At 48.4% G+C, this 120,726-nt stretch overlaps 4 protein-coding genes and 1 pseudogene across 8 annotated transcripts; 3 read left to right on the top strand and 2 right to left on the bottom strand.

Annotated features, from left to right (window-relative positions):
• Positions 1-243: 243 nt before the first annotated feature.
• LOC117977511 (iron-sulfur cluster assembly 2 homolog, mitochondrial-like) lies at positions 244-1,623 on the top strand. The gene has a single exon (XM_034949275.3). It carries the CDS (start codon positions 360-362, stop codon positions 810-812), a length of 453 nt encoding a protein of 150 aa, XP_034805166.1. The 5' UTR covers positions 244-359; the 3' UTR covers positions 813-1,623.
• A 9,603-nt stretch (positions 1,624-11,226) lies between these two features.
• CRYBA4 (crystallin beta A4) lies at positions 11,227-23,785 on the bottom strand. The gene is made up of 6 exons (XM_003820180.6): positions 23,708-23,785; positions 23,076-23,126; positions 22,358-22,476; positions 20,154-20,295; positions 17,462-17,604; positions 11,227-15,549 (listed from the first exon to the last, which is right to left on the bottom strand). Exons 1-6 carry the CDS (start codon positions 23,726-23,728, stop codon positions 15,402-15,404), a joined length of 624 nt encoding a protein of 207 aa, XP_003820228.3. The 5' UTR covers positions 23,729-23,785; the 3' UTR covers positions 11,227-15,401.
• Positions 23,786-27,494: 3,709 nt separating this feature from the next.
• On the top strand, positions 27,495-46,067 carry CRYBB1 (crystallin beta B1). Of its 2 annotated transcripts, XM_003820181.5 has the most exons (6): positions 27,495-27,714; positions 29,357-29,555; positions 33,491-33,609; positions 37,319-37,451; positions 43,318-43,460; positions 45,672-46,067. In XM_003820181.5, exons 2-6 carry the CDS (start codon positions 29,376-29,378, stop codon positions 45,853-45,855), a joined length of 759 nt encoding a protein of 252 aa, XP_003820229.1. In that variant the 5' UTR covers positions 27,495-27,714; positions 29,357-29,375; the 3' UTR covers positions 45,856-46,067. The 2 variants fall into 2 exon arrangements, with proteins under 2 accessions (XP_003820229.1, XP_008971828.1); XM_008973580.4 differs by lacking the exon at positions 27,495-27,714 and having other exon boundaries at positions 29,138-29,555; positions 45,672-46,050.
• Positions 46,068-55,495: 9,428 nt separating this feature from the next.
• TPST2 (tyrosylprotein sulfotransferase 2) lies at positions 55,496-119,695 on the top strand. 4 transcript variants are annotated; one of them, XR_010111743.1, is made up of 8 exons: positions 55,496-55,618; positions 100,797-100,868; positions 103,755-104,684; positions 108,985-109,183; positions 112,728-112,778; positions 117,208-117,256; positions 117,783-117,864; positions 119,201-119,695. XR_010111743.1 is itself a non-coding variant. In XM_034949272.3 (7 exons), exons 3-6 carry the CDS (start codon positions 103,843-103,845, stop codon positions 117,247-117,249), a joined length of 1,134 nt encoding a protein of 377 aa, XP_034805163.1. In that variant the 5' UTR covers positions 55,496-55,618; positions 100,797-100,868; positions 103,755-103,842; the 3' UTR covers positions 117,250-117,256; positions 119,201-119,695. The 4 variants fall into 4 exon arrangements, 3 of the variants coding, with proteins under 3 accessions (XP_034805163.1, XP_034805165.1, XP_034805164.1); XM_034949272.3 differs by lacking the exon at positions 117,783-117,864; XM_034949274.3 differs by lacking the exons at positions 55,496-55,618; positions 117,783-117,864 and adding an exon at positions 70,055-70,254.
• LOC129395045 (high mobility group protein B1-like) lies at positions 80,440-84,983 on the bottom strand (annotated as a pseudogene).
• Positions 119,696-120,726: the final 1,031 nt, after the last annotated feature.

The raw sequence follows: 120,726 nt of genomic DNA, 5'->3' as shown, positions 1-120,726 counted from the left end.
AGAAACTAGAGGCACAGTGACAGAGCTATGGCTGGTACTGAAAACAGAGAAGGAGGTGTAGCCCCACTCCAATCTCAATCCCAGATACCTACACTTCTGGGAACTAGCTCTTGGTTCCCTTTCCACCATCCCTCTACCCCACCACCGGGGAGAGGGCTGGGTGGGGGCGGAGCAGGCGCGCAATCTGATCCCACCGTGGAGGGTGTGTTTTTATATCTTACCACCAGGTGGCAGTGCGGGGCAGGTCTCAGTAGGAGGTTTCCTAGGACAGACTGAGGTTTCTTAGGAACCTCAGTGAGTGAGTGCTACAGCCTTAGGTGGAACCTCGACAAAGAAATTGATCTCCTGGGTGGAGGAAGATGGTTGCCGCCCAGGGGTTGTCCTTAAGGGCCGCGACGCAGACAGCGGTCACTCCCTGGCCGAGGGGCAGGCTCCTCGCGGCCTCCCTGGGACTCCGGGGCGTGTCCTCCAGCCCCGAGGCCGGCGACGGGCAGATCCGCCTCACGGACAGCTGCGTCCAGAGGCTTCTGGAAATCACCAAAGGATCAGAATTCCTCAGGCTGCAGGTGGAGGGAGGTAGATGCTCCGGATTCCAGTACAGGTGTTCACTGGATACAGTTATCAACCCCGACCACAGGGTATTTGAACAGGGTGGGGCAAGAGTGGTGGTTGACTCTGATAGCTTAGCCGTCGCCAAAGGGGCCCAGGTGGACTTCAGCCAAGAACTGATCCGAAGCTCATTTCAAGTGTCAAACAATCCTCAAGCACAGCAAGGCTGCTCCTGTGGGTCATCCTTCTCTGTCAAACTTTGATGCGATGACAGGTGACTCTGAGATTGTCACCAGTTGTACCAATTTGAGGAACGTGGAATTAATAGAATTCTAGAAGTTTCCTTCTAATCATGTCCCTCTCCATTTTATTTCCCACAGTCCAGGAGTATTGTGTTATGCCACTATTATTTTCAGAACGGGAAGATTTTACTCTTGGCTTAATTTTTCCCTCCAACTCCCCTCAGTGCTAAGGCTGCGCCTCCGGATGCTGTTACCTCAGATTTAATCACTAGCTGAAACTCCATATAATCTGTAGAGCCTCCACAGCTCTAAAATTTGGAATTAACTTCTCTGGCCTTAAGAGCTGCTTGTACATATGTGGATTGCTATGTATAAAAGCTTCATTTAAAAAAAAAAGAAAGAAAAGAAATTGATCTCCTGCTCTGCCAGAATGAAGAGCCCTGGACAGAGAATCAGGAGCCCAGAATTCAAATCCCAGCTCTGCTTCCAGGGCTCTGTGCAAACCGGAGCACATCAACTTGCCTTTTCAGTGTTGGTCTTTTCATCTGAGAAAGGGGGAGATTTATGGAGGGAGGAGGAGACTGAGACCCAGCAATGGAGGACGATCATGGCCAATGAAGCCTGGGACAGGCAGAAGTGGAGAGAAAGAATTTCCAAACTAGAGGAGAAAAAAAAAAAAAGAGGGAGTAAAGGGCCCATTTCCAGGAAGGTGAGCTCTGCTTTGTGTCTTCTGGTTGGTTCGGGGGAGTAAACTAGTCAGGACTTTTTCAAATGGAAATGACAGAAACTCATCTTAAAATGTCTTAGTAGGACCAAAAAAAAAAAAAAACACACACACAAAAAAAAACACAAACCAGGGAGAGAGTGTTCTTTGGCTCCTGTGATAAAAAGCGAATGGGAGTGGGGCATGGTGGCTCACGCCTATAATCCCAACACTTTGGGAGGCTGAGGCGGGCAGATCACCTGAGGTCACGAGTTTGAGACCAGCCTGGGCAACACAGTGAAACCCCATTGCTACTAAAAGTACAAAAATTAGCCAGATGTGATGGTGCACGCTTGTAATCCTGGCTACTCGGGAGGCTGAGGCAGGAGAATCACTTGAACCCAGCAGGCAGACGTTGCAGTGAGCCGAGATCACACCATTGCACTCCAGTCTGGGTGATAGAGTGAGACTCTGTCAAAAAAAAAAAAAAAAAAAGCAAATGGGGTGTCTGCAATAACAAGATGCTTGAGCTCATTCTCACCATCTCCAGCCTCGGCTTTCTCCTGCACCAGTTTTGTTTGCAGGGTGACTTTGATGGCAAGGTCCAAAATTACATCCTATGAGCTTCTTAAGCTCTGCTCAAAGAGAGCTGTTCTTTCTGAATTGATCCAACCAGAGTTTTAGAGCCGATTCTCACTGGCTCAAATTGGATCACGTGCTCGTCCATCCTGAACCCAATCACGATGACTATTATTGGCCAAACCTGGGTTATGTCCTCCCTTTTGGAATCAAGATGGGTCAACCCCATTCAGTGACTAGAGTCAGAGAAGAGGAAGGGTGATTGTTTAATCTAAAACTGAGGGTCCACCCAGAAGCTGCTAAAGGTCCGGGGAGGATAAAATAGCAGAAGGCCACCTCCCTCCAGTGGGGAGGAACCTGTCATGACCCACAGGCCTGCCTCCCTGATGTTTTGTGTCAAGAGAAGATTCCAGGAACTCACAGCAGAAAAAGGAAGGGCCTCTCCACCCCCTCCCCTATTTCCCCTCTATTAATCTTCTAATTACAGTAACTGGTAAACAGAGGCCCCAGGAAGTAGGAGCGGTGGGTGGGGATTCACCACCCGCAGGCCGGGTGGGGGCCTCACTTGCTCAGTTTCCTCCCGGCTGAGGTGAGGGGCCAGCCCCCTGGTGGCTGCTGACTCAGAGATTGTGGATGTGTGAGGGCCTCACCAGGTGCCCAGCACAGAGCAGAGCGCTCAGTAGATGCTGTCTCTCCTTTCCACAGATGGCTGTGGTGAGGGTGGTTGTTACTGGAATCATCACTGCTTTTGTCCTTGTTAATAATGAATAGGCATTCCATACAGGCCTCTCTCAGGGGAGCACAAACAAAAGCTTGCCAGTGCTCCTTTTCTCTCTCTCCCTCTCTCTCTTTCCCCTTGGTCTCTCCACTCTCCTCTCTCTCTTTCTCCTGTTTCTCTTCCCTCTCTCCCCACCTCCTCTCCTTCTTTCTCTGTCCCTCTGTCTCTCCCCTCTCTCCCCTCTGTCTCCCTCTCTCTCTTTGTGTCTCTCCCCATCTTTCTCTCCCCTCTCTCCCCATCTTTCTCTCCCCTCTCTCCCCTCTGTCTCCCTCTCTCTCTTTGTGTCTCTCCCCATCTTTCTCTCCCCTCTCTCCCCTGACCCCTACTCTCTCCTCTCTCTCCCTCTCTCTCTTTCCTCTCTCCTCTGTCTCTCCCTTCTCTCTCCCTCCATTTTTCTCTTCTCTCTCTTCTCAGTCTGTCCCCCCACCTCCTCTTTCTCCCTCTTTCTCTCGTTCTCTGGCCTCTCTCTCTCCCCTCTGACTCCCTTCCTCTTGTTCTCTCCCCTCTCTCCCTCTCTGCCTCCCTCCCTTCCTCTCATAAACACACCCTAGATGTGTAGGATCTTCAGCTTCTCACCCCCTTTCATGCTAGGTGGTTGCGTTCCTTTTTCTCTGATGACTCCCACTGAAGTCTTTGTCACAGCTTTGCTCTTGGGGATCTTAGTGGAGCAGTAGTGAGAGCGCAGGTGGAGGGGCAGGAGGAGGAACCAGGTCCTTATGTCACTTAGCATAATAGCATAATGTCCTGCAGGTTCATCCATGTTGTCACCAATGGCAGGATTAACCTTCTTTTTTTTTTTTTTTTTTTCAGACATTATCTCTGTAGCCCAGGCTGGAGTGCAGTGGCATGATCTCGGCTTACTGCAAACTCCTCCTTCACTGGGGTAGAGGGGGCAGGAGAGGGAGCAAGGGAAGAATAAGAAAGACGTGTGTGTGTGTGTGTGTGTGTGTGTGTGTGTGTGTGTGTGTCTTATCTGATTGATCTGGCTAGAACTTCGAGCGCAATGTTGACTAGAGGTGGTGAGAGTGGCCTTCCTGATCTTAAAGGAAAAGCTTTCAGCTTTGCACCATTGAGTATGATGTTAGCTATGGGCTTGTCATATATGGCCTTTATTGTGTTGTGGTACTTTCCTTCTGTGCCTAATTTGTTGAGAGTTTTTATCAGGAAAATAATGTTGAATTTTATCAAGTGCTTTTTCTCTATCTATTGAGGTGATCTTATGGTTTTTGTCCTTAATTCATTAATGTAGTGATCACATCTTTGTTTTGTTTTGGTTTGGTTTTTGATTTTGGTTTTTTTTTGAGACAGAGTCTCACTCTGTCGCCTGGGCTGGAGTGCAGTGGTACAATCTTGGCTCACTGCAGCCTCCGCCTCTGGGGTTCAAGCGATTCTCCCACCTCAGCCTCCTGAGTAGCTGCAACTACAGGCATGTGCCACCATGCCCGATTAAGTTTTGTATTTTTAGTAGAAACATTTTCTCCATGTTGGCCAGGCTGACCTCAAATAATGGCACCTGATCTCAGGTGATCTGCCCGCTTCAGCCTCCCAAAGTGCTAGGATTACAGGCATGAGCCACCGCACCCAGCTCACATTTATTGATTTGTCTATGTTGACCCACCCTCGCGTCCCAGGGATAAATCCCACTTGATCATGATGAATGATCCTTTTAATGTGCTGTTGAATTTGGTTTGCTAGTATTTGGTACCTATTCTCATCAGAGATATTGGCCTGTAATTATCTTTCCTTGTGTCCTGGTCTGGCTTTGCATTCAGGATAATGCTGTAAAATATGCTTGGAAGTATTCCTTCTTCTTTATTTTGGAAGAGTTTGGGAAGGATAAGTATTGGTTTTTCTTTAAATGTTTGATGGAATTTCACCGTGAAGCCATGTGGTCCTGGTCTTTTCTTTAGTGGGAGATTTTTTGTTTTTTTCGGGCAAAGGACTTAAATAGACACTTCTCAAAAGAAGCCATACAAATGGTCAACATATATATGAAAACATGCTCAGCATTATGAATCATCAGGAAAATGCAAACTAAAGCCACCATGGGATATCTCCTCCCACCTGTTAGAATGGCCAGTATCAAAAAGACAAAAGAGAAGTGAGGGCCAGGATGTAGGAAAACGGAACCCTTATGTGCTGTTGGTGGGAATGTAAATTAGTGCAGCCGTTATGGAGAACAGGATGGAGGTTCCTCAGAAAACTAAAAATAGAATTGCCATATGATCCAGCAATCCCACTGCTGGATATCTATCCAAAGGAATTGAAGTCAGTATGCTGACGAGATGCCTGCACCCCCATGTTCATTGCAGCACTATTCACAATAGCCAAGACATGGAATCAATCTACAGTCCATTCATCTGTCTATCAACAGATGAATGGATTTTTTAAATGTGGTGTATATATGCACAATGGCTAAAAAAAGGAGGTTATTGGGAAGCCAAGGTGGGCAGGTCACCTGAGGTCAGGAGTTCAAGACCAGCCTGCCCAATGTAACAAAGCCCTGTCTCTACTAAAAATACAAAAATTAGCCAGGCGTGGTGGGAAGTGTCTGTAATCCCAGCTGCACGGGAGGCTGAGGCAGAAGAATCGCTTGAACCCAGGTGGTGGTGGTTGCAGTGAGCCGGGATCAAGCCACTGCACTCCAGCCTGGGCAACAGAGAGAGAGTCCATCTCAAAAAAAAAAAAAAGGAAGAAAGAAAAAGGAGGTTAATCCTGCCATTGGTGACAGCATGGATAAACCTGGAGGACATTACGCTAAGTGAAATAAGGCAGGCACAGAAGACAAATACCGCATGATCTCACTCATATGTGGAATCTAAAGAAGTTGAACTCATCAAAGTAGAGAGTAGAACGGTGGTTACCAGAAGCTGGAGGAGGGGGTGGAAGGGGAAAGGGGAGAAAGAGGAGATGTTGATCAAAGGGTGCAAAGTTTTGGTTAAACAGGAGAAATAAACTCTAGTGATCTGTTGCACAGCATGGTGACTATAATAAATACTAGTGCATTGTATATTTCAAAATTGCTAAGAGTAGATTTTGTGTTTTCGTCACAAAAAAATAAGTATGTGAGGTGATGAATTTGTTAATTAGCCCAGTTTAATCATTCCACATTGTAAACACATATCAAAACATCACATTGTACCCTATATATGTATATAATTATTATATGTCAATTAAAAATACAATTTTTGGCCAGGTGCAGTGGCTCACACCTGTAATCCCAACACTTCGCAGGGGCCGAGGCGGGCGGATCACCTGAGATCTGAAGTTCAAGACCAGCCTGACCAACATGGTGAAATCTCATCTCTACTAAAAATACAAAATTAGTTGGGTGTGGTGGCACATGTCTGTAATGGTAGCTACTTGGGAGGCTGAGGCAGGAGAATCGTTTGAACCCAGGAGGCAGAGGTTGCAGTGACTTGTGATTGATCACGCCATTGCACTCCAGCCCGGGCAACAAGAGCAAAACTAAGTTTCAAAACAAAAAATACAATTTTTAAAAATAAATCTTTTTTTTTTTTTAAGAAAGAAAGAGAGGCGGGCACGGTGGCTCAAGCCTGTAATCCCAGCACTTTTGGAAGCCAAAATGGGCAGATCACTTGAGCCCGAGAGTTTGAGACCAGCCTGGGAAATATAGTGAGACCTATCTCTACAAAAAGAATTTAAAAATTACCCAGGCATGGCCCAGCTACTCAGGGGGCTGAGGTGGGAGGATCACTTGAGCCCAGGAGGTAGAGGCTGCAGTGAGCTGTGATTGCTCCTGCACTCCAGTCTTTGTGACAGAGCAAGACCCAGTCTCAAAAAAGAAAAAAAGAGAAGGCTCACATTGTGGATTATTTTCAAAGCATTTTTTCAGGTATCAACTCCTCGAACCCTCATAACAGCCTTCCTCTTTAAGAGGCGAGGAAACTGAGGCTCAGTGGGGCAAAGCAGCTCACTGAAGATCACCTTACCTGGTAAACACAGGATCCAGGATTCACACCCACGTGTGTGCAACACCCAGTGTCTTTTCTTCTGTGCTGTATCACCTACTCACAGGTGTGAGCACCTAGGGAACAGGCTGCAAGGAGCAACATGGATAGTGCCTACTGTGTGGTCTTGGACAAGTCTCCTTCCCTCTCTGGGCAAAGAGGTTGCTGGTTTGGGATCCACAGCCCTGGACCCTGTGTTCAGTCCTGTCGGCTGTGTGCATTGTTCCAGGTGATGGGTGTTCCATGCCTACCACTCACTTCTGACCAAATAGCATCAATAATTTAAACTCTCTTTCTTTCATAACCTAAGAAAATTGGTCCCCTGGCAAGACATGAAAAATAATTTCATGCTCTGTTATCTCCCCTCTCAAGATCGCCCCTGACAAATTGTCTCTTTATTGTCTGTTGCTCTAGCATCAGCTCACATTTGGGCTCTCATTTTTTATGGTTGCCAGCCTTACTCCTGGCTCTAACTGGGGTGGCTCCTAAAATGATCACCACCATCAATTTCCTTCCTTCCTTCCTTCCTTCCTTCTTTCCCTCCTTCCTCCCTCTCTCCCTCCCTTCCTTTCCTCCCTCATTCCTTCCTCCCTCTCTCCCTCCCTTCCTTTCCTCCCTCCTTCTTTCCTTCCTTTTTTCCTCCCTCCTTCCTCTACTCCTTCCTTCCTTCCTTTCTTCCTTCCTCCAGCAAGTATGGCCCGCTTTGCCCAAGGACCTGAGGCTTTCCTATAAGAAACTCTATAGTTGTTAATACTAAAGTGTGAAGGGCTTTTTTTTTTTTTTTCTCCTGAGATGGAGCCTTGCTCTGTCACCCAGGCTGGAGTGTAGTGGCACCATCTCGGCTCACTGTAACCTCTGCCTCCCAGGTTCAAGCGATTCTCCTGCCTTAGCCTCCCGAGGAGCTGGGATTACAGGTACACACCACCATGCCTGGCTAATTTTCGTATTTTTAGTAGAGTCGGAGTTTCACCATGTTGACCAGGCTGATCTCAAACTCCTGACCTTGTGTTCCGCCTGCCTCGGCCTCCCAAAGTGCTGGGATTACAGGCACGAGCCACCGCACCCGGCCCCTTATTTAACTCTTTAAAGGGAGGACATGAACCCAGCAACTTATTGTTTATACATTTTATTTGTGCCCATTATCTCTTTCATCCACCCCCCAAAACCTTGCACAACCTACGGTGGGCTCAAAGGTCCTGCAGGCTGGGTGGTCTCAGGCAAGTTGCTTGAACTCTCAGAGCCTCTGAGCCTCACGTCTCTGCTTTAAATAGACAATAATTGCATCAAGAAGTTACTGTGAGGTTTTTTTGTTTTTTGGTTTTTTGGTTTTTTTTGAGATGGAGTCTCGCTCTGTCCCCCAGGCTGGAGTGCAGTGGTGCGATCTCGGCTCATTGCAAGCTCCACCTCCAGGCTTCATGCCATTCTCCTGCCTCAGCCTCCCGAGTAGCTGGGACTACAGGTGCCCGCCACCACACCCGGCTAATTTTTTTGTATTTTTAGTAGAGACGGGGTTTCACCGTGTTAGCCAGGATGGTCTCGATCTCCTGACCTCGTGATCCACCCGCCTCGGCCTCCCAAAGTGCTGGGATTACAGGCATGAGCCACCGGGCCCGGCCCTGTGAGGTTTAAATTATATCACATGTGAAAGGGATAAACACAATATGTATCATCGATATTATTATCATCATTATTCTGAGAAAGGTATGCTCGGGTAAAGGGTTTTGGGTGGAGATGAGGGAGGAGGTCAAAGCAAAGGGACCGAGAAATGTATAATAATTCTAATAACAATATTAAGAATGATACTAACAATTTCCATCAACCTTTACTGAGAGCTTACCAAGTTCTTTGTGTGTACCCTGGGCACAGGCATATATATAATATATCATTTAACTTTTTGCAAGCAAAGAGATGAGAATTTCTCCATTAAAAGATGAGGAAACTGAGGTTACATGCTGGTAAACCCAGGATGCAAACCCAAACCCATGATGGCCTCTTCTGGAGGCTGGTGCCAACTCAGCCTTCCTGTCAAAGTCAAACAGTGGCCTCTCTGTGGTAGGTGCAGCAGAGCCCTCTACATCCAATGCCTTCTAGGGCCTCAGGGGCTCTGAGTGAGGAAACTTCTAGCTGGAAGATGGTAGCCAGGCCCAGCCCTCATTCTGGGCCTCAGAGTCCACAGAGACTGACTTCATGGGCCTCTCTAAATTGTCCTCAACCCTATGTCTTCCTAATCCCATTTCCCTAGGACTGACCATGGAACCCCTTCCTGGACAGTACCCCTGTCCCTACAGCAACACTTACAACTTCCAAAGTCCATTTCATAAAGCTCGTTTGGAAACTAACTCATACTAGGCTGTGAGTGGCTATCCCCAGCTAACTCTAGCATTTCCTACCTTGTGTTCCACAGGCCACTCATAATGCAAGGTGCTCCACAGAAGGGAAAGAACGAGTTCGTAATTGTTCTGTGGTCAAATAAATTTGGAAAACTCTGAATATTCTATTCTCCCTTCCAGAGATTCACAATACATGTTAAACTATTGTAGGCACTGAGAAGTCCTGCAGTGTGGACACCAACAATACCCAAAACTAAAGCACAGGATTTTTTTTTTTTTTCGAAGAACAATGTTACAACATCTGTGTAACAGTCTGAAAAATCCTGACTGAGCAGCCATGGAGGTATAGGGGAAATATCTGTACCTCCGGACAATTATATAAATTCCCCAAGGCAAGGGATTTTATCTTTGTTCCCTGTTAGATCCTGGAACCTGTAACAGTGTTTGGTACACAGCAGACATTTGATACATGTTTAATGAATGAATGAACGAATGAATGAACAAGTCTGTGTGTGAATCCTGGCTTTGCCTTTAACTTGCTGTATGGCCTTGATCAAGTCCCCACACTTCCCTGGGTTTCCATTTCCCTACATGTTAAAAAGGGATGAAGGCCAGGTGTGGTGGCTCACGCCTGGAATCCTAACAATTTGGGAGGGTGAAGCAGGTGGATGACTTGAGCCAAGGTGTGCGAGACCAGCCTGGGCAACATGGCAAAACCCAGTCTCTGCAAAAAACAAAACACCCGGGCGTGGTGTCATGGGCCTATGGTTTAGTCCCAGCTGCTTGGGAGGCTGAGGTGGGAGGACTGCTGGAGCCCGGGAGGCAGAGGTTGCAGTGAGCCAAGATTGGGCCACTGCACTCCAGCCTGGGTGACAGAGTGAGACGCTGTCTCACACACACACACACACACACACACACACACACACGATGAGATAAAATTATGCATTCTCAATATTGTTAAGAATGTTGTTGAAGCCCCAACCCCCAGTACTTCAGTAGGACCCCCAAGAGGTGAAAATTGATCTTGGGAAGCAAAAAAACCATCTTACTCTTTATGTATAAAACACAGATATATATACAGAGTTTGTACAGACATATATTACATACTTTATATTTGTGATATTAAAACTTCATTGGGTGGGGTCAGGTGTGGTGGCTCACACCTGTAATCCCAGCACTTTGGGAAGCCAGGGTGGGAAGATCACTTGAGCCCAGGAGTTCAAGACCAGCCTGGGCAAAATGATGAGACCCCATCTCTAAAAACAAAACTTCATGGGGGGAGGTGTAGGAAAATAACATCTAAAAAGACTCTCTAGGGGGATGACAAGGAAAGACAAAATGTTGGGAAATGCTAGACTTGATGATCTAGAAACGTCCTTGTTCTAGATCCAGATCTAGAAGGTCTGACAGTCTATGAATCTGGCTCTACGGGAGAGTGTTGATGGGAAATAGCAGAGGGAAGAGTGTTCTAGGAACAGGGAACAGCACGAGCTGAAAACCTCAGATGGGAATGAGCCTGGGTTATGGGCTTGACTGTATGCCCTTCTAGCAGCTGAAATAGCTCAGATGGGAGAGTGTTTGACCGAACTATGTGCCCCTAAAATTCATATGTTGAAGTCCCAAACCCCCAGTACCTCGGAATGTGACTGTATTTGAAGGTAAGGTGTTGAAAGAGGTGATGAAGTTTAAATGAGACCATTAGGGTGGGGCCCTAATCCAACAGGACTGGTGTCCTGTTGGAGGAAGAGGCAGCTGGGATGCATGTGCATAGCGACAAGACCATGTGAAGATTCAGGAAGAGGCTGGGCAAGGTGGTTCACAACTGTAATCCCAGCACTTTGGGAGGCGAAGGCAGGCAGATCACCTGAAGTCAGGAGTTCAAGATCAGCCTGGCCAACATGGCAAAACCCTGTCTCTACTAAAAACACAAAAATTAGCCAGGCATGGTGGCACACGCTTGTAATTCTAGCTACTCGAGAGGCTGAAGCAGGAGAAACTCTTGAACCTGGGAGGCGGAGACTGCAGCGAGCCAAGATCTCACCACCGCACTCCAGCCTGGGCAACAGAGTGAGACTCTGTCTTAATAATAATAATAATAATAATAGTAATAACAATAATAATTAATAATAAAAGAAGATGCAGGGAGAAAGGGGCCATCTACTAGCCAAGGAGAGAGGCCTCAGGAGAAACCAGCCTTGCCGACACCTCTATCTTGGGATCCAGTCTCAAGAACTATGAGAAACATTTCTGTGGTTTAAGTTACCCAGGCTGTGGTATTGTGTTATAGCAACTGGAGCAGACTCATACACTTGCCCTCTTCTTCTTCTTCTTTGTTTTTTTAAATACAGAGACAGGGTCTTGCTATGTTGCCCAGGCTGGTCTCAAACTCCTGGGCTCAAGTGATTCTCCCACCTCAGCCTCCCAAAGTGCTGGGATTACAAGCATGAGCCACAGCACCTGGCTTTTTGTTGTTGTTGTTCTTTCGGGGTGCTTTTTTTTTTTTTTTTTTTTTTTGATACAGTGTCTCTCATTGCCCAGGCTGGAATGCAGTGGCACGATCATGGCTCACTTCAGCCTCAACCTCCCAGGCTTAAGTGATCCTCCCACCTCAGCCTCCCAAGTAGCTAGGGCCACAGGTGCACGCCACCAGAACTGGCTAACTTTTTAAAATTTTCTATGTAGAGATGGGATCTCAGTATGTTGCCCAGGCTGGTGTTGAACTCCTGGGCTCAAAGGATCCTACCACCTTGGCCTCCCAAAATGTTGGGATTACAGATGTTAGCCATCTGGCATCTTTAAAGAACAACCAATACAGGGACATGAGATCAAAATAGGTTGTGGGGAGTGTGGGGAGAGTGGGGAGATGCAGATGATGATAAGCTTCACAGGACTGGGAATAATACTGGGTTTTTTTATTGTTGTTTTCTTGGCATGGTGGGGAGCATGGGAGGATTTTAAGCAGGAGTGTGACAAGATCTGCCTTACGTTTCTAGCAGGACCACTCTGAATGCTGGGCAGAGAGCAGATCACTCATGGGCAAAGACAAAAGCAGAGGGACTATGAGAAGGAGAGAGAAGAGGGTGGCTGGGACCAGAATGGCAGCAGTGGGCATGATGAGTGGGTTGGATTCTAATACATATTAAGAGTAGAGCTAGTGGTTGGGTGCCGTGGCTCACGCCTATAATCCCAGCACTTTGGGAGGCCGAGGCAGGCAAATCACTTGAGGTCAGGAGTTTGAGACCAGCCTGGTCAACATGGTGAAACCCTGTCTCTACAAAAAACACAAAAATTAGCTGGGTGTGATGCACATGCCTGTAATCCTAGCTACTTGGGAGGCTGAGGCAGGAGAATCACTTGAACCTGGGAGGCAGAGGTTGCAGTGAGCTGAGATCGTGCCACTGCACTCCAGCCTGGGGACAAAGCAAGATGCCATCTAAAAAAAAAAAAAAAAAAGAGTAGAGCTAGTAGGAATTGCCAATGGATTAGAATGTGAGGTGTGAGAGAAAGAGAAGGGTTATGGATCATTCCAGACATTTAGCCTGAACAACTTGAAAAGTGTAGCTTCAGTTATGTTTGGTCCGGTTTTGTTTGGGATGTGTATTAGACAGACGTTCACATCGAGGTGTCAAGCAAGTGGTCAGATGTTCTGGGACGGTCTGAGTAGAGATAGGCACAAGAAGGGTCCGCCCCCCAACCCCATGCTTCCCGCCCCCACAGCCCCTATCATAGGATATTTGCAAACAGCTCTGTACTTTTCTGCATTCATTCCCCATTAAACTGAGTGAGAGAAAAAACTTTAGGTGTCATGTTTAACATTGTATGTCCCAGGCAAATGATCTGTTGAATAAATGGTACGATACAATGAGGAGTTAAAATTTAGTGAGGCGCAAATGTTCCTAAACATTCCCCTCCCCTTCCTGAGCCAGATAATGTTATCTTTTCCAGCAGCATGTTCTGGTCCCCACCCCTTCCTGTCCCTATCAGACTGATCAGGGACATTTGTGGGCAGAGGAAGATGGGCCAAGAGAGCCTGAAACAAGAGCTAGAGGGCTCATGAGAGAGGTTTAGACAACCTATAAAATGCAGAGCCAGGAGAAAGAAAGGAGGGGAGGAGAAAAAGACAGATAGAGAGAAGAGACCAATCCTGCCACTTAGTCTTCAAGTGAAACAGGGGTTTCTTTGTTTTATAGGCTTTCTTTGGAGCATGGAGGGTGTTAAATGAGAAACTCCAGGGTAGTGTGTGTGAGAGAGAGAATTGGGAAGAGAGAAAAAAGGTATGAGAAGTGTCAGGCCTCTGAGCCCAAGCCAGGCCATCGCATCCCCTGTGACTTGCACGTATACATCCAGATGGCCTGAAGTAACTGAAGATCCACAAAAGAAGTAAAAACAGCCTTAACTGATGACATTCCACCATTGTGATTTGTTCCTGCCCCACCCTAACTGATCAATGTACTTTGTAATCTCCCCCACCCTTAAGAAGGTACTTTGTAGTCTCCCCCACCCTTAAGAAGGTTCTTTGTAATTCTCCCCACCCTTGAGAAAGTACTTTGTGAGATCCACCCCTGCCCACCAGAGAACAACCCCCTTTGACTGTAATTTTCCATTACCTTCTCAAATCCTATAAAATGGCCCCACCCCTATCTCCCTTCGCTGACTCTCTTTTTGGACTCAGCCCGCCTGCACCCAGGTGAAATAAACAGCCATATTGCTCACACAAAGCCTGTTTGGTGGTCTCTTCACACGGACGCGCGTGAAAAGAAGTTTTGCTAGGGGAGAGAACTGACTCTCTCCATGCGTGGCTTTGAAAACCACAAGCTAGGAACAATTTATCAAGAAGACATAGCAATCATAAATATATGTACACCTAACAACAGAGCATCACAATTCCTGAAGGAAAAAAAAAATCAGGAAGCAAAAATAGACAAAACTAAGGGAAGAAACAGATAAATCCAAATAATCAATGATTCTTTCTATGTAAGTCACTAAAATTGATTTTTTAAAAATCAGCTGTGGTGAACTGTGATTGTGCCATTATACTCCTGCCTGGGTGACAGAATGAGATCCTGTCTCCAAAAAAAAAAAAAAAAAAATCAGCAAGGGTATAGAAAAATCGCATCAACACTGTTAACAAATTTGATCTGACATTTACAGAACACTGTACCCAACAACCGCAGAATATAAATAGTTTTCAAGTGTACTACCAAGCCTTTCAAAGATAGACCATGGGGCCAGGAGCAGTGGCTCAGGCCTGTAATCCTGGCACTTTGGTAGGCTGAGGCAGGCAGATGTCCTGAGCTCAGGAGTTCAAGACAAGCTTGGGCAATATGGCGAACCCTGTCTCTACCAAATACAAAAATTACCGGGTGTGGTGGCACACACCTGTAATCTCAGCTGCTTGTGGGGCTAAGGCAGGAGAATTGGTTGAACCTGGGAGGTCGAGGCTGCAGTGAGACGAGATTGCACCACTGCACTCCAGCCTGGGTGACAGAGTGAAACCTTGACTCATTAAAAACAAAACAAACAAACAAACAAAAAATAAAATTAAAATAAAAAAACCATGTGCTGGGCCATAAAATAAGTCTTAATTCATTGCAGAAGACTTAAATCTTAAGGAATATGTTCTCCGACCACATTGGTCTTTAAAAACACACCAATAACAATAAACACCTAGAAAATCCTAAAGTATTTGGAATTTAAATAACATCCCTTTAAATAGCCCATAGGTCAAAATAAAAAAAAAAACCACAAGTGAAACTAGAAAATATCAAACTGAATGATAATGAAAACACATCAAATTAATATTTGTGGGAAGCAGCTAAAGCCATACTTGGAGGGAAATTTATAGCTAAATGACCGTACTGGGTGGGGGAAAGAGAGGCCTAAAATTAATGACCCAAAAGTCTGCCTTAAAAAAAAGCTAGAAAAACTAAGAACAAAGTAGGCCTGAAGTAAATAGAAGAAAGGAAATACTGAAGTTAAGAGTAAAAATCAGTGGAATAATGATAGAGAAAACAAGGCTAAAAACCGGTTCTTTGAAAAGATTAATAAAATTGAAAAGCACAACTAATACCGGACTTTCTCTTTTTTATTCGTTTGAGTTTTTTGTGCTGACTGTGCACGGACCAGTTCACATGGGTGCTGGGTTCACACAGGTTACAGGGGGAGGCAGAAGGAGAGAACACGCCACACCCTCCAGAGCGCCTCCATTGCAGATAAGCACGCATGCGCTCCTCCGTGCCGCACCCCTGTTCACTGCTGGATCCTGCGGATGCTCTGCACCTGGAAGGTCGGGGCATGAGAGCCCCACTCCCGGAAATGCTTGTAGTCACCGGAATGGTGATCGCATTCCAGCACATACTGAAATCCTCGGTAGCCCGGAAACTGGGAGCAAACCCAACTGGAAAAGAGAAAAGGCAGACAGTTACTCTACAGAGACACCAGCATGGTGATCAACACAGGGGCAAAGGGATCTATGCACACGCACACATTTCCAGCCATCCTGGCCTTTCTTCAGTGCTGACAATGTGCCATGCTCTCTCCCCTACCACAGGGCCTTTGATCATGCCATTCCCTTTGCCAGAAGCACCATCCCAGCCTTTCTTTTCCTAGACAAGTTGTATTTGTCCTTCATGGCTCATCTTAATTATGAGGGCAATCTGACTCGTTCCCCAAATCAGGCCACAGTCCCTTATTATACCTTTGTAGCACTCATGTAATTCGATAGTTTTCAAATTATTTGTAAAATATCAGCCTCTCCTGCCAGCAGGCAAGCTCCTGAGTGTAGGAACGTGTATGTTTTGTTCATCGTTATCACCACCTGCATAAATATATAAAAGTCTAGCAAGGAAGAAGGGGTTCCTAAATATTTGCTGAATAAGTGAACAAGTGAAGGAATGGGAAGTCTTGTTCTTTCCCCTTTCTCCCTCCTTCCTTATCCAGAGGCACTTCCAAGAAAAAAAGCTATCATTTCAATTCATTGATTTCTTTTTTTTTTTTTTTTTTTTGAGACAGAGTCTCGCTCTGTTGCCCAGACTGGAGTGCAGTGGCATGACCTCGGCTCACTGCAACCTCTGCCTCCTGGGTTCAAGTAATTCTGCCTCATCTGAGTGGCTGGGACTAGAGGCATAGCCACGACACCCAGCTAATTTTTGTATTTTTAGTAGAGACGGGCTTTCACCATGTTGGCCAGGCTGGTCTCGAACTCCTGACCTCAGGTGATCCGCCCACCTCAGCCTCCCAAAGGGCTGGGATTACAGGCGTGAGCCACCGTGTCTGGCCCAACTCATTGATTTCTACTCTGTTCAGGACAAGGATTGGTGTCTGGTTTTCCAAGCCTCCATTTCCCTTTCTGTAAAAGAGGAAGTGAACTCAAGAATCACAAGGGGTCCCTCTTACTCTAAAACAACATGATTCTTTGGTGGTTCCTGAGAAAACTAAAGCCAAAAAAAGAAAGAAAAAAAAAAAGATGAAAAACCCTAACTCCCATCTTTGCCCCCTGCCTACCAGGAGCCAAGGGGCACCTCAGAAAGTGGTTCTGATGTCCTCCCTAAATAAGAATCTCACACCTTAGCCTTCACCTGCCACCTCCTGGGTGGAAAGGAAAGGGCCAGTCAGTGCTGAGTTTGAAGCTGGATTGTTACCTACCTGCTGATGGACTTTGAGCAGGTTGCTGGAGCCACACCTGTGTTTTATGGCTAGGGGCATTCATTCTCACCTCTTCTAGCCAAAGAGCCTGTTGCCTCTCACTCTCAGCCAAGGTGATAAAATGAGGCTGAATCTAGCAATGACCACATGACCAAACCTAGCCAATCAGAACACCCCATTCCTGTGGGCATGGTGATTGGTTCAGAGTTGAGCACAGGACCCAGCTGGACCAATAAGCACCTTTCTTGGAACCTTTAATAGAATCACTGAGCCTGGACACTGTCTTTCCCTAGGGCTGGATGTAAAGATGAAGCCGCCACCTTTGCCTTCACACAGGAAGAGCTTGTCTAAGAATACAGTCACACAGAGGCAGGCAGGGCAACAGGTTGGGGGTTGTGGGGGGAGAGAGATACCTGCTGTAGTACCTAGATCCAGCTGTGCTTGAAGCTAATTACAGGGGCTGATAAATATCTTCTGGGCTCAAACCAGTTTGATCTGGGTTTCAGTCCCTCAAATTCTGCCCGATACCTCCCTGTGCCTCAGTGTTCTCCTCTGGAATGTGGGCATCAGAGCACAAAAGTCCCCAGCACACAGTTTTCACAGGAGGTACACCTACCCCTCCCAGTAGCCCCTCCCCTGCCAGGTAGAGCCTTGAATACACTTACGCCCCAGAGTGGACGTGGAAGGACCCTACTTCATTGCCTTCCCATCCCATGGCCTGGAGGGAAGGATAGTCATCGCTCAGCTCTCCTTTCTTGCCCAGGAAGTTCTCTTGCTCGAAGATTGTCAGCCTCGAGTCACGGTGGTTCTACAGCAACAGGGAACACAGTCAGACCACCAGGCTCCCAGTTGGAAACCCAGGAGCCTCTCCTGGCCTCCACACTCCCTGCCCTTGTCTCCCAAATCAGCCTTCCTTGCAAACCTTTTGGAAGGGCAATAAGGCAACAAGTACCAGAAACCTTGCCATTTGCCCTTCCAGAAATTTCCACAAAGAAAATAATCATGGAATAAATAGGCTGCAAGAATGTTCATCGTAACAGTTTTTTCAAAAACAAACAAACAAACAAAAAAAGGAGTTAACCTTTATGTCCAAAATTGGGGATCCAGTGGTAAGCTGAGGCATTACACTGTGGTTAAGAAAAAGGGTGTAGAGGCCCGGCGCGGTGGCTCACGCCTATAATCCCAGCATTTTGGGAGGCCAAGGAGGGTGGATCACCTGAGGTCAGGAGTTCAACACCAGCCCGACGAACATGGTGAAACCCTGTCTCTACTAAATACAAAAAATTAGCCAAGCGTGGTGGCACATGCCTGTAATCTCAGCTACTTGGGAGACTGAGGCAGGAGAATCGCTTGAACCTGGGAGGCAGAGGTTGCAGTGAGCCGAGATTGTGGCATTGCACTCCAGCCTGGACAACAAAAGCAAAAACTCCATCAAAAGAAAGAAAGAAAGAGAGAGAGAGAGAGAGAAGGAAGGAAGGAGAGAGAGAAAGAGAAAGAAAGAGAAAAAAGAAAGAAAAAGAAAGAAAGAAAGAAAGAAAGAAAGAAAGAAAGAAAGAAAGAAAGAAAGAAAGAAAGAAAGAAAAAGAGAGCAAGCAAGCAGGGAGGGAGGGAGGGAGGGGAAAGGAAAAGAAAAGAAAAAAGAAGGAAAGAAAGAGAGCAAGCAAGCAGGGAGGGAGGGAGGGGAAAGGAAAAGAAAAGAAAAAAGAAGGAAAGAAAGGGGGTGTAGAGATATCATCTCAAATCCTTCCTACTAGGAGGCAGCTGCCACTTACCAACTGACTGAGGTTAGACAGGATTTCTGAGCCTCTGTTCCTGTATCTATAAAATGAAACTAACCCTACCCATTTTTCAGGGTTCTTTTGAGGACTAAATGAAATCAGGAGTTGCAAACTGCTGGGAATGAGGGATTGTTTCTGTTGCAGCCCACCACGGGTCCCTATATTAGCACAATATCTAGACTGTTTGCAGAATAAATGAACAAATGGACTTATTCACAAAACAGAATACTAGGGAGCTATGAAAAACGATGGAAGTGAGATTTAATCACCTGGACTGATGATTGTGACACATTTGCTCAGTGAGAAAAGCTAGTTTCCAAGCCTTAGATTCATTATGATTCCAATTTTATGACAAAATTATGTGTGCAATATAGATAAGATATATAGATTATACAGATATAGATGTAGATGTTGATTTGGATGTGTATATACATAGAGACAAAAATGTATAGGTTGAACATCCCTAACCTAAAAATCCGAAATCCAAAATGCTCCAAAATCTAAAACGTTTTGAGTGATGACATGACACTCAAAGAATGCTCCCTGGAGTATTTCAGATTTTGGATTTTTGGATTCAGGCTGCTCAACTGTAAGTATTACAAATAATGCAAAATCTGGGGAAAATATTCAAAATCCAAAACACTTCTGGTCCCAAGCATTTCAGATAAGAGATACTCAACCCTAACCATAGCAGGATTTTCCTTCAGAATTTTGGATGGTAAATATGGTGACTTATGTCATTTTAAATCAATAAGAGTTGAAAAATAAAACACACTTTTTTTTTTTTTTTTTTTTTTTTTGAGACAGAGTCTTGCTTTGGCGCCCAGGCTGGAATGCAGTGGTGCGATCTTGGCTCACTGCAACCTCTGTCTCCCAGGTTCAAGTGATTCTCCTGCCTCAGCCTCCTGAGTAGCTGGGACTACAGGCATGTGCCACCACACTCAACTAATTTTTTTGTATTTTCAGTAGAGACGGGGTTTCACCATGTTGGCCAAGCTGATATTGAACTCCTGGCCTCAAGTGATCCACCCGCCTTGGCCTCCCAAAGTGCTGGGATTACAGGTGTGAGACACCATGCCCAGCCTAAAATACACCTTTCTGAGCCTCAATTTTTTGATTGGTGAGATGGGAATAATAATGCCCACCTCCACCCACACTCCAAAAACAGCAGTAAAATGTAAGATCAGGAGCACTGATACTGAATTAGGAGCAAGAAATGAAACCTTTCCTCCCCACTTGGCCCTACCATCCCTGGTACCCAGATTCTCTCAGGGTCCCTGAATCACAAAAAAAAGGGCACAAAACTGGCAGGGGCTCCTATCACAACTGGGGTTGCTGTGAGCAGAGAGTTTAAGGCAGGATCTGGTCAGATGTTATACGTTCTTCTTCCCAAGAACATTGGTACTATTGCCCCATTTCAAGATGAAGAAATTCAGGCTTAGAGAGGAAAGAGACTGAACAGCCCTTGTCACACAGCTTGAAGTGGCGACATGAGAATTTCAACTCTGGGACCTTTGATTCTGAAGTGCCCACGTGTGGGGCGTGGGCCTCCCCAGGACGCAGCAGTGGTAGAACTCACAGCACAGGCCACAGGCCGGAAGGAGGTGAGCCTCTCGGCGGGGTAGGCCGTGTTGCCGCCCCAGGCATCCCAGCTTGGATATTCGCCCCGTTCCAGAATGTACTGCTGCCCTTGGAAGCCAGCATGCTCGAAGCCCACCCACCTGCAGACAGAGGGTAGAGCGTGCAGGAGATAAGCGTCCCCCTCACCCTGCATTCTAGACCAGCAATTGAGTCTAGAACGGTCACAATCACAACCATTCAGGGGTGACTGTGCCCCCAGGAAACACTTGACGATGGCTGGAGACATTTTTGGTTGTCACGACTAGGGGAGGGACTGCGAAGGCCATCTATCGGGTAGAGGCCACGGATGCTGCTAAACATCCCATAATGCACAGGCCAGCCTTCCCTGCAAAGGATGATCCAGCCTGAAACATCAGTAGCGCCAGAGTTGAGGAACCCAGCTCTAGACCTGACTTGCTGTGTGTCCCATAGGTAGGGAAACTGCTTCACACAGGTGCCCTGACAACCTTGCTCCTCTGTCCGTGTCCACAGAGGCCAAGGAGGCAAAGCTGATCACAGACTGACCTCACCTCGGTGGAATTCCCTGTGATCCTGCCAGGGTGTGGGAGACGGGCAGTCTTGCGAGGAGCGACCACATGGCCGTCTCTCATTTTCCTCCCTCTCTTGTGGGAGGCAGCCACGAGGCAGCCCCTCATCTGCCTCTCTGGCCACTCTGAGATGTGGGGCTTTCCACCTCGCCTCCCCACAGGCGACAGCAGCAAGCTATCGTTGAAGCATGGAAGCAGCTCTTCAGCCACGGGGTTCCTACCATTCCTACTTCCTGTCATTCAGCCCCCTTTGTTTTGGTGTCATCCAGTAGGACAAGGGACACAGGAGGCTGCACCTTGCCTTTACTGTCTGTATAAGTAATAAACTGTCTGAATCTATCCAAGCTCATTGTCTGCTTACTGGCTGAGTCTGTCAGCCTGCTGGACATACCCCTAGAAAGCCTCTGTTCCCATCTGACCCCCATTCCCCATCTGCACAAATCAGAAGCTAAAAGAGTATTTACTAAAGCATGAGATGTGCAAAAATCACCCAAGATGACCTCAGGTGGCACTCACAGGCGTAGCATTAAGTGACTCCAAATCTCCTATCTGCTTTCCAAACTTCTACAACCTTCTATCCAATATGATAGCTACTGGCCACATCTCCTGTCTATCTACTTTCCAACTTTCTAGAACCTTCTATCCAACATGGAAGCTACTGGCCACATCTCCTTTCGATCTACTTTCCAAACTTCTAGAACTTTTATCCAGTATGGTAGCTACTGGCCACACCTCCTTTCTATTTACTTTCCTGCCTTCTAGAACCTTCTATCCAATATGGTAGCTACTGGCCACATCTTTCTAACTACTTTCCAACCTTCTAGAGCCTTCTATCCAATATGGTAGCTACTGGCCACATCTCCTTTCTACCTGCTTTCCAACCTTCTAGAACCTTCTATCTAATATGGTAGCCACTGGCCACATGCAGCTAATTAAATTTAAAGTTAAATAAATTAAGATTAAACAAGATTCAGTTCTCTACTCATGCTGGCTACCTTTCAAATCCTCAATGGTCACATCTGGCCAGTGGCTCTGAAATGGATGGTGCAGATGTAGAACATCTCCATCATTGCAGACAGGTCCACTGAATGGCACTGGTCTAGAAAGTCTTGGTGTGTTATTAGTGTGTCCTTAACACCTCTCTGTGTCTCACTAATCTCTCTCTCTCACTCTCTTTTTTGTTTTTTAATTTTTTTTTTTTTACAAAAAATGATCAGGCCACATGCTTAGCAGCAAGACTATCTAGCTAAAAATTAATAGCATTAAAACATTATGTTTATTTTTACAGTTACCTTCTACTTTAGGCGAGTGATGTTGGCTTTCAATTTACGGCTAGGAGGGACATTTTTAGATCCAACACTGGATTCTAAGGATCTCCTGCAGAACTGCCTCATCCAGTGGGCAGGGTCTGTGTAAATGGCACCCTCCTACTGTTGGGCAGTGCGCAACCTGCATAATCTTACATGGCAGTCCTGCACGCTCCTCAGCACTTCAGGAGGGCACAACAGTAAGAGCCTAGGGAGAGAGGACCTAGAATATCTAAAAGTCCTAGCACCCGTCTCTAGGTCCCTTCCTGTCCACCCTCTACCCCAACTCAGTGTCCCCCTAGACTCACGCTCCACTCAGCACTTTCAAAGATCGCACAGTCTCGAAGCCAAGCTCCAGCACGCTGGGGCACTCGGCCGTGAACTCGTGCCGCCGGCCCTGGAAGCCGTCCTCATCCCATACCACCATCTGTGCCAGGAAAAAAAAAAAAGGTGGAGATCCGCATCAGAGTCCCGTGGAGGGTGAGAGGTTGGGGGCTCGCCCCAGGATCTGGCAGGTAAAGCAGGGATTGCAAACTCAGATTCCTCCAGGAGCCAGGAAGGCAAGAGCAGTGATAACTGTGAGACACTAGACAGCACAGGTGCCAGGTAAATGGGTGGCCTCTTCCCAGTGCCACCAATGGTTGCCAAGTGGGAATGCAGGCCAGACCTTCCAATTTCTCAAGACAATCACTAGATCTGGACTTTTATGTGGTTCTTCCAGGCTTTTAAAGGCTGATGATAAATCCAAAAGCTTTATAAAACAAACAAACACACACAGAGATGGTCAAAGAAATCATGCCCAAAGACTGCAACCTCTGCCAAAGAGTGTAACGGTCAACTTTGGGAACCAGAAGACCCAAGTTCACATTCGACCTCCCTGTATGTGACATACAAGTCCCTTCTCAACTCTGAGCCTTGATTGCACCTCTGTGAAATAGGCATTTATAATGCCCCCCTCCTAGGATTCATGGGGACCTGAACCCTCCCCATACCCCCTGAACACCCCCTCCCCATGCCTCTTCCTACCTTCCAGGGTCCCGCTGACTTTGTGCATTGCAGGGTCATTGTGGCCCCTTCCTACAGAAGAGAAGAACATTATAATCTTCCACCCTGACCCTCTGCTCTCCTCTTTATGCAGATGGCTGGCTTGGACCTGGTCAGGATCCACATAGGGAGTCCAGGAGTGACTGGGCTAGGGGCAACGCATGGCTTTGGCCTGTCCCTCTCCTGTCCTTTCCATCTGTCACCAATGCCATCTTCCATCCTATCCCCATCTCAAAACTCACCCTTGCTGGGTCTCATTGACTCTGAGCCCCACTCTGTATTCTCTTATCTGCTTGTTATGGGAAAATTTTTGTGGCTGCTGGTGGGTGGGTGCTGAAACGCTCAGCATAAGAGAGCCCCTCCAAAGACAGCACCTAGCTCAAAGAGGTAGCTCTGATGGTGGAAATTTAGGCAATAGGGCTACAGGAATAATTTGTTTTTAAATGAGGGAAGCAGGTGCTGGTCTTGATGGTTGGGGCTCATCCTTGGTTAGGATGAGGATGGCATTCAGGATGACACAGTGACATCCCTAGGACTGGGGACCTGGGTTCCTCGCCTCCCAGGATGCTCACTCAGAACTCTGATCCCACCCTTCCTCCAAACCTGGGACTTACCGAGATAGGCCCAGGGAACATGTCAGATCTGAGAGCAGCCGAGGTCGGGCTCTTATAGGCAGGGAGGGAAGAGGGGCCCCTGGGAGACAAAGCCCCGACTCAGCAACTGGGCCACAGAAACAAAAGCCAGCCCTGGCTGAAGAGCCAATGGCAAGCCGTCAGCAGCTCTGGCTTTAGCAGGGAGGGAATGGACCAGATCACCACCCCCAGGGATCAGCCACGAAGAAGGAGAGAGGTGGAATATTGGCCCTCATCAGCCCCACAAGGTTCCTGACTAGAGCAGGAGAATGAGCACTAGATGAGGAGTCCAGAAGCATCCTTCCTAGCTATGTGAGCTCCAGCGAGTCATTTCCCCTCAATTTCTGCCTATAAAATGGGGCAGAAACAAACCATATCACAGAGTTGTTGTGAGGTTACATAACATGCCTGGTACAGAGTAAACATTCAGGAAATGCCTATTCCTTTCCTCCTCTCTTTCCCCTTTCTCTTCCAGTTGAAGCAATCCAGATAGGCTTCCTGTTGGAGGAGGCATTTGAAATAGACTCTGAAGGATGAGGAAGATATGTACAGAGTGAGATGGAAGGAGAGGCATTCTAAGAAAAAGTTCAGAGGTGGGAACTTGGGGCACATGTACAAGAAAGAGCTGGTAGCCCAATTGGCCTGGAGCTCAGGGGACCTGAAGGGAAGTGAGGCAGGAGAAGAGGGCTAGGCCAGGGCCTGCTGGGTCCACAAAGCCTGAAGATGAATCCGGATGGCACTGTGGGCAGCATAGAGGAGCTGTTAGTTGCAAACATGCTTTGCAAACTGTAGCACACTTGCCAGATATCCAGGACTTGTACAATTTGCTGTGTGCCTCTTGTCCCGAAACCCTGCCCTCTGAATTGGCGTATGAGGGACCTAAGAGCTCCCTCATACATACATACTTGTGTGTAAAATGGGTGTAACAAGCATAGGAAAACAGCATGACTGGAAACCAGATCATCTGAGATGAAATCCAGCCCTGCTTCTTACTTACCATCTGTGTGACCTGGAGGACACCTCAGTCCTGCTCATGACCTGTAAAATGGCCACACCAGTTTCCTTTTAAGAGGGTGAAATGCAGCTCTATCAAACGCATGACTTTAGGCTGGGCGCAAGGGCTCACGCCTGTAATCTCAGCACTTTGGGAGGCCGAGGTGGGTGGATCACCTGAGGTCAGGAGTTCAAGACCAGGCTGGCCAACATGGTGAAACTCCGTCTCTACTAAAAACACAAAAATTAGCCGGGAGTAGTGGCGGGCGCCTGTAATCCCAGCTACTAGGGAGGCTGAGGCAGGAGAATTGCTTGAACCTGGAGGCAGGGGTTTCAGTGAGCCAAGATCACGCCATTTCTCTCGAGCCTGGGTGACAGAGCAAGACCCTGTCTCAAAAAAAAAAAAAAAAAAAAAAAAAAGGAATGCGTGACTTTGATGAAGGGTTGGCATGAAAATTAAAGGTTAACAATGCACCCTCTACAGCCAGACTGCCTGGGTTTTCATCCCACTCTTGCTGGCTGGGTAACTTTTAAGCATGTTACTTACGCACTCTGAGCCTCAGTTTACTTGTGTGTAAAATGGGTGTAACGAGGTAAGTTGGGATTAGTCTAAGAAACAGGGGTATTGTGAGCATAAATGTGAATAGCACATGAACAGCAGCTGGAATTGCTCCTGCAACATAAAAAAATTATGGTATTTCCATCATCTTCATCATCATCATTGCTAATTAGAAAGATATTATTAATTGTTGATCAAAAAGCAGGGGTGCATAGTTTTTAAGAGCCTGTGTTCATGAGTAAAGAAGATGTGAGTTCCAATTTTATTTTACATTTCCATTTTTATGAGAAAGTGGCTGAGAGAGAGGAAGGAAAGGGAGTTGCTTCAGTTTCCTTATCTGTAATTTGGGTTAATCCCAGAAAGTTCATACTTATACTGAGGAGTACAGGAAAATGCAAAAAAAAAAAGAAAAGAAAAGAAAAAAAAGAAAAGAAAAGAAATTGGCTCCATAAGACAGGGCAAAAAAGAAAAAGATATAATGAAGGATACAATAATAATAATAAATGCTCAGAGTGGAGCCACCAGCATGGTGGGCCATCCCCCTTCTCTGCCCCCACCCTCTGGCAGACAGCCCATTCCTGGGGCTTTAGGGGGGGCACGGAACTGCCCCAGATGACCTGGCTTTGAAGCCTAGACTGGTGGGTGGGCCCTCACCACAGGCATCTTGGCCTCAGTTCCAGTGGCTACCCCATCTTGCAGTTCCTGCCCACACCCCACCCACCAAGTCTTGGCCCAGGATAAAAGGCCAAGGAGAGGCTAGGAAGCAAGGGGGTGCTGGGTGGGTGGAGGGACAGAGGCAAAGCTGGCTCCAGGCCAGGGAGAGCTCAAGACAGAGCTGGGCTCCACGGGGAGCCTAGAACCCCGAAAAAGAAGAGACAGGAGCCTATCCAGATGCCCCCCCAATACACCCTGCCTGGGACTGGGGAGCCGACTGCTGGTGACCTAGCTGAGCAGCTCCCTAGGCTCCTTCTGACCCCAGCTCTACTGTGAGTTCCCACCGTGTGACTGTGTTGAAGTCATTTGTTCCACCTGGGCCTCGGTTTCTCCATTTGTGAAATGAGAGGATTGGGCCCTGTGATTTCTGGCGTGTGTTCCTCCATCCTGAGGCTTGATCGCCCCACCTTGACCTCTGTCTCTCCGTCTCTCGCTCCTTCACTGTCCTTGTCCCCTGTGCCTCTCTGTGTCTCTGTCTCCACCTCTCTGTCTGTTACTTCTATCTGCCTCCTTACTTCTCTCTCCTTGCCTTGGTTTCCCTATCTCCTCCGTACTCTACCTTCTGTTCCGATCCATTGGAACCACCATTGAGTCACCAGTTATTGACTGAGAACCCACGATGTGCCAAGCTCTACCTAGCCAGGCCCAGCTAGGTGCTGGGGCCAGTGGTGAACAAGATGTGGTGGGCATCTGGGGCTTGCCAGGGTAGGAGGCTCTGAGACAGGCAGTCATATTTCTGGCCACCAGCACTGTCCTCCAGGTCAGATAACGTGGCCTGGGTAGAGGTGGGGAACTGGGGTGGCGAGAGGGATCACTGTCGATAGGTCAGGAAAGGATGGGGCCCAATGTGGGTAAAAGAAAAAGACCCAGGTCTCCGATATCCAACCCAGCTGAGCACAGTGCGACTCTCCCATTCCCACCCCAACCTACAAAGAGGAAGTCAGGCCAGGGGGCCTCAGGCCAAGGTCAAGGCTGGACAGCAGGAGGAGAAAGCACAAAGGCCCAGAGCTGGCTGGCCTGGGCTGGCTCTGACCTCTCTGTGCCTTCACTTTCCTCTTCTGTGAAATGGGCATAATGAAAGTACCAAATAAGGCAGATTGTCCCGGGGACTGACCGAGATAACACGGGTTCGGCACACAGTAAGCACTCCGTAAAAAAGGCTGTCCGTATCAAACCCACATCTGCCTTTACAAAACGCTTCTGTGCTCATTGTCACCTTCTTTTCTGTGCGGCATCCAATAGGGACACGTGCCCACCTTATAATTGCAGACACAGAGGCCCCCCTAGGGGTAGAGACCTACCAAAAGCCACACAGCGCGCAGTGGCTGAGTCAGGATTCAAACTCTGGTCTCCTGCCTCCCAGTGTCTCCCCTTTTCCCTGCCCCATGTTGGCAGCCAGCAGGGACCCTTTTGGGGGCCCATCCCTGGCTGGGGTTGTTGAGAAAGGAGTCGGGGTAGGGTTGGAAGGTGAAGCTGCTGTGGCCAGGGTTTCTGCTGTGTGTGCTCGTCTCACAAAGGAAAGTGCTGCTGTCTGCAGTGATCCAGGCGAGGTCAGGGCCCCAGTCCCCCACTCCCTGCCCAGGCCTGCTGAGCCAGCTTCCCCTTTGTGCCACAGACTATAGGGCCTGAAGTCTGCCAGACTATAAAATGGGGGGTCGGACTCTAGTCACCCATAGCACCTGCCCGCCTGCCTGTCCTCCAGCAGGAAGTAGCAAGTCCCCAGGTAAGAGGGAACCCACAGCCCAGCTGAGAGCTGAAGGGGAGGGGAAGAGAAAAGGGAGACAGAGAGAGGGAGGCAGAGATAGCAGTGCCATGAGAGTCAGAGAGCAGGGCCACGGAGATAAAGACGGAAGTGGAGAGAGGAAGAAAGGGAGGGAGAAGGAGAGGGGAGAGAGTGAGAAAAGACAGAAATACACAGAGAGCGAAGTAAAGATAATTAAAAAGAACAGATAGAGAGATAAGCAAAGATACAATGAGGGCGAGATAGTGGGGGAGAGAGGAACAGAGAGGGAGAGAAACAGACAGGCAGATAGGCAGAAAGAGGGAGAGAAGTAAGAAACAGATAGAGAGTCAAAGACAGGGAGGAGAGGAGGAACAGAGGGAGAGGGTGAAGCAGGGAGAGAGAGAGAATGAGAATATCTCCAGGAAGGCATGAGTCCAGCTGCCAGCCCTGGGGGAGTGTTTAAAGCCACAGATGTGGCCCAGATGTCTGGCCTCACCCCTGGTGAACAGGGGGCACCCCAGAATATGCACAGCCTTCCTGGAGGAAGCTGGGGGAGGGATGTGCTTATCCCAACTAGCTCCGCCTTACACAATGTGTTCGGGAATCAGCTTGACCAGAGGGTCTTAATCTGTGCTAGCAGGGGGTCCTCAAATCCCTTAACATTGTCACCAAAGTTAAAGGGAGCGTTATTTTTGTCCGGGGACAAAGTTGAGGTATTCATCAAACATTCAAAGGAGTCCATGACCCCAAAGCAACAAGGAACCACTGGAATTGACCAAAGCCCTCTCCACCCAAAGCCTACCCAGCCCCAGTCCTCATTTTCAGAACCCTCCACATGCAGTAAATACATCCTCTTGGGTCCTCCCGTATGCCCCAGTCCCCGGCCTGTATTTGCACCCATACACCAACCCCTCCGAGGAAGCGGACGGGGAAAGGAGCTGGGAGCATGCATTCATTCATTCTCTGAACAAATGTTAATTGGGCATCTCCTATGTGCCAGGTGCAGAGCAAGTGTTAGGGATGGACGGTGAATAAATCAGATTAAGCAAACGGCAGAATACTTTAAAAGCCCACTTGCTGGCTCCATTTCCTTGAGTTGAAATCAGAGCCCTACCACTTAGTAGCTGTTTGGGCCTGAGCTGGGCCCCTTCCTTCTCCAGCCCCCTGCTGCTCAGAGGGGATCACGATAGCAGCTACTCCATCGGGTTAGGGTCATGGTCAGATGGGTTAATTAATGTATGTCACAGTGCCTGGCACACCTTAAGTACTCCCAAATGGGACTTCTTGTTATTAGTCTAGGGAGGCAAATTGGAGTTGCACAAGCAAATCAGCGTGATAAGCAGTGTGGAAAATTGCGGGGGGCTAAGGAAGGACCTAGCGGGGTAATGGAGGGTGGAACAGCTGGTGGAGGGAACCACATGGTCAAAAGCCTGGAGGAAGGATATATGTGGGATGAGCGGCCCCCAGACGGGAAGGTCTTGGCTGGGGAGTAGGGATGAAAGAAAAACTTCCAGGCTTAACCGTTTCAGAAGGAGATAGAGAGGAAACGAGCTCCAAGGAGGCTGAAAGCACAGGACGTGGGGCTATGAGGGCAGGAGGCAGTTTGGGGGTGTCATCCCTGAAGGCCAGGGTTTCTTTACAGACTTTTGCAGGCGGGAACCATGTCTCAGGCTGCAAAGGCCTCGGCCTCGGCCACAGTGGCGGTGAACCCAGGGCCTGACACCAAGGGGAAGGGGGCCCCACCTGCAGGAACATCCCCTAGTCCCGGCACTACCCTGGCCCCAACAACCGTGCCTATTACCACCGCCAAGGTGGGGGAACTGCCTCCTGGGAACTACAGGGTAAGGACCTGGGGGTGCAGTGGCGGGGTGCCATGCCTTCCCTCCTCCTCCTTCTCCTCCTCCTCTTCCTCTTTCACCTCTTACTCCTCCGCACCTCTTTCTCCTCCTTGTTCTTGGCTTATTTTCTCTCCTTTCTATTTACTCTCCCTTTTCTTCTTCTCCACCTCCCCAGACTCTTATCCTCTGTCCCTATTCTCTTTTTCCCTCACCTTGGCCTCCTCCTCCCTCCTCCTTCTGGGACACAAGTGTGGCCCAGCCAATCTGGGAGCCCATAAAATAGCCAGGGGTTCTCACACACTTGGAGAAAGTGGGGCTGGGCGCAGTGGCTCATGCCTGTAATCCCAGCACTTTGGGAGGCCGAGGCAGGTGGATCACCTGAGGTCAGGAGTTCGAGACCAGCCTGGCCAACATGGTGAAACCCTGTCTCTACTAAAAATACAAAAATTAGCCAGGCGTAGTGGTGGGCGCCTGTAATCCCAGCTACTTGGGAGGCTGAGGCAGGAGAATCACTTGAACCCAGGAGGCGGAGGTTGCAGTGAGCTGAGATCATGCCACTGCACTCCAGCCTGGGCAACAGAGTGAGACTCCATCAAAAAAAAAAAAAAGAAAAGAAAGAAAAAGGGGACCTATAGTTGAGTTGTGCAATAACAACAACCAAACCATACCACTTCACAGCTGAAGGGACACCTGGCAATCAGGCTACACCTGCACACGCACATGCTTAGAGTTTATCGAAAGCAAAAAAAAAAAAGAAGAAAAGGAAGTGGGCTGGCTTAGCAGCAGGGAACCAGCTGTCCTTGGAGGCTCACTGGGGCAGCAGGATGGCCTCAGACCCTCAAAACTGCTCGAGGTGGTCTGGGCTGAAAGGCATCCTGTGGAGCAAGGTGTCCAGTCCCCTGGGATTTGGTTTGGTGTGGTTTCAACCTCAGGTCACAGAAGTAGGCCGTTTTGCAACCCCTAGTTCATGACACGCTCTCATGTGGTCAGTGCGTGGCAGGCTTTTATTTATGTTCCTATTTAATCATTAGTTTTATTTAATTTCTAATAATGCAATATGCGCCTACAAACCCACCACCCATATAAAAGCCAGGACTTGGTTAAAAACTTTCTACCTAACTCTAAGGTGTCTCCCTTGAGTCCATCATTTTCCTCCCCAACTCCAGGAAATACTGTCCTATCCTCAACCTGTGTCTGTAATCTGCTTGCTTGCTTTTGTATACAATTTTATGCATTATTCCTTTAAAAATGTATACACACATACACATGTATATTTATTTACTTGTTTTATTTATTCATTTATTTTGAGACCAAATTATGAGACAGGGTTTTGCCATATTATCCAGGCTGGTCTCGAACTCCTAGCCTCCGCCTCCCCAAGTGCTGGAATTATAGGTGTGAGCCACCGCAACTGGCCGATTTACTTGTTTTTAACTTATTGAAATATGCAATGTGATTATTCTGGGCTTTTCTTTGTACTTTTCACTTACTATGAGATCCCTAATATCCATCCATATTGTTGCGCATGACTGCCGGCCATTCATTCTGGCTGCTGCCTGATATTTCAGAGCATGACCATCTCTTTCCTGCTAAGCACGATTTCAGTGGTTGCTAGCTTTGCTCTCGTGAACAGCATGGCTTGGACGTTCTTATCCCTGTCTCCTGGTATTGGGGAACCTGCCCCGATATTCACATAGATTCTTTTCTATTTTTCCTAAGCATCGGCCAGCTTGAGAAATAAAGGGACAGAGTACAAAAGAGTAAAATTGTAAAGCTGGGCGTCCGGGGGAGACATCACATGTCGGTAGGTTCCGTGATGCCCCACAAGCTGCAAAAACCAGCAAGTTTTTATTAGGGAGTTTCAAAAGGGGAGGGAGTGTGAGAATAGGTGTGGGTCACAGACATCAAGTACTTTACAAGGTAATAGAATATCACAGGGCAAGTGGAGGCAGGGAGAGATCACAGGATCACAGGACCGGGGCAAAATTAAAATTGCTAATGAAGTTTTGGGCACCATTGTCATTGATAACATCTTATCAGGAGACAGGGTTTTGAGATCAACCGGTCTGACCAAAATTTATTAGGCGGGAATTTCCTCTTCCTAATAAGCCTGGGAGAGCTATGGGAGACTGGAGTCTATCTCACCTCTGCAGTCTCGACCATAAGAGACGACCACGCCCAGGGGGGCCAGTTTAGAGACCTACCCCCAGGTGCGCATTCTCTTTCTCAGGGATGTTCCATGCTGAGAAAAAGAATTCAGCGATATTTCTCCCATTTGCTTTTGAAAGAAGAGAAATATGGCTCTGTTCTGCCTGGCTCGCCGGCGGTCAGAGTTTAAGGTTATCTCTCTTATTCCCTGAACAATTGCTGTTATCCTGTTCTTTTTTAAGGTGCCCACATTTCATATTGCTCAAACACACATCCTGTACAATTTGTGCAGTTAATGCAATTATCACACGGTCCTGAGGCGACATACATCCTCCTCAGCTGACAGGATTAAGAGATTAAAGTAAAGACAGGCATAGGAAAGCACAAGGGTATTGATTGGGGAAGTGATAAGTGTCCATGAAATCTTTACAATTTATGTTTACAGATTGCAGTAAAGACAGGCATAAGAAATTACAAAAGTATTAATTTGGGGAACTAATAAATGTCCATGAAATCTTCACAATCCACGTTCTTCTGCCATGGCTTCAGCCAGTCCCTCCGTTTGGGGTCCCTGACTTCCCGCAACATCCCGGGGCACACATACAGGAGTTTCTCTTGGGCAACCAAGGGTAGAAGTGGAAGTGCTGGGTCATGGTTATATGAACCTCCTCCTCTTACAGCTGGGGAAACTGAGGCTCAAAGAAGGCAGAAAATTGTGCCTTGGTCCATGTGAATGGCAACATTGTCCCAACTTGGAAAAGCAAGTGGACAAGGAACCAAACATGAGGCTTAGTGAGGAGAGAAGATTAGCTCAAGTTTTCCCCTATGTTATGGAGGGTTGGATTTGCAAGTGTCTCCTGAGCATCAGCTCTGTGGCAGGTACTGGGGCTGGGGCTGGAGATACGGAAATTGATCAACCTCAGGCCCTGCCCTGGAGGAGTCCTTGGTCTTTGGAGGGGCTGGGTAATGGGAGAGAGGGAGTGCAGAGAGAGAGGGAGACCCCAAAGCAAAACAGCAGTGACTGTGTGGTGGGTTAGTTGTGCTGCTAATGGGGAGAGGACAGTGGGGGATGCTCAACCAAGGCCGATGGAGGAAGGGGCAATCAGAGAAGGCTTCCTGGAGAAGGTGGCACCTGAGCCTAAAACAGAATAACGAGCTGGAGTACGTATTAGGGAACTTCAGTTAGGCAGTGGGAGCTCCAAGCTGGATATGTGTGGTGGAGAAGGCATTCCAGGCAGGAGGAATAGCACAAAGAAAGGCCTGAAAGGGAGGTTCATAAGTTCCTAATGATGGCGCAGATCTTAGCTTCAGAATTAGGGCATGAGGCCAGGTGCAATGGCTCATGCCTGTAATCCCAACACTTTGGGAAGCCAAGGCAGGCCAATCACTTGAGCTCAGGAATTCGAGACCAGCCTGAGCAACGTGGCAAAATCCTGTCTCTACAAAAAATAGCCAGGCATGGTGGTGGGTGCCTGTAATCTCAACTACTCGGAGGCTGAGGTGGGAGGATCGCTTGAGCCTGGGAGGCGGAGGTTGCAGTGAGCCATGATGGCGCCACTGAACTTCAGCTGGGGCGACAGAGTGAGACTCAGAAAAACAAACAAACAAACAAACAAAAAACAAAAATCAGTAAAGAATTGGGGGATGGGAGGACGGGATCATTTCACAAACTGTGGCTCATCACACTTTTATGTGACTCCTGCACTGCTGGCTTTTATTTACGTAGATACTTAATGAATTTTTGACTCCCCCCTCACTCTGCCCTCGGCATGGGGGCTTCTCTCCTGCAGCTGGTGGTCTTCGAACTGGAAAACTTCCAGGGCCGTCGAGCAGAATTCTCGGGGGAGTGCTCGAACCTGGCAGACCGTGGCTTCGACCGTGTGCGCAGCATCATTGTCTCCGCGGGACCGTGAGTACTGGGCGGAGGAGGGGCACACTCTCTGCCACAGTAAAATGACCAGACAACAGTAGCTGCCATTTCTCCAGCATCTGCTCTGTGCCTGCGGCCGTTCGTACTCCTGGCACATACATTATTTCCAATCCTCATTATCAAACTGAAGAGGGAGGAATTGTTCTCAATCTCATTTTACAGATGAGGAAACTGAGGCTCGGAGAGGTGATCCAATTAGCATAAGATCACATTGGCAGTAAGCCATGGTTCTGGGCTCTGGAGAAATGCTGCTTCTACTATAGCAAAAACTCTAGCCCATTACCGAGGGCTGAGAGAGGTCAAAGAGTGAAGTGTCCACTCGCTGTCCCCTCTCCTGGGCGTCCAGCTGCCTGGGAGTAATGATAAGCATCTGTGGCACACCCACCAGGTGCCAGGCACTGACTCGGGACCACACCTAGATGATTCACAGTGCTGTAGGAGGCAGAGGCTATTCTTATGCCCACTTGACAGATGGAAAGACTGAGGCTCAGAGGGGGTGAGTCTCTTACCCAAGGTCACCTATTGGTAAGTGGCACAGCCAGGATTCAACTCAGGTTGAGTTCATTCCTAAAGCTCTTAATCACCATGCTTCACTGCCTGTTCCTGTCTCTGTGGGTGTCTCTGGGCCTTAGTGACTCCCATATAAAACAGGGATAGTCATCCTTGGGCAGAGTGGTTGCCCTATGTCCAGCCTGTGTGTGCTGAGGTCAGGGTGGAGGGGCAGCCCCAGGACAAGATCCACGCAGCTCGTTTGCTCTTGTCTCCCCTACTTTGAAAGCCTGCAAGGGTTCCAGTCATCCTGCATTCTGAGCCCATTCCGAGATGAGCTTTGAGGTCAGACAAGCCTGGGTTTGAGTCCTGACTTCCCCTGTTTGCCTTGTTCAGTGTGCAAGCCTCAGTTTCCCCATCTTTGAAATGGGGAGAAGGATGGCCCTCACCACTCCTCACAGGATTATGCTGAGGTCTGAGGGAGATCATACAGCATGGGCCTGTTACCTTGTGGGCACCCAAACATGGCAAGTGACTCTGATGGTCACGTACCCACCTCCCTGCCCGGTGAATTTAGCCAACTTATCCTGGAGGCTACCCGGGACCATTTCTACCTCCTGCACCCTCAGTGTGGTCAACGCAGCCTCAGCTCCACCCTCAGCCCCAAAACCCAGCTGGAAGCAGAAGCTACCGGATGTGGCCAGCATGGGTTTTCAGGCTTTTTTTGGTACCAGTGACTCAAACCCAGAGTATTTCTCCTCAAACAAAGATGCAGCTGGTGTCTGACGTGTGCCTTGGAGCCGTGCCTGATGGGCATGGAAACGGGCCTGTGGTCCGGGGGCCTGGGTCTGTGTGGGCGCTGGCAGGGCCATGGGAAAAAAAGAATGAAGAGGGTGAGGTAGGCATGGGGAATGTGAGGAGGCCTGCCTGCCTGAAACCCAGGAGACTGCAGCCCAACACCCAACACCATCATGTGACCTTAGGCTGGGGACTTAACCCCTCTTAGCCTCAGTTTCCATATCTTATAAATTAAAATTCCTGCCCTACCCTCTCTCCCTGCTTGTGGGTTGAAATGAGCCATGGGAGATAAGAAAAGGCATAGATATAAACATTTAAAATTTAGATCCTCACTGGTCCTGCTGAAGAAGATAGGGGAGATTTTAGGGGGACCTTGGGCATGGTGGCAAGACCACATCAGTGTCTGTTTTTCCAGAAGCCTAGACCTCCAGTTTCCTTCTCCCTTTAATCAGGAACAGTATTAATTTGGAGGCTTACTCTGTGCTGTATGTGTTCCATGCATTCCCTCTTTTAGGCCCTCATAATCTCCCAACGAGGTAGATGCAACAAAGTAGATGTATCATTTCTTCTCTGTTACCAAAGCTTAGCAGGTGTAAGTGCTGCCCAAATGCATGCAGCAAATGGCAAAGCTTGGATTAGAATTCAGGTCTGTCTGTTTCCAGGGTCTGTCCTCTTAACTCCTACATGAAACCACCTTCCAAGGCTCCCTTCTTATTCACCCATGCGTCTATCCACCCATTTATTCATCATCCATCTACTTACCCATGCATCTACCCATTCGTCTATTGATCTATCCGTACATACATCCATTCTCCATTTATACACACGTACCCACCATGTGTTCTCCATCACCCACCCATCCATCTACCCATCTAGCTATCCATCAATTCAACCATCCCTTCATCCATCCCTTTATCCATGCATCCATTCATCTGTCCATCTACCCATCCACCTATCCATCTATTCAACCATCCTTTCATCCACCCATCCATCCACCCATTCATCTGTCCATCCATCCACCCATTCATCTGTCCATCCATCCATCTATTCTCCCATTTATTTCTCTTCTACTCCAGACCAGACAGAGCTGAGGCAAATGCAACTCTATTCTGGGAAGACAAACATATCTTTAATTTACTCCAATGTGGTTAACTCATCTCTCAGACAAAGACCTGAGGCTCCTGTGATGCACTCTGTTTCAGCCCATGGTGATAGCCCATCATCCTTATCTCCTTCTGGGGAGAGCAGGGTCCCAGCAGCCCCCTGGGAGAAGATGCTAGTGTCAGTGTCCCCTCATCTGTCTCTTTTTTCCTAAGAACTCTTGAACACACGGGGAGCAAAGGTCAAGGAGTTTCTTAGTCTCAGCTTTCTCATCTATGGAATGGGGATTGTCTTATCTACCCCACCTGCACTGCCACAATCCCTGGTCCCTGTAACACAAGCTCACTTCTTATCCTTAATCAATCTTCACTGGGAAAGCCAGGAAAATCTTCCATCTAATTTCAAACTTCTAATTAGTCCATGTAAGGAACCTAGCATCTTCATAAGCGCTATCACATTATATTACCATAGGTATCTGGGAGTAGATATTACCATCATTCCCTTCCCATTGCCTCATACTAGTTACTGAGTATCTCCCGAATACCAGGCCAGTATTTACCCAGCAAGGATGCAAACATCTGTATCAATTTTTCCCTTACCCCTGTACCTCCGAGACTGTCGTTCATTTAATATATTTCATTTAAAATGATCCTGCTAACCACAAATAAACACATTTTAAAAGAACCCTCACACCACTTTTTACAAATGGAAGGCTAGTATTATTTCCTATAAGTAAAAGGTATCCATACAAAATTAACAATAAACACAAAAGTGGTATTATTATGTTGCTATTACACCATTGTCTGCTGGAGGTTCTGGGCTAGTGGTCTTTTCTCTCTTTGTTACAAAAGAGAAAAAGGAGAGATTAGTAAGTGTTAAAGGCACATTAACATCAAACAGAGCCTTTCTCCTAGCTGGCGTCAAGTTTCAAATGTCTATGTGTTCCTTGGCTCCAAGTCCTGATAGTACTTGAAGCATGTATGAACCCTACATCTAGAGAAACAGTGTGCTCAGATAATCACACACATTTATCTCACTTAATCCTTCACCAACTCCAAGGAAACAGGCATATGAGTGTAGATGAGAAACAAAGGCTCAGAGAGGTAAAGTCACTTGCCCATAGTCACACAGCCTGTAAGTGTCAGAGCCTAAAATCAAACCCAGACATGTTCAGCCCCCTTTGGACTTTCCTACTGGCCTCAGGGCTGCCTTGCCAGGGGAGAGAGAAAGGCAAGTAGGGAGTGGGGGCTTCTACTAACCATATGTCTCCTGTCTGCCTCATGGTCCTTCTTGTATCCAGCTGGGTCGCCTTTGAGCAGTCCAACTTCCGCGGGGAGATGTTCATCCTGGAGAAGGGCGAGTACCCTCGCTGGAACACATGGTCGAGCAGCTACCGCAGTGATCGGCTCATGTCCTTCCGGCCCATCAAAATGGTGAGTGGCTCTCCGGCTGGGGCTGGAGAATCAGCCAGGCGGGGCAGGGCAGGTGTAAGTCTGAGATCTGACAAGGGCAAGAAGGAGATGATGGTGGGTAGGGAGGCGTGGCAGCCTCCGAGTTGTCAAAGGACCGTGGATTCTTGAGCTCATCAATTCATCAGTGTCCTTAACACACTCACTACATACCCAGCTAGGAACCCTGGGCAAATGATAAGCACAAAAGCTTCCAAGTTAGAGCTAAAAACTTCAGCATCTTCCTTGATTCTCTTGATATCCCTGGCTGCACATTTAGACCTTACTGGGAGCTTTTTTTTTTTTTTTTTTTCCAAAGATGGGGTTTTGCTGTGTCCCCCAGGCTGGAGTACAGTAGTGTGATCATAGCTCACTGCAGCCTTGAACTCCTGGCCTCAAGTGATCCTCCCACCTGGGCCTCCTAAAGTGCTAGGATTACAGCCGTGAGCCACCATGCCAGGCCTAGGAAAGCTTTTCAAATTTCAGTGCCCATTCGAAACACCAAACATGCTGGTTGCAGATCATGCAATGGCTAAGAAGAGGGATGTTGTAGCCGGGCATGGTGGCCCACGCCTGTAATCCCAGCACTTTGGGAGGCCGAGGTGGGTGGTTACCCAAGGTCAGGAGTTCAAGACCAGCCTGATCAACATGACGAAACACTGTCTTTACTAAAAATACAAAAATTAGCCAGGCGTGGTGGCACATGCCTGTAATCCCAGCTACTAGCAAGGCTGAGGCAGGAGAATTACTTGAACCCCGGAGCCAGAGGTTGCAGTGAGCCGAGATCACGCCATTGCACTCCAGCCGGGGTGACAGTGCCAGACTCCATCTCAAAAAAAAAAAAAAAAAAAGGAGAGGGATACTGTAGAAATGCAGCTTGAACCTCTTAATAATAAGACAATATACTGAATTAGTTTCTTATAATATTTAACTAAGTCAACTTCCAGAAGATTCAAGGTCAAAATGGTGGTGATATCTCCAAGTGATTCACAGTTTTTTCCAGAATTAAGTTGATGATGAGTCATGAACCAGCTACATCTTACTCACCAATGTTAGTTGCTGATGGTAACCGACTTTTGTCTTCCATGATGGGAACATTTATAAGAATTTTCATGAATGTGCATTTGAGGCTATCAAGTGGCAACCACCAGCTGTTTTGACATCACCAAATTTATCTTAATGGATTATTCAAACAGATCATTCCCAACGCTTTTCGCAGAATGTAAGACTGAATTATTTGCCTTCATGATGCACTCTCTGTAAGAATTCACAGATGTCTCTCTCAGTCATTGAATGGTTCTTATATGCCAACCTATGTTAAGGGGTTTGTTTGGAAGAGTGATCAACCAGGGCATTTCCAGTAGCTTCTAGAAGCTTGCTATTCAACATAATAGGCACTAGCCATATGTGGCCATCGGACACTTGAATTTTGGCTAAATGGAGATGTGTCATAAGTGTAAAATACATATTAGGTTTTGAATACATAGTAAAAAAAATTTTAAAGAATGTCAACAATGCATTGATATCATTATATTGGTTACATATTGAAATTATAATATTTTAGGTATATTTGTTTAAATAAAATATGTTATTAGAAATGTTTAGAAATCTCAAAGCCTAGACCCCACCCCAGACCAATTAATTCTGAATCTCTAGGGCTGGAACTCCGGCACTGCTATCTTTTCTATGCCCTCTAAGTAGTCCGTCTGTGCAGCCAGGGCTGAGATCCAACCGTCTAATTCAGGGGTGCCCAATATTTTGGCTTCCCTGGCCCACACTGGAAGAATTGTCTTGGGCTACACATAAAATACACTATCACTAACGATAGCGGATGAGCTTTAAAACAATTGCAAAAAAAATCTCATAATGTTTTAAGAAAGTTCACAAATTTGTGTTGGGCCACATTCAAAGCCATCCTGAGCCACATGTGGCCTGCAGGCCGCAGGTTAAATAAGCTTGGTCTAACCCTTCCTCTCTCTGCCCTGCCACAGTCTTGGTCCAGGCCACCATCATCTCTGACCTGGTCAGCTTCAGCTCTCTCCCTGCTGGGTTCTCTGACTCCTTTCCAGCCCCCTGTCATGGGAAGTTAGAGGGATCTTTTCAAAATAAAAAAAAAAATAAACCTGACCATCTTCTACTTGAACCCAGGCATTTTGGTTGGCCTGTTTCTATTTTCCTTTTTTTTTTTTTTTTTTTTTTTTTTTTTTTTTTTTGAGACACATCTAACTCTGTTGCCCAGGCTGGAGTGTAGTGGCACGTTCTGGCTCACTGCAACCTTCACCTCCCTGGGGCAAGCAATTCTCCTGCCTCAGCCTCCCAAGTAGCTGGGATTATAGGTGTGCACCACCACGCCCAGATAATTTTTGTATTTTTTGTAGAGACGGGGTTTCATCACGTTGGCCAGGACGGTCTCAAACTCCTGATCTCAAGTGATCTACCCGCCTGGGCCTCCCAAAGTGCTGGGATTACAGGCATGAGCCAGTGCGCCCAACCAGTTGGCCTGTTTCTGCCAGGCTCTGGTTCTAGGCTCTGAGTGCAAAACTGTGCATCAAACAGACTAGGTCCCTGTCTTCATGGGACTTAAGCTACCCAGGGAGGCAGCTATCAAAAAGCTAATCATAAAAATCCATCTACAATTGCAAACTGTGGTAGGTGTTACACAAAGGCCATGCAATCTAACTAGGAAAGCAGAAGCAGGAACGGGGGGCTCAGATATTGTTAGAGGTGGGAGTGGTCAGGGGGTCATCAGGGAAGCCAGCTCCCAGAGTTTGGAAACCAACTCAGCCATGTGAAGAGCAGATGGTAAAGCCTTCCAGGGAACAGTGTGTGCAAAACTCCTAGAGCAACGATGGACTGGTGGGACCAAGAAAATTAAAGGTGGCCAACAAAGCTGCAGCAGAGGGAGTGGAGGAAAGAGGGAGGCAAGATGGGAGGGGAGGTGGTGGTGGAGGCCAGTGTCTTGTAGGGTCTCATAGGTGGTGGCAAGTTCAGTCTTGACCCCTCTAGCAGTGGGGAGCCATTGACTAACAACCTTCCCAAGGCCCTCAAGACCGTAACAGTAATAAGTAATCATTGTTGTACTTTTACCACTGGCTGGTAATTGCACTAAGGGCATTTGTCTTGCCATGCTCCAAAGGGTCCCCTGTGCTTACATCCCTGCCTGGCACCTTGCACTTGCCTTCCTGCACCCTGGCCACACAGATATTGTCTTGCACATTCCCACCTCCCAGCTTTTGCCTATGCCTTCTCTGCCTCAGTGCCTTCCCTCAACCCTCCTTCCCTTCTCAGCTTTGTGCACTCCTCCTTAACCTCCAAGGTCCCTCTCTAGTGTCACTTCTTCCATGAAGCCTTCCCTGATCTGCTCTGCTTTTCTCTGGAAGAATTAACCAGTTCTTTCTTCATCTATAATCTTCTACTGGAGTCTTTCACAGAAGGATGCACTTACGTTCTGGGCTCCTCTTCCTCCTAGTGGTGGTGAATAACAGTAGATAATAACAGTAGATAATCACAGCATCCATTTTTAAGCACCAACTACGTACTGGGTATATTACCTGCCTTTTACATAATCCCTACAACTGTCCTATGCGACAGGCTATGATAACATGCATTTTAAAAGCAAGGAAACTGAGACTCAGAAGTAGAAAATGACTGGCCTAAGGCCACACAGCTGGGAGTTGCTGGGGCTGGGATTTGAACCAAGGTCTGTGGGTTTGAACCTAGACACTGAGGTTGGCATCACTCTGCTATTTCCTGTTCATCTCTTTGGCTCTTCAAACCCTTGGGCCTAAAACAGTGCATGATGACTTTTGAAAAGATGGATGATCCATGCCCTCAGAAATAACAGACGAACTTTAAAAACAAGATACAGGGTCATGAAAGCATTAAAAATAAGTGCAAGCCAGAACTGAATCATGTGCCCACATTCAAGGGTGGGCCTGGTTGTTTGTTTGTTTTTTGAGACAGAGTCTTGCTCTGTCACCCAGGCTGGAGTGCAGTGACACAATCTTGGCTCACTGCAACCTCTGCCTCCCAGGTTCAAGCAATTCTCCTGCCTCAGCCTCCCGAGTAGCTGGGACTACAGGTGCGTGCCACCACGCCCAGCTAATTATTATTATTATTATTATTTTGTATTTTTAGTAGAGATGGGGTTTCTCAATGTTAGTCAGGCTGGTCTCGAACTCTTGACCTTGTGATCCCACCCATCTCGGCCTCCTAAAGTGCTGGGATTACAGGCGTGAGCCACCGCGCCCGGCCAGGCCTGTTTTATAGTTGGACTCAACCGTGAGTTGAGTAGCCATGACAATCCCACGAAGCAATAGTAACCCCATTCTTTTTTGTTGTTGTTGTTTGAGACAGTCTTGCTCTGTCGCCCAGGCTGGAGTGCAGTGGTGTGATCTCGTCTCACTGCAACCTCCACCTCCCAGGTTCAAGTGACTCTCCTGCCTCAGCCTCCCGAGTGGCTGGGATTACAGGCACATGTGACTGCACCTGGCTAATTTTTGCATTTTTAGTAGAGATGGGGTTTCACCATGTTGGCCAGGCTGGTCTTGGACCCCTGACCTCAGGTGATCTACCTGTCTCGGCCTCCCAAAGTGCTGGGATTATAGATATGAGCCACCATGCCTGGCAATAACCCCATTCTACAGATGAACAAACTGAGGCTCTGAAGGAGGCAGAGTAAAATGTCCAAGATCACCAGTGCATAAATGTCAGAGGCAGGATTTGTTTTTTGTTGTTTGTTTTTTGAGACGGAGTCTCGCTCTGTTGCCCAGGTTGGTGTGCAGTGGCACGATCTCAGCTCACTGCAAGCTCTGCCTCCTGGGTTCACGCCATTCTCCTGCCTCAGCCTCCCAAGTAGCTGGGACTACAGGCGCCCACCACCACGCCCGGCTAATTTTTTTCATATTTTTAGTAGAGACGGGGTTTCATCGTGTTAGCCAGGATGGTCTTGATCTCCTGACCACATGATCTGCCCGCCTCGGCCTCCCAAAGTGCTGGGATTATAGGCGTGAGCCATCGCACCCGGCCTAGAGGCAGGATTTGAACCTAGATCTGTGTTCCACCAATGTTCCACGTTTCACCTGGTTTGTAAGAAGCATTTACAAAAGGGCAATTGGTTAAACTCCTGATGGCACAGGGACACTGCTTAGGAATGAAGTGTTTCTCTGAAAGGTTCTGCCCCTCCCTGGCTGTGTGATGTTGATCAATAAGCTTGACCTCTCTGAGCCTTTTTGTCCCTGATCATAATTTTAAAAATAATAAATACTTTTTTTTTTTTGAGACAGGGTCTTGCTCTGTCACCCAGGCTGGAGTGCAGTGGTGTAATCATATCTCACTGCAGCCTCAACTTCCTGGGCTCAAGCAATCCTCCTGCCTCAGCCTTCCAAGTAGCTGAGACTACAGGCATGCACCACCATGCCTGGCAAATTAAAAAAAAAAAAAATTATTTTTTTGAGAGATAGGATCTTGCTATGTTGCCCAGGCTGGTCTTGAACCCTTGGCCTCAAGCAATCCTCCCACCTGGGCCTCTCAAAGTGCTGGAATTACAGACATGAGCCATGGCACCCGGCCAATAAATGCATTTATTGAGCACTTGATGTATGCCAGGCATCGTGCTCAGTGCTCTATACGGATACACTCATTTCATCCTCACGAGGACCCTATGATGTGGGAGTTGTCATCCCATTTTCCTTATGTCTCCTTCCAGACTAGACAGCAGTGGTCCCCGGAGAGTCCCCCAGCAGCCTGAACAGGCTCATCTCTCTCGCTCCACACCCAGAAGGCCCCGCTAAGTTTCTTCTCTTTGTCCCATTTGTACTTCACACACCTGACCCGGCCTCTCTTTCCCCAGGATGCCCAGGAGCACAAAATCTCCCTGTTTGAAGGGGCCAACTTCAAGGGCAACACCATAGAGATCCAGGGGGACGACGCACCCAGTCTCTGGGTCTACGGCTTCAGTGACCGCGTGGGCAGCGTGAAGGTCTCCAGTGGAACGTAAGCATCCCTCCTGCCAGGTCCGCATCCCCTGCTTCAAGCACAGGCAGAATCAGAGGCTGCTCCCCTTACAGGTTATAACATCAGATTCCTAGAGAAGGCCGTGGCCCCTACCACAGTCTCCCAGCGCTGGTTCCTGGGATTCAGCCAACAGAGCTCTATTCCTCTGGGGAATAGAGTCACACTTTGAGGAATTCCAGGTCAGTGTAAACAAATCAGCTCTAAAAAGCTGTTAGATGGAGAAAATAGGAGCTGCTAAGTCTAGTTGGGGTTGAAGGAGTAATCAACTAAAAGGGCCGGCGCTGATGTGGATAGATGAGGCTGGATGCATCCAGGAACAGGGAATATTCAGGGAAATCAGGAGCTTCTGGGAGAATGAACAGAACGAGTTCTGAGCAGTGAATTTGCATCATAAGATGGCCCTGACCCTACTACTGACATGCTGAGGAACTCGAGTGAGCCTAAACACCTCTCTGCCTCTCAGCCTTGCCAGCTAGGCAATGGGCACACAAAATTCCCTGATCCAAGAGTGCCCTTCCTGCTCTGAATGCTCAGGATCTGAAGCTATCAAAACGGAGCCCCATGACCTTATGTCATGAGGATACATGGAAGGGCCAGATCAAAGGAGTCACTTTATCCATCCCCCTGCCTCCAAATGACCATGCCAGACACCCTTGATCTCCTCTAGGTAAACGTAAGGCTCTGTCTCTCCATTCCCAGACTTGTTCTGAGCTCCTGTAACACCATCATGGCTATGGCCTTTTTCTTGTTCCTTTCTGCCTCCCTGAAACCTATATCCCTGCCATTCAAGCCATCTGAAATATACTGAGCCTTGTCTGTGAGCCAGGCACTGTGCTAGGTACACTGGGGAAAGCAGCGATGAATACAGCCAAGTTCCTACCTTCAAGGAACTTACTTGGCCTAGCAGGGGAAACCCAGATATACCTGTGAGATGGTGTCCAACAATACTAGGTAAAGAATGGGCCAGCCAGGGCAACTGTGTTGTAGGAGGTCAGAGGAGGAGAGGTTTCTAGGATTTGGCTGTGTATGTTAGGGCAGAGGGCAGGTCAAAGGTTTATCTGCAGAGGATGGAACTTAAACCAGGCTTTACAATATAGGGAGGGGGTCTGGCAGAGGCCTGGAAAGACCCTCTCAGCAAAGACAATGAGAGAAGTTAGAAATTAATCACTGATGATAACTTCTATTGAGTGCTTACTATGTACCAAGGACTGTGCTAACCACTTTAAATGAATAACTATTAAATCTTCAAAACAAACCAAGGAGGTGGGTGCATTATCATCCCCACTGTACAGACAGTACATTGAGGTTCTGATACCTTATCCACCTAGATTCTCACAGCTAGTAAATCAATGGCAGAGGTAGGATTTGAACCCACGTATATTTGATACCAGAGTATGTGTTCCCAGCTGCTACGCACTGATGCACTTACCTACAAAGAAAACCAATTTTTTTTCTTTTTTTTGAGATGGAGTCTCGCTCTGTCCCCCAGGCTGGAGTACAGTGGTGCAATCTCAGCTCACTGCAAGCTCCGCCTCCTGGGTTCACGCCATTCTCCTGCCTCAGTCTCCCGAGTAGCTGGGACTACAGGTGCCCGCCACCACACCCGGCTAATTTGTTGGTATTTTTAGTAGAGACGGGGTTTCACTGCGTTAACCAGGATGGTCTCGATCTCCTGACCTTGTGATCTGCCCGCCTCAGCCTCCCTAAGTGCTGGGATTACAGGCTTGAGCCACCGCGCCCAGCCAAGAAAACCAATTTTTTGAAATAACACTTCCTGTCTTTCATTTGCTTCATTGTTAACCAGTCCCTAAGTCCTATTCTTGCTTCCTTGGATTTGTTCTCTGAGCCCTGCATCATCACGTTTAATGGGATGTGTATTCATATTCCTACCATGCACAGGCAACATGCTTAGCAAACACTTGAGGTGCATTCTCCATTTGGTCCCCCCCAGCACTCTTAATAAAATCAGGCACCGTGACCATGCTCACTTCCTAGAAAAGGAAACCGAGGCCTATCAGAGAGGCAAAGTCCTTGCCCCAGGGCACAGAGCAGGAAGGGATATAGCCAGGACAGAAGTGAGAGAGCAGCCGACTGCAGGGATCAATGAAGGACAGGCTGGTCTGGCAGGGGTCTGGGTGCCAGGCAACGAGGCAGGCTGTCTCCACTCTGTCCTTCTCACTTTCCTCTCAGATGGGTTGGCTATCAGTATCCTGGCTACCGCGGGTACCAGTACCTCCTAGAGCCTGGCGACTTCCGGCACTGGAATGAGTGGGGAGCCTTCCAGCCACAGATGCAGTCCGTGCGTCGCCTGCGTGACAAGCAGTGGCACCTCGAGGGGTCCTTCCCTGTCCTGGCCACAGAGCCCCCCAAGTGAGTCCACACCTCACTCTGCTACCTTGCCCCAACCCTTCTTCATGTTCAATTATTTCCCCCATTTTTCCCAGGCAAATAAAATTCCCTAAAGCCAAAATTTCTCCTGGATCTGTAAACAGATGTGTGCCTTGAGGTCCCCCATAGTTACTGGGATGTGACTTCCTCGCTCTTAATAATTACAACGATAATAAAAGCAGCTAACACTGAAAAGTTCTTTCTGCCTGTTATGTGAGTCTACCAAATGTGTAGGCAGAAATGAATAAGGCCAAGTTCCTGCTGTCAAGGAGCTTGCTCCACCTAGCAGGGGAAACCCAGATACACCTGTGAGATGCTGTCCAAGGATACTAGGTAAGAGATGGTCCAGCCAGGGCATTCGTGCAGCAGGTCAGAGGAGGCAGGTTGGTTTCTGGGTCCTGAATGGATGTGTTGGGGTGGAGGACAAGTACTTGGCCTTACTCATTATGAAGACTGCTCCAGGAGGTTGGTATGAGGAAATTGAGGTTCAGAGAGGGGAAGTGATTTTCCCAAGGTCACATAGTTAGCAAGTCAAGACTTGAATTCAGGCTGTCTGGCTCCAGAGCCTGTACTCCTCAAGACAAATCTATAAATTTTTTTCAAACTGTAACCAGTTGAGCATCCCCCTCAGGATTTTTTGTACTGTCTGCATGCCACCTGGTCTACTTTTGACATATTTTTATTTAAATAGACTTATTTTTTGTCCTTAAATGCACTGATCTGTAAATAAATCCTTATAATGCTCCAAGAAGTGGAAAATCAGCATCATATACATAGAAAGCAATCACACAGGCTGGGCGTGGTGGCTCACCCCTGTAATCCCAACACTTTGGGAGGGTGAGGTGGGTAGATCACTTGAAGTCAGGAGTTCGAGACCAGCCTGGCCAACATCGCGAAACCTCATCTCTACAAAAATTCCAAAAGTTAACCCAGCATGGTGGCGTGCGCCTGTAATCCCAGCTATTCGGGAGACTGAGGTGGCAGGATCACTTGAGGCTTTAGCCTGGGAATTTGAGGCTACAGTGAGTCGTGATCATGCCACTGGACTCCAGCCTGGGCAACAGAGTGAGATCCTGTCAAAGAAAGAAAGAGAGAGAGAGAGCGAGAAAGAGAAAGAGAGAAGGAAGGAAAGGAGAGAGAGAGAAAGGAAGGAAGGAAGCAGGCAATCGTATAAATAAATCAAATACAATTTAAAGAAGGCCAAGTATCAAATTTCCAGCAGATACCACTGCCTGCAACCTGTTCACTCTTCGACAAAATGGGAGATTAGCCAGTGTTGAAAAGTGTGAAAGAGGACCGGGTGCGGTGGCTCACGCCTGTAATCCCAGCACTTCGGGAGGCCGAGGCAGGCAGATCACTTGAGGTCAGGAGTTCGAGACCAGCCTGGCCAACATGGTGAAACCCGGTCTCTACAAAAATATAAAAAATTAGCCAGCTGTGGTGGCGGGTGCCTGTAATCCCAGCTACTTGGGAGGCTGAGGCAGGAAAATCGCTTGAACCGGGAGGCAGAGGTTGCAGTGAGCCAAGATCACGCCACTGTACTCCAGCCTGGGTGACAGAGTGAGACTCCACCTCAAAAAAAAAGAAGAAAAAAACCCAACAAAACAAAGAAAAGTGTGAAAGATGTTTGCACCAAACTGAGACTTTTTTCCTCTTTGATTTAATCAATAAAGGTTGAAAAGAGCATCGTTTTCTTGTATCTGATTCAGTGTTACTCAATCCTGGGGCTGGGGTCCGTCAAGAATCATCTCATTTGGAAATCGGTGCCAGACACTATTGTTTCCCATATCAACAGTTAATATTGATTGATGTTATTAATCATTAATCTATGCAGACAGCCTGGTGGAACGGGGTGTCGGGGTTGCTATGGATGTCTTCCTGGAGGAGGGAATATCTGAAGGGGGCCTTGAAAGATGGAGCAGGAGCTTGCTTGATGGAGAATAGGGGACATGATATTCCAGGCAGAGCAAACAGCAGTGTCCCTGCTACCCCATATGGCACCTTTGTGCAAATGATAAAAAGATGCCTCTTCCTCAAGACATTTTACTGCCATCTGTTAGAAATTATTGGTATAAATCTGGGACATCTACCATGTAAATGTGATACCCTTGTGCTGTGCCCAACATGCACAGCTGAACTTGGCAGCCCTGGAGCACCATGAACAAAGGCATAGAGGTTGAGAGAGTTGTGGTGGGCCCCGGTGAAGCTTATTGAGGTGGGAACATTAGCTTGGTGGTTGTGTGGGCAGAAGCACAGGGTGGGACGGATACACTTGTACGTCAGGAGATAAAGCTGGCAAGAAAGATAGGGCCTCATGACACCCCACCCTGTGGTTTTGCTGAGCTTCAAAGTTGAGACACCACCTCACATAATCTTGCACAGGTCTCACTCACCTTCCTTCATCTCACTTTCATTCTCCCCACCTCAACACTCTTGGCCAGCATCTTGGACTAGAAGACAGGGCTGTCTGCGGACCAGGATTCCTGGACAGAAATCGGGAATAAAAGGGTATTAACCCTGCTGTACTGTTAGAAGTTGGAAAGAACTAGGCAAATTGCTTCCATTCCCTGGGACTTGTTTTTCTCTTCTATAAAACGACAGCTCAAATACCCATCCAGCCCCAAGATTCTGAGGTTCCAAAGTTCTATGACTCTCTAAGGTTCTGATATTTATCTCTAAGCTTCTGTGATTCTCTGATTCCAAAGCCAAGCCACATGGATCCCCATTCTAAGTTCTTAAGGTCTGTGAGTAAAGCTCTAAAATTCTACTGCAGTGGAGTCCATCTTCACAGTCATATGAGCCCCCTGAAATTGACTTCCGTAGTTCTTTACCTTCAAGGTCCTATTGTTGGTAAGATGCACTATGATTTTATAATTCCAGGAGGAAAAAGAGAAATAATACCAATCAAAACATAACACAATTGTTTTCTGATCACTCAGAATTTTTTTTTTTTTTTTTTTTTTTTTTTTTTTTTTGAGACGGAGTCTCGCTCTGTCGCCCAGGCTGGAGTGCAGTGGCGCGATCTCGGCTCACTGCAAGCTCCGCCTCCCGGGTTCACGCCATTCTCCTGCCTCAGCCTCCCGAGTAGCTGGGACTACAGGCGCCCGCTACCACGCCCGGCTAATTTTTTGTATTTTTAGTAGAGACGGGGTTTCACCGTGTTAGCCAGGATGGTCTCGATCTCCTGACCTCGTGATCCACCCGCCTCGGCCTCCCAAAGTGCTGGGATTACAGGCGTGAGCCACCGCGCCCGGCCGCACTCAGAATTTTTATACTTATTGAAAGAATTATTTTCAACTTATTTAGATTTAACAGATTTTTTTTTCAGTGTATCAATCTGATAAGTCCTATAAAAGCTAAACATACTAGAAATTCATCAGTTAAGTCAGTTCTAAAACCTCTTTGCGGCCAGGCACAGTGGCTCATGCCTGTAATCCCAGCACTTTGGGAGCCCGAGGCAGGTGGATCAGTTAAGGTCAGGAGTTTGAGACCAGCCTGGTCAACATGGTGAAGCCCCATCTCTATTAAAAATATAAAAAATTAGCCGGACATGGTGGTGCACACCTGTAATCCCAGTTGCTCTGGAGGCTGAGGCAGCAGAATAGCTTGAACCCAGGAGGTGGAGGTTGCAGTGAGATCGTGCCACTGCATGTCAGCTTGGGCGACAGAACAAGATTCCATCTCAAAAATAAAATAAAATAAAATCTCTTTGCATTGATGGTCCAGATTCTGGCCTGGCACGGTGGCTTATACCTATAATCCCAGTATTTTGGAAGGCTAAGGTGGGAGGATCACTTGAGCCCAGGAATTTGAGATCAGCCTGGGCAAGATGGTGAGACCTTACCTCTACAAAAAATAAAAAATAAGCTGGGTGCAGTGGTGCATGCCTGTAGTCCCAGCTACTGTGGAGGCTGAGGCAGGAGGATCCCTTGAGCCCAGGAGTTCCAGGCAGCAGTAAGCTATGAATGTGCCACTGCACTCCAGTCTGGGGAACAGAGCAAGACCCTGTCTCTAAAAACAAAAACAAGGCCATACATGGTGGCTCACGCCTGCAGTCCCAGCACTTTGGGAGGCTGAGGTGGGAGGATCACTTGAGCCCAGGAGTTTGAGACCAGCCTGGGCAACACAGGGAGACCCCATCTCTACAAAAAATTAAAAACAAAACACAGAGTCCAGGTCTTCTGGATCACTTTCATCTCACAGGCATTTTTTTTTTTTTTTTTTGAGACGGAGTCTTGCTCTGTTGTCCAGGCTGGAGTGCAATGGCCCGATCTTGGCTCACTGCAACCTCCGCCTCCCAGGTTCAAGCGATTTTCCTGCCTCAGCCTCCCGAGTAGCTGGGATTATAGGCATGCGCCACCATGCCTGGCTAATTTTTTGTATTTTTAGTAGAGACGGGGGTTTTTCCATGTTGGTCAGGCTGGTCTCGAACTCCCAACCTTACTTGATCCTCCTGCCTCGGCCTCCCAAAGTGCTGGCATTACAGGCGTAAGCCACTGCGCCTGGCCTCATAGGCATTTTAAAATGTGCATATTAGCATCACTGAAACAAGATATGTATACTTGGCAAAATAAACACCAGAAGAAAATAACAATTAAAGTCATTTTATATTTAATGTATTGTTTGCTAATGAATTTATGAATAAACAAAATGCCTTGTAATAACAAAGGAGGACATATAAAATTATAAGCAAAAAATAAAGAATAGAGACTAAAAGAAGCAAGTTAAAGAAAATAACATGTAGTAAGGCTGAGAGTGAGTGTGACTTAGGAACCATAAACCTGGTGTTCCTTCCATGGGTCCTAGTTTCGACATATCTCTCAAAACATGAGCATCTCACCACCTGGAGCAGAATTTCAGAGCTTAAAGATAAGCCACACTTTTGCCTTCAAACCAAAACTAAGGTTTCATTTCATCAGGTGCTCAACCCCAGAAATCATGATGAGTCCAAGTTTAATATTGACGGAAACCAGTGAAGCTGGACTTCCCAAGGGGCTATGTTGCCTTCAGCCTTTTCGGGGGCTTCTCCAAGGCAATTTTGACTGCATGGGTTTGGCTCTAAATGCTGGCTTTTTGTTTGTTTGTTTTGGTTTTTGTTTTTTGTTTTAGCTAGAGTCTCACTCTATCGCCCAGGCTGGAGTGCAGTGGTGCGATCTCAGCCCACCACAACCTCCACCTCCTGGGTTCAAGCAGGAGTGTCCCTAAACACTGGTTTTAAAATACAATGCCTGAGGAAATTGGGGACTTCATATTGTTTCAAAGCTAGATAGATCCCAGCTTGTGAATCTTTGAGTTTCAGGCCTTTGGAAAGGCAAAGCATCTTGATTATGAGAGAGCGGCTCTCATTCTCATCGACAAGAGGCAACCCATAATCTTTTAGACATTGGAGCATAAGCCCAACGCCGACAGTGTGTATATGTGGGGTGGAGGCAGGAGGATCACCCAGAGGCATTGAATGCTTTTGTGCCAGCATGAGATGCTGATAAATACACAGTAACTGGGCTCTGGGGAAAAGACATGGTTCCAGGGTGCCCTGCAGAGGTTCTAAAGAGATGAGCCTTGTTAGAGCCAAACTGCCACGACAGCCAATAGCCTGGGTCAGATACTTAGGATCAACGAATGCTTTGTGAAGCCTGGATCCCCAGCTAGGAACAATAATACTACACCCTTCCAGCAGGAGAAGAAAACCTGCCCACTTACTTTTACTTCCTGCCCACTGCCGAGCCACTGCCTTCTATCAGTGTACTAGAAAGGGTGAGAGAGACCTGAGTTTGCATTCCAGCTCTGACAATTACCAGCTATTATCCTTGGCCAAATCAAATTACCTGCTGGAGCCTCTGTTTCCACATCTGTAAAATGGGAGTAATGATAATAAAACACCAAAAGCTTGGAAAGGGTAAATGATCAGCTTGAATATAATAATTATAAGGTGTTTAGCACATAGCAAGCACCTGAATAAAGTGTTTTTTGTGGTTGGGCATGGTGGCTCACACCTGTAATCCCAGCACTTTGGGAGTCCAAGGCAGGTGGATCACTTGAGGTCAGGAGTTGGAGACGAGCCTGGCCAACATGAGGAAATCCCATCTCTACTCCAAATACAAAAATTAGCCAGGCATATTGGCGCATGCTTGTAATCCCAGATACTCAATAGGCTGAAGCAGGAGGACTGCTTGGACCCAGGAGGCGGAGGTTGCAGTGAGCCGAGATCACACCACTGTACTCCAGCCTGGGCAACAGAGTGAGACTCTGTCTCAAAGAAATAAATAAATAAAATAAAAATAAATAAAGTGGTTTTTAAAAAAATTTTAATTAAAAAAAAAAAGTAGAGACAAGGTCTCACCATGTTGCCCAGGCTGGTCTCAATCTCCTGGGTTCAAGCTATCCTCCCTCTTCAGCCTCCCACAGTGCTGGAATTACAGGAGTGAGCCATTGAGCCTGGCCTAAAGTGTAATTATTGACATAACATCAACCTCATCCTCTTGAATGTCAGAGCTGGAAAGAATTTTTGGATCAATGTGTATTATGCTACATCTATTCTTCCTGCTTTTGATAAATATTGACTGAAGACCTCTTAAGTACTGGGTTTTGCCTAGATGCTGGGAAGATAGGTTGGGGAGGAAGACAGAAGAGGTATCTGCTCTAGGTGTTCCCGGCTGAAGATGCAGACAGGAGGAATGAATTATTTTGTCTGCCTTCAAAGTCACATCAAATTCCTGGGCTGCACAGTCTGCTGTCTGGTCCACCACGATGTCCTGAGGGGCAATTAGCCTTCCTCAAGGAGGTGACAGACAGATTGAGACCTGGAAAGGTTCACTGAGCTAGGGGTACTGAGAGAAGTCCCAACCTAGACAACAAGACGATCATTCTGATCCTCCTCCTTAGCCTCTCAACTGAGATCTGCCAATTCTGTCTTCCAAACATCTCCGGAACCAAAACACCCCCTCCATGCCCACATCCCCTCTCTGGGTTCCTGAATTATTTCAACACCCTCCAAACCAGTTTCTGCCTGTTTCTTCTTCACACAGCACTAGAGAGATCTTTGCAGAAAGTCAGGCTCCCCATGCCCTTCCCCTGTTGAACACCTTCCCTGTCTCTCCATCACTGCAAGAGAAAAGCCCCGACTCCTTCCCACAGCCCACAAAGCTCTGCAGCATCCAGCCCTGCAGACACCTCTGATCTCTTCTCTCACCTCCACCACATCCTGTCCACTCTGCACTTCATGCAAGGCCCCACGCTCGCTTCCTTCCTGCTAGGCCTTTGCACCTGCTGGATTCTGTGACCAGTGCACTCTTCCAAGGATCCCCACCCATGCCTCTGGCATGTATACACACCCCTGGCCCTCCCTCCCTGGACCAGGTTAATCTCTGCTGCTCCTGCCTCATCAGTTACAGGTGCTCACTTTACTGTGAAGGCTCGTTGAAGGATCTAGCTTCCCCAACTTGGACCTTTGTCCCCCTGTTAGCTGCTGAATCTGTGCCTAGCATAGAGAGCTCAGGAAATGCCATTGCTAGAATGTTATTAAACAAATGCCCCCATTCACACCTCTTCCTCTGATCTCCATTTTTTTCATCCACAAAAGGACATTATAAAACACCCTGCTGGTGTTTAATCTATGTGTCTATCGAATCAGTCATATGAAGTCTCTAACATGCACGCAATAAACACTATGTAATGTTGTTGTATTGTTTCCAGACCAGTAATGGCTGGCTCCATGGAGGCAGCTTTATCAGTCCCAGCATTTTCCATAAGGCAAGCACTAACTATTTATTGGACACATGAATGAATTAATGAATGACCAATGAATGAACATGTGGCTGGCCATGGGCAAATTACTTAATATCTGTGTGCCTTAGTTTCTGTGTGTGTGTGTGTGTGTGTGTGTGTGTGTGTGTGTGTGTGTGTGTGTGTGTACTCTCCCAGGATGGAGTGCAGTGGTGCGATCTACACTCACTGTAACCTCTGCCTCCTGGGTTCAAGCAAGTCTCGTGCCTCAGCCTCCCAAGTAGGGGGAATTACAGGTGAGCAGCACCATGCCCTGCTCATTTTTTTTTTTTTTTTTTTTTTTGAGACAGAGTCTCACTCTGTCGCCCAGGTGGGAGTGCAGTGGTGCGATCTTGGCTCACTGCAACCTCCGCCTCCTGGGTTCAAGCGATTCTTCTGCCTCAGCCTCCTGAGTAGCTGGGACTACAGGCATGCACCACCATGCCCAGCTAATTTTTGTATTTTTAGTAGAAACAGGGTTTCACCATATTGATCAGGCTGGTCTTGGATTCCTGACCTGGTGATCCACCTGCATCGGCCTCCCAAAGTGCTGGGATTGCATTTTTTTTTTTTTTTTTGAGACAGAGTCTCACTTGTTGCCCAGGCTGGAGTGCAGTGCAATCTCAGCTCACTGCAACCCTTGCCTCCCAGGTTCAAGCGATTCTCCTGTCTCAGCCTCCTGAGTAGCTGGGACTACAGGCATGTACCACCACACCCGGCTAATTTTTGTATTTTTAGTAGAGACAGGGTTTCGCCATGTTGGCCTGGCTGGTCTCGAACTCCTGACCTCATGTGATCCACCCACCTTGGCCTCCCAAAGTCATTTTCGTATTTTTATTAGAAACGAGGTTTCACCATTTTGGCCAGGCTGGTCTTGAACTCCTAGCCTCAAGTGATCCGCCCACCTCGCCTCCCAAAGTGCTAGAATCACAGGTGTGAGCCACTGCACCTGGCCCAGAAATTTATTTTAAACAGATAATATATACATATGGCAAATAGAAAGTTAAAAGAGAACAAAGAACCAAAGTTCACAGTGAAAAGTAAGCCTGCATGCCTACCCTACCTTTTCTTCAGGTATTCAATGCACAAGCATACGATGCATAGATAGCTCTATTATTTTTCCAATTTTACACATGAAGAAGCAGAAGCACTGAAAGGTTATAGAACTTAGACTGTGCTGAGATTTATCAGTCAGGAGTTTTGTTTCATTTGTGTATATCAGGGCTTCACAACCTTTACGCTATTCGGCATTTTTTGCAGGGTTTTTTCTGGGGGGGTAGTGGCAGGGCTGGGGGTGGAAAGGGTGTCCTATGCACGGCAGGATGTTTAGCAGCATCCCGGGCCTCTACTCACTAGATGCCGGTATCGCCTCTCCACTTCCCCAGTTATGACAACCAAAAATGTCTTCAGAGATTGCCAAATGTCGTGGTGGCGGAGGGATGTCAGGGCAAAATCCCTGATAAATGGAGAGAATGTGGTATATCCACAAAAACCCCCTCCAAAACCACTGGTGTGTATGACTATACATCAGACCACCCCTTTCTTTTTTCTGTGTTTTACACAAACAGTAGCACAAATACACCCCGCTGCGGGTCTACTTTTCTTTTCTTACACCACTTTTTGGTGATCATTCCACTTCATTGCTTACAGGCAGAAAGGAACTTCTCTTAAACAGAACTGTCCGGGAGAAGTGGTGAGCTGCCCGTCCTAGGGGTAAGCCAGCGAGCAGACAGGGGCTTCCAGGGCGGCGGGGCGGGGTTCCCAGGGCGAGCCTCCGGGAAACTCCCCGGCCAGCCTCTGCTCACCTCGCGGTCCCGAGGCGCAGTGGAGGGGATGGGGCGGGGCGTGGCCGCGTATCGGGCCCGCCCCCGTACGTCACGTCGCCGCGGCCCCGCCCCCGCGCGGGCACCTCCCCCTTCCCCGGCTGGGGCGGCTGGAGAGCCGGGAGTCGCTGGGTGCGTGGGGCTGCCTCGCCGCGTCTCGCCACGGTAGGTGGCCCTGGGGCGGCAGGGGGTGGCCTCGGGTTGCAGCCGCGGGCGCGGGCTGGGGGCCGTGCGGGTCGGCCTCGGGCGCCTGGCAGCCCTCCGTCCTGGCGGCTGCCTCCGGGCCCGGCGCGACTGCTCGGGCTCCGGGGCTGGGAGCTGGGATCTGGGAGGCAGGCAGGCGGCGCGGGCGCGCGGTTCTGGGATCCGCACCCGCTCGGCGTCCCGAGCGCTTTCCGCGGGGTGCGGCATCCACCGGGCCCCCGTTACCACGCTTCCCGCTTCGGACCCAGCGCCTGGGAGACGCTCAGCGTCTGTTGGCGGGGGGACTGGGGGGGAGGGCGGCGCGTCCCCGCCTCCGGAGTCCCCAACCTCGCCCAGGCGCGCGGGGACCCCCAGGCGGGCGCCAGGGCGCGTGGAAGTTAACTTGCAGCAGCCGTGGAGTTGCGAGGAGCGTCAGAAGTGGAGGCGTTGGGGGCGGAAATCGTCGGCTGGGGAGGTGGGCGCTGGGAGCACTGGGTTGGGGAGCCCTAGTGAACTTGGAGGTCACTGGTGAGGAGCGGAGAGGAATTTGACCCGAGGATCCCACCCCCGCCCCCAACCTCCCTCCGTAAACTCCGCTTCTCAGTGTGAGCTGGATGGGAGGTGCCCAGAAAGCCGGGACTGGGACGGGTAGCAGGGGACAGGGAGCATGGGCTCAGAGGCTGAGCACGCCTGACCTGGCAGAGTCGTTGTTAGATGGGACAGAGGTCAAGGTCTGGCATTCCCACTCAAAGGCCCGTTCCCTAGGGAAGGAACCATCCACCTCAGCACAGTCATTAGAAAGAACCGTGCCTGACCTCTTGCCCCCTTCCCCTTTTACAGATAGGGAGACTGAGGCTTGGAGAGGTCACCTGTCCGTGACCCTAGGATTCACAGCTAGGATGTGGCAGAGCTGAAATTCACTCACAGGCCTCCTGACTTAATGTCCTTGGGGATGTTGAGGAGGCGGGCTGTTGAACTCCTACTTATCCTACAGAAGCCCCCTCAAGCAGCACCTCCTCCGGGAAGCCTTCCCTGGCATTCTCCTGGTATTGTTGGGTGCTTCCTGTTTTGAACCCCACAGAGTTAGCCAGCCCTTTTTCTCACTTCCCAACAGACATTCCCTTGCATGTCTGTCTGCCAGACTGGGCTGTGGCCCTAGCCTCCATGTGATAACCCTTTCATCTCAGCAGGGTGGTCTGCTGGTGAGGGTAGGCTTCTGGATTTGAACAGATCTGTGACACACCGGATTTAGTAGTGATGTGGCCTCGGCGACGCATTTTCCTTCCGATCTAGTCTCAGTTTCCATAACTGTAAAGCTGGGTTTATTTCATTGTCCTAACGGAACTGTTGCGTCATTTCTGAATTCCCCCCACTCCGCTGAACCCCAATTGTACTATTATTTACTTAATATATATCTTTGTATTACCTGATTTTTAAAAATCTCATGCAAACTTTTTTATAACAGCTTTGTTGAGATACAGTTCACATACCGTACAATTCACCCTTTTAAAGTATATGTTTCCGTAATTTTTAGGATGTTCAGAGTTGCACAGCCATCACCACTGTCTAATTTTAGAACATTTTTATCATGCCCAAAAGAAAGGCTGTTTCATGGTCACTCCCCAGTCCTTTCTTCCCCTATCCCTTGGCAACCACTTACTGACTCTCAAATTCTCTATGAATTTGCCTGTGCTGGACATTTCATATAAATGCAGTCATATACTATGTGGCCTTTTGTATCTGATGCTTTTCACTTCAGAGAATGTTTCTAAGGTTCAGCCCCTTGCAGCCTGTATCAGTACTTCATTCCTTTTTTTTTTTAAGTACTTCGTTCCTTTTTATGGCTGAATAATATTCTATTATGTGGATATACCACATTCTATCCATTTGTCAGCTGATGGATGTTTGGGTTGTTTCTAATTTTTGACTATTATGAATAATACTGCTATGAACATTCATGTACAGGTCTTTGGACATACATTTTCAGTTCTCTCAGGTATATTTCTAGGAGTGGAATGATTGGGTCGTAAGGTAACTTTAGGTTTCACCTTTAAATATTTTTAAAATTTATTTTATTATTTATTTATTTTGTAGAGATAGGGGTCCCACTATGTTGCCCAGGCTGGTCTTGAACTCCTGGTCTCAAGCGATCCTCCTACCTCAGGCTCCCAAAGTGCTGGGATTATAGGTGTGAGCCACTGCACCCAGGTTTAACCTGTTGAGGACCTGCCAGACTATTTTTCCAGAACAGCTGTACCATTTTATATTCCCACCACCAGTGTATGAGGGTTCCAATAATCTTAAATACATTTAGTGTTCTCTGAAGCAGTCATAACCCTTGAAATCACTGGCTTTGATGTGTTAGTTATAAACTGTTTTCAGGCCGGGCACGGAGGCTCACACCTGTAATCCCAGCACTTTGGGAGCTAAGGTGGGCAGGTCACCTGAGGTCAGGAGTTCGAGACCAGCCTATCCAACATGGTGAAACCCCGTCTCTACTAAAAATACAAAAATTAGCCAGGTGTGGTGGTGCGTGCCTGTAACCCCAGCTACTTGGGAGGCTGAGGCAGGGGAATCGCTTGAACCCAGGAGGCAGAGGTTGCAGTAAGCCAAGATCAATCACACCACTGCACTCCGGCCTGAGTGACAGAGCAAGACTCTGTGAAAATACCGAAGCAAGGACAGGCAGTGTAGGACCCAGTGGCTTACAGAGCCCACCCCAGGAGCTGGCACACAGTATTAGGAGGGGGTGAAAGGAAGGTGGAAGCTGCTCGGATCTTCCCATCCCAGGCCAGCCCGGAGCCCCCTTGCCAGCTGAGGCTTTGTGGAGGCCAGGGAGACCCTCCATGGCTCTCCTAGACCATAACTGAAGGGGAAGACTTGTCCCTTGACCCCAAAATTAAGTCTGGTCCTGCCCACACCCTATCTGGACCCCCCCACGCTACTCTGAAGGTGACCTCTCTGGGTGGCCACAGGAGTGTCCTATGTGAGTTGCTGCTTATTTCAAGAGGGGCCACCCCCCCCAGGCCTGAGATGAGCAGTCCTGAGTTACAGACGCTTCATCTGTGAACATTCTGCACACACAGACATCTTCCCCCTCCTCTCAGCACCTTCCCCACCCCTAGGACCCTGTGTTTCTTCCTTCACACTCTTTGCTTCAGCAAGAGGCTGCACCGGAAGAACTCAGGTCAGAACCCAGCGTTTTCACACAGGAAGAGTTCCTTGAGAAGGTAGGTAGTTCACCCCAGCTTGAACTGTACTCTGCTGGTTCAGGAACTTAGACCAGCACTTATCTGCGTGTTCCAGTTTCCTGACAACTTGGTTCATCTGGGCAGCTGCTGTTTGGGAATGGTGTTAAGACCACGCCTCCCAGCCGCTGTATCTGGCACCTCGTGACTTTATTCTTTTTTGCATACTTGCCTTTCCTTGTCCTTTTAAAATCCTGAGTTCCTGTGCATTAAGAAAGCAGCCTAGGCCGGGTGCATGGCTCATGCTTGTAATCCCAGCACTTTTGGAGGCTGAGGTGGATGGATTGGTTGAGCCTAGGAGCTCGAGACCAGCCTGAATAACATAGTGAAACTCCATCTCTACAAAAAATACAAAAATTAGCCAGGCGTGGTGGTGCGCGCCTGTATTCCCAGATAGCCGGGAGGCTGAGGTGGAAGGATCGCTTGAGTAGAGGTTGCAGAGAGCTGAGATCGCACCACTGCACTCCAGCCTGGGCAACAGGGCAAGATTGTAGGGTATTAGGTCAATACATAAAAATCAATTAAATATTAAAAAAAAAAAAGAAAGCAGCCTAGGGACATGGAGACGGGGTGGGAAGGCTCCCTAGGCAAGGAACTGCCGCTCTCTGGGTGTCAGTGTACCCTACTGAGGAATGGGCATAGACCATTCAGAACTAAGATGTGGTGGTACCTTGGGATCGGTTAGGCTGTTGAAATGTATTATTATGATTATGATTATTATTATTTTTGAGACGGAGTTTCGCTCTGTTGCCCAGGCTGGAGTGCAAGTGGCATGATCTCGGCTCACTGCAAGCTCTACCTCCCGGGTTCACGCCATTCTCCTGCCTCAGCCTCCCGAGTAGCTGGAACTACAGGCGTATGCCTGACTAATTTTTTTGTATTTTTAGTGGAGACAGGGTTTCCCCATGTTAGCCAGGATGGTCTCGATCTCCTGACCTTGTGATCCGCCCGCCTCGGCCTCCCAAAGTGCTAGGATTACAGGTGTGAGCCACCATGCCTGGCCTGAAATGTATTATTGATGTGACTTTGTGGGTGTATTTGTAGTAAGAGTGGCAGATCAGATATAGCTTCACAGCCTGGGGTTGGTGACCAGAATGTACTTTTTTGGAAAAATGCATGTGGCTTGTGTGGCTTTGATGCCCCACGTGGCACCAGGGAAGCTTCTCTGGGTAGCAGCAGCTCCTGCTCCCCGACTTGCTGCCTATTCCTATTGCTTGCAAGTCCCCGTGCCCTCTGAGGACCTGCATGTACCCGGTCTGGGGCCCCTCCAGAGATCTGGGATGACTGTCCCCTCCCGTCACTTCTCAGGTCTCCCCCACCCTGGACTGCAGCCAGAGGAGGATTTGTGGGAATGATTCATTCAGAGCTGCTTGAGATCTTGGCCAGCCCCCAGAAATTGCAGGGAAGGACCTCAGAGGGCAGTGCCCACAGGCCCTAGGGAACGTCTGGGGCTGATGGCCCAGGGAGAAACTTCTTATCCTATGTGTTCAGATGGCGGGCAGCCAGCCCGTCTGCCGAGTGACTTTGTATCAGTAAGACTTTTGACTGGGGCTTCTGCAGCCAGAAAGCAGGCAGGCAGCCCAGAAAGCAGGCAGTGTGATAGGGAGCTAGGGGGCACTGGCCTGTATTAGAATCCAGGTGCTCCACATCTTTCTGGGGCTGTTGGCTGTTTCTCTATGCTTTGGTTTTCTCATCTGCTGAATGCAGGTATAAGTAGGACCTATCTTCCAGGGGTGCTGGATGGAAGGGAATGGTGGTAAAGCACTTATCTTGGTACCAGGCAAAAGCTGAGGCCCTGGGGTTAAACAGGCTCTTTGGAATTTTGAACATGTTCGTTTGTGAACCTTAGTTCCTCCGTCTGTCAAAAGGCAACAATTATAAATACAGCCAATATCAACAGGGCTTGCTGGGTGCCAGACACTGTTCTAGGCACTGTATGTGGTTTAACTCATTTAATTCCCCCAACAGCCATATGATGTGAACAGGCTGAGGCTCAGAGAGGTGAAGTAATTTGCACAAGGTCACCCAGCTAGGAAGTGGGAGACATAGGATTTGGATCCAGAATCTTTCTTTTTTTGTTGTTTTGGGTTTTTTTGTTTGTTTGTTTTGAGACAGGGTCTTGCTCTGTTGCCTAGGCTGGAGTGCTGTGGCACAATCATAGCTCACTATAACCTTGAACTTCTGGGCTCAAGCGATCATCCCACCTTGGCCTCTCAAGTGCTGGGGTTACAGGCGTGAGCCACCACACCCAGCCCAGACTCTGCACTCTGAATTCTCATTCTTACTCCTCCTTGATATCCCATCTTAAGGCCTAGCACATAGAAAACACACAGAAAACGTCAGGTGTTGTTATAACTATTCTGAATAAATATTGATCCGCTCTCCATCCCTCTGTCCACACTCCTTCCCTGATGATCAGAACATGCAGGGCTCTTGGCCTGTAAAGTCCAGATTCCCACCCACTCCTCCCTACTCGCTCTGTTCCTCCCACTCCCACACTCTCATGCACAGCAGAGCTTGGAAGCAGCCAAGTCCCAACTCTTCCTCCAAATTGCTGTGTGACATTGGGCAAGGAGCTTCCCCTCTCTGAGCCCCAGTTTCCGTACATGTTAAATGGGTGAGTTCACCCTGCTGCATGTTTTTTATTGAGCTCCCATGCTATGTGTGTGTTTTTAAAATTGAGTCAACATTCAAACATTTCTAGAGAAAAATTCTGATTTCTCATTTCTCTTGGAAACCCAGGAGCTTAGGCCAAACTGGAGTGGCCTGAAGCTGCCCCTTAGGTGGCCTGGACTCTCCCAGTCACTGTGGTTCCCCCCACTCCCCATTGTCACGTAAGTGCGGCTCTTCAGGGGATCTGAGGATGCCTCAGGCCTGCCTCGTGCCACCTGAATAAGCAGTTCCATTGCTTTAAAAACAATTTTTTTTTTTTTTTTTGAGACGAAGTCTCGCTCTTGTCACCCAGGCTGGAGTGCAATGGCATGATCTTGGTTCCTTGCAACCTCCGTCTCCTGGGTTCAAGCTATTCTTCTGCCTCAGCCTCCCAAGTAGCTGGGATTACAGTCGCATGCCACCACGCCCAGCTAATTTTTGTATTTTTAGTAGAGACAGGGTTTCACCATATTGGCCAGGCTGGTCTCGAACTCTTAACCTTGTGATCCGCCTGCCTTGGCCTCCCAAAGTGCTGGGATTACAGGTGTGAGCCATCGTGCATGGCACAATTTTTTTTTTTTTTGACACGCTCCAAGAGCCCTTCCAGCTCTGTGTTTCTAGGACATTGGAGGTTGTCTGAGGCCTCCTGATACCCTGTCTGCCATTTTAAGCCCTCAAGGCATTTTTTTTTTTTTTTTTTTGAGATGGAGTTTCCTTCTGTCACCCAGGCTGGAGTGCAGTGGTATGATCTTGGCTCACTGCAACCTCTGCCTCCTCGGTTCAAGTGATTCTCCTGCCTCAGCCTCCTGAGTAGCTGGGATTACAGGTGCCTACCACCATGCCCAGCTAATTTTTGTATTTTTTTGGTAAAGACGGGGTTTCACCATGTTGGCCAGGCTGGTCTTGAACTCCTCACCTCAAGTGATCTGCCCGTGTCAGCCTCCCAAAGTACTGGGATTACAGGTGTGAGCCACTGTGCCTGGCCTTTTATTTGTTTTTTTCTTTTTTTTTTTTTTTCCTTTTTGAGATGGAGTCTCGCTCTGTTGCCCAAGCTAGAGTGCAGTGGTGTGATCTCGGCTCACTGCAACCTCTGCCTCCCAGGCTCAAGCGATCCTCCCACCTCAGCCTCCCAGAGTGCTGGGACTGGAGGTTGTCCCCATTGCATACTCCCTGTGTGGGGAGTTCCTGTCTCTGGGCGCTAGGGTGCCGTGCCACCTTACCTGGTACAGGTCCCTACCTAACTGTTGTTCCCCACAGTGAGATATTTGTTATTGACCACGCCATTTCCCAGAAGCCAAGGCTTGGAAATAGTCACTTTCCCGAGGTCACACAGGCCTGAGATTCAGCACCAGGACTCAAAGCCCATCTGCCCAACTTCAGAGGCTGTCAGTGGAAGTCATGCCTTGATCCCAGCACTGCACGGATAGCCACTGAGTGACGTCTTCCACCAGAATAAGGACACATGAGAACCCTCAACTGGATGTTGGGGTGCAAGATTTAAGAAGCAACGAGGTCCTAGTTGTCCTGGAGTTTACGTTCTGGTGGAGGCATCAGGCAAGAAAAAGTAACCCACATCTGTGACGTGAGATGTCAGCCTATGAAGTTGAGTACCCAGGCCTCTCAGATCTTAACATGCATATGATCCCCTTGGGGAACTTGTTAAAGTGCAGATTCTGTGTTTTTGGTTGTTTTTTGTTTGTTTGTTTGTTTTTGTTTTTTTTTTTTAGACGGAGTTTCGATCTTGTTGCCCGGGCTGGAGTGCAGTGGTGCAGTCTCGGCTCACTGCAACCTCTGCCTCCCGGGTTCAAGCGATTCTCCTGCCCCAGCCTCCCAAGTAGCTGGGATTACAGACACCTGCCACCATGCCCGGCTAATTTTTGTATTTTTAGTGGAGACGGGATTTCACTGTGTTGGCCAGGCTGGTCTCAAACTCCTGACCTCAAGTGATCTGCCTGCCTCCGCCTCCCAAAATGCTGGGATTACAGGCGTGAGCCACAGCGCCCGGCTAAAGTGCAGATTCTGATTAGCAGGTTTGGGGCAGAGACTAAGACTGTGTTTCTAACCAGTTTCCAGGGGCCTCTGATGGTTTTTGTCTAAAGACCACATTTGGAATAGTGAGGGCCTGGATCAGAAATTGGCAGATTACCACTCATAGGCCACATCCGGCCCGCTATCTGTATTTGTAAATAAAGTTTTATTGGAACACAGCTATGCTTATTTATTGACATTTTGTCTGTGGCTGCTGTTGTGTAACAAAAGCAGAGTGGAGTAGTTGTAATAGAGACCAGAGAGCCCACATTGCTGGCCTTTGAAGAGAAAGTCTGCCAGTTGCTTTTCTAATCATCTTTTGGGTCCCTACGAGTTACTAAACTTTGATTTGGTGAGTGTTAGATGCTGATAAAAATAGTAATGATTGCAGTTAAGACTTGGGTGCTTTCTGGGTACTTAGCTCTTTACGTTTATTTTTCTTAGCTCAATTCTATCATAGGCAATACTACTGTCTCCACTTTACAGGCGAGAAAACTGAATAGAGGCTGGGCCATTGGCCCAGAGTTTGTGGACCAATGAGTAGGTGAGGCCAATTTGAGTCAAGTTGACTGATTCTTATTGGACAGGAGCTTCTGCCTAGAACTTTTTCCCAGAGCACAGAGAGGGTTTAGTTTAGATTTCCTTCTGTCCCAGAGTGTTCTGATGCCTTCATTTCTTTCTCAATCCATCCTTCTGTTTACTCAACAAATACCTGTGCACCCTGTGCTGGAAGTTTGGGGACCATGCTGGGTTCTGAGAGGATGTGGGGACTAGGATGGGGTCCCAGCCCTGCACATTCCATGGGGTTGGCAGAGAAGCAACACCAGAAGCCACACAGGATGCTAAGCACCTTGGGGGATACTGGTACAGGGACAGGAGGCAGTCAGGGAAGACTTCCTGGAGGAAGGGGTGCAAATGATGCCAGTAGGAGTTAGCTTTGTAGAGGAGGTCAGGAAAGGTTTTCCAAGGAGAGAGAATCACAAGTGCAAAAGTTTGGAGGTGTGAGACTCTGTGGCCTGGTATGTTTGGTAGAGTTCAGGCACAAAGACTATAGTGTGTGTGTGTGTGTGTGTGTGTGTGTGTGTGTGTGTGTGTGTTGAGGGTTGGGGGAATCGGTGGTGTTATAATAAAATTGGAGGTCAGCAGGAGTTAAGTCACAACAGAGCCTCAGTGCGATGCCAAAGGACTTGAATTTTGCCCTGGAGGCTGCTGTTGCCTAGTATGAAGTGCTAAATCACAGAGCGAAAGTCTTCCTCCCCACCCTCTGATGACTTTCCGGAGAAAGCCTCCATTAGGTGCTAACGCGTCTTTAGTGCTTCTCCCTAGACTCCTCTTGTTTAACAAAGATCGGACACAGCCGGCTCCTTTGGGGATCCTTCCTTAGGCTGGCGGCCGTCTCTAGCCAGAAGGCATAAAAAAGCATTGCTTCCTTCGATTTTATTTTTGCATTAACTTTTTAATTAGGGCATGTTTTTAATTTAATCCAGCGGATTATAGTTTCCCTTGAAAATATGTTTTAAAAATACTGAATCCATTGAACAAAAATGAATACGATTAAAGGGGGTTCTGGATGTAATTAACATTGGGAAGGTAGTGTTCAGAAGCTTGGAATTTGGAGAGCCCCACAACAGGTGAGAGGGCTGGAGGGGGCTGGGCCAGTAGTCACCTCTCTCTCAACATTCCCCTTCTTCCCTGGATACCCAGGGGCCTTGACTGAAGGGCGGGATGGCTGTGTAGCTAAGATGTGGGTGCAGGGATGTAGGTGCCCATTGATGGTGTAGGAGCTGAGGTTCCTGCTCCAGGCTGCTGCTGCTCCTCATCTCTCTCCTTCTCTGTCTGGTGATTTTCTTATTCTTCTCTTCTTTCTTTTTTTTTTTTTTTTTCTTTTTTTGAGATGGTCTTGCTCTGTTGCCCAAGCTGGAGTGCAGGGGCAGCATTGCAGCCTTGAACTCCTGGGCTCAAGCAATTCTCCTGCCTCAGCCTCTCGAGTAGCTGGGACTAGAGGTACAGACCACCACACCTGGTTCATTTTTTATTTTTTGTAGAAATGGGGTCTCACTATGTTGTTCAGGCTGATCTTGAACTCCTGGGCTCAAGCAATCCACCTGCCTCAGCCTCCCAAAGTACTGGGATTATAGACGTAAGCCTCTATACCCAACTTGTCTTGGTTTCTATTTTTGTCTCCCTGCCTCTCTCTCCCTCCCACCCATCCCCCCAACTCACGTCTTTCCCTGTCTCTGTCACTCTTTCTGTCTTACTCCCATCTTTGCCTCTCCTCTGACTCTCTCTCCCCATCTATCTCCTCTGTCTCTATCTCCCTCTGTCTCTGCCTCTCTCTGTTTTTGTCTCTCTCTGTCTTCTTCCGCCCCAATCTGCACCACTTCCCCCTTCCTTCCCGCTGCCGACCCCAAGCCCACACAGGTGCCAGCACGGCCCTTCCTTTCTCTCATTAAAAACTTTTCATCCCACTTGCTTTGGCTGGTGGCTGACATCCTGCCACAGAACCATCCGGACCCTTGCAGAGCCCGGGGGCTCAGCCAGAAACCCTTGGAGGTGTGAGAAAGTGGTAGTAGCTACTTCCCAGGTGGAAGACAGAGGCCCTGTGGAGTCAGGCACCTGGCAAGGCCGCCCTACAAGGCCATGGTTTCCCCTCAACCCACACCCTTTCCACGCCCCCAGGGCCCTCCCTTCCCCACCGGGCCCCAGGGCTGTGGGGAAGAAGAGGAAGCCTGGGCTAGCAGCAGGACGGCAGATGCTGCTTTTGGTTTGATTTGGTTTGGGGTACTGGGGGACTGTCGGCTACCCTTCCTCTGAGCACTGCTGGAAGCTGCATGCAGTAGGTGCCTTTGCCCTTCATTCTGCTACGTGGTCATTCCTTGCTCAAGTGCACAGTAGACCAGCAGTGCATATTTGATGGCTAAGAGTTTTGGGAAGAAAAACAAGGTTAGAAATAGAGTCTTGCCTCCAGGCTGGGCACAGTGGCTCACACCTATAATCCCAGCACTCTGGGAGGCCAGTGCGGGCGGATCACTTGCATGAGCTCAGGGGTTCAAGACCAGCCTGAGCAACATGGCGAAACCCTGTCTCTACAAAAAAGTACAAAAATCAGCCGGGCATGGTGGTGCATGCTTTATTCCCAGCTACTTTGGAGCCTGAGGTGGGAGGATTGCTTGAGCCTGGGAGGTCAAGGCTGCAGTGAGCCAAGATCACGCCACTGCACTCTAGCCTGGGTGACAGAGTGAGACCCCGTCTCAAAAAAAAAAAAAAAGGAAAGAAAGAAATAGGGTCCAGCTTTTTCTTTTCACAGATGGGGAAACTGAGGCCCAGAGAGTTGAGGTAACTTGTTCTGGATCATGCAAATAGCTTGGAAATAATGGGGTCTGGGTCTTCCATGCCTCAGAAGCTGGGAACAGTGCACCCCCGTGTTGAGCTGGTGGCTGCTTTGACATCCCTCAGGGGTTGTTGTGTAGACACCCACTTCTGAGAGATGGGAGATTCTGGTTCGAGGCCTGGTTTGCTCTCCTCTACCTACTGCGGGACTCTGGGCAAAATCTTCCTTCTCTGAGGACCTTGGGGTCCCCAAGCATAGTCCCCATGGCACAGTCCTGAGGATTGCAGAGCGTGGTCAGGTTTGCAGGGTCGGAGGTTGCTGACCTCACCGTGGATGGAGGGCTTCTTCAACACAGGTTGCTGTACCCCACTTCCAGAGTTCCCATTCAGCGTGGTCTCCTTGAGCCCTGATAATCTGCATTTTGTGTAGGTTCCTAAGCGCTGTTCCTGCTGGTCAGAGAACCCACGTTGAGAGCTGGGGTAGTGGAGGTGCAGCAGATGAAGCACACGGGTGCTAAAACCTGCTGTGAGATCTCAGGCAAGGACTTCACCTTTCTGTGCCTTGGCTTCCTCAGCTGTAAAATGGAATGACAGAGCACTGTCCTCATAGATTAGTTGTGAGGATTAAATGAGCGATTGGGAGGCGGAGACGCGCGGATCACCTGAGGTCAGGAGTTCAAGACCAACCTATATAATTGATTTTAATTGAAATTCCTTTCGGTAATTCTTAAAGATAATAATACATTTTGATGTTTACTCATGAACATTACTGATATTCCTTCCTCCAGCTACATGATAATGTTTTCTCTCACTCCTGTGGGTGAGATCTAAGAAATGAAACTTGGCCAGGCATGGTGGCTAATGCCTGTAATCCTAGCACTTTAGGAGGTCTAGACCTCCTCCTGAGGTCAGGAGTTTGAGACCAGCCTGGCCAACATGGTGAAACCCCATTTCTACTAAAAATACAAAAATTAGCCAGGCATGGTGGCTCAAGCCTGTAATCCCAGCTACTCAGGAGGCTGAGGCAGGAGAATCACTTGAACCCGGGAGATGGAGGTTGCAGTGAGCCGAGCTTGTGCCACTGCATTCCAGCCTGAGTGGCAGACAGAGTGAGACTCTGTCTCAAAAAAAAAAAAAAAAAAAAAAATGGCCGGGTGCAGTGGCTCACGCCTGTAATCCCAGCACTTTGGGAGGCCAAGGTGGGCAGATTACAAGGTCAGGAGTTCGAGACCATCCTGGCTAACACGGTGAAACCCCATCTCTACTAAAAAAATACAAAAAATTAGCTGGGCATGGTGGCACACACTTGTAGTCCCAGCTACTACTCGGGAGGATGAGGCAGGAGAATCGCTTGATCCTGGGAGGTGGAAGTTACAGTGAGCCAAGATAGTGCCACTACACTTCAGCCTGGGCGACAGAGTGAGACCTTGTCTCAAAAAAAAAAAGAGCAAATATTTGTAAAGTGTGTAGAAAACCCCCCAGGCACACAGTAAGCACTATATGCATGTTCGCTATTTTTTTTTTTTTTTAAAGACAGGGTTTTGCCCTGTCACCCAGGCTGGATTGCGGTGGCATGATCATAGCTTGCTGCAGCCTTGAATTCCTGGGCTCAAGTGATCTCACCCTCCCAAGTAGCAGGGACTACAAGTATGCACCACCACGCTTGGCTAATTTAATTTTCTTTTTTTTTTTTTTTTGCAACAGAGTCTCGTTCTGTCGCCCAGGCTGGAGTGCAGTGGCGCAATCTCAGCTCACTGCAAGCTCCACCTCCCGGGTTCACACCATTCTCCTGCCTCAGCCTCCTGAGTAGCTGGGACTACAGGCGTCTGCCACCACGCCCGGCTAATTTTTTGTATTTTTAGTAGAGACGGGGTTTCACTGTGTTAGCCAGGATGGTCTCAATCTCCTGACCTTGTGATCCACCCGCCTCGGCCTCCCAAAGTACTGGGATTACAGGTGTGAGCCACCGTGCCCGGCCTTTTTTTTTAGAGACAGGGTCTTGCTATGTTGCCCAGGCTGGTCTTGAACTCCTTGTCTCAAGTGATTCTCCCACCTCAGCCTCCCAAAATGCTTGGGATTATAGGCATGAGCTACTGTGCCCGGCTTTGTCTTACTATTATTGTTGTTATTCTTATTGCCATGATTATTTACCTTCCCCTCCTCCACAAAGACTATTCTGTTCACAGTGAATTCCTTGCCATTCTCCAAATTTCCAGTGTGCTTTCACACTTCTACCCTCTGCTCGAGCTGTTCCTTCTACTTGGGACGCTTCCTCTAACTTCTGCACGTGTTAAAATGCTGGCATTCTTTTCGACTCAGCTCAGATTCCTTCCTCTGATGTCTGTGATGACATGACTTGCTTCCCCTAACCAAGCTCTTATTTCATTCTGTGAATTATCCTGTTACTTGGGTGTCAATCTCCCGTGCTGACCCTCAGGCTCCTATAGATCTGACTTGGGGCTTTGCTGGTACAGAGAGTCTCCCAGGAATGTTACTTTCAAAGTCCAGCTTTGATGGTGTTTCAAGAAGACCAGCTCCATCGTTGTCAGTGGCAGCTGTCAGAGAAGCCTTCCAAGGCATATGGGGTGGAGCCCCATTGGGACGTGGGATTTCCTTAATTAGTAAGAGTGTGAACTTAGCACTCCACAGCCCCAGGTTCATGTCTGTGTTTTGCCATTTAGTGTGATGCAGCCTCGGATAATTTCCTTAAATTTTTTTGTGTGTCCTTTGCATCTTCATTTTATTTTATTTTATTTTATTTATTTATTTTGAGATGGAGTCTCGCTCTGTCACCCAGGCTGGAGTGCGGTGGCACGATCTCGGCTCACTGCAACCTCCGCCTCCCAGGTTCAAGCAATTTTCCTGCCTCAGCCTCCTGAGTAGCTGGGATTACAAGCACGCATCACCACGCCCGGCTAATTTTTTTGTATTTTTAGTAGATACGGGGTTTCACCATGGTGGTCAGGCTGGTCTCGAACTCCTGACCTCATGATCCGCCCACCTTGGCCTCCCAAAGTGCTGGGATTACAGGCGTGAGCCACTGCGCCCGGCCTGCATCTTCATTTTAAAAGGATGCCATCATCACTTACAGCAGCGGGTTTTTGTGAGGATTCAGTGCGTTCTCATTTCTGCAGCAAATATGAGCACCTCCTATGTGCCTGCTCTATTCCGGATGCCGGGAATCCAGCAGTGAGCAGGAGAGACCCTGTTCCTGCCCTGGGAGAGCCGATGTTTTAGATGGACACAAGGGGAGGTATAGAAATGATAGTGTCACTGTCTCCGGAGGATGCAGCAGGAAGGAGATGGTCTTTGAGAAGTGTTCTGTGCGTGGTCTTGCAAGTAGGAGGCCCTTAGCAATTGGTAAGTGTGATGATTACTGTTATTGCCGTAATTATTTGGGAGAGGAGGCAAAAGGGGAAGGGAGGCATTGTGGGAAGAGGGAATAGTATCAGTACAGGGTCAAGAAGGCATTCGGTGTCAAAGTCGTAATAGTCACAGCCAATGTTTGTGGATGCCCTAGTGTGTGTCAGGTACTCTGCTAAGGACTTCCTAGGTGCAAATTCATCTCAACCTCCAGGGAAGTGCTGTGTTATCCCCATTTTCCAGATGAAAGACATAGGGCACGGGGGAATTGGACCACTTGTCTGGGGAAGTGGAGGGGCGGGAGTCAAACCTAGATTCTTACCCCTGCATCTAGGGTGTGTGATGGGAAATGAGACTGAGTGGGGACAGGTCCTCATAGGGAGGGCTCAAATCTTGACTGTGTCCTCCTGCTGGAGTCCCTTAGATGGTCCCGGGATGGACAGGGTGGGGAAGTTCATGGCACATCTCATTTTATGGCCCAGAAAGCCAGTGGCATGCAGCCCCTCCAAGAGTGGGTAGGAAAGGATGGCTCCTCCTGGACCCCTTCTAGTTGGGTTCTCCTGGTTGGTGGCAAGTCCCTGGCGGGGCTGGAGTTGTGGGAGGTGATAGGCACCGTGCAGCCCATGGTTGGGAGCCTACATTCTGGGTGGTGAGGATGCTGGTGAGTGCTCCTTCATTGCAAGGATGCAGTTGCTCACTGTCGCCTTTTCCTCATTTCTGCTCTCTGAGACCCTCTCTACTTAGGACTGGGCATGAGGGGAGCCCAGGAGAAAAGCAGATAATGAGGATCCAAGGGACTTGTATTTGTCTCCAGCCAGTCGCCTCCCAAATACCTATGGTTGCTCGTTCCTGGGCAGACAGGTGCCTCAGGGAGTATCTTTATCTTTTGTGTGTGTGATGCCATTGGAACCTCACAGTGACCCGTGAGGCAGGCATCAAGAGAAGGCCTGTTGTTGTGGGCTGATAGCAACTCTCAAGTCAGACACACTCGAGTTAGAACTCCAGCTGGCTTATGCATGAGCTTTGAGACCTTGCTCCAGACACTTCTCTGGTCCTCAGTTTCCTCATCTGTGCAACAGGGATCATAATAATGATTATTTTGTGGGTGACAGATAATAGTTATATGGCATCTAATGCATAGAAGTGCTCAGTAATTCATAGCAACGAAAATTTTGTTGTTCTTCACCCATTTTACAGATAAGGAAACTGAGGCTCAGAGAAGTTAAGGGACTCTCCCCATGGCATTTTGCTTCCTGGTAATGGCCAGGCAAGTTTGCAGATGGAAATACTTTCCATAAAACCCAGGTCCCCCAAAGCCCTGCACCATTAGGAAAAGGCTGTTCCCCAATTGTGAATCTGTCCCCCAAAACAGTGAACCATGAGATCATGCCCCTTCTCTCTCGTGGGTTTCTCCCTGTGATGTTTTAAGTGTTCATACTCTGAGCAGCTCTTAAAGCCTTTGCAATTCTTCCGATTCTTCCTGCTTCTAGGAGTGAGTGAAAACGAAGAAGATATCACAGTCTGTCCAGGAAGGAAACAGAGGAGCAGGTGAATGCTCAGGAAACCGGATTCGTAGTATGCACTACCCCAGAATTGGGGCTGGCAAATTCTGCTCTTAAAACCCCCACCTAGAGCCAACTGCTGCCCCTAGTAATATGCCCAAAATATTACCAGGATGAAGGCCTCATGCTTCCTGGATGAACCACAAAAAAAAACGTTGAGGCCATCTTGTTGAGGAACATTACATCCAGCAAGTATTTATTTATTGCTTGCTTTGTTCTTGGTCAAGCCTTTTCACTTTTTGGCCGTCAGCCATTGCAAAACCTCCACAACAAAGAAGTGGAAAGTCATGCAATCAGAAAAGCCATAAACTACAGTTGGGGCCAGGGGAAGAGGGAAGTTAGCTGAAGACTTTGTAAGCAGAAACATCAGGAAACCTTCTGACATGTTAATAAAGATACTCTAGAGTCACATCTTGTGTGGAAACTCAAATCCGCATTGTTGGGGCGGAAGTCGGAGTCAATGACTGGCCCCAGCCGTCACCCCGAGCCTTCAGATAAGACGGTGGAACTAGGCAGGGCGCCGTGGCTCACGCCTGTCATCTTAGCACTTTGGGAGGCCAAGGAGGGTGGATCACTTTAGCCCAGGAGTTTGAGACCAGCCTGGACAACATAGTGAGACCTCATCTCGACAAAAAATAAAATTAGCCAGGTGTGGTGGTGTGTACCTGTGGTCCTCTCTACTCGGGGGGCTGAGGTGGGAAGATTGCTTGAGCAGTCCCTGGAGGAAGAAGGTAGAGCCAGGAACTATCATTGATTAAACACTTAACCAGCTCTAATATGGTAGTAAAGCCCTTATGTGTATTTAGCTGCTCTCCCAATTCACAGATGAGAGAAATGAGGCCCAGAGAGGTTAAGTGATTTACCTGAGGTCACAAAACTAACAGGTGGGGAATTCAAACTCAGGCGCATCTTTCTGCAAAACACATTCTTTTTTCACTACTCCCTGATATCTGAGGAAACTTATTGATGAGCAAAATGACCTGAAAAAATAAAATGTGAATGCCTCTCAGTGTCAGGCTCTGTGATAAGTGTAGGAAAAAAAGAAAAAGAAGAAGAAAAAAACCCCACCAGACTGCAATGCCTCCCAGCCCGTGAGCACTCACAGTGGAATATGGGAAACAGAAGGGCAAACAGCATTTACCATACAGAATGGTGAGTGGTAGGCAGAGGGGACTGTGAGACATAGGAGGGTAGAGCTTAATCTAGTCGGGGTATTCAGGGAAGGCTTCCTGAAGAAGGAGATACTTTAGCTGAGGAGATAAGCAGCCCAAGATAAGGTGGGAAGAGGGTATGGACACATCTATTAGCTAGGACTCTTGATAAACAGAGACAGAAACCCAGCTTCCATAGCATTGAGCAAAAAGGTAAATTTATTGGATTATGTAAGAGGTGAGCCTCAGGTATGGCTAGATCCAAGGACTCAACTAATTTTAGGGATTTATGTCTCCATCTCGGCTCCACCTTCCTAGGTTGGCTTTGCTCTCATGCCAGCTTTGCAGGTGGTGACTAGAGATGGCCCCACACCTCCAGCCCTATAACCTACTTGCTTAGCCTCCCCGCAGAATTCTGTAAAAGTCTCCAGTTGAGTTTCATTGACCTAGATTGGGTCAAACGTCCATCTTTGAACCAACACTGCAGTCTGGGAATGAAATGCTGTGATTGGCCAGGCCTAGGTTATGTGTCTGCACCAGGGGTCGAAGGTGGACTGAGAATGAAAATAAGAAAGCCAGGGATGCATGGCACCCTTGGGGCTGATAGAAGGTCCATGGGGCTGGAGAAGGGGTCTGATCATGACATCCCTCTAAGCCACGTGAAGAAATTGCATACTGAAGACAGTGGGAAGCTTTGAAAGTATAGTGAAGGCGGGGGTGACATGCCACCATATGGGGACAGGCAGGGGTGGAAGCATGATCAGGTGGCGGACAGTGGGGACTTGGACTGGGCTGCTGGTGATGGAGAGAAACAGTTGGATCCTGGGGGTGTTGAGTGTAATGCACAGGACTCAGTGGTGATTGGATCAGGGGTTCATGGGGAGGAAGAGGTTCATGATCTTGGGTTTCTGGCTTGTTCCAACAGGCAAGCCTGGAAAAGAAACCAAGCTCAGGAGATCCTATTAGGAGTTTAGGTTGATTGTGTTGAGTTTGAAATGCTGTCAAGCATCCAAGTGACAGACTAGTGGAGAACTGGCCATTTCACGGTTGCTATGCTGAGAGGGGCCGGTCAGGATTCTGTGGCCTTAGGAGAAGGGGTGCAGAGTGACAACTCTTATCTAGTAAATATTAATTGAGCACCTACTGAGCTGCAGTGCTCAGGAAACAGAGCATTCAAGGCCCCCAGACAATGAATGCAGAATATGTAAGTCAATCATATGATGTGTTAGAAGGCGGTGAGTGCTGGGGGAAAAAAAAAATCACGCAGGGTGAGGGCTTCTGGAGTGCTGTGTTGGCGGGGCAGGTTGCAGCATTAACTGGTTGATCAGAAGAGGCCTTGAAGAAGTGAGATGTGAGAGAGGACAGGAGGGTGAGAGAGTGAGCCAAGTGGATGTTTGGGGAAAGGGCATCCGGGCAGCGGGCACAGCCAGGGCACTGGCCCAGAGGAGGGAGGGTGCTTGTGTGTTTGAGTGACAGCAAGGGGGCCGGCATGGCTGGAGAAGAGGCAGGGGCCAGTGGGGTTGGGGGCAGAAAGGTAAGGGGTGGGGTCAAACCTGTAAGGCAAATGAGGACTGGTTTTTCCTGAGTAAAGTGGGAGCCACGGGAGGATGCGGAGCAGAGGAGGGCCATGGCCTGACTTCCGTTTTCCTAAGGTCACTGTGGCTGCTTGCTGAAAATCAGCTGATGAGACAAGGGCAGAATCAGGGAAGCTAGTGATGAGGTGGCTTGGACCAGAGTGGTAAGAAGTGAACGCCTGAAACAAATGTCTGGCAGTGCGGGTGGTGAGAAATGGCGGATTCTGGCTCTGTTTTAAAGGTGAAGTTAACAGGAGTTGCTGCTGGATTGGATTAGGGTGAGAAAGAAGAATCAAAGCTGCCTTCAGGGTTTTTGGCACCAGCATGAAAGGATGGAGCTGCTACCAGCTGCAGGTGGGGTATGCTGGGGAAAGGACCAGGCTCAACACCCAGGTGCAGGGAGGAAGAGAGTGGGCAACTGTGTCCAAGTGAGGAGAGAGATTTGGGCTCAAGATGACAATTCAGGAGATGTCAGCCTGTGGGGAGCATCCAGGGGCGCTAGTATCTCCTGAACTGGAGGGAGGAGAGAGGGCCACAGTAGCCAAGTGTGACCTCCTAATACCTGTGCCAGAATGGGTGGGTTTGGCCCCGCATAAGGAAAAACCCTGTAAACGTTTTCATGGGGCTGTAGAGAAAGAGGAAGACAAGCAGACATAACCTCCTTGGCATCTGATCAAAAGCCACCGTGGCCTGGCTGCTCATTTATTGAGTGTGGGCCTGGGAGGTGTCCATGCCAGGAGCCAGGGTGTGGGTGGCATGATCAGAGGCTGAAGCTCAATTGTCCTTGAAGTTCCTGGCACCCGGCACCGACTAGCCCTGGGAGAGTGCCGTCCTGCAAGTGTTGATTGAATGAATGCAAAGAGTCTTGTGTGTTCCTCTGCAGCAGCCGGGAAAAGTGTGTGGGGTGGAGTGGGGCGGGTAGCATACCCCAGCCAGCAACACCATTCCTCAGCATTTGACAAAGTGTGATTAATTAATTTTTTTCTCTCTCTCTTTCTTTTCTTTCTTTCTTTCTTTCTTTCTTCCTTTTTTTTTTTTTTGACAGAGTCTCGCTCTGACACCCAGGCTGGAGTGCAGTGGCATGATCTCGGCCCACTGCAACCTCCACCTCCCAGGTTCAAGCAGTTCTCCCTGCTTCAGTCTCCCGAGTAGCTGGGATTACAGGTGCCTGCGACCACGCCCGGCTAATTTTTGTATTTTTTAGTAGAAACAGGGTTTTACCATGTTGGCCAGGCTGGTCTTGAACTCCTGACCTCAGGTGATCCTCCTGCCACAGCCTCCCAAAGTGCTGGGATTACAGGCATGAGCCACCGTGCCAGGCCATTAATTTTCTTTTTTTTAGGAGACAAAGTCTCTCTGTTGCCCAGGCTGGAGTGCAGTGGTGTAACCATGGCTCACTGCAGCCTCCAGCTCTTGGCCTTGAAGTGATCCTCTTGCCTCAGCCTCCCAAAGTGTTGGTGTGAGCCACCAAGCTTGCTGAAAGTGTGATTCATTAAGACTATTTTTATTCAAGTCTAACATGTATACAGAAAAATGCATATTTCATACGCATACAGCTCAATGAATTTTCAAAAGATGAATGTGTCTGTGTGACCAGCACCTGGATCAATAGCTGAACGTACATAGCACCCCTCCCTGCCCCAGGACACCTTGCTCCCCCTGCAGTTACCCCTTGCCCCACCGGGGTAACCACCATCCTGACATCTCCCCCTAGAATTTCACCTGTGTTTGTACTTTGTATCCATGGAACTGTTACTGGAACGGGGTCCCGATCCAGACCCCAAGAGAGGGTTCTTAGACGTTGTGCAAGAAAGAATTCAGGGTGAGGCTGGGCGCGGTGGCTCACACCTGTAATCCCAGCGCTTTGGGAGGCCAAGGCGGGCGGATCACCAAGTCAGGAGATCGAGACCATCCTGGCTAACACGGTGAAAGCCCGTCTCTACTGAAAATACAAAAAATTAGCCGGGCGTGGTGGCGGGCGCCTGTAGTCCCAGCTACTCGGGAGGCTGAGGCAGGAGAATGGCGTGAACCCAGGAGGCGGAGCTTGCAGTGAGCCGAGATCGGGCCACTGCACTCCAGCCTGGGAGACAGAGCGAGACTCCATCTCAAAAAAAAAAAAAAAAAAAAGAATTCAGGATGAGTTCATAAAGTGAAAGCAAGTTTACTAAGGAAGTAAACAAACAATAGAATGGCTACTGCATAGACAGAGCCTCCCAGAGGACTGCTGGTTGGCTATATTTATGGTTATTTCTTGATCATATGCTAAATAAGGGGAAAGGTGTGGGCAGTTCCCAGAACTAAGGGTTCCTCACGTTTTTAGACCATATAGGGTAACTTCTGGCATTGCTATGGCGTTTGTAAACGTCATGGCGCTGGTGGTGGGAGTGTCTTTTAGCACGCTCATGCATTATAATTGGCCTATAATGAGCAGTGAGGATGATCAGAGGTCACTTTTGTTGCCATCTTGGTTTTGGCGGTTTTGTCCAGCTTCTTTATTGCATCATGTTTTATTAATGGGGTCTTTACGACCTGTATCTTGTGAAACCAGTCCTGCTGACTTCCTGTCTCTGTGACAAAGAATGCCTGACCTCTTGGGAATGCAACCCAGCAGGTCTCAGCCTCATTTACCCAGCCCGTGCTGGAGAGATGGAGTTGCTGTGGTTCCAGTGCCTCTGACAGAACCACGCGTTACGGTCTCTCTTGTGCCGACTTGTTTCGCTCATCACAGGTGTTGTTATTGCGTAAGGTTCTGGCTTGTTCTTTCTCCTGGCTGTTTAGTATATATCTGTTTATTTGTATTTACTTGTTTATCCATTCTATTGCCAATGGGCATTTGGATAGTGTCCAGTTGGGGGCAATTAACGATCATGCCACCGGGAACATTTTGATATGTGCCCTTCGGTGAACAGTTGAATGCATTTCTCATGGATGTATAATCAGCAGTAGAAATGCTGGGTTGTAGAGAAGGTGCACATTCAGGCTTTGTCTCAGTTAAGCCAGAGTTTTCCAAAGGGGTTGAACCAGGTTTCCCTCCTGCCAGCAGAGTATGAAAGTTCTGGTTGCATTACATCCTTGCCAACACTTGGTATCCTTTTCTTTTTTTAGTTATTTAGTTATGTAATGATCCCACAATGTACTTTAAATTTGCATTTGTTTCCCCGATGGATAGGAGTTTGAGCACCTTTCATATGCTTATTGACCACTTAGATAACCTCTTTTATGAAGTATGTCTTCAGACGTTCCCATTTTTCTGTTGTGTTGCCTGTCCTTTTTTAAATTGATTTCACAGAACTCTTTATATGTTCTCAGTATAAATATTTGTTTGAGATGTATTACAAATATCTTTTTTCATGCATGACTTCATTTGATCCATAAGAGGAGGAACCGGGAATTTTAAGCCTCAAGGTCATTGGAATCCAGGACAAGCTTCACGTGTGTGAGCCTCAGTTTCCCTCTCTAAATCCTGTGGATATTAGCTCATTGCCTGGTGTATAGATGGAACTGTGACTGATATTAGCACCTTTGCTGGGATGAGGAAGCCCTGAATTAAAATGGGCAAAACTGGCCTTGCATGGCTTTCAACCTAAGTCATCCCTGTTTCTCAGGTCTGTATACCAACTTCCAGGCTAGGCCTTGAAAATACACAGTGAGCAAGGCCCATTTCCTACCCTTGGAGGGGACTGCACCAGTGGTGAGCGCAGGGGGCCGTGGGATCCCAGCAGAAACACTAACTGGGCTAAGGCATTGTGGAAAGCTTCCTGGAAGAGGTGAGTCTCAGGGTGGAGTAAGCCTCTTCTGTTCAGGTACAGGCTTGGGCACCTTTGTGCATCAGGCACTGGACAGGTACCTGGGAGATGGAAAGAATCGGCTTAGTCTCACCCCCTCTCACCCCGCAATAGACCAGTGTTCTTGATGGGGATGACTGCACCCCCAGGGGGCAGTCAGCAATGCCTGGGGACATTTTTGATTGTCAGGACTCAGGGAGGGGATGCTACTGGCATCTCCTTGGTAGAGGCCGGGGATGCTGCTAAACATCCTACGATGCACGGGACAGCCCCACCCCATACTCCCACAAAGAATGATCTGGTCCAAATGTCTATAGTGCAGAGACTGAGAAACTCCAAGATGGACAATTACAATACGATATGAGCGGGGGAAGAGAGGAGAGCAGAGGGATTGGGAGTGTTGTCCTGGCCTTAAGGAGTTTGTTTGTTTGTTTGTTTACTGACTTTGAGACAGAGTCTTACTCTGTCATCTAGGCCGGAGTGCAGTGGCTCAATCTCGGCTCACTGCAAACTCCGCCTCCCGGGTTCAAGTGATTCTTCTGCCTCAGCCTCCCGAGCAGCTGGGATTACAGGCGCCTGCTACCATGCCCAGCTGATTTTTGTATTTTTTTTTCTTTTTCTTTTTCTTTTTTTTTGAGACAGAGTCTTGCTCTGTCACCAAGTTGGAGTTCAGTGGCGCGATCTCAGCTTACTGCAACCTCTGCCTCCCAGGTTCAAGTGATTCTCCTGCCTCAGCCTCCCGAGTAGCTGGGACTACAGGTGCGTGTCACTACGCCTGGCTGATTTTTGTATTTTTAATAGAGACGGGGTTTCACTATGTTGGCCAGGATGGTCTCGATCTCTTGACCTTGTGATCCGCCTTCCTCGGCCGCCCAAAGTGCTGGGATTACAGGCGTGAGCCACCGCACCCAGCCTAATTTTTGTATTTTTAATAGAGACAGGGTTTCACCTGTTGTCCAGGCTGGTCTCTAACTCCTGACCTCAGGTAATCTGCCTGCCTCAGCCTCCCGACGTGCTGGGATTACAGGCATGAGCCACCGTGCCTGGCCAGGAGTTTATTAACCTTCATGCCCACCACGTCAACCACAAACCACGTGTGGCTGCAGAGCCCTCGAAATGTGGCTGCTGTGGCTGAGGAACTGAATTTCAAGTCTTTATTTTAATTTCAGAACAGATACTCATTCCCATTCTTGGAAAACTTTTAAGTGTGTGTACAACAGTTAGGGTGTGTGGATGTACTTTGTTCAACTATCAATTTTATGAAATCTCTGTACAGATTAGCTATTTCTACTGAGAATTTAGCATCCAAATTGAGATGTGCTGAAAGTAGTTTTACCCTGGGTTTCAAGGACTAAGTAATTAAAAAAAAAGACTATAAACTATCTCAGTAATGTTTATATTGATTGATGATAATATTTTATATATATTGAGTTAAATAAAATGTTATTAAATTTACTTCTGTAACATAGCTACTGGAAAACTGAGAATTTGAAGTGTGTCTCACACTGCATTTCTATTGGGTGGCGCTGTTACAAACTACAGGAAGGAGCTAGAATTCTGTGGAAGGTTTTAGGCAGGGGCTGACATCCTCTGGCCAAAATGACAAGAGGGAATTCCGGAGACCAGGGCAAGTCTGGCCACAGGGAGACTGCATGGCCTAGGAGACCTGAGCCACAGCCGCCAAGAGAAGCCCTGATTCCCCAGAGAGGAGGTGCCCGCTGCCAGTCCACAGGTGAGCAACAAGACTGGATCCAGAAGAGGGAGGAGCCTTTAGGAGAGGCAGGCCCATCGCAAGGCTGACTGATCCTTCAAAGGAGCCTCCCAGCTAAAAGCCAGCAGGAGAGAGACCTTGGCCACCAAGGGTCTGCCAGCTCCTGGTGGTCCCCACTCCAGACACCTGCCAGCTCGAGCCTGACCCTCGCCTCCACCCTGGCTGCTGCCTGTACCGCTCTCAGGTTTGAAACCTCATCTCTTGCTGCTTGGCTCTGCTCTCTACTACTTACCAGCTGTGTCAACTAGAGCAAGTGGCTTTCCCTCTCTGGGGGCTGCCAGCTTTGCATGGCCTGGCCCATGTTGCAGCTAGAGCTCAGGAAAGATCAGAGATGCCCACAGGTGACAGGTCTTCCTGGGCTGGGTGTTTTGGAGGTGGCATTATGAAGTCTCAGTGGGGGGTCTGCAGACAGTATTCTCTGTTTGCAGATGGCTTCCCCTCTCCACTCTGTGTGTTATGTCCTCATTTCACTGCTGAGAAAGTGGAGGCTCAGAGAGGTGAAGCAGCTTGCCCAGGGCCACACAGCTCCACAGAGGCAGAATTCAGATGAGTAATGCTGACTTTGCAGGTCCAAGGATACCCCTCCCATGGCTATAACTCAGTGTTCGATCAAGGGCAGAGCACTGCACCTCTCTGGGCCTCAATTTCCCCATTTGTCAAATGGGGAGAATAACAGTGCCAGTCGGCTGCTGTGAGGCTATAGTAAGTTGAATAAAAGTAAGAGAGCACCGGCCCAAGGCAAGGCTTCAGGTGGTGGCTGCTGTTTGTTGACTGATCTGTGCATAAGTGTTCACTGCAGCCTTCTGCAGTGAGTGGTAGGAGCCCGTTTTTATGGGGAGGAAACTGAGGCTAAGATGTGCAACTGGTGAGAGCAAAGTTGGGGCCTCATCTGGCTTCTTGGCCCTGGAGCACTTTCCCTCCTCTGCTCGGCCCTCCGGCGTTACCTGTTATTCATGACGGGGCAAGGCTTGCGCTGTCCCCAGCCTGCTCCTCCGTCCTGCATGACTGGACATGAACGGGCATAGGAGCAGCCTCGCCAGTGGTGCTCACAGATGTCCAGCCCACTAAGCCTGCTCCCTCCCTCAGGAACTCTGCTTCCTTTGCTGGGTGAGCTGTAACCTTTCCTCCTTCCTGCTCCAAGCAGCTACTGAGAGTGAGAGTGGTTGATCAGGAGGCTGGTACGAAGACACCTAGGCTGTGGCCAGATCCTAAAAGTCAGAACTGGGAGAGGCCTTAGAGGTCATTGGCCCCTGGCGCTGGTTGTCTAGACAACCTCGTTCAGCCTCAGTCTCCATAGTTGGAAAATGGGAGGAATCGTCAGCTTGGCAAAAACGGCAACCTCCGGCAACACAAAGTTGGTGCAGAAGGGGAACATGCAGACTGCTGGCAGGAGGGTCTTTGGGAGGGCACTTCGGCAGTATCTGCTGAAATATAAAGGGAGAGTGGCCCCTGAGCCCGCCGACCCCCTACAGGTAGCTACCTAGAGCTGTGCTTCTCAAATCGTATTGTGCATGGAAACGCCTGGGGTCTGGTTAAAAAGCTGGTTAAGTACCTTCTAAGGCATGGGACTAGCAGCCTCCCAGGTGGCCTTACTGCTTGCAAGACCCTAGTAAGGCCCTAGGGCACCTTTCATGCATGGGCACAAGGAGGCATGGTCCTTTGTGATGGTATGTCATTGCAAGAAGATGAAAGCAGCTTACATGTCTGTCAGAAGGCCTTGGCTAACTGAATGGTGTGTTGTTCCTGCTGGGATGCTCTGGAACAATTAAGAAGAGGGAGGGAGGGCCGGGCGTGGTGGCTCACGCCTGTAATCCCAGCATTTTAGGAGGCTGAGGCGGGTGGATCACAAGGTCAGGAGATTGAGACCATCCTGGCTTAACACGGTGAAACCCCGTCTCTACTAAAAATACAAAAAAAATAGCCGGGCGTGGAGGCGGGTGCCTGTAGTCCCAGCTACTTGGGAGGCTGAGGCAGGAGAATGGTGTGAACCCGGGAGACGGAGCTTGCAGTGAGCTGAGATCACGCCACTGCACTCCAGCCTGGGCTGGAGTGAGACTCTGTCTTAAAAAAAAAAAAAAAGAAGAAGAGGGAGGGAAGGAGGTCCATCAAGGTGTTGCATGTTGATGTGTCTTTTCTTCTGGAAGGATATCAGTGCCCTCTGGAGGCTGGGGCTTTGTCTTGTTTACTGATTTGGCCCCGGTGCTAGAACAAGGCCTGGCACACAGTAGGTGCTCAAGCAGTGTTTCCTGGATGATAGAACAAACATGCTGACACGGAAAGACCTCATGTTCAGTGAACCCAGTCAGTTTCAGGAGGCTATGTAGAATCCAGGACTTCTTAACCTTGGCACTAGTGACATTTGGGACTGGATGATTCTTTGTGCTGGGGATTACCTGGGCATTGTAAGATGTTTAGCAGCATCCGTGGGCTCTACCCATGAGATGATCCCTAATTGTAACACCAAAACTATCTCTGGACATTACCGATGGTTCCCTGAATGGCAAAATCGCCCCTGGTCCCAGCACTTTGGGAGGCCGAGGCGGGCAGATCACTTGAGGTCGAGAGTTTGAGACCAGCCTGACCAACGTGGTGAAACCCTGTCTGTACTAAAAGTACAAAATTAGCTGGAAATGATGGCACATGTCTGTAATCCCAGCTACTTAGGAAACTGAGGCAGGAGAATCGCTTGAACCTGGGAGGCGGAGGTTGCAGTGAGCTGAGATCGCTCCATTGCACTCCAGCCTGGGTGACATAGTGAGAGTCAGTCTCAAAAAAAAAAAAAAAGAAAGAAAAGAAAAGAAAAAGCAAGTGTAGATGGCTCCCCTCCAAACTGATCAACAGCAGTTACCTCTTAGAAAAGGGGGAAGAACATAGGATTGAATCTTTTACTCCAAAGAGACTTATGCCTTCTCCCTCCAGTTTGTAATATAGAGGTTGTACCAATGAGTTGAGCAATTAGGTGCATCTTAAAAGTAGAAATGGCACATGGACTGGCTTGTAGAGCTGTGAGGGGTTAGTGAAGTTACACACCTGGAACGTTCAGCACAGTGTCTGGCTCATGGTGAGGGTGCTGTCAAAGGACACCATTGTTGTTTTATTGTGTTGCATCTCTCCAGCAGCCCCTAAGCATACAGAAGCAGATAAGACCTTCTCGCATATGGGCAGACTGGAGCTCAGAGAGGGAAAGGGACTCTCCCAAGGTCACACAGCAAAGGAGGAGCTAGGCTTGCCTTCATGACTCCAAAATAAGGACAGTTTCTCCTCTGCCACCCTGCGGCCCCCGCCGGGCCTCTGGGCCTCCTGGTCTTTGTATCTCTGGATTGAGGCTGTGTGGGCTGCTTCAAGTCCCCCAGCTTGTTGACTGCTTGGTGTTCACCAGCCCGGCTGGCACCCAGGAAGCAAACAAGGCTGGAAATGTCAGGGGGTGTAGCCTGTGGGAGTTGTGCTCTGGCTTTGCCCAGCAGCACTGGGAGGACTGCCAGGGATTTGGAGCCTGCGAGGAAGGACCTTGGCAAAGATGTTCCCTGTAGGTGGGTACTGGACTGGCGGCCAGCCCTATGCAGCTTCAAAGTCATGCTGCTCACCCACTGCTCAAACATCTGCCATGGCTCCCTAGTACCTAAGCCTAAATTTTCCTTCCTGTGCCTGCTGGGATAGCATTCCATGTCCTACAAAGGACTCTCCATGAGATGCTAGATTCCAGATACTAATAATAGTAATAATGATGATAAGACCTAGAGCACCTGCTGTTTGCTAGGCGTGGAACTAAGTGCTTCACATGCAATATCTTTTTTTTTCTAATAAAAAAATTGTATTTACTTAGAAGCATTCAGAATGTCAACAAAACAGCTGCAACTTTTTCTTTTTGCAATTACAGAGTGGTATTCAGTTAACAGAATAATTATTTCGTATAAGCTGCATCAGAGACAACTGAAGATGAAAAAACTACCATCCCCATATATAACTAATTTGTGCTGTGCACCAACAAGAACCCGCTTTAAATTTCCATGCCAATTTACAGCCCCCATACTGTACCAGGCAAGGTTAGCGGCTATTGAAAATACCATCAGGACAGGGCTATCTAAAGACACATTCGGTAGTGTGTTAACTATACAAAAAAAGACACTGTACAGTTTTAAAACAAATCTTACACAGCCTTACATTTCAATTTTTTTCTTTAAAAGGAGTGAGTTGTGTACAGGGGGGTTAAATGCTTTATAGACAAGAAAAAAAAAACTGCGCTAGAACCAACTTATTCTTCATCATCATCTTCATCTTCATCTTCTTCCTCCTCAGCCTCTTCGTCTTCCTCATCTTCCTCCTCTTCCTTCTTTTTCTTGCTTTTTTCAGCCTTGACAACTCCCTTTTTTGCCGCATCAGGCTTTCCTTTAGCTCGATATGCAGCAGTATCCTTTTCGTATTTTTCCTTCAGCTTCGCAGCCTTCTTTTCATAAGGCTGCTTGTCATCTGCGGCAGTGTTATTCCACATCTCTCCCAGTTTCTTCGCAACATCACCAATGGACAGGCCAGGCTGTTCTCCTTTGATTTTTGGGCGATACGCAGAGCAGAACAGGAAGAAGGCCAAAGGAGGCCTCTTGGGTGCATTCGGATCCTTGAACTTCTTTTTTGTCTCCCCTTTGGGAGGGATATAGGTTTTCATTTCTCTTTCATAACGGGCCTTGTCCGCCTTTGCCACATCTTCAAATTTTCCTTTCTCTTTAGCAGACATGGTCTTCCACCTCTCTGAGCACTTCTTAGAAAACTCTTGGGAAGTTGACTGAAGCATCTGGGTGCTTCTTCTTATGCGCCTCCCGACAAGTTTGCCCAAAAAATGCATGTGATGACATTTTGCCTCTCAGCTTCTTAGGATTTCCTTTGCCCATGTTTAGTTATTTTTCCTCAGCGAGGCACAGTTGCCCAGTGCCCGTCCGGCTCTCACTTGCCCCGGCGCTGTCTCTGTGGAGCTCAGTGTACTGCAATGCGCAATATCTTATTTAATCCTTACAAAAGTCATATGGCACTGCTGCAATATGATTCTCATTTTACAAATGAGGAACCTGATGACCACAGAGGTTAAGTGTCTTGCCCAAAGTCATGTAGCTCTGTAGCCAGCATCTGTAGCCTGACTCCGGAGCCACACTTTAACCAGGAGACCATCCTACCGTATCTTGTTAGGAGAGCAAGCCAGCATGATGCCGGCAGAGAAGGCCTCTGGGTACATGGGAAGAACCCAGCCAGGTGTTCAGGCCTGGCTGTGCCATTAACTTGCTGTGTGACCTTGGCCACACTCTCCTTTCTGAGCTCGCCCAGGCTTTCTCCGAGGCCACTGCTGGCTCTGCATTCCCAAGCTCAAGGACCCAAAGTTATGCATCAAATCTAGAAATCATCTTCTCTTATTTTTTATCGTATTACAGCATTGATATGTATATGATACATATACATTGATATGATATGCTCCTATACCCGGTCTGTCACACCGTGTGGATTTCCTCAGAGGCTCCTAGAAGGCCCTGCTCTCCAGGCTAGGAGGTTTCTGGCAGCCCCAAGCTCCCTGGCTCCTGCGTGAAGGTGTGAATAGAACCCTGCTGTTAAGTGGGGGTTTGCAGAAACCAGGGTTTGACCTGGGAGAGCCCTAGGCAGCAGGGGATGATCAAGTGATCAAGATAATATTTTAATGCAAAATTTGAAAAATCAAAACTAACGGATGAACCTTGAACAGAGTGTGCTAAGTGGAAAAAGCTGGTCATTAGAGAACATGCTTTGTGTGATTCTATTTTTATGAAATGTTCAGAATAGGCGAACTCATAGAGACGGAAAGTAGAGTAGTGGTCTCCTGGGGCTGGGAGGAGAAGGGGGTTACAGTTTGATACGTAAGGGTACGAGGTTTCTCTTTGGGTGATGAAAATGTAGCAAAATTGACTATGACTATACGAAAACTCTGTGAGTGTACTACTCTGAACATACTAGAAACCTGTGAATATATTAAACCCTGTGATTATACTAAAGACCATTGAACTGTACACTTTATTTTTTTATTTTTTTTGAGATGGAGTTTTGCTCTGTTGTCCAGGCTGGAGCGCAGTGGCGCGATTTTGGCTCACTGCAGCCTCTGCCTCCCAAGTTCAAGCGATTCTCCTGCCTCAGCCTCCTGAGCAGCTGGGATTACAGGCATCTGCCACTGCACCCTGCTAATTTGTGTATTTTTAGTAGAGACGGGGTTTCACCATGTTGGCCAGGCTGGTCATGAACTCCTGACCTCAGGTGATCGCCTGCCTCGGCCTCCCGTAGTGTTGGGATTACAGGCGTGGGCCACTGCGCCGGGCCCATGAACTGTACACTTTAAATAGGTGAGTTATATGATATGTGCATTGTCCCTCAGTAAAGCTGTTATGAAACAATCTAAATGCAAAAATATCCATGAAAAACAACATATAAAAATTGTAAATAATGTCAGGATCAGTATTACTGATTTTTTTCTTTCTGCCTTGGCTCCAGTGTGGCTTAGCATAGCACAACATCACTTGTCCTATTTAAACACTTTATATTTTTTGTTTGTCATGGATTTTTTTCCACTAATCTAAAAAAGATTGCATTGAAACATTATTGATCTTGGTTACTGAGTTTTTTGGCACCCCGTTGAGTTTTTGTGCTCAAGGACAATGCCCTGCTTGCCTCACCCTGTTCCTGCCCTGCCAGGCAAGCCTTTTGCTCTCCCTAGGGTGGCCAGGGTCTCCCCCACCACTCTGTCCCTTCCTTCTCTCTGTCTCTCCATCTGACGGATGAGACCAGCAAGCCCACCCCAAGAGAAGCTATGATTTGTCTGTCCAGCCAGTGAGTCATGTGTGAGGACCACAGTAGGGGGCTGTCTCCACATCACATCCTCCTCCTGCCCACATTGTCTCCTTTGCTGCTTTCTCCCTTCTCTCCTCCCATCTCCCTCCTTTTTAATTTTTTTGTTTTGTTTTGTTCGAGGCCAAGCACAGTGGCTCATGCCTGTAGTCGCAGCACTTTGGGAGGCCGAGGCAGGCAGATCACTTAAGGTCAGGAGTTGGAGACCAGCCTGGTGTCAGCATGATGAAACCCTGTCTTTACTAAAAATACAAAAAATTAGCCAGTGTTGTGGCCCAGTGCCTGTAATCCCGGCTACTAAGGAGGCTGAGGCAGGAGAATCACTTGAACCTGGGAGATGGTGGTTGCAGTGAGCTGTGATTGCTCCATTGCACTCCAGCCTGGGTGACATATATGTGTGTGTGTGTGTGTGTGTGTGTGTGTGTGTATTATATATATTTTTATATAATAATTTTTATATAATATATAAATTTTATATAAAATATATATATTTTTGAGACGGAGTCTCCCTCTGTCAACCAGGCCGGAGTACAGTGGTGTGATCACAGCTCACTGCAGTCTTGACCTCCTGGGCCCAAGTGATCCTCTGGCCTCAGCCTCCCAAGTAGTTGGGACTACAGGAGCATGCCACCACACCCGGCTAATTTTTAATTTTTTTGTAGAGATGGAGCTTTACTACATTGCCCAGGCTGGTCTTGAACTCCAGAGCTCAAGCAATCCTCCCTCCTTGGCCTCCTGAAGTGCTGAGATTACAGACATGGGCCACCACGTCTGACCCCATCTCTCTTCTTTGAGATGGCTCCCTGGGTCCCCCAGCAGCTATCACTTGGCCTCCAGCCCTTGTCTTTTCAGGCATCCTACACCAGAGAGAGCCTGTGTCCCCTCCCAGGTCACAACCAGACCAATGCTCACAATTTCCCACCGTCCCCAGGATAACTCCAAGCTCCTTACCTGGCATTCAAAGCCTGGCACAGTCTAGAGCTTGCCAATCTCCTTTCCCCACTTTTCCTGCTCACCACTGCTGATTTCTCATCGGTAGATTCAGATGGGACTCACAGTTATTGAAGAGCTGCAAGGCATTAGCCACACCCCTCTGATCTTTCCCTTATTAAGCCCCTATCTTACTTAATCCTCACAGCAGTATCGCTAGTAAGAATTATTGGGCCCATTTTACAGATGAGGAAACTCAGGCCCAGAGAGTAGAGGTGATGCTGCCAAGGGTCTGGGGTAGATGCAGGTGCACGCCCAGTCTGGCTGGCAGCATGGGACTCTGACCACCTGCCTGTGCCTCCCCTCATCCACTGCGGATGTTTGCTTTCCCTCAGGGCCATGTGTACAGTGCCTCTGCCAGGGTCACCCCCACTTTGGTCCCTGTTGGCCTTCACACTGCTAACTTAGTAGCCAAGGTCACATGCCAGTGTGTGATGCCAGCGTGGAGAGGAGCCATGGTTCTTTTATAACAGTTGCCATCTCCTACCTACTTATATTTGGGGCTTGCTATGTTGATAGCCGCAGGCTGGGTCTCAAATTCCTGGGCTCAAGCTGTCTTCCTTCCTCAGCTTTGTGAGCAGCTGGGATCACAGGCATGAGCCGCTGCTCCTGGCCACTTTTACTTCTTAAAATAAAATCAGAACATGCAAACCATGCTCCACAATATGCCATCAAGTGTTTCTGGTGCAAGTCCCTACTGCTTTTGTGTTTGATGGTGGGGCGAGGAAACGGGCAGGAATGGGAGGGAAGGTGAATCTAGACTCCTGAGGCAGGACCATGGCTCCCTGGCCCTAACAGCCATAGATTGTGTGTCCATAACAGAGCCAGATGCTGGCAGCGATTCTTAATTGGGGTTCCAGGCTGCATTCGGGGGCCTAGGAATTTGGATGGGGGGAAAATTACATCTTTATTGACCCTAGTTTAACATTTCCTCCAGGTGACAACATAGGTGATGAATCACAGTAGTAGTGGCAGCACTCGCATCACCAATAGAAACCACACTTTTTTTTTGAGATGGAGTTTCGCTCTTGTCGCCCAGGCTAGGGTGCAATGACGCGATCTCGGCTCACTGCAACCTCTGCCTCCCGGATTCAAGTGATTCTCCTGCTTCAGCCTCCCAAGTAGCTGGGATTACAGGTGCCTGCCACCACGCCCGGCTAATTTTTTTGTATTTTAGTAGAGATGGGGTTTCACCATGTTGGCCAGGCTGGTCTTGAACTCCTGACCTCAGGTGATCCGCCCACCTCGGCCTCCCAAGGTGCTGGGATTACAGACATGAGCCACTGCGCCTGGCCCATATTTTTATATCACATTTTAGGTGCCACAGATGTGTCTGCTTGCAGATGACAGTGATTATTCTGTCTGCTACTAGATCTTGTTATTGATTGCTTTAATAAAGGAGCAGATAGGTTACAGATAATATTTCACAGCAATTTTTGTAATCACATTCTTAGCCAAAGTTTACTATGTTGGTTTCCTTTTCATCCTCTATAGTTTATTGTATTCCATTTAAAAGCATTATTCTGGGAAGGGGCCCATAGATTTCACCAGATGGTTGAAGAGATCCATGGCACAAAATGGTGGAAGAACCCATTAGACCTGGGTTTGAGTCCTCATGCTGCCCTGCACCTGCTGTGTGAGTGTGAGCAGAGTGTGAGCAGCCCATTCCACCTCTGGATTTCTTATTCATGATCCAGCCAGAGAGGGGCTGTCTCCCCCACAGGGTTGCCGTGGGAGGCCTGCAGTGGGAGTCAATGCCACTTTGTGGTGGTGCCTGTCTGTTGGGTGTTATTAGGTCTTCTGGGCAAGACATGACACCGGGTGCTCCAGCGTGCCCTGAACGTGTTCCCACCGCCTCCTGCACACCCCAGTCTGTCTGGGCATCCATCCCACTGGGTTGCTTGTCTGCCGGCTCGATGGCCGTGACACTCATTATGGGCAGGACTGTGTCCGTCCTAATAAATAATGGTACAGAATTGTAGCTGATGCCTCTGAGCTCACACTCTTTGCCAGCTTCACAACAGCTCCACAAGGTAGGTGCCGTTTTCAGACTTATTTTGGAAATGTTAAACGTTATAACAGGTGAGTGAGGCTCAGGGACAAGAAGTCACTGGCTCAAGGCCACTGGTGAGTGGCCACACCAAGATCGCACCCTGGGTCTGTCCAACTTTAGGTCTACACTCCTGACCCCTGCACTCCATGACGATTGCATTCCTGAGCCTGGCCCAGGTGGGCAGCCAGTGAATAGTTAGCTGGTGCAAAAGTAATTGCGGTCTTTGATATTACTTTCAATGGCAAAAACTGCATTACTTTTGCACCAGCCTACTAGAACGCTGAGTTCAGTGCCCTAAGCGGTATTTCACAGAGAGGGGGCAAGGGGAGGCAGCGCTTGTTAAAATGCAAATTCCCTCAGCTCCACGTTAAAATGCAAATTCCCTCAGCTCCACCTTGCCTCTTCCAAATCAGAATATTTGAGGGCAGGCCCCAGGAAATCTGCCTTTTAAAGTTTTGGGCTATTCAGAAGCACACCAAAGTTTAACCACCACCCTAAAGGGAAGGAATAACAGTCAGGTAGCAGCAAAGCTCTGTTCTGAGTGCTTTATGTGAGTTTATTTATTGTGAGACAGAGTCTTGCTGTGTCACCCAGGCTGGAGTGCAGTGGCGCCATCTTGGCTCACTGCAACCTCCTCCTCCTGGGTTCAAGCAATTCTTGTGCTTCAGCCTCCCAAGTAGCTGGGATTACAGGCATTCACCGCCACGCCTGGCTAATTTCTGTATTTTTAGCAGAGACGGGGTTTCACCATGTTGGCCATGCTGGTCTCGAACTCCTGACCCCAGGTGATCCACCCGCCTTGGCCTCCCAAAGTGCTGGGATTACAGGCATGAGCCACTGCAAGTTTATTTATTTAGTCTTCACAAGTGCTAATGGCCTCCCCATTTCCCAGATGAGGAAAGTGAGGCACAAAGTAGTTAGATAACACCTCCCCACTGACCCCCAACCCAGGGCTGCATTGCTAGGAATCAGCCAGGTGTGGAGGATTCCTGCCCCTGTGCTCAGTCCCCCACCTCTGACAGCTTCTGGACAGAGGAGTAGAGACGGGATCCCATGGTGGGTGGGGGTGAAGGCTCAGGAAGCACCAGTCCCTACAAGATCACGCTGGCCCTTTCCTGTTTGCCTTGTTTACCAGGCAGGGGCCCTCTGTGTTTCTGGGCAGGAAGTCCTGAGCAGGGGCTGTGCCAGGTGTCAGGGGCAAGACTGGGAGATGGCCCAGGAGTCTGAGCCAGGCACTACTCTGAGCAGCTGTCTGACCTGGGGCACACAGCTTCCCCATCTGTGTATGGGGTGGGGTCGAGATTTGGAAGAGGTAGTTAAGAGCTTGGGTTCCGGCATCAGATAGACCTGAGTTCCAGATCAAACTCAGCCACTTATCATCTGTGTGGTCTCCAACAAAGCACTTCACCTCTCTAAGCCTCAGTTTCCCCTTCTGTAAAACGTGGCTAATAATAATAGTGCCTACCCTCCAAGCCTGTCACGAGGGTCAAAATATATTGTTGGCTCTCCGTCTTCATGGGTTCTGCATGCGGGGATTCAGCCGACAGTGGATCAAAAATATTCGGGAAAAAATGGGTGGTCGCAACTGTACTGAAGATGAACAGGGCTTTTTTTGTCCTGTGATTGTTCTCTAAACAATACAGTGTAACAACTACCTACATAGCATTTACATTGTATTAGGTAGTATAATTGATCTAGCACTGATTTAAAGTATATGGGAGGATACGTGTAGGTTTTATGCAAATATTACATCATTTTATATAAGGGACTTGATGTATACTGGTATTCGAGGGATATTCTGTAATCAATCCCTTATGATACCGAGGGGCGACTGTATATAAAACTGCCAGCCAGGTGCAGTAGCTCATGCCTATAATCCTAGCACTTTGGGAGGCTGAGGTGGGAGGATTAAACTCAGACCGGCCTGGGCAACATAGTGAGACCCCGTCTCCACAAAAATAAAAAATTAACTGGGCATGGTGGCACTTGCCTGTAGTCCCAGCTACTTGGCAGGCTGGGGCAGACAGAATATTTGAGACCAGGAGTTTCAAGGCTGCAGTGAACAGTGATCACTCCACTGCACTCCAGCCTTTGAAACAGAAGGAGACCCTGTCTCTTTAAAAAAAAAAAAAAAAAAAAAACTGCCAGGCATACACAACCCTCTCTGCTAGTCTTTACGTGGCAACAGACAGGATGCTGGATGATTCCCTATGCATGAGTGTGCACTTCTTTTTCATTTCAATCAACTATTTGTTTTCCCGAATTGTACATTTTTCTCTTACCAAAGGCTGGCCACCTGGGTCCTCCCACAGTCCCTACTGAGAAAAGTCCCAGAACCAAAACTGGCTTCCACCTCGGCTCACTGTATTTGTGCTTTGTGAGTTTGCCCAGGTTGCACTGAGGGCAGGTGCTGCTGATAGTGTCTTTTTTTTTTTTTTTTTTTTTTTTTTGAGATGGAGTTTCGCTGTTGTCACCCAGGCTGGAGTACAATGGCACAATCTCAGCTCACTGCAACCTCCGCCTCCCGGGTTCAAGCAGTTCTCCTGCCTCAGGCTCTCGAGTAGCTGGGACTACAGGCGCCCGCCACCATGCCCGGCTAATTTTTGTATTTTTAGTAGAGATGGGGTTTCACCATGTTGGCCAGGCTGGTCTCGAACTCCTGACCTCAGGTGATCCGCCTGCCTTGGCCTCCCAAAGTGCTGGGATTATAGGCATGAACCACTGCGCCTGGCTGATAGTGTCTTTTCGTGATATAGACCAGGGGTTTGGCAAACTATGCCCACGGGACAAATCTGGCTGACCACCTGTTTTCGTAACTAGTCTTATGGAAACGCAACCACTTGCCTTCATGTATGTGTCATCTTGGTTGTTTGCATTACAGTTGCAAAGTCGCAGTGGAGCCCTTGTGGCCCACAGAGCCAAAAACATGGGTTTTATGACTTCACAGAAGCTTGCCTACCCCCAAGAGAGATGATAAAGCAGGGTCGTTGAAAGTTGGGGGAACAGTCTGGGTTCTGGCATCAGATAGCCTGAGTTTCAGTTCAGGCTCAACCAGTTACCATCTGTGTGACCTCCAACAAAGCATTTCACCTCTGTAAGCCTCAGTTTCCCCTTTGGTAAAACGTGGCTAATAATAGCGCCCACCCTCCAGGGTTGTCATTAGAGTAAAAATGCACAGTTGGCCCTGTACATTTTGACTCTAAATGACAACGAACAGGGAGAAGAAGTCACCCCTGATCCCACCTGACCGGACCACGCATTCCTTAGTTTGTGTGTATGTCCCTGCCAGTCTTTATCCATGTGCTGTAATGACTGATCCTAACATCAAAAGGCGGCCAGGCGTAGTGGCCCATGCCTGTAATCCCAGCACTTTGAGAGGCCTAGGCAGGAGGATTACTTGAGCCCAGGAGTTTGAGACCAGCCTGGACAATGTATTAAGACCTCATTTCTACAAAAAATAAAATATTAGCCGGGCATGGTGGTGCACTAGCTACTTGGGAGGCTGAGATGGGAGAATGTGCTTGAGCCCAGGTGTTTGAGGCTGCAGCGAGCCATGATTGCACCGCTGTATTCTAGCCTGAGCAACAGAGCAAAACCCTGTCTCAGAAAAAGAAAAGAAAAGAAAAGGAAAAGAATTAAATGGTAATCGTTTTCTTATGCTGGCTCTGCCTGGCTTGATGGAAGTTACATAGTTCCCATGACACTCTTCCAGGTGTTATTCCCATTTCTCAGATGAGAACACTGAGGCTCAGAGAGCTGCCCGAGATTGACCCAGGACACCCAGCCTCTGAGTGGGGGAGCCAGGATGTGACCCCCAGCCTCATCAGTCCCCACCCCTGGCTAGTCCCTAACAGAGTGCTGAACTAGGCCTCTGAATGGGAGACTGGGACAGTGTGTGGGACCCTGCTTTGATGGTTTTAGGTAAAAAAAAAATGCAAAGCAAGACAGGGAGGAGAACATAGGCTCTGGAAAGAGAGAGACTTGAGTTTTCCTTCTAGTTCCCCTGCCTCCCAGCTGCATGGCCTTCGGCAGGTTCCTTTACCTCTCTGAGCCCCAGGAAATGGATGGTTAATAAGGGAGGGTCAAATAGGGTCAATGGTTAAGACAAAATGCAATGATATATGTAAAACCCTTAGTTCAGTGCCTGGTATATAATAAGGGCTCTAAGTCTGAACTAATGTTTTTTTGTTTGTTTGTTTGTTTTTTAGGCAGAATCTCTCCCTGTCACCCAGATTGGAGTGCAGTGGTGTGATCTTGGCTCACTGCAACCTCTGCCTCCCAGGCTCAAGCCATCCTCCCACTTCAGCCTCCCAAGTAGCTGGGACTATGGGTGTATATCATCAAGCCCAGCTAACTTTTGTAGAGACAGGGTTTTGTCTTATTTTCCAGGCTGGTCGCAAACTCCTTTCCTGTAGCAATCCATCCCCCTCAGCCTCCCAAAGTGCCGGGATTATAGGCATGAGCCACCATGCCTGGCGTGAGCCACCGTGCCCGGCCTGAGCTAATATTTTTAAGGCTGCATGCCAGCCTCCCTGCCCTTTTTCCCTCTTGAACCACTCTTCATGCTTTTTATGCTCAAGCAGTGTCCAGAGCTTCAGAATTATTTTTCCCTTACTCACACCCCATTGGAATCTGGAGGGCTTTCTTGGCTGGCTTCCCCCCGCAATAGGTCAGAGGTCCCCGATTCCCAGGGGCCCTGCCCAAGAGACCTGCATCTCCCCAGCTCTGCAGAAGGTTGGGGCGTGGTGGGTGGGAGGTGGTGTGGTCAGCATGGTCCGGTAGGGTTGGGAATAGCCATGGCAATGGAATGTTGGGAGCTGGTTCCCATGGGGAGGAATTGCAGGGCTGATGGCTGAGCCTGAGCACGTGGGCACTGGGCCCTACTCCAGGGCCACTCTGTAAGTGCAGTGACCTCCTGAGCTGGCTTTGTGCACTGCCAGCTCCCCGCTGTTGTCCCCTCCCTGCCCCCCTGCCGCTTTTCTCTTGGGAACCTCCTGATCTGCTGAGCTTGGAGAAATGATGATTTAGAAAGTTCCTATAGATTTGAGCCAAAATTCAGTGTGGTCTCAATGCAAATGTCACTCCCTTCTTTCCTTCTTTAACCCCTGTGGAATGCTTCCACCTCTCATCATGGGCATTTGCTTCTGAGCCTTTATCACTGGTGTCATTGTCTCACACACTGGTTTCTTGGTTCCCCACTGGAATGTCAGCTCTATGAAGGCAGGAACCTTTGTCTGTTGCCCTTGATGTATCCCAGTATCTTGAGCAGGGCCCCGCACATGGTACTTGCTCAGTAAACATTGGTGGAATGAATGAATCTGAGTCTAAGGGGATCTCTTAGATTGATTAGCCCCTCCCTTCCAGGGGCATTTCAGGGTCAATGGAAAGAGGGAGCAAAGTTTCCTCCCATGGTCTCTTGCTGCCCATTTGTTTTTTGTTTTTTTTTTTTTGAGATGGAGTCTTGCTCCATCACCCAGGCTGAAGTGCAGTGGCGCGATCTCGGCTCACTGCAACCTCTGCCTCTCAGGTTCAAGCAATTCTCCTGCCTCAGCCTCCTGAGTAGCTGGGAGCTCCCAAGCGCGATCCCCCACACCCGGCTAATTTTTTTTTTTTTTTTTTTTTTAGTAGAGAGGGGGGTTTCACCGTGTTAGCCAGGATGTTCTCGATCTCCTGACTTCGTGATCCACCTGCCTCGGCCTCCCAAAGTGCTGGGATTATAGGTGTGAGTCACCACACCTGCTGAAATGAAACCCCTCTGTTTCCAACAACCGATTCTGGCTTAATCTGATTATTATTTTTTTCTTTTTTCTTTTTTTTTTTTTTTTTTTTGAGACGGAGTCTTGCTCTGTCACCCAGGCTGGAGTGCAGTGGCATGATCTCGGCTCACTGCAACCTCTGCCTCCCAGGTTCAAGCGATTCCCCTGCCTCAGCCTCCTGAGTAGCTGGGATTACAGCCACGCGCCACCATGCCCGGCTAATTTTTTGTATTTTAGTACAGAGGAGATTTCACTGTGTTGGCCAGGATGGTCTCGATCTCCTAACCTCGTGATCTGTCCACCTCGGCCTCACAAAGTGCCGGGATTACAGGCGTGAGCCCCTGTGCCTGGCTGCTGCCCCTGTTTTATGAGCCGCATGACACCACGCTAGGGTTGGCACCTTGGAGACAGAACCGCATTTGGAAACTGGCCTTTCCTCTTACTTGTTGTGTGGCTTCTGCTAATCACTCCATCTCTTGGAGCTTCAATTTCTTCACTTCTCAGATGGGGATGAAAATCTCCACCATACAAGGATTTGCTGAAAACAAGAGCCAGCAGGCAGGTAGCACTTGCTCTGGGCCAGGTGCTGTTCCGACATGCCCTAATTTATTGATACCTCCCAGCACTCCTACAAGACTAGTTTCTCATTTGCACTAGGCACATTTCAAAGTGCCCTTCTAGGAGGTGTTACAGGTTGCGTATCCCTTTATCTGAAATGCTTGGGACTAGAAAGGTTTTGGATTTCAGATTTTTTTTCTTTTGAGGCAGGGGCTCCCTCTGACACCGAGGCTGGAGTGCAGTGGCATGATCATGGCTCACTTTAGCCTTGACCTCTGGGGTTCAAGTGATCCTCCTGCCTCAGCATCCCAATTAGCTGGGACTACAGGCAAGCACCACCACACCTGGCTAATTAAAAAAAAATTTTTTTTGTAGTGATGGGGTCTCACTTTGTTGCCCAGGCTGGTCTCAAACTCCTGGGCTCAAGCGAGCCTCCTGCCTCAGCCCTCAAAGTGCTGGGATTACAGGCATGATCTACCACACCTAGCTTGAATTTTTTCCGAGTTTGGAATATTTGCATCATACTAATCAGTTCAGCATCCATACTCCAAAATGCTCTGATGAGCTTGCTTGCTTGCTTCCTTCCTTCCTCTTTCTCTTTCTTTCTTCTTTCTCTCTTTCTTTCTCCTTCCTTGCTTTTCTTCTTTTTCTTCCTTTTTTCCTTCCTTCCTTTCTTCTTTCTTTCTTTTTCCTTTTCTTTCTCCTTTTCTTACCTTTCCCCTTTCCTTTCCCATGCCCTACCTGGTTTCATACTCACATCAGCCCAATCAGGCGGGTGGTGCCATGTCCTCCCCCTTCCCCTCCCCGCCCCTCCTGTCCCCCTCCCTCTCCCCTCCCCTTCCCTTTCCTTTCAAGATGGGGTCTCGCTGTATTAACAGCCCAGGCTGGTCTTGAACTCCCAAGCTTAAGTGATTCTCCCACCTCGGCTTCCCAAAGTGCTGGGATTACAGGTGTAAACCACCATGCCCCACATCCGATGAGCGTTTTCTGTGAGCATCATGTTGGCACTCAACAAGTTTTGGATTTTGGAGCATTTCAGATTTTGAAATTTTGGATTAGGGCTACTTGACCTGTATTATCATCCCCATTTTACAGACGAGAAAACCAAGTCTCAGAGAGGCTAAGTGACTTGCCAAGGTCCTTCAGCCAGTAGCTGGTACAGCAGAATGTTGAACCCAAGCAGTCTGGGCCCATAACATGTATGGCATACAATTCAAAAATTACTAGTCACTTTATTATTTTATCATATGGAAAGACAATAAGATGACACCATCAGGTTATGTTTTTAGGAGAAAAATATCACCTACCACCCGAGTACCACCCCTGGTAGCAATGTTTTTTGTTTGTTTGTTTTGAGGCAGTCTCATTCTGTCATCCAAGCTGGAGTACAGTGGCTCGATCATAGCTCACTGCAGCCTTGATCTCCTGGGCTCAAGCAATCCCCCCACCTCGGCCTCCCGAGTAGCTGGGACTACAGGCGTGTACCACCCCCTGCCTGGTTACCTGGTAGCAGTTGAGTCTTATTTCCTTCTTGTCTTTTTTCTTAAGTGTCTTGTCTTTTTTCTATTTATTGGCGATTTTGCTGTGTGGTAGAGTCGTGCTCACCCTGCACCCACGTGGGCCTTTCTTAGCTTAAAATGGAGAACATGGCACCACCCGCCTGATTGGGCTGATGTGAGTATGAAACCAGGTAGGGCATGGAAAGCCCTTGCTTTGGTGTTAAATACACAGGGGTGCTGTGTATTTAATATATTCCTCCTACAAGAAAAGGAGGGGCTGGGTGAAGTGGCCCACACCTGAAATCCCAGCACTTTGGGAGGCACAGGCAAGAGTATTGCTTGAGTCCAGGAGTTTGAGACCAGCCTGGGCAACATAGCGGGACTCCATCTCTACACAAAAATACAAATATTAGCCAGGCATGGTGGCATGCACCTGTAGTCCTGGATACCTGGGAGGCTGAGATGGGAGGATCTGGGAGGATCGCTTGAGCTCGAGGAAGTCAAGGCTGCAGTGAACCAAGATCATGCCACTGCACTCCAGCATGGGCTGGACAGAGTGAGACCCCATCTCAACAACAAAAAAAAAGGAAGGCTCTTTGACTCCTACCTCTCCCTCTCATTTGCCCTCTAATCAGCACTGCCCAGCAGAACACTCTGCAGTGATGGGAATGTTCTAGTGCAGAGGTCAGCAAATTTCTATAAATGCCTAGATAGTAAATGTTTCCAATTTTGTGGTGTTCATGTGGTTTCTATTGCCATTGCTCCTCCTCCTCTCTCTCCTCTTCCTCTTCCCTTCACCCTCTTCCTTTGATAAAATTTACAAATCATTCTTAGTTCAAGGGTGCTTTGAAAACAGGCCCTGGGTTGGATTGGGCCATCATTGGCCCACCCCATCCTAAATGTGCACTGTCCAGTACAGTAGCCACCGGTCACGTGTGGCTTCTGGGCACTTGCAGTGTGGCTAGTGCAAATGAGAAGCTGGATTCTTAATTGTATTTAATGTTGCATAAGGTGAGTTCAAATAGTTACATGTGGCTGGTAGCTGCATGTTGGATGCACAGCTCCAAATGACTGACAGCCCTGACAGCCCTGTTCCATTGCTCTGAAAGGGCCTGTGTTCCCTGGAGGGGGATGGCTGGGCTTGTGGGCCATGGGAGCTGCCTGGCTGGCAGGCCTCTTGGGCTCGCTGGTATTTCAAGAGCTGTCTGAGGGCAGCTGGGCGAGCCATCCTGCCTCTGGAAGAGCTTCAAGTGCCTGGATCCTAATTGGTTTTGTTTATTCCAAGAGAGCAGGCCTCACATCATTGACTGCCCATGTCCCAGGATTGCCGGGTCTTGAGTATCTATAGTTTGGGGGTGGCCTGCTGTGGGGGGGTCTAGTTGCTGTGGTTACACCTTGGTTCCCTTTTCCATCTGGGTTTAGATGTCCTAATTGGCCTGATATTTCAGGAATAGGAAAATGGTATGGAGAAAAGGAGTGAGTGAATAGGAAGGAGTGGAGGACCAAGAAATGCAGTCAACAGCCTGCAGCCTGTTTATTGCCATCATGGCACAAATAATAAAAGCTGAGTTTTTTTTTCTTTTTTTTTTTGAGACGTGGTCTTGCTCTGTTGCCCAGACTGTAGTGCAGTGATGCAATCACAGCTCCCTGCAGCCTCGACCTCCTGGGCTTCAGCAATCCTCCCATCTCAGCCTCCCAAGTAGCTGGGACTATAGGCATGTACCATCACCTGGATAACTTTTTATTTTTTGTAGAGACTGGGTCTCCCCATATTGCCCAGGCTGGTCTCGAACTCCTGGGCTCAAGCGATCCTCCTGCCTCTGCCTCCCAAAGTGCTGGGATCACAGGCGTGAGCCACCACGCCAGGCCTGGCTGAGATTTAAAAAGCTGACATTTTAAAGTGTTGTTACCCTGGTTAAAATCTCCTGTTTACAGAATAGGAAAAGTCTCAGGGGAGTGATATGTATACTCAAGGAGTTGGCCAACTCCAGAGCTGCATTCCAAATTACCCACCTCTTGAAACAGGACTGACAGGCAGGAGGTTTAGCTTCAGACTCAGTATGTGAGTCTGTAAAATGATTTCTCCTTGTGGGCCTCAGTTGTCCCATCTGTAAAATGGGGGGAAGGTTTGAATTGGACTAAAAATCTTCCCTACCCTAAATGGTAAGGACACAGCACTGGGAGATATATACTCCTTGCCCTAAAGCTATAAGGATCCCCTTGATTCCACTTTGGCCTGGTTCTGGCTACATACCAGGACTCATCGTGGACACAGCCTCGTTCCTGTAAACATGGGAGATTAAGTGTTAGGAAGGTCTTACAGATCTGGATGGTGAAACTCTTTCCATCCATTCCTTGGGTAAGTTGCTCTTCCTCTTGGTGTCATGCTTTCTCATCTGTAAAATTGGGATCATCACACTTTACTTTTATTGGGGTTTAAATGACACAGGTATTTGCGTGGTCGGCATTTGGTCAGTGTTAGGTGGTGACAGTAGGATGTTGTGTTCAATTCCAGGAGGCAGCATATTCCTTGTAGGCTGGGCCTGTGGTACCATTTGGAATTGTGCAGTCCACAACCTGATCAACCATACCCAGCCATCTCAGGTGGCAATAGTGGTGTGTAGTGGTGGTTGTTGTTGCTTATTGTTGTATTTACTTTTCCTGGAGTCCAAGGTCCCTAGGCCAAGAGGAGGGGAGAGGCCTGGTTGGCATAAACCAGGGGCTCCCTAAGGCAGCGGCGCCTTAGCTCAGACTTCAGCTCACACCTCTCTCCTAAGAAGTGAGCCAGTTCATTCCCTGTAGGAGCAGGTAAGTTGAGACTCCAGCTGTGGTATCTTGAGCTGAAGCAGCCTCCCCTGCATTCCAGAGTCCTTCTCCCAAATGTCACTGTCCGGTGCTCTTGGGAGCCTGAACCCTCACTCTGCCTCTTTGAAGGCTTGGCCCCTCTCCACGGTGCCCATCCCTGATGCAATATCTCCTTTGCCTCTCCAGGGCTCTGCCAGCAGACAGCCTTGGCACACAGGCACAAGGGCTGGAGCCCAGAGATGAGAGTGCCCAAGGGAGGTAAGTGCACCTAGAAGGAACTTCCCCTGGAGTCCTGGCCCCTCCTGAGACCGCCCTCCAAAAGTCCCCTCCATGCCCCCAGCCTCCATGATTGGGTGCCTGGGCAAACTCCCCTGGCTGGTTTTCACCTTTCTATTCAGCCAGCAGGTTGGAAATCTGGTACTAGAAAAAGCTGCATCCCAGCAAGCATCATAGAGAGATGAGCATCTTCCTTGTCTCTTAGGAAGACGATTCTCCAGGTGATAGGAGAGAGAAGGCTGAGTCCCAAAGTGGGCGGGGGACTTGCCCAGTGTCACGGAGCAGATTCAAGGCACAGCCAGAACCCAAACCCTGTTATGTCCCGTTCTCCTAATGTTAGTGTTTTAGGTATGCTTTCTCAGCACCCCACAGGAGTTCCTTGGCCTTCTGGATAGCTTCCTTGAGAAAAGGGTATTATTATTCCTTTTTTGGAGAAGAAAGTAGAAGCTCAGAGAAGTGATATCTTTTGTCCAGATCACCAGCTGGCAAGTGGCAGAAGTGAGATTTGAACCTTGGAGTATAGTACTCCAAGTTGGAAGCCCTCACCTATCATCCTCACTGCGAGGATGCCAGGACACCTCCCTTGCCAGGGTCCAGCAGGGTTATGAGGGTGTTGGGCAGGCCTGGTTCCCTGGGCTGGGCCCTCTATCTCCTTCCACAGTGGGGTCCCTAGCTCTGGGTAACCAGGAAGCTACTTTCTGCTTTGTGGGTTCCAGGCTGCTTTCTGTGTCCCAAGTCACCCTGCTTTTTCTTCTTAAGCCATCGTGCAGGTCGTTGCTGTCTTCTGCTCACTTCTGACTTGCCTGCTTTGAGCTGTTTTCTTCAGCCTTGGCCTGGTCTGATCCAGGACTCCTGCCCTGGCCATGCAACCTTGGGCAAGCTGCTTCATCTCTTTGAGCTTAGATACTGCAGGGAAAATGCTTTAGCAGAGTTTATGCTCCATAATTGTGAACACCTTTGCTGAACATAAAATGCTGAAGCTGGCCGGGTGCGGTGGCTCACACCTGTAATCCCAGCACTTTGGGAGGCCGAGGCGGGCGGATCACCTTAGGTCAGGAGTTCGAGACCAGCCTGGCTAACATGGTGAAACCCCATCTCTACTAAAAACACACAAAAAAATCAGTCAAGGTGGGGACGCTGTCACTGAAATCCTAATAACTGATAGGATTCTGGTCACAGGTCTCAGGGGAGAATTTCACTGAGCACCTGATGAAGACAAAGGGTTGTTGCAGGGATTTCGGAATGGCTTCATGTCCTGTTCAGCCTGCCTCCCCGCAGGAAGTAGCTCTGAATTAGCTTTCCCCATCACAGACCCTGAATTGAGGGTACAAATGAAGCCCCAACCTCTTCAGCAGAACTTCATCAGCACGTTTTTCTGAAGAGAGGGAAATTATCCAATGCACAGAGAGGCCGGTGACCCCAGCCTGAGATCCATCTCTGGTTTGTCAGCTGCTTCTCATATTTTCACAGCAGCCTCTGAGGTCAGTGGATCCACCCTGATTTTGCAGCTGAAGAGACTGTGGCTAAGATGAGGGAAGTGACTCTCCCAAGCCACATGGCCAGGAAGTCCTAGCCTCTTAGCAGTTTCCACCCCAGGCCTGAGACTGTGTTCCCTCCGCTTTGATGTTTATTTTCCACTTGCTATAGCCTAAGAAGGCCCAGGCAGCCCAAGCCCTTGCAGGTGGATAGGCCCAGCTGCATACTGGGCCCTTGGGTGGTTTTGGGTGGAACCTCACATCCAAAGAGGCATGCTGTCTTCCCACTGGCTTCCACCAGACCCTCCGTTCACTAAGTCACTTGCAGTTCCCCAGTCGTGCTGCATCCTTTCCTGCCTGTGGCTCTGCGCTGGCTATTCCCTTTGCTGGGAACATCCTTGTTTCCCTTCTCCACCTGCCTGTTTCCTACCCACCACTCAAAATTCTGCATGAAGGCTACCTCCTGCAGGAGGCCTTCCCTCAATTACACAGGTAGAACCCATCAGTCTCTCTCAGGCACAGGTCCATGGTAAGAGTAGACTTCGGAGGCTGAGGCTCCCAGCACATAGCAGGTGCTCATTAAATGTTGGAATAAGTAAATAACCAATGATTATGGTAGAAATCACTAATATTCTTGGGCCAGATGGGGTAACTCATGCCTGTAATCCCATCATTTTGGGAGGCTGAGGCGGGAGGATCACTTGAAGCGAGACCCTGTTTCTAAAAATTAGCCAGGTGCGGTGGTGTGTGCCTGTAGTCCCAGGTACTTGGGAGGCTGAGGCAGAGGATTGCTTGAGCCCAGGAGTCCGAGGCCGCAGTGAGCTATGATCTCTCACCACTCAATGCACTCCAGCCTTTTTTTTTGTTTTTGAGACGGAGTCTCGCTCTGTCGCCCAGGCTGGAGTGCAGTGGCGCAATCTAGGCTCACTGCAAGCTCTGCCTCCCAGGTTCACGCCATTCTCCTGCCGCAGCCTCCCGAGTAGCTGGGACTACAGGCGCCCGCCACCATGCCCAGCTAATTTTTTGTATTTTAGTAGAGATGGGATATCACCGTGTTAGCCAGGATGGTCTCGATCTCCTGACCTCATGATCCGCCGGACCGGGTGGCTCATGCCTGTAATCCCATCACTTTGGGAGACAGGTAGGAGGATCACCCAGGCCCACGAGTTCAAGAGCAGCCTGGGAAACTTGGTGAGACCCCGTCTCTTTAAAAAAACAAAAAAAATTGAAAAAAGTGCCCAGTAGGGTGCCAGGCACACAGCTAGTGCTTATGAAAGGTGCCCTCTGCATTCATGTCAGCAACCTCTTGTTTGCAGTTATAGGGCTTTGCAGTTATTGGAGAGCTCACAGCTCACAGACCTCCCTGACTATGCATGTCCCCCTCTCTCCCCAGATGTAAGCCTGGCGGGCTGCCCGCTAACCTGTCGCTGAAGCCCCAGAAGCGGGCCCTCAGGCCAGGCCTACCCCGCCTCCGGCCCAGCATGCGCCTGTCGGTGCGGAGGGTGCTGCTGGCAGCCGGCTGCGCCCTGGTCCTGGTGCTGGCGGTTCAGCTGGGACAGCAGGTGCTAGAGTGCCGGGCGGTGCTGGCGGGCCTGCGGAGCCCCCGGGGGGCCATGCGGCCTGAGCAGGAGGAGCTGGTGATGGTGGGCACCAACCACGTGGAATACCGCTACGGCAAGGCCATGCCGCTCATCTTCGTGGGTGGCGTGCCTCGCAGTGGCACCACGTTGATGCGCGCCATGCTGGACGCCCACCCCGAGGTGCGCTGCGGCGAGGAGACCCGCATCATCCCGCGCGTGCTGGCCATGCGCCAGGCCTGGTCCAAGTCTGGCCGTGAGAAGCTGCGGCTGGACGAGGCGGGGGTGACGGATGAGGTGCTGGACGCCGCCATGCAGGCCTTCATCCTGGAGGTGATTGCCAAGCACGGAGAGCCGGCCCGCGTGCTCTGCAACAAGGACCCATTTACGCTCAAGTCCTCGGTCTACCTGTCGCGCCTGTTCCCCAACTCCAAGTTCCTGCTGATGGTGCGGGACGGCCGGGCCTCCGTGCACTCCATGATCACGCGCAAAGTCACCATCGCGGGCTTTGACCTCAGCAGCTACCGTGACTGCCTCACCAAGTGGAACAAGGCCATCGAGGTGATGTACGCCCAGTGCATGGAGGTGGGCAAGGAGAAGTGCCTGCCTGTGTACTACGAGCAGCTGGTGCTGCACCCCAGGCGCTCACTCAAGCTCATCCTCGACTTCCTCGGCATCGCCTGGAGCGACGCTGTTCTCCACCATGAAGACCTCATTGGCAAGCCCGGTGGTGTCTCCCTGTCCAAGTGAGTGGAGCCCCTGATGCTTCCACTCAGACTCCGGCCCTGGAGTCAGAGGCGCCAGGCAAGAAAATCAGCACTGCCTTTCTTGAGCTGTGTGGCCTTGGGCAAGTCACTATATCTCTCTGAGCCTCCGTTTCATTATCCCAAAAAATGACAACAATTACTCCTCTCCTTTCTGAGAGAATCTGCAAACTTCGTGGGCTGTTTGTTTGTTTTTTGAGGCAGTGTCTCGGTCTGTTGCCCGGCTGGAGTAACAGCCTCCACCTCCCTGTTCAAGTGATCCCCCCACCTCATCTTCCTGAGTAGCTGGGACTATAGGCATGCGCCACCAAGCTGGGCTAATTTTTGTATTTTTGGTAGAGATGGGGTTTGCCCTGTTGCCCAGGCTGGTCTCAAACTCCTGGCCTCAAGCAGTCCTTCCACCTCAGCCTCCCAGAGTCCTGGGATTACAGGCATGAGCCACCACACCCAGCCTAGAATCTGCAAACTTTGAATATGCTTTGTAGTAAGGCAATAGTGGGTAAAGGTTAAGAGCACAGATTCCAGAACAAGGATGTCTGGGTTCAAACCTCAGCTCTGCCACTTCTTAGCTGTGTGACCCTGGGCAAAGCGACTCAACCCCTGTGCTTCCATTGCTTCATCTGTAACATGGAAATATAATTTGCCTACCTTATAGATACCTGTGGGCATCAAATAGGTTAATACATGTTAGGTGCTATTATTACTATTTTAGTGTTGATACTGCTTTTATTGATGGAGTACTCATCCTCACCATAGTCATTTAATGAGTGCCTACTGTATGGCAAGTATTGGGTTAAGCCCCCAATAAGTTTATCTCCTTTAATCCTCACAGCAACCTGAGGACATAGGAACACCTCTTATCCACATTTTATAGACCAAAAAACTGAATCTCACCGAGGAGAAGTTACTGGCCTCAGGCTACACAGCTAACAAAGCATGGTGCTGGGATTGGAACCCAGGTCTGTTTTTTGGGGTTTTTCTTGTTTTTGTTTTTGTTTTTTTGAGACAGGGTTTCACTCTGTTGCCCAGGCTGGAGTGCAGTGGCACGATCCCAGCTCACTGCAGCCTCGACCTCTTGGGCTCAAGCAATTCTCCTACCTCAGTCTCCCGAGTAGTTGGGACTACAGGCGAGCATCTCCACACCCAGCTCATTTTTTTTTTTTTTTTTCCTAGTAGAGATGAGATCTCAGTATGTCTTCCAGGCTGGTCTCCAACCCCTGAGCTCAAGCCATCCTCCTGCCTTGGCCTCCCAAAGTGCTGGGATTACAGGCCCCTGGCCTATTGTGTTCTTAAACTCCCCATGTCCAGAACTCCTCCCATCCTCCCCTTCACTCCCCCTCATCCTTTCCTTTCCTTCCTCCCTCTGTCCCTTGCTCCCTGCCTTCTTCCATTGGAAAAGCTGCTGTCCCTATCCTGAGACCCAGAGCACTTTGAACAATGGTGGAGCAGAATATGCAGTTTCCACGCTTTCCCATCCTGATCAGGCTCTGGATAGCCTGAGAGCTCAGTGAAAGGGTGGTCCTTCCCATGGCTGGTCCCTGCTGGGCCCCTTCCCAGGCCCAGAGCAGAGCTAGAGGCTCGCAGCTGCTCTCCGCTAGCAACAAAGTTCCTACATGCCGGGTACCCCAGCCAGTTGGTGCTGGAGCTAGGATTTTATAAATTATTATGACAAAAATATTAGATTACCAAAGTAATACATCTTGACTATAGAAAATTAGAAAAGATACACCAAAGAAGAACGGAGAAACAACCCATGATCTCACCACCCAGATCTTGATGTGTGGCCTACTGCACCATTTTCAGGGCCTGTTGATGAAACTGGAGTCCAACGAAACATACTCCTCTGTAGCCTTTTTCCACGGTGGTGTGGGAGCCCTTGCCAGTGGCAGCCAGCACTCTTTGGTAGCAGCATTTTTGTTGTTGTTTTGTTGTTGAGACGGAGTCTCGCTCTGTCACCCAGGCTGGAGTGTAGTGGCGTGATCTCGGCTCACTGCAACCTCCGCCTCCCGGGTTCAAGCAGTTCTCCCTGCCTCAGCCTCCCAAATAGCTGGGATTACAGGCACCCGCCACCACGCTCTGCTAATTTTTATATTTTTAGTAGAGATGGGGTTTCGCCATGTTGGCCAGGCTGGTCTCGAACTCGTGACCTCAGGTGATCTGCCCGCCTCAGCCTCCCCAAGTGCTGGGATTACAGGCATGAGCCACCACGCCTGACCTGCAGCATCATTTTGAATAGCTGTGCGACAGGCTGCTACACGGATTGCCATATTCGACTTCACATTCCCTATTGTTGGACACTTCGGTTATTTCCAGTTTTACTGATATGTATCAAGCATTGCCCTCATTCATGTTCTGGGATGTGTCCACCTCATTTCTGCACCATAAAGTCCTAGAGACACAAGGATTTTGGCAAAAGCCATGCACATACTCAAGATTTTTGACATATTGGGTAGAGTTAAGATTTAAATCCAGGTTTGCAGCCTCTGAATCTGTGTTCTACCCACCAGTCCACACCCTTTCACCTTCCCCTGTTCTCCTCACCTCACGCCCGGTCTTGTCTTCCTTTTGCTGCCTCTTTCTGTTCTTTCCCAAGTCACCTCTTAGTTGGGATGAAAGCATTTAGAACTAGGCCCTTGATCCTGGGGGTTCCCCACCGTTCATCCTGTCAGGCCTCTGAGTTATAATTGGTAAGATCTGCATCATTCAGGTGGCTTGGGAAGCCTGTTACAGGGAGAGTTAGGAAGCAGGTTGAAGATGATGGTTATTCCATGGTAGCTGTGAAAAGTTGGAAACAACCTAAATGTCTGTCTTCAGGGGAATGGAAAAATAAGTGATGGAGGAAGGCTACATAGCTGGCAAAAAGAATGAGGTATTGAGTGGGGAAAAAACACTAGCGTATTTGTTTTACAGCTGCAGACGCGCGCGTGTGTGTGTGTGTGAGAGAGAGAGAGAGAGCGTGTGCGCAGGAGAGAGAGCATGCTAACCCTTATTAAAAATTTACAATGTGTTGGCCAGGCACAGTGGCTTATGTCTGGAATCCCAGCACTTTGGGAGGCCGAGGCGGGCAGATCACTTGAGGTCAGGAGTTCGAGACCAGCCTGGCCAACATGGTGAAACCCCGTCTCTTCTAAAAATACAAAAATTAGCTGGGCATGGTGGTACATGCCTGTAGTTCCAGCTACCTGGGAGGCTGAGGCATGAGAATCGTTTGAACCCAGGAGGTGGAGGTTGCAGTGAGCCAAGATTGTGCCACTGCATTCCAGCCTGGGCAACAGAGTGAGACTCCATCTCCAAAAAGAAAAAACTTACAATGTGCCTACGCTCTTGTAAGCACTTTCTTTGTATTAACTCATTTACTCTTCAGACAACCCCAGTGAGGTAGGTACTACTATCGTTGCCAATTACAGAAGAGGAAACTGAGGCTCAGAGAGGTGAAGTAACTTTCCCAAGGCCACACAGCTGGGGAACAACTGGCGTCTGAACCCAGGCAATCTGGCTCCCTGGTTTGCTCTTAACTACTCTACAAGAAAAGGTTAGAGAAGGTGGTGTGCTCCACAGTGCAAAGGCTGAGTGTCTGTAGGAAGCCGATGGGCTGGCAGTGATGAACACAGTGGCTTTCAGCTTTATCATTAGTGTTTTATAACTTTTTTTAGGGACAAAATATTCATGTTAGTCATACACATTAAAAAGTGTTTCTTTTTTTTTTTTTTTTTGAGACAGGGTCTTGCTCTGTTGCCCAGTCTGGAGTGCAGTGGTGCAATCACAGCTCAGGCTCACTGCTTCTTCAACCTCCCGGGCTCAAGCAATTCTCCCATCTCAGCCTCCTGCGCAGCTGCTGGGACTACAGGCGCTTGTTACCATGCCCAGCTTATTTTTGTAATGGGGTTTCACCATGTTGCCCAAGTTGGTGTCAAACTCCTGAGCTCAAGTGATCCTTCTGCCTTGGCTTTCTGAAGTGCTGGGATTACAGGTGTGAGCCATTGTGCCTGACCTAAACTGTTGTTATTTTTTAAGCTGGAGAAGAAAGCAGAATGTATGTACCAATGGTGTATACTGCTAGTACTTTCTTCTGACTTCTCACTGCATGCTGTGTTCCCATTGTACAGAGGAGGTATGAGGAGGCAAAAATGACTCACCTGCCATCTCACAGTTGATGGGGCAGAGCTGGGTGGAGGCCAGGTTTCTCCAATCTTTCCTGCTGCCCCAGAGTGGCTGAGCAGGGAACCCGCTCAGGCGCCATCTGTGTCTGCCCTACCCTCTCCAGCGTCTCCTCTCTCCCCAGGATCGAGCGGTCCACGGACCAGGTCATCAAGCCTGTTAACCTGGAAGCGCTCTCCAAGTGGACTGGCCACATCCCTGGGGATGTGGTGCGGGACATGGCCCAGATCGCCCCCATGCTGGCTCAGCTCGGCTATGACCCTTATGCAAACCCCCCCAACTATGGCAACCCTGACCCCTTCGTCATCAACAACACACAGCGGGTGAGTGTGCACCTGTACTTGTGGAAGTGTACTCTTGGGGATTTGGGGCTTCTGCAGATGTGGAAACTCCAGCCACCTGAGGAAATGTTCAGTCTCTCAATTCCTGGTCATCTGATTTGTTCCTGTCTGATGGACACAGTGAACTACATGATTGCTTGTATTTCCATTTTGCTTGGGCTGCAGGGAAGCTCAAAGCCAACTGGTAGCCTGTCTCTCGTACTCTAACATCTAACAGCAGGCCAGCTTGTACACTAATTTCATCTTATTTCTCTAATTTTATTTACATTTTTACCCCTATTTCCCTGGCTATTTGTTTATCTGTTTGTAAGGCACCTCAAGTCTTTGTTGAGAGGGGGTCTAAATAAATAAACTATTGGTCCCTTTCTTGTCTTATAAGGTTTAATGTGGATTTCTCAGACAAATGTGAGTTTAGGGCTGTTTAAATTACGCTTAAAATTCTCCTTAGTTAAGGTGGTGAAGGGAAATGACTTTTTTGTTTTGTACTGTTTTGTTTGAGGCATGGTCTTGCTCTGTTGCCCAAGCTGGGTGCACTGGTGCAGTCATAGCTACTGCAGCCTCATACTTCTCGGCTTAAGCCATCTTCTCACCCCAGGCTCCTGAGTAGCTAGGACTGCAGGTGCACGCCACCATGCACAGCTAATTTTATTTTTTATAAAGGCGGGGTCTCGCTATGTTGCCCAGGCTGGTCTAGAACTCCTGGCCGTAAGGGATGCCCCTGCTTCACTCTCCCAAAGTGCTGAGATTACAGGTGTGAGCCTCCAGTGACTGACAAAATGCTTTTGAAGTGTTAAAGTAGGCTAACACCCACTGGGTTAAAGAACAGTTAACAAGTTGATGGCCTTATTTATAAGTTGCCATTACAGCTTCTAGTTTACTTTAAGTGCTGTGTTCTAACTTCCTTATAGGCAAATATTTGAAAATGGGACCCAGGCCTGAGGAAGAGCTTTCACAGCCCTTACTTCATTGAGACCCAGAGTCTTTAATTTAAGCTAAGCTCAGCATTTCTGAGCGTGTGCTGATTTTAGGAAGTAAACAGTTATTGTATTGAATCACAACGGAAAAAAGTTAATCGTCTCTTAGTTCCGTAACTCTTCAGTTGGCTCAAGAAGAAAGTTTCCATTTGGTGCTAAAAAGTCATTAGCACCTCTCTAGCACTCACTGATCTCTCTTTAACAAAGAGAATTTACTAACACTGAGCTTTGGGGGCTGTGCCCTTGTAATTGAAGTGTAAGCTTTGTCTGTGGGTCTCGTGAGTTCCTCTTCCTCTTGACACTAGTTGATTTTGCAGACATCTATTTATGGAAATACTCAGAGATTCAACGTACGTACCAGCCGACATTGACAGGTGAATGGCTGCAACCCAGATGTGGTTTGTTATTTTTATTATAAATATTATTAATTTTTATTTTATTATTCTTTAATAATAGTAATCTTTAAACCCTACTTATGTGTTTTACATACTTTTATCTGCCTATGGGTTGTACATGTATTATCAAAATAAAAAATTAGTTAACTGGATTAAAAAGATGGTAGTGATCTCACAATCCAGCCCCAGGTGCTTCTCAGAAGCAGAGGCAAGGGCCGGCTGGGGACACTGCAGTAGTGGGCTGGATGTTGCTTACTTCACTGTTCTCAGCCAAGGGCCCAGCAGTGGCTCCTCTGGGGTCTCCTTAAAAGGTGGCTCGCTGCCCCTGGCTTGCCCCAGGCTATGGGTCGGACGTTCCTGGAGTAAAGCCTGACTTTATGTATTTTATAAAACACAAATAATTTTCATGAGCACTGGTGGTTAACATCAACTCTTTGGAGCTTTTTGTGTTTGTTTATTTAAAATGGAAGCTGTCTCTCATTTTCATCCAAAGAGATTTCTTCCCTGGGGCGGTCAACAAGTCTTGGCAAGTGCTAGATCCCTGGTTTAGTTTTTGCCATAGCTTGGCTGTTACTGCAAAGAAAAGTCCTCTCACTAAGCCCTGTGAGTTTGCATGCATGCCTGTGTGCTTCTGTGTGTGCTGTGGACCCTGTGTGTTCCAATAATGGATCCTGGGGCTCAGTAAACACAGTGGCTAAAAGGACATCTATGCTGATGAAATCGTCTCTGCCTGCAGTGTCCCATACGGTAGCCACTAGCCATGTGTGGCCCCTGATTCTGTAACGGGAGGCTAGTCCAAAGTGAGAGGTCCTGTTAGGTATAAAATACACACTAGATTTTGAAGGCTTAGGACAAAAAAGTATGTAACGTTTCTTATTAGTCACTTTTATATAAATTACATATTGAAATGTTAATATTTTACATAGGCTGGACATGATGGCTCATGTCTATAATCCTAGCACTTTTGGAGGCCAAGGCAGGCAGACTGCTTAGCCTAGGAGTTTGAGACTAGCCTGGGTAACATGGTGAAACCTCATCTCTACTAAAAATATTGAATATTAGCCAGGCATGGTGGCACGTGCCTATAGTCCCAGCTACTCAGAAGGCTGAGGTGGGAGAATCACCTGAGGCTGGGAAGTGGAGGCTGCAGTGAGCCGTGATCGCACCACTGCACTCCAGCTTGGGCTATGGGAGTGAGACCATGTCTCAATAGAAAAAAAAAAAATTAGCTATATCAGGTTAAATAAAAGATATTATTAGAATTAATCTCCCTTGTTTCATTTTATTTTAAAATGTGACTACTAGCTGAAAGGCCTGAAATGTTGTGGTTCTAACTTCAGGGCCTTTGCTCTGTTGCCTCTGCCTGGAGGGCTTTTTCTTCTGAGCTTAGCCTACCTATTTTTCCTTGTCGTTTGGGTCTCAGCTCAAAGGTTATCTATTTCAAGAGGCCCTTTTTATTTTTATTTATTCACTTTCTTAGAGACAGGGTCTCGCTGTGTCACTCAGGCTGGAGTGGAGTGATGTGATCATACTTCACTGCAGCCTCAACCTCCCGGGCTCAACCAATCCTCCAGCTGAGGCTGGAGTAGCTCCAGAGTAGCTGGGACGATAAGTGCATGCCACCATGCCAAGCTAATTTTTAATTTTTTAGAAATGGGGTTTCAGTGTGTTTCCCAGGCTGATCTCAAACTCCTGGACTCAAGCAATCCTCCTGCCTTGGCCTCCAGAAGTGCTGGGATTACAGGCATGAGTCACTGCGCCTGGCACAAGAGTCCCTTCTTGACCACCCACTCAAAAGAAGCCAGCCCCCTGGTTACTCCTAATCCCACCTCTTTACTGTACTTTTTTCACAACAGTTCCCATGGTTTGCTATGTCCTTGTTTATTTGTGTTTATTTTTCTTGTGTGTTATCTGGTGCCCCCTCTAGAATGGTAGCTCCAGGGGAACAGGAATTTCCATTATCTGGTTAACATCATGTCAACCAGACACAATGCTTAGAATAATGCCTAGAAGAAGAGGAGCTTAATCAATGTTTGTTGGATGGAGGGATGGGTGGGTGGCGAGGTGGATGGGTGGATGACTGGATGTGTTGGGAATGACTAAATTTTATTTTTTGGCCATTTTCATAATAGTGATATTTCTTTTTCTCTTCCTTAGGTCTTGAAAGGGGACTATAAAACACCAGCCAATCTGAAAGGATATTTTCAGGTTAGAAACCCCAAGGGGAATTCCGAATTCTGTCTTTCTCAGCTATACCACCATCTGGCTGTATGCCCTTAGATGTGTCACTTCTCCACTCTGCTTGATGGTTTTCCCATTATAAAAAGGGGGATGTGAGCTGGCTGCCTGTAATCCCAGCACTTTGGGAGGTCAAGGCAGGCAGATCACGAGGTCAGGAGTTCAAGAGCAGCCTGACCAAAACGGTGAAACCCCGTCTCTACTAAAAATACAAAAATTATCCGGGCGTAGTGGCACACACCTGTAATCCCAGCTACTTGGGAGGCTGAGGCAGGAGAATCGCTTGAACCTGGGAGGCAGAGGTTGCAGTGAGCCGAGATCACGCCATTGCACTCTAGCCCGAGCTACAGAGCAAGACTCCATCTCAAAAAAATAAAAATAAATAAATAAAGGGCTATGGGGATGCGTGCTGGACCAGAGAGGGTCTCTAAGCACTGATCCAGCTGGGGCCACATCTCAGTGGCCGTTCTGCCAGGAAGCAGCCTCTCACTTCGTCTTCCGGCTTGAATGCAGCTGGAGGGACTTCGTGGGGACTTTTTCTTGGGCTTTCTTTCTTGTTGAGACTGGAGTGCAGTGGTGTGATCATGGCTCACTGCAGCCTCAATCTCCTGGGCTCAAGCAATCCTCTCACCTCAGCCCCTCAAGTAGCTGAGACTACAGACACACACCATCATGCCCGGCTAATTTTTATGTTTTTTGTAGAGACAGGGTTTTGGCATGTTGCCCAAGCTTGAGTTGTATTATTTATAATAAACAGGTAGCAGTTAGTAAAGTGTTTTCCCTAGTGTCTTGTGAGCTGTTGTAGTGAATTATCAAACCAGAGTGGGGGTTGTGGGAACCTCCAGATTTGAAGTTGGCTGGGAAGAAGTGTGGATAGCCTGTGCACCCCATTGCAGCTGGCATCTAAAGTGGGGCAGTTGTGGAACTGGGCCTTTAATCTATGGCAGCTGATGCTAAGTAAGTCTGGGAGCCGGTGTCAGAACTGAACTGAATTGTTGAACACCCAGTTGGTATCCAGATAATCAGAGAATTGGTCACTGATATTGGAAAACACCCATAAGCCAATATCTGAAGGATTAAAACTAGGTCTGCCACACAAAGATCTGGATAGAAAAGGCTTCCCGGTAGAGGGAACTGTAAACGCCTGAAAGTGGGGAGTGTGGCCGAAACCTCTGGAGTGCATATGCACTTTTGCATTCGTTGCAATTATATTTTTCTTTGTTTCTACCCCAATGTGATTTACAGGAATGTTCATTGCAGTTTTCATGTTCAAGCTGCCTTGTTTTGCTTTCTTAATATTTTCCTATCTTTTGAGTTTCACCGGCACCATTTTGGATGGCTACGTAGTGTTCTGTGGAATGCACGTGCTACCATTTACTAAACAGCTTCTTCAAGACCATTTCCAGTTTTTACGACATCCAGAATGACATTGTGTGCACAGTGGAGGACAGTAGGGAGATGAGGGTTGGAAATAGAGGCTTGACACAACTTATCTGCAGGGCAGCCTTCCTGAGCGTGGGGGTATGCCATTCCTTCATATTTTGTTCCTAAAAGCAACAAAAACCAGTCCCAGGTCAGCTAGACATCTTGCATATGTCATACACGGCGGGGAAGTATAAACTGGCCCAACCCTTTTGTTTTTGTTTTTGTTTTTGAGATGGAGTTTTCCTCTTATTGCCCAGGCTGGAGTGCAATGCCGTGATCTCGGCTCACTGCGGCTTCTGCCTCCCAGGTTCAAGCAATTCTCCTGCCTCAGCCTCTCAAGTAGCTGGGATTACAGGCACCGGCCACCACGCCTAGCTAATTTTTGTATTTTTATTAGAAAGGGGTTTCGCCATGTTGGCCAGGCTGGTCTCGAACTCCTGACCTCAAGTGATCCACCCACCTCGGCCTCCCAAAATGCTGGGATTACAGGCGTGAGCCACTGCTCCTGACCCCAACCCTTTTGTAAAACACTTTTAGCCTTGTTGTTCAAGAGTCTTCAAAAGATCTGAACCCTTCCACCTGCTCCTGCTGATTCCTTTTTTTTTTTTTTTTTTTGAGATGGGGTTTCACTGTGTCACCCAGGCTGGAGTGCAGTGGCACCATCTCAGCCCACTGCAACCTCCACCTCCCAGGTTCAAGCATGATTCCATTTTTAAAAAGTGAATTCTAAGGGAATGATTCAGTAGAGCTTCAGTACCCAACAGAAGAGAGGCAGAATCAGGATGTGATGTCATTTAAAATACTGCAAACATTGGAACCATTCTTAGGTAAGCAGTCAGTAAACGGTGGTACATGCACTCCACAGAATATCTGTAGCCATCCAAAATGGTGCTAGTGAAACCCAAATGATGAAAAAATAGTAAGAAAGCAAAACAAAGCAGCTCATACTATACAATTGCAACTAATGTAAAAAGGCATATTCAGGTGGACAAAAAAAGGCAACACGCAGGAGTTGGGTGCAGTGGCATGCCTGCAGTCCCAGGTTCTCAGGAGGCTGAGGCGGGAGGATCGCTGGAGCCCCTGTCTCTTAAAAACAGCAGCAGCAACAACAACAACAAAAACGAAGGCAACATGCAAAAATGAGAAGTTTCAGTTTGTGGATAATTCTCCTCATCCCCACTGTGTTGTTCTGCCGACATCATCTTTTTGGTTAAAACAAATACTAAATTAGTGCTCACTAATTCTGGCTACTTTCTTGACGTCAGCAAAAGATAGATCTCTGATTCCCACAAAGGGAGTGGGACCTCTCCCCAAACAACCAGGAAATGCTCAAAAGCCATGGTCCCTAGCTCTCAGATCGCATTAATTTTTTTTTTTTAAATTCAAGGCCAACACAGTGAGACCCCATCTCCCTACAAAAAAGAGAAAGCCTTAGCTGGGTATGGCACATGTGGCACATGTTCGTGCCACTGCACTCTGGCCTGGGTGGCAGAGTGAGACCCTGTCTCATAAAAAAGAATACAACTCAGGTACAGTCAAATGGAAGAAGCATAGGGTGAGGGATGGGGGATGGGTCCCAAAACATCCATGCCCTTTCCCGGCATGACACCCTCCCAGCCTCTCAATGTGTTTACCAACCAGGAAGCTTTCCAAATTCTGTCATTTAGAGATTTCATCATAGAGGCGTGACTGATTAAATCATGGGTCATGGGTGATTGCCCAGTCTCCAGCTCCTAGCCCCTAGCCCCTCTCCCCTCTCCCCTCCCAGGAGGTCAGGGAGGGGAGAAGGCAGGTGGGGCTTAAAGTTCCAACCCTCTGGCTGGGTGTGGTGGCTCACGCCTGTAATCCTAGCACTTTGGGAGGTTGAGGCAGGCAGATCACTTGAGGTCAGCAGTTCAAAACCAGCCGGGCCAACATGGTGAAACCCTGTCTCTACTAAAAATACAAAAAATATTAGCCATTTGTGGTGGCACACGTCTGTAGTCCCAGCTACTTGGAAGGCTGAGGCAGGAGAATTGCTTGAGCTCAGGACGCGGAGGTTGCAGTGAACCAAGATTGCACCACCGCACTCCATCCAGCCTGGGCAACACAGTGAGACTCCATCTCAAACAACAAAAAAAGGTCCAACCCTCTAATCATGCCTTGGTCTTTCTGAGACCCCTTCCCCTAATCCTGAAGCGACCTAGGGGCCCCCAGCCATTAGTCATGTCATTAGCATGCAAAAGATACGTTTTTTGTTTTTGTTTTTGTTTTTTGATACCTAGTCTCCCTCTGTCGCCCAGGCTGGAGTGCAGTGGCATGATCTTGGCTCACTGCAACCTCCGCCTCCCGGGTTCAAGCGATTCTCCTGCCTCAGCCTCCTGAGTAGCTGGGATTACAGGTGCCCGCCACCACACCCGGCTAATTTTTGTATTTTAGTAGAGACAGAGTTTTGCCATGTTGGCCAGGCTGGTCTCGAACTCCTGACCTCAGGTGATCCACCCGCCTCGGCCTCCCAAAGCGCTGGGATTACAGCCATGAGCCACGGTGCCTGGCCAAGATACCCTTATTCCTTCAGAGATTCCAAGAGCTTGGGGAGCTATGTGCCAGGAACTGGGGACAATGAACAAATATTTATTATTATACCACAGCTGAAATGCCATCTTGTAGAGTCCTTTCCTGGCCACCGTTTTTGAAGTAGCACAGATACTGATCACTCATAGCAGCCTGTTACATTGCCCAAGTTTGACATTTTCTTGCATCTGTGCGTGTTCAATAGGCTCTTTCTTCAACTCGAACGTAAGTTCCGTGATCCTAGGTTTGGGTCTGTCCCGCTCACCACGCTATCCCAGCACCTGGCACATAGTAGATGTACAGTAAATACTCCGTGAATAAGCATGTGCATGACTCAGTGATGCCGAGGGGTGAGCCTCAAGACAGCGAGGCATCCCTCACCTGGCCGTGACCCCTTCTTCTGTGTATTGTCTTTGTCCAGGTGAACCAGAGCAGCACCTCCTCCCACTTAGGAAGCTCGTGATTTCCAGGTAAGCCTGTGGACTTCACTGGGGGTTCCCGCTGCTTCTGGGTGGCCCCGGAGCCACTTTTCTGAAAAGTCACTTTTCTATCCTTCCAGAGCCTCCCTGGGGTAGACATGTCCACTAGGGTGGGCTGACCCAGCCCCATCAGAGGTTTCCATGGTGACAGACTGGGGGTGCTATTTATAGAATCAAGGCTTAGTTTTCTAGCTCTGGATCAAGGACAGGGAGAGGGATTAACGCTGAACCAACCAGAAAAAGGTTTGTCTGACACTGGGGACGGGGCAGGAAGCACCACTATGATGGGGGAGGGGGAGATTCTGGAACCATGTTTGCACAGAATGCTGTCTGCCAGTCTGGCTTCTAAAAGCAGCGTCAGCGTTGGGCCAAAGCAATTAATGTTCTAATAACAGTCACAAGTCGTTCTGTTCTAAGAGTAACCCCCATGGCTGTGGGGCCAGGTACTGGTCCCGTGTTACTCATTTAACCCTCAGCATCCTTGGGAGGCGGATGACATGATCATTCCATTTTACAGAAGAGAAAACCAAAGCACAGAGAAGGAAGGGCTTTGACTTGCCCAAGGCTACACAGCCACCAAGGGACAGAATTCCTCCCAGGTTTGCTTTTAGTGAATGATTTTAAGTGCACATTTATCCATCCATATTCTACTAAGGGGTGGGGAAAGGGATTTTTTGAACTTGGTAATTCAAAGATTTGAGATCTCCAGGTTTAACTTCCTTCAGCCCCTGTTTTCTTCATCTGGAGAATGGGGATTCATCATTGCCCACCTCTGAGGTTGGCCATGAGATGGCGTGAGCTGGCCCAGGTGGGAGTGCTTGGAAACCGTGAAGTGCTGGGCCCTCGCTGTGGACTTGGGCACTGGAGTTAAGGCTGCATGAGTGAGCTCACTTCCTTCTGTCCCCCAGCCTCTATGATCAGGTTAAAGGAAACCTCAAGAGAGGTTATTTTACATGGAAACACCTTCCAGCTTGGACTCTTATTTTTAGTTTCTTTATCTATTTTTAAACAATCAGCATATGTTTTAGTTTTTCTTTCAATTTACTTTGCTCCAACCTGCAAGGACCCTGTCATTATCAGGGTTCCCATCTTGAGTTGCACTAAGATCCCAGAGTTTTTGTTTTTGAGACAGAGTCTCACCCTGTTCCCCAGGCTGGAGTGCAGTGGCACGATCTCAGCTCACAGCAATCTCCACCTTCTGGGGTTCAAGTGACTCTCGTGCCTCAGCCTTCCAAGTAGCTGGGGTTACAAGTGTGCGCTACCACACCCAGCTAATTTTTGTATTTTTAGTAGAGACGGGGTTTCACCATGTTGGCCAGGCTGGTCTCAAACTCCTGGCCTCAAGTGATCTGCCCGCCTCAGCCTCCCAAAGTGCTGGGATTACAGGCATGAGCCACCACACCTACCCAAGATCCCATAGTTCTATTCCAAAGAAAAGAACCCTCTCATGAAAAACAGCTTTCCTCCCTGTTCCTCACTAACTGTTCCCTCGCTCCCTTTCTGCAGATCATTAGTAGAATCCTGGACCTTCTCATTGACAAAAGCAGATTTGTTACTTGTTTTACTGTTCAAATGAGATACCATATAGAGGTGCTTTAGCTGATCCTGGGTACAGAGTTGGCCTTGAACAAACATGAGTCCTTCTCTTGCCTCCAAGAATTCATCAGTATTTATCACATAATCACTGTCATTTGCTCTGTGTCCATAAGAAAAGTGTATATTTGAGGTCAAGTGGATGCAAGATGAGATGTGGGGAAGAACCCAGGAAACGTTTTTAAATTTAAACTCTCTCTGGCCATCTGGGATGCATTCTTAAAACATTACATGCTTATGCGAATGGATGAAGACAGTATGTTCTGCAATCACATGTATAAATATAAATGATCTATTTCAGAATTGTTACTCTGAGCCTAACACAGTCTTCCCCACTTTCAGATCTCCGCAAATGACTTCATTGCCAAGAAGAGAAGAAAATGCATTTAAGTGGAAATCGGACCTCTAATCCAAGCATATTGCTTGCTATTAATCGCCAAAACAGGACTGCTGATGAGGAATGTATTTGCATATGTTTGCAAAAGCTGAATCATTGAAAACGTACCTTGAAACTCTCTATCTCTGGACACTCCAGGGTAGAGAATGAAGGGTATGGAAGTAGTCCGGCTTTTGAAACTTAGGTATTTTATATTTTTCCCCTCAAGAACTTTTTTTTAAGAGACAGATTTGCCATCCTCCTTAATTTGCAGGACTGCCTTGGTGGCTTTGTTTGCTGGGACAAGGCCCACAACCCGTGCCTCTCCTATTGACCCTTACTTTGAATTCAAAGAATCTATTTAAGAGTTTAATATATGAGGCTTTCTTTGATTCCTCCTCAGTTCTACCTAGTTTCACAGAGAAAAAAAATACTCTTTGAATAAAGTGAACAGAGGCTCATTTGTTTGTGCCTTACTTTACTGAATGAATAGGGTTTTTTTTTTTTTCTTTCCATACTGGATTTTGTCAGGTAGATTTGTGATGAGCAAAAAGCTGGAGAATATAGGTGCATGTAAGGCACAGCCGAATTCCTGTGTCAGGGTCCCCAGGGCCACCCCCAGGATCGATGATTGGCTAGAAGAACTCAGAATTCAGAAGAGCTGTTATCCTTATGGTTATGGTTTATTACAGCAAAAGGATAAACATTAAAATCAGCAAAAGAGGCCAGGTGGAGTGGCTCACGCCTGTAATCCCAGCACTTTGGGAGGCCAAGGCAGGCAGATCGCCTGAGGTCAGGAGTTCGAGACCAGCCTGGCCAACATGGTGAAACCCCATCTCTACTAAAAATACAAAAATTACCTGGGCGTGGTGGTGTGCACCTGTAATCCCAGCTACTCGGGAGGCTTGAACCTGGGAGGCGGAGGTTGCAGTGAGCGGAGATGGCGCCATTATACTCCAGCCTGGGTGACAGAGCAAGACTCCATCTCAAAATAAAATCAACAAAAGAAAAAGGTGCATAGGGCAGAGTCCGGGAGAGACCAGCCTCAAGCTTCCAGTTGTCATCTTCTGGTAGAGTCTTACAGACACACTTAATTTTCCCAGCAATGATATGTGACAACACGTACTAAATATTACCAGCCAGAAAGCTCACCCTAGCCTTGGGGTCTAGGTTTTTATTGCATGTCAGTCACATAGGGCAATCACATGACCGACTTTAGTTACTTAATCACCAGCTGCTCCAGAGGTCAAAATGATACAGCATGGCCCAAGGTCCCCACCATAAATCACATTATTAGCACAAACTATCTGGCCTGGTATGGCCCAAGGCCTGAGGTATACAAAGACACCCCTACTTGGGAGGATATTCCAAGGACTCAGAGGTTATCTCCCAGGAGCCCATTAAGGCCAGTTTTTTCTTTGAGATGTTCTGGGTTTGGACACTTCAAGCCTGCTGAGTTAACCCTTATAGCACAGTCCCCAAATGCTGAGGG

The sequence above is a fragment of the Pan paniscus genome, chromosome 23 (genome assembly GCF_029289425.2).
Source record: "Pan paniscus chromosome 23, NHGRI_mPanPan1-v2.0_pri, whole genome shotgun sequence".
Classification (NCBI taxonomy): Eukaryota; Metazoa; Chordata; class Mammalia; order Primates; family Hominidae; genus Pan; species Pan paniscus.
The sequence above is the reverse complement of the archived record's forward strand: the minus strand, read 5'-3'. Positions and strand labels throughout refer to the sequence as shown.

Coding starts and splice junctions, on each gene's coding strand:
- LOC117977511 (XM_034949275.3), top strand. CDS start 360: ATGGTTGCCGCCCAGGGGTTGTCCTTAAGGGCCGCGACGCAGACAGCG.
- CRYBB1 (XM_003820181.5), top strand. CDS start 29,376: ATGTCTCAGGCTGCAAAGGCCTCGGCCTCGGCCACAGTGGCGGTGAAC. Junction 29,556..33,490: donor TGCCTCCTGGGAACTACAGG/GTAAGGACCTGG, acceptor TCTCTCCTGCAG/CTGGTGGTCTTCGAACTGGA. Junction 33,610..37,318: donor ATCATTGTCTCCGCGGGACC/GTGAGTACTGGG, acceptor TCTTGTATCCAG/CTGGGTCGCCTTTGAGCAGT.
- TPST2 (XM_034949272.3), top strand. CDS start 103,843: ATGCGCCTGTCGGTGCGGAGGGTGCTGCTGGCAGCCGGCTGCGCCCTG. Junction 109,184..112,727: donor TCATCAACAACACACAGCGG/GTGAGTGTGCAC, acceptor TCTCTTCCTTAG/GTCTTGAAAGGGGACTATAA. Junction 112,779..117,207: donor ATCTGAAAGGATATTTTCAG/GTTAGAAACCCC, acceptor GTCTTTGTCCAG/GTGAACCAGAGCAGCACCTC.
- CRYBA4 (XM_003820180.6), bottom strand. CDS start 23,728: ATGTTCCCTGGGCCTATCTCG. Junction 20,296..22,357: donor TTGAAAGTGCTGAGTGGAGC/GTGAGTCTAGGG, acceptor CTCTGTCTGCAG/GTGGGTGGGCTTCGAGCATG. Junction 15,550..17,461: donor TTCCACGTCCACTCTGGGGC/GTAAGTGTATTC, acceptor TCTCTTTTCCAG/TTGGGTTTGCTCCCAGTTTC.